At 33.3% G+C, this 122,515-nt stretch overlaps 12 protein-coding genes across 22 annotated transcripts; 3 read left to right on the forward strand and 9 right to left on the reverse strand.

Moving 5' to 3' along the window:
* Nucleotides 1-1,941: 1,941 nt before the first annotated feature.
* On the reverse strand, nucleotides 1,942-17,355 carry LOC133673732 (protein ENHANCED DISEASE RESISTANCE 2-like). Of its 3 annotated transcripts, XR_009835049.1 has the most exons (23): nucleotides 16,821-17,354; nucleotides 15,335-15,409; nucleotides 15,077-15,130; nucleotides 13,572-13,637; nucleotides 13,201-13,259; nucleotides 12,794-12,873; nucleotides 11,589-11,714; nucleotides 10,689-10,723; nucleotides 10,269-10,369; nucleotides 10,101-10,196; nucleotides 9,292-9,356; nucleotides 8,664-8,735; nucleotides 7,978-8,148; nucleotides 6,885-7,087; nucleotides 6,693-6,759; nucleotides 6,170-6,345; nucleotides 5,780-5,881; nucleotides 5,080-5,127; nucleotides 4,320-4,463; nucleotides 4,126-4,221; nucleotides 3,590-3,691; nucleotides 2,440-2,880; nucleotides 1,942-2,182 (listed from the first exon to the last, which is right to left on the reverse strand). XR_009835049.1 is itself a non-coding variant. In XM_062094607.1 (22 exons), the coding sequence occupies exons 1-22, from the start codon at nucleotides 17,187-17,189 to the stop codon at nucleotides 2,788-2,790; spliced, it is 2,394 nt and encodes a 797-aa protein (XP_061950591.1). In that variant the 5' UTR covers nucleotides 17,190-17,355; the 3' UTR covers nucleotides 2,338-2,787. The 3 variants fall into 3 exon arrangements, 2 of the variants coding, with proteins under 2 accessions (XP_061950591.1, XP_061950590.1); XM_062094607.1 differs by lacking the exon at nucleotides 1,942-2,182 and having other exon boundaries at nucleotides 2,338-2,880; nucleotides 6,170-6,339; nucleotides 16,821-17,355; XM_062094606.1 differs by lacking the exon at nucleotides 1,942-2,182 and having other exon boundaries at nucleotides 2,338-2,880.
* A 1,297-nt stretch (nucleotides 17,356-18,652) lies between these two features.
* On the reverse strand, nucleotides 18,653-21,260 carry LOC133674878 (uncharacterized). Of its 3 annotated transcripts, none has more exons than XM_062096167.1 (3): nucleotides 21,133-21,260; nucleotides 20,106-20,332; nucleotides 18,653-19,196 (listed from the first exon to the last, which is right to left on the reverse strand). In XM_062096167.1, the coding sequence occupies exons 2-3, from the start codon at nucleotides 20,286-20,288 to the stop codon at nucleotides 18,936-18,938; spliced, it is 444 nt and encodes a 147-aa protein (XP_061952151.1). In that variant the 5' UTR covers nucleotides 20,289-20,332; nucleotides 21,133-21,260; the 3' UTR covers nucleotides 18,653-18,935. The 3 variants fall into 3 exon arrangements, with proteins under 3 accessions (XP_061952151.1, XP_061952152.1, XP_061952153.1); XM_062096168.1 differs by having other exon boundaries at nucleotides 20,106-20,335; nucleotides 21,133-21,235; XM_062096169.1 differs by lacking the exons at nucleotides 20,106-20,332; nucleotides 21,133-21,260 and adding an exon at nucleotides 19,547-20,038.
* A 3,794-nt stretch (nucleotides 21,261-25,054) lies between these two features.
* LOC133674888 (sugar carrier protein A-like) lies at nucleotides 25,055-28,254 on the reverse strand. Its single transcript, XM_062096183.1, has 4 exons — nucleotides 27,753-28,254; nucleotides 26,666-26,985; nucleotides 25,854-26,480; nucleotides 25,055-25,717 (listed from the first exon to the last, which is right to left on the reverse strand). Exons 1-4 carry the CDS (start codon nucleotides 27,895-27,897, stop codon nucleotides 25,289-25,291), a joined length of 1,521 nt encoding a protein of 506 aa, XP_061952167.1. The 5' UTR covers nucleotides 27,898-28,254; the 3' UTR covers nucleotides 25,055-25,288.
* Nucleotides 28,255-33,960: 5,706 nt separating this feature from the next.
* On the reverse strand, nucleotides 33,961-41,340 carry LOC133674565 (adenylate kinase 5, chloroplastic). 2 transcript variants are annotated; one of them, XM_062095748.1, is made up of 20 exons: nucleotides 41,029-41,339; nucleotides 40,786-40,890; nucleotides 40,053-40,181; nucleotides 39,827-39,961; nucleotides 39,162-39,308; nucleotides 38,826-38,900; nucleotides 38,639-38,732; nucleotides 37,642-37,694; nucleotides 37,382-37,510; nucleotides 36,769-36,804; nucleotides 36,621-36,701; nucleotides 36,408-36,546; nucleotides 36,127-36,206; nucleotides 35,961-36,026; nucleotides 35,520-35,549; nucleotides 35,324-35,433; nucleotides 34,716-34,853; nucleotides 34,504-34,533; nucleotides 34,367-34,422; nucleotides 33,961-34,257 (listed from the first exon to the last, which is right to left on the reverse strand). In XM_062095748.1, the coding sequence occupies exons 1-19, from the start codon at nucleotides 41,236-41,238 to the stop codon at nucleotides 34,398-34,400; spliced, it is 1,812 nt and encodes a 603-aa protein (XP_061951732.1). In that variant the 5' UTR covers nucleotides 41,239-41,339; the 3' UTR covers nucleotides 33,961-34,257; nucleotides 34,367-34,397. The 2 variants fall into 2 exon arrangements, with proteins under 2 accessions (XP_061951732.1, XP_061951733.1); XM_062095749.1 differs by lacking the exons at nucleotides 33,961-34,257; nucleotides 34,367-34,422 and having other exon boundaries at nucleotides 34,500-34,533; nucleotides 41,029-41,340.
* Nucleotides 41,341-42,647: 1,307 nt separating this feature from the next.
* Nucleotides 42,648-45,322, reverse strand: LOC133674564 (transmembrane 9 superfamily member 11-like). The gene has a single exon (XM_062095747.1). The coding sequence runs from the start codon at nucleotides 44,970-44,972 to the stop codon at nucleotides 42,999-43,001; it is 1,974 nt and encodes a 657-aa protein (XP_061951731.1). The 5' UTR covers nucleotides 44,973-45,322; the 3' UTR covers nucleotides 42,648-42,998.
* A 630-nt stretch (nucleotides 45,323-45,952) lies between these two features.
* Nucleotides 45,953-50,985, reverse strand: LOC133674489 (uncharacterized). Its single transcript, XM_062095612.1, has 8 exons — nucleotides 50,618-50,985; nucleotides 50,265-50,413; nucleotides 48,732-49,626; nucleotides 48,390-48,481; nucleotides 47,277-47,351; nucleotides 47,062-47,123; nucleotides 46,911-46,980; nucleotides 45,953-46,799 (listed from the first exon to the last, which is right to left on the reverse strand). The coding sequence occupies exons 1-8, from the start codon at nucleotides 50,799-50,801 to the stop codon at nucleotides 46,113-46,115; spliced, it is 2,214 nt and encodes a 737-aa protein (XP_061951596.1). The 5' UTR covers nucleotides 50,802-50,985; the 3' UTR covers nucleotides 45,953-46,112.
* Nucleotides 50,986-69,985: 19,000 nt separating this feature from the next.
* On the forward strand, nucleotides 69,986-74,313 carry LOC133674515 (homeobox protein knotted-1-like LET12). Its single transcript, XM_062095664.1, has 5 exons — nucleotides 69,986-70,536; nucleotides 72,438-72,558; nucleotides 73,245-73,438; nucleotides 73,511-73,642; nucleotides 73,728-74,313. Exons 1-5 carry the CDS (start codon nucleotides 70,117-70,119, stop codon nucleotides 73,863-73,865), a joined length of 1,005 nt encoding a protein of 334 aa, XP_061951648.1. The 5' UTR covers nucleotides 69,986-70,116; the 3' UTR covers nucleotides 73,866-74,313.
* Nucleotides 74,314-75,657: 1,344 nt separating this feature from the next.
* LOC133674729 (uncharacterized) lies at nucleotides 75,658-76,122 on the reverse strand. Its single transcript, XM_062095936.1, has one exon. It carries the CDS (start codon nucleotides 76,120-76,122, stop codon nucleotides 75,658-75,660), a length of 465 nt encoding a protein of 154 aa, XP_061951920.1.
* A 1,262-nt stretch (nucleotides 76,123-77,384) lies between these two features.
* Nucleotides 77,385-84,606, reverse strand: LOC133674782 (uncharacterized). Of its 3 annotated transcripts, none has more exons than XM_062096017.1 (9): nucleotides 80,759-84,606; nucleotides 80,417-80,607; nucleotides 80,245-80,271; nucleotides 79,960-80,112; nucleotides 79,686-79,849; nucleotides 79,440-79,590; nucleotides 78,123-78,245; nucleotides 77,938-78,025; nucleotides 77,385-77,850 (listed from the first exon to the last, which is right to left on the reverse strand). In XM_062096017.1, the coding sequence occupies exons 1-9, from the start codon at nucleotides 84,018-84,020 to the stop codon at nucleotides 77,666-77,668; spliced, it is 4,344 nt and encodes a 1,447-aa protein (XP_061952001.1). In that variant the 5' UTR covers nucleotides 84,021-84,606; the 3' UTR covers nucleotides 77,385-77,665. The 3 variants fall into 3 exon arrangements, with proteins under 3 accessions (XP_061952001.1, XP_061951999.1, XP_061952000.1); XM_062096015.1 differs by having other exon boundaries at nucleotides 80,200-80,271; nucleotides 80,759-84,605; XM_062096016.1 differs by having other exon boundaries at nucleotides 79,440-79,587; nucleotides 80,200-80,271; nucleotides 80,759-84,603.
* A 19,264-nt stretch (nucleotides 84,607-103,870) lies between these two features.
* Nucleotides 103,871-105,083, forward strand: LOC133673856 (probable E3 ubiquitin-protein ligase RHY1A). Of its 2 annotated transcripts, none has more exons than XM_062094768.1 (3): nucleotides 103,871-104,209; nucleotides 104,306-104,436; nucleotides 104,600-105,083. In XM_062094768.1, the coding sequence occupies exons 1-3, from the start codon at nucleotides 104,051-104,053 to the stop codon at nucleotides 104,898-104,900; spliced, it is 591 nt and encodes a 196-aa protein (XP_061950752.1). In that variant the 5' UTR covers nucleotides 103,871-104,050; the 3' UTR covers nucleotides 104,901-105,083. The 2 variants fall into 2 exon arrangements, with proteins under 2 accessions (XP_061950752.1, XP_061950753.1); XM_062094769.1 differs by having other exon boundaries at nucleotides 103,876-104,209; nucleotides 104,309-104,436.
* A 2,326-nt stretch (nucleotides 105,084-107,409) lies between these two features.
* On the forward strand, nucleotides 107,410-109,951 carry LOC133674447 (uncharacterized). The gene is made up of 5 exons (XM_062095552.1): nucleotides 107,410-107,902; nucleotides 108,022-108,840; nucleotides 108,933-109,012; nucleotides 109,129-109,200; nucleotides 109,388-109,951. The coding sequence occupies exons 1-5, from the start codon at nucleotides 107,579-107,581 to the stop codon at nucleotides 109,728-109,730; spliced, it is 1,638 nt and encodes a 545-aa protein (XP_061951536.1). The 5' UTR covers nucleotides 107,410-107,578; the 3' UTR covers nucleotides 109,731-109,951.
* Nucleotides 109,952-110,109: 158 nt separating this feature from the next.
* On the reverse strand, nucleotides 110,110-114,828 carry LOC133674446 (uncharacterized). 3 transcript variants are annotated; one of them, XM_062095549.1, is made up of 6 exons: nucleotides 114,533-114,828; nucleotides 112,340-113,338; nucleotides 111,596-111,769; nucleotides 110,803-110,951; nucleotides 110,490-110,600; nucleotides 110,110-110,331 (listed from the first exon to the last, which is right to left on the reverse strand). In XM_062095549.1, exons 1-6 carry the CDS (start codon nucleotides 114,656-114,658, stop codon nucleotides 110,247-110,249), a joined length of 1,644 nt encoding a protein of 547 aa, XP_061951533.1. In that variant the 5' UTR covers nucleotides 114,659-114,828; the 3' UTR covers nucleotides 110,110-110,246. The 3 variants fall into 3 exon arrangements, with proteins under 3 accessions (XP_061951533.1, XP_061951534.1, XP_061951535.1); XM_062095550.1 differs by having other exon boundaries at nucleotides 110,803-110,945; nucleotides 114,533-114,827; XM_062095551.1 differs by lacking the exon at nucleotides 114,533-114,828 and adding an exon at nucleotides 113,499-114,273.
* Between the last annotated feature and the right edge of the window lie 7,687 nt (nucleotides 114,829-122,515).

Here is a 122,515-nt window from a genome sequence, read left to right on the forward strand (position 1 = left end):
CTTTGCGTGCTAGAATCAGGTGTCATTTAATATTGGCTATGAATGAATCTCCTCGATGTATCCTTGCTTCCATGCGATAGAATACAAGTTTTTGTCTTCCTTCTGTTTTCTTTCTTCGAAAGAGATGCTTGTAGTCTGCAGAGTTGCAAGCAATATCATCTCTAATTTCAACTGAGTTGATGATGTTAGGTTCTCACAAGTTAATAATAATAATAAAAAACCCCCACAGACTACATCAAATATATAGGCGAGATAATCACAAGAGGTATTCTTGAGCAAACAACCTCTGAAAACAAGCTATACTAGAGAAATTTTATGACGTTCACACTACAATTATTAATACGAGATCGAGGGGTAGACCTAAAGAGGAGAGAAATAGGAAAGGGGGAATTTAAAGAATAATTTTAAGATAAATGAGAATATTTTTAATTAATTTTGTAAATTCGGATATGGTTTTTCTCTTCTTCTTATTCCTCTTCTTTTCTAAGTCTTTTCACCATGTAAAAACGTAATGCACGCTCACCACCTTATGATCAATCCCGAACAATTATGAAAATGGATGAAAGGGTCTGAAAACATTGCATAATTGCGTTGGTTCTGCAAATTTCAGCCACAGTTTTTCCCTTGAAAATATATTAAATTATATGATTTAACGATGCTCCCACACACATTCGAAAGAGAAGGTATGTTTCAGCTGGGTGCCTTTTGAATCGACAGACTGAGTATAGCAAGAACAGAGCTATGCCATCACGCATCTATAATTAAACCAAGGAATTCACTATATGTGATCACAGCATAAAAGAAGAAACACTTGCTGAAAGGAAAGAACACGATGGTTCAGAGAGATAAGGGAGAGAGATTTCTCTCCAGACATGGATGAAAAGGACACCCACCGACCGTGTGGTCTCGAGGGCTGTGGCGAACACATCTTTTAAGGAAAAGAAATGCTCACTCGATTGAATGAATTGGATTCCCATTATTAGCAGTCAAAAGAGCAGGGAGGAGCTCATGCTTTGATTTGACTTCTTAATGCAACAAGATTATAAGAAAATACTGCCATAAATATCCTTCTTTAGGGGTAATTGAGCCCCTCCTCTTCTTTCTCACAGGAGCACGCTACAAGAAAAGCAGAAAGGACCATTTGGAATCTTGAACAAATTACCAGTAACGGAAGAAAATATGGATAGGTTTGACATTCTATAGTGGCTAAATATGGAAAGAGTGAAACATATAGTAACATATAATTGAGAAAATAATATAGCTTAAGGGTTATGCTCTTGAAAACAAAGCAGCTTTCACAATTTTTTAGATTTTTAACATGTTCAGTTGATGGGAATGATGTAACCTACAAATATATATATATTTTTTAATTTTTAAGGTTATAAAACCAAGCACGAAGAGATATTCACAAAAAAAAAAAACCCAGAAAACCAAAATCATTTAATATGAAGGTTGAAGTTGTTTTAATTTTAGATTTTAGTTACTTATTTTTAATTGGTATTTGGAAATCCCCAGATGAATTTTATTAATTTAGTAAATTTTAATTAGAAGTTCTTTTTAATTAAAGATTTTAAAACTAATATAAATAGAGGTGTCTTAACTTATTTTATAAAAAAAATTATTATTAAAACTTCTAATAAAAAACCAGGAAATTAAAGAATTTTTTCTAATAATTTTTTTTATAGCTCAGGACTATGATCTTAAAGCTTGTTAACCCTGATTTTTAATCACTACACACCTTGTCATCTATTGGAAACAACGCAATCTTATGAGCTATGTTATTTTTGACAGCATTTACTAAATATATATTTTTTAAATGAATGGCATGTGGTGTTTTTTTTTTTTTTAAAAAAAAAACATACTAAAAACAAAGAGAAAGGGCTGGTGCGGAAACTAATGAGCAAAACATAAAAGAAACATTCTACAAGCAGAAGACGTCAATCAATCATAAAGCATGGCATGCATTTGGGAATAAAGTATTAAATAAAGGTGGGTGGAGTTGGTAAAGTGATTGGAGAAAAAGGACACTCCTTTGATTCACATCACTTCTTCAACAATTCTTTCCTCTTTACTGTTTTTGTTTGCTATAGCACCATAAAGCATCAAATCTGCTTCGACCAATTATGGATTAACAGTGTCTATTGTTCCAGAAATACACGGCTGGTGAGGTTTTGAGCATGCCCTACATTTTGATGTGAAGGACGAACTGAGGACTTCAACAACATAACCTCAACCATACGGTCCATGCCACAAGCAACAAAAGAGAACAACCAGTCCATTTTTGTTTGGTAACACAAATTCCTGTTTTCTTTACCTTGGCAAAGCACGATCCATGAGTTGCAAATAAATTAGATGTTTTTTTTAATTAAAAAAATGGCATTCTGACAAATTAAGAGCTGAATAATTTGGATACAAGATGGTATCTACCAGCACACTTACCCAGTTTGCAGATACTCGACCACTAGTTTTCCAATCCGACAATCAAATGAGCGATTCTGGTAAAAGGCTGAGCATCAACTCAAGTTTAATTCTCCTTGTAAATCCTACCAAACCAAACTTATGTGGGATCTTTCACACCTGATCAATCTTCAACTGCGCTTATAGCTCACCATGTAGAAACCCATTTATCCATCTGTCCATGTGTTATAAATACATCTAAACAAAGCACTATAACATGTCTGCTGCGATCTTTTACCGGATCAGAGATATCAGAGCGAGCAAAGCCCCAAAAATAACAGCATTGATCACAGGAATACAATGAATGGAGAATGTTGACAATTGAAAACCTTAAACCTCCAAAGGTACTGCTGTGTCGATCCTTAGACGATTTAGCCGGACGGTCCCGAGAATATACTCGGGCAGATCTGCCTCCTCTTTTGCCTGGGAAAACAGCTAGATTCAATATCAAGTTGATTATCACATGCATGTACTCCGGAGTCAGGATCATGCGAGTTGGATTAAGTTAACAATTCAGAAATCATACATGAAGATTCACTTAGACTATGTCAGCACAGGATTACCATTAGTGACATTATAACTATAACATACACAACTATGCTGGACACAACTATGGTCATTTAATGTTGCACATTGCATCCCTAGTACTCTTTCAAATAAATCATAAATAGAACTAGAATAACCGGCAGCAGATGAACCAAAATTACTGGCACAAGGAGAAGGAATAACAAAAGGATTATCAATATGGCTGCATAACAAAGCCCAAAGTGAGTAGTTAACATTTGAAAAGGAAACAAAACTGGGTTTACACATGTATATCATAAATCGCATGTTTTCAGCCATTAGATCCTTGGACTTGTCTCAAACCATGAGCTCTATAACTAGCATCGTTTCAAGTGTCCAATCAGGTGACTGATCTGTCAGCTGGCAGGGAGTACCATCATAAAGAGAAATTGGAGCCAGCCTAAGTTTTAGTTGGGCCAATCCATAAGGTACTTTTAACTTAAATAAATGTATTTTCTTTTTTTATCATGGAGGCCATCTAGGTTGCTAGTGCAATAATCTTGTGACATAGCTAGGCAAGATTGCGCTATGAACAGAAAAGGAAGGGTGATTTAACAGCGGTCCAAACCTCTATCAAAATTGCAAGTTCAACAACTAAGCTTGTGACATATCCAAGGACAAGACCAATGACCCCTCTTGCCACAGATGATGAGCCAATATCAACAGCAATCTACAAAACAGAAGTTTTAGCATAAAAACAGTAAGTTAAAGGAACAACAGGAGAAAAGCATTATAGCATGCAACAAATATGCTTATGCTTGCCTATCCATCCAAAATAAGAAAAATGAATCGGAATGAATGTTCTAATTATCTGATTAAATGATCAAATAAGCCCCAAGAAACTCACAACCGAACCATATTACCTGCTAGTAAAATCAGTATATATGCATTTTTCCCCCAAGTACAAGAACATGCATTTGTGAAACAAACCAAAATATTTTCCAAAACATGAACAAGGATACCATGTTAATTATCAACCCACAATCTGGTTACCAGAAACACAACCAAAGAAAAGCGTTTTAGTTAAATTCATTATATATCCTGAATGATCTCAAGTAAAGTGTCTACTGCATCTGATGCAGTAAAAGTATGAGAAAATATTACCTCTAGAAAATTATCTTGTCTGAGGTACTTGCAGGTTACTGCTTTCCCCAATAGGCAAGCTTTTGTTCCAACTGCGCGCTTGACCATCCAATATCCCTATTAATTTCAAAGAGCAATGAGCTGCCTCCACATATTAAAGGCAAAACAGGGAAAAAGCCACCAATGTTAGTAATAATCTTAATGGGATGGAATACCTCAACGATGCTAGGAATTAATTTGAATCTTGAATCCCGAAACAAGTCTGTCCCATCAACAAATTTACCCAACAAAGAACTTTTGTTTATTGGCCTGTCTGCAGCATAGTAGAGAACCAAACTGTAGTTTGGTTTTGATGGAATCTGAAACAGAAAAAAGAATGACCACATGCTTTTTTTGAAAGATGATGTACCTTCTAAAATCAGAGAATATCTTAAAATACTAAAAGTTAATGATGGTCAATGACATTCATCAAGCCTAATAAATCCAAAATCATCTTCATCCTCTAAAGTATAGAGGCTACATACGATTAGGCATATTCCAGTCTCTATTTTTCTTGATCAGTTTCAGTCTTTTTATAATGACCTATAATAACTTGTAAAGCTATGATACCTAAAATAAAAGGCTGTGTTCTTTGCAGGCTTTGTCTCCAACTGAAAATATGGTGCAGAATGAAAATTGGGGAGAAGAATTCATATAGTCAACACGGTTCCAGATTAGGGTAAGAGTATTTTGTATAGAATGAAAATTAGCAAAATGGAGATTGGAATGCATGCATTTGGAAATTCACACCATATTTATAAACCCAGAGGCAACTATGAATTTTTATATAATATATGTAACTAATGTGAAACTTGCATATGGCAGGCATTGTAATAATGGTTTATCACAGACAACACATTAACTTCTAACTTCCAAGTTCTTGACACTTTAAAACATATCAAATTGAACGAGATTGGAATGCATTCTTTTGCATACCTGGAGATTGATGACCAGAACGAAGGGGAGCTTTTTTCCAGCTTCAGTCTGAAATTGAAAAGGTGCAATCATTGGATAAATGGCCACTCAAATTACATAGAACTATATATCTTTTTAAGGGCAGAACCACACCTCCTTTTCAGATAAAGGTGAGGTATTATTAATAGAAGAAAGTTAACACACACTGTAACAAGACAAGTCATCATCCATGGTGGAAAAAAAGAGTAGAAAACCAAGAGATTATTTGATTCCAGCAGAAATCAAGCAATGAAATCTTAAGCTTAGATATGAAGTTACTATAACTTTTCAGAGACAGCTTGAAACTGTCCACTAAGATATGAATAATCACATAACAGAGAGAGTTGCAAGATTGTTCTATCTAAATACTGGGCGTGATTTGAAAAAATGTACTCTAAAATAATTTTAAAGAGTAGACTGTTCTTAGACCATGGTGAATATGAAATGTTCAAATCTACAAATACATTTTTCAAGCATTTCAATTTCCTAATCAAATTTCATAGCTTCAAGGGAGGGAGCTATTAAATAGGCATATATCAGACTATCAAGCAAAACAGGGTTCCCAATCAGAATTTATAGCTATTAAGTACATATGAGTCCACGTATAAAAGTGAGAAGGATTAGTTTCACAATTTTTCCTAACTATATCAGTTACGAGAAACCAAAAATTAACCTACAGTACCTGCACCAGACACCTGGGATGAAGTGAAATCCCATCTATGGCCTTGTCAACCTTGAACCAGTCAACTGAAATGAGCTTGAGAAGGGGATCTCCTCCCATTACCTGCAAAAAGGTTATGCATGACATTTTGATCCAGGTAAACAATAGTGTTTCTAACAAATCAGTATTTAATATTCAAAAGAGAATGTGATGGTCTTCATCATCAACTCAATTACTAATCCATAAACTATCAGTCTCGTTGAATGAGACAACACAACCTCCAACATGCATTTAAATGCAAAACATGCAGCACAAACACACATAGCAAATAAGCAATCCCTTTCATTTTGACATTATAATATGATAAATAAGATATTGTTAAGAATGTATCGAAAAGAAAGAAGAACCCACCTTAGAGCTATCTTTTAGATAAGTCTTTCCTCTAACCATAAATCCTGTGCCGCTTGGAGAAGTCCAACAGTTTGAATCATTTTCATCCTTTCCTTTGTTGAGAGAACAATGAAATTGGCTTGGATCAATATTGATTGGAGCTATACATGGATCCAAGTCCTTGCTTGCATCTGTAACTGCATTTGAAATAGAGCAATACTGAGACTATACAGCAGAAAGGGAAAAAGACATCAGTTGTCAGCTAAGACTTAGCACTTACTGAAGCACAGACAAAAGTATGATCCTAAACACTATTTCCCTTTTCCATTTTCTCCTCATTTAAGTCAACTACACTGGAAATAAGACAATCGATGTATACAATTTTATCACCAAAAGTAAAGCTTTACTTGTATACCAAGAAGGCAAAATATCTACTATTATTGGGAACGGAGATAATTTTCAAGCCACTAAAAGAGTAACAACAATGTGAAAGAAATAGCAACCAAGGACCGGTAAGGTTATTATCATCCAGAAGAGAAAGGACCTGGAGCTCGCTTCAATGCCAAGCCTGTGATGGCCCATGAAACATTCCTCAGTTTAACTTTCACTCCCTGCCATAAGAGAGATGTCTTTCAGCTCAGGAGTTCTTTAGAATTTCGATTGCTATCTATAAGAAAGTTGGGTTCAACTATAAACTATAAATGAGACATCAAAAGTACTCTAAAATAACCTTGACCTTTTCATGGTCATCATCGCTCTCTTCTTCTTCTTCTTCTGATGATGATGAGTCATCAGCCATTGCATCGTAAAACTCATCTTGCACTTCAGAATCCTCATATTCACTGCTAGAGATGGCACCATCAGAAATTCTAGAATTGATGACTGTAGTGGAATGTTCAAATTTGAATGCTGGATTTGCTGAAATATATTCTTTCAGACCTGATTGACAATGAACCAAGAGTATTTAACCACCAGTATGATTAAGATAATGGAGAGAATTACAGCAGCCTAATTTCATAGGATTTACTTTTAATATTGTTTGGAAGAACATGACATTTCTTGAAATTTCAATGTCTCACATACCATACCTGGGTTTTCATAATAAACTTTCATCTTTGCTTATACTGAACGATAAATAATTTTATTTTATAGGTAACACCTCTCCTAGTCTCAAAGGAATAATCTGTATGATGAGAACGAATTGTCACATTTGATTTTCAGCAAGAAACAGTTTGGCAGTTGTGCCATAGTATCAACAAATCAATCCACTAATTCCAAGCAAACCCTTTCAAAATTAGACAAAAGCACACATTGCCAATCATTTCACTGCCAGGAAGGCTGCTATTTTATATAATTGGGATAAAATATTACCTACGTTCTAATAGCTATTCAATTAAACAAGCAGGATTCTGGATGCACAAAGAGCATATTTAGAAGGAGAGGAGAAAGGCTTGCAAAGAAGGATAAGGTATAAACACTTAGGGAGACGAGATAACATCACAAAAATGTTAGTTGCCAACAACAAAGTGATTCCTAAACTTGATCGATGACCAATTTATAGAAGTTATGGTCCAAACATAAATAAGTAAATAATAGACATGTGAAGACGCAATGACCCTTGTTAGTTCTTGCCAAACTTGTAGTCTAGAGACCAGAGAAGCTGGTTTCTCAGTTGATCAAGAATCGTATCATGGGTTGGAGTTCCGATGACAGAACTTCCTGAAATCTCTCACAGACCTCACTAGGCTGAGGCAATATATGTTAGATGGCCTAAAAGGAAGACTTTTTATCACAGCATATACCAGATAAGGAAAGGATCAAAACCAAACCTTCCACTTGAGATAATAATGCAAAAGAAATAGTCTTCTCAAACTTTGAGCCACGACTTTTCTTCCATCTGCACCATCCTGCTTCTTGTATCTCTAACATTTGCATCACAAGACATCTTGCTGTATTTGACTCCATGGGTGCCTTTAAATCTCTAATCTCCCATGTAGAAGCTACAACTCATGAATAATACAGATCAACAGAAAACAGCAAATCAATGAAGGCAGTTGATAGTTTTTCATTTATTATTGCAGATGATAAGCTTGCATGTGAAACTGAAACCTAACACAAAACAATCAGAGATGACCAGAAAAAAGAAGCTTCATTATCTGCATGGATATAGAAATGCACCACAAGATAATATAAATAGCAAGCAAGGCGACTGAATTATTTGACGTTCACAACAAGGTCCGATAATGTAATCCAAAAGATTTAAATTTTGAACAGAGAGGAATAATGGAACAGTATATCCTTGCATCAACACAAATATATTTAACTGAAGCTAGAGAGATACACCTGCTTCATTTAACTTTTAAATATTTAGATCCCATCCCCTGCTGAATACATCATATTAAACCCAATTTACTGTCTAGTTCCTTGATAATGGTAATATTTGTGAGCCAATAATCACTTCCAAATGGTTCAGATATTATGAAAACGTAGCATTTTAAAAGATGAATCCACTTACGGTTGATTTTCTCCCGCTGATATCCAGATCTTGGAGGTCGCTCCTTATGCACAGCAGGAAGTTGCAAAATTGCTTCAGAAATAAACAGAAATATGTCAGCCAACAGCATAGGTGGCAAGTGAAATTGATTTAATGAATTATAGAAGAAAGTTGAAAAAAAAATCAAAGAAAGAATCTAACTATAGATTCTCAGAAAAGATAACGGCATGATTCACATTATATTGGACTATTGACCATTCTTCAAGCAGGTACCATAATGTTTAGTGGTAATTCAACAAGCATATTAACTTGTGATGATGTTAAATTAATCCAACAAATATAGGCCAAGTATGACTCCTATTGTCTAAGACTTGAAAAGCAACTTGATCTATGCATGCAGCCAATGATCTAAGCATCGTTATGCATCTTCTTCTAACATGGCAGTGCAGTAGTGACAAATTTTGGGACAGAGAGAGAATGCAGGGTGCAGATCAGGAGACTTAGTTCTCCTAGATGTAAAAGGGGCAGTCCCAGACATTACCAGATAAAGGGAGGGTTTAGTTCACCTGGTCTAAAAAATTTGCGGCATATCACATAGCATTGCACCTAATGACAAGCAACTGTAAATCAGTTAATTATATTTGCTTACTGTATGTTCCGTCTTGTCCATGAAACCATTGCCTAGAGAAGACAAAATCTCTATTTGATTTCCACCTGTGGAACAGGTTGTCTAACAAGTAAGTTCTGAGTGATGAAATAAGAAGCATGATGCAGTTAAAACTACTATTGTAGCAACTCTTACTTTAATTACTAGTGCCTCATGAATCATGATGTTAAATAATAATAATAAGGAAAAATCATTACGAGTGCAAGATTTAAAAGTCAATTGTGTACAAGAAGCTTAAGAATACTATGATATGCAAAGCACAGCAACGGCATGGTTTCTTTAAGTACAAATAATTACTTATAAAGGTGGCATAGTTGTTGTTTCAAAGTTTAACATGTGTCCAAGCCGGTTGCACTTTATGGTTTAAATTTGGTTTAGATCACATATGCTTAAAATATAAAACTATATACTTGTCCTGCAGCAACATGTGCAATGACGATGATAAAATAGCACACACAAGTTTCTCGGTATAACAACATGTGCAACATGCGAGTTTAAGTATTTAAGCCATTTAGTTACTATTTCCAGCTCCATTCATTTACTAGGAAGGGTTTAGTTAGCCAGTTAAATCCAGACTGCAATGGAAACAAAGACGAAAAAATAGAAATAGACCATGGTATTTAATTTCTAATCATTGCAGAAAGATTACATGCACACTCGAAGAAGAAAATAATGAGAGAAGAAATGTTTTCTTTCAGAGGCAGGGTCTTTTTAGCAGCAAACCAGCAACCAAAAAAAGAGACTTTATACATTTTGCAAAATGCATTAACAATCCAGCCTGAAGACATTACCGGGAAAGATAATTGGAATCACATGTCCCATAGACAATATCATAGTGTCCATCATAAGAATCTAACAGCTCCAAGTCGCCTGTCAACATATCCCACCTGTAATGAATTATTAGAGAGAAATTTAATGATCATTTAACACAGCTCTAGAGGAAAAATCGAGAAACTTACTCATATCTTTGATGTTGGTCAAGGTTCAAAATCACTTCAAAAACAGTATCAGCACTGGCCTCAATCACACTAACAGCTTTCACAAGAACACCTTTACCATTCTACAAACACTACCAATGCATCAGAGCAGATTAAGACTAGAGGCTTTTTATTCGGTTCATTGATAACATGAAGAGCAACAAAGATAAATTACAGACATAGACACCTAAGTCAGATACATACAAATTCAATCACCCACAACAGCAAACTTCACATCTTCCATCTTAATTTTCACAATCTAACCATGAAAGTCAATTTTTCATGTTATTACAGAAGAGAGAGAGAGATCACAATGAAGATTGTTTTCCAGGATAATTCTCCATAAGAATTCAAGAAAACATTTTCCAATCAAGGCTAACAGATACAGTAAGAAACAAAAACCTTGGAATTGGACACATCCTCAAAGATTCGAACACCTGAAACCACAGCAATAGGAAGTATTTAGAAATGAAAAAGAACGTATAGTTAACAAATTTCATGTCAAACCCGTAAAACCTATCCTATCATGCTCTGCTCAATATTTGAAATATACTCAAGTATCTATTTGTGTACTATATGCCAATACAATGATTCTGTTGCATGTTTTAGCAGGCCCAGTAACCATCAACTGTTGAGAGATTGCAGTCACAAGCTACATGTTTATAAGTTGTGAGAATGCCCAAAACATAAATAATTTACATTTTCTTTCCCCTGCTCATTTAGTCTATCAGTACTAGTAGCATTCTATTCTTATCAATAGTATGGATCATCCACATTGAAAATATACCTATGAGGGCAATAGTAAATTGAACACAGATCTCATCCCTGCCTTATCTTTTGTGATTCTTCTGTAGAAGCTCAGAGGTTTCAATAGTGTTATATTAGCCATTCCCAAGAGAGCAACCCATTGATATTTTTCTCCTAAGGCCAGCAAAAATGCCATGATAATTTTAAACAAACTATACAGTAAGTTGTCCATTTTTCTCCAGAATTAATCCAAAAAAGTTAAAGACAAATAAAGAATCCTAACCACATATAAACTGTACCATCTCATCAATGGCATATAAGAAATATGAATCTGGGATACAAAATGAAGGATTTAGGACATCCATACACTAATAGAGATATTTACGAGTAGTAAGTTCATGAAGAATATGAAATGTTATATTTAGAACAAAAAACAAGTGAATGGTCAAAGTCTCTAGAGAAAATGAGAAAGAAAGAGCTTTGGGGAGGACCATCTACAAAGAAATGACCATCACCTGGAAACAAGAATATAAAAATTGCATAATAGAAAGGTACCATTAGCTGTACGAACACATTTCCATTGATGAAAGTCGATTGCATCTCCAACCTCACCCTCAAAGTACCTATCAGGCCTAACCTTAGCAGCCAAGCTTGAGGATTGCCGAAGAAGTGTTTCTGGACCTGTCAATAACAAAAGACAGACAGAACTAGCAAATTAAATTTTTTTTTTTAAAAAAAACTAAAGATTATTCCATACCAGTAAGTATTTCTATAGCACACATATTGATAGGTTACTTAGTATAAAATATAAAATTGGCATCAAGAGTTGAAGCAATTTGAAAAAAAATCATCAATATTTTATTTGTAAAAATTACTCTTACAGTCAAATTTATTCAATATTTGTAAACACCAAATAGAAGGATATAAAACATTCACTTAGCATGTTTAAGGGGTATACAATTCATCCAATATTAAACTTTCCCAATTTCTTATAACGAAGATAAATATTTAAATTAAGTTGTTATAGGATTTTACCAAGAAAGGATTATAACAAAAGGAACACACACAACATGGCAACGGCACAGACAAATCATATAATGATCAATGCAACATATGTTATAATCTTCCTGCATGTTAAGAAATGCAAGCAGACATCATCACATCCAAGAAATTGTTTTCCTGGTTTATTTTACCAACTTTTTTTTTTAATTTTCCGTTGCTAGGATAAATGGGTCTTCACCAAAAAATAAATCCTCTAATTTTAATTTTTATAGTGGACATGGGTAGCAATGGCTGGTTTGAGCTCATTAAGCTCACTACAATTTTGCTCATTTCTTGCTGAACATCATGATAAATTTATGTAAGAGTTGAAATTTCTATGATGTAACATATCTATCATGCACATAAGCACCAAAAATCCCACCATAACCTTTGAACTATAGACAGTTCTATGTCAGATCCATACCATCACAAACACAAAACATCCCAGAAGTTGCCACACTCTTGTATACAAGTCAACTCCAGATGTGGCCAAAAAAACATTACTTTGAAAATTGAAATACATTAACACTTGGAAGTCCTGCAAAGCCTATGTCATGCAGTAATCCATGACAAGATATGCACACTTTACTAAGATACGCACTCTTAACTTTGATTATTCATGTCCAGGACAAGAAAACTGTATAGCACAATTGGAAAAATCTCCAATGCCTAATGAGTTGCAACAGTTTTGCTAATGAGTAGTGAGAGTAACACCTTACCTTGCCCTATTCTTATTAACTTTTTCAATCCATAAGCATATCTCCTCACTCTAGGTCGATGTCCTTCAAGATTGATAATCCTTGCAAAACAAAAGAGAAGAGATTTCAAACAATAATAATTCATCCAGAATACCAGACAATAAAATCCTGCAGTGAACCAAGCAAAAAATATGAATAGAAATTAACAATAAAAAACAAAAGCATTGCCAATATGATTCCACAGATTTAGAGTGACACCCAAGAAAACCTATGCCTCTTTTGACTACCTGCATTAATTATAAGCTATCCTAGAGTCGTGTTATAGACCTGGCTACAAGTGATTAGTTCCCCTAGTTTTCATATAAAATCAAGCACAAAAGTAGATTGGCAAGGATTTGAACAAGATGATCCACAAGTAGGAAGCATACTCTGTCTCCATGTTCAGCTTGTTTCTGGCACTAAGTCCTCTTGCAAGTTCAAATTCAGCCTGCCAAAAGAATATTATGATGGTCCAAACAAGAGAAGAATTTGATGAATCTAACATTACTTACACAAAGTACCAATTTTTTCAAAACAAAAACAATAAGTTCCACTTTCAAGACAAGGACCAAGTATTTCTTTTGAGTTGTCAGAAAGGAAACCAAACATAACAAATTGAATAAAATAACACAATATAATAAATAATGCAGTTATAATTGGTTCTGCCATGATGATTTTATATGTGAAACCACCTCTGATATTCTATATAAAATTAACACAGGACCAATTATTCACCACGTTCAAGTCTAATTCCCTGTACCTGTTGCTTCCCCTGATCAAATGCTTCCATCCATTGTTTAACCTCTCCAGCTGTAGCACAAGCAATCTTGAAGCACAAACAAGCAATTAGTTGTAAGTCTTTCTGGCATATAAAGGAAAGCGTAACTAAGAATTATTTGAAAATAAAACTAATTTACTTTATTAAAAAAACCTGCAAATGAAAGGGCCCACCAGGTTTAGCACAAGCCAAATGCAGATTCCAAATAACATCTCAAGAGCACATGATTTTAAAGATTACACCCTGGGACGTAACAGTAGCATTGCGTGTGACAATAAGTGCATCCCACATGCAGGCATGCATCAGGTAACATACTCGGGACAGGCATTTGTGCATATAATTATGAAAGACATTTTCAGCTTATAAAGCTATCTTTCTGGAACTTAATAATCCATTTTTCCTTCCAAACTCACTCAATATTTATTGCACAAAGAAGAATGTTTTGCATGTAAGTAAAAGATGAGAACTAATAAATACATGTCAGTGAACCCCTGGAATGTGTTGCCTTTCTGGGAAATTCCACATAATGCTCTTGTATGAATGCCAATTAGATAAAGGCTCAAGAAGGAATATTCTTCATAATAAATTTCCAATTCTAGTTATTTTTCAGAATTTTGCAATGATGGTTTCTTAGAGTGTGCAATCACAGGTTCTCCTAATGGAAGCTATTAGAGTATACTCTATTCTTTATGACAAATAAAATTTGAATTGGGTTTAATAATTATTGATGATCTCAGCTTCTAAGGAATTTCTAAGAGCAAGTTTTAGGTTATTGTCAGAACTTAAAAACTTTGAGGCTGCTTTTCTTCACAACCAGGTTGGGTAAGATGGCTTAATAGAACATAAGAGGTCTGAAGTTGAATAAAGACAAATGTCTGCTAAATAGCAATTGACAACACAGTGGATGTAGCGTTGGTGAATTGAGGTTTGATTAGTTTGCATCACTGACAGCTTTAGAAAGTCTTAACAGCCAGAAACCTGCCTTTAATGTGAAATAGGGAACACAAAACAGTGGAGTCTACTGGGTTGTAAAACAGATGGAAGTGTTGGCTTGGAATCATTACTTAAATTGTACAATATAATCATTATTTTAGGATCCATTTTTTAAGATCCAGACAATTAAAAAAGATACAGGTAGAAGATGGCATGCCTAAAGAGAGGCCATCCATTGTTTATTTGCTTGGCATTGAGAAAATGGAGAAAGAAACTAACATGTGAACTGGCACAAATGCCACTTTATTTGATATTTCTTTCATGCAGGCCAACTATAAATTCTGTATGGTAAATTATCACAACGAGCAGACACAAGACAATCAATCATCACAAAAAATAAAATAAAGCACATAATCGACAGATAAATGAATATGTTCAGTGCATAGCATGGATTCTAAAACGCCAACAATCTTTACCACTTCACATTGAAATATCTAATCCATCTTGAAATTGCACCAATAATTTGCAAACTATAGATGAAAACTGTAACTTACTTCTCCTTTTTTTGTCTCATCCAATCGATTGTAAAACCGTAAAACATAAATATCCTACATTCAAGGAAAGAAAAAGTTAGCCTAGATTATTTTCTCATGCTTATGACTGGACATGATTCAAAGGCTATTCAAGAAAGAGGAGAATGGCTAAACCAACAGAGGAAGCGTAAAACAAATGATGTCTTAAAGTATGAAGAAGCAAAAAGACATTTAATACTGTCTAAGTACTCATGACATATAGATTGACAAGGTTCTTACCCCATGATTGACTTTTCGACGCCCTAGCTCCTCCACCTTAAGTGTAGGCCCTATTACACCCTTCCTGATATGTTTCTGGACCAAAAAAAAAGGTTGAGTCAGAATTAAGTACGAATCAAATTGAACACTTGAAATCACATTTAAATTGACCGTGCACTTTAAAAACTTGTTGATACACAAATCTGTTGTGTATAAAATGTGCTTGTTGTGCGCCATAATAAACCAAGATGGGAAGCTTAAAATTACATGATCTCAGTTTTCTCTTTTTCTCCCCTTCGATGGAAGAAGAAGGGTCATTACAAAAACAAGGAACAAAATAAAAACGGGAAATATAACCATAGATAGGCAGGTGAATTTTATAATTATTTTTCAGTAAGAGGCTGTTACTGCAAGAAATAATACACAATGGGAAACAAATTCTCCTCCTAAAGAATCCCAGAAAAAGAAGGAAACGGTATAAAGAAAATGGAAAAAGGTTACAAAGGCCAAAAGATAACAATAACCAACGGGCTAAGCGGCTAAAGAGGCAGAACCATCATTGCCTAAACTAGGTGCTGTGCAAACCGCAAGAAAGAAATTTTCAAACAAGACAACAAATTCAGACCAAATAAATCAGCTTCATTAACTACATTTCTAATGCACTTGGAAAAAGCATTTTAATTTCCTACTTCGTTCTCAATTTTTTGAGTTTCTTATCAGAAGACATAAGTAGACAGGATCAAAATATGCATTCAGCCTCGGGTCTGAGTCACCAGGTTAAACCATTTTACCTCACACTGCCAATCTAATACAGGAAAAAAAAAACAACAAAGAGAAAAATTCCCACTTCAGAACACATTTTGAGAATTTTTCACGACAAAGAAATGTGCATTAGCACCCTACTATCACATTTTTATCAGGTTTTGCCAGTTCGGTGGGAAATTTAGACACGCTACATAAAACCTCAGTGAAAGTTCTTAAAATTCCACTACCCTTCCCATTTTTCAATGCAAAACCACATCTACAACAGCAAATCTCATCGCAGGTGCAATTCCAACATCTATAAACCTCAAAGCCTCCAACATCCCCACGGCAGCACTCAGATCAACCTAGCAAAATTATCAAAACCTATATTCAACTTTCCACCCAGTAGCCACAACACTTCCCACCCTCTCTCAGTCCAATGTTCCATCAACCCATTTCAACCCTTAGTTTACCCACAAAATCCTACAACTTGTGTTTTAACTTCATTCAAATCAACACCTGCAGATATTATCAAATAACTCTTTTCTCGCCACCATAACTGCTCAAAATAACAAACCTTCTCCAATACACATCAGTTCCATTTTTTTTTAACTTAAATCCATAAAAATATATATAACATAAAAAAAGAATCAAATTAAAATCACACACAAAAAAAGCAGCGTTTACTTTCTTGATCTTTGAGCCAAAACAAAAGGCAGCAAAAAACAATAAAGAAAAAAGGCAGGCAAAGAAGAAAGCATACGATGCCAGGATGATCCTGAGGATCACGCTTGTACATCTGAACATATTTTCCTTTAATAAACAAGAATCTCAAATGACAATACTGACGCCCGATCGAGTTCGTCCCCAAATGATAAACCCAGCCAGAATACACATAAATCCCCCTCTCTTCTCCTCCGCCACCACCACCACCACTGCCTCCTCCGCCACCACCACCACCACCACCACTGCCGCCTCCGCCACCACCACTGCCTCCTCCGCCACCACCACCACCACTGCCGCCTCCACCACCACCACTGCTCTCCCAGCTTCCACTACTTCCATCTGAACCACCTTCTCTCTCCACTATCCTCACCTTCACCTTCGTCGTTTTCGTCGTCGTTGTTTCCATCGCTTTTCACTGTCTTCTTTGACCAATCAGGTTTTAATTTGAATGTAGCAGAAATCCGTTCTGTGTGTGATTAGCGTATTTATTTATGAGGAGGTTAAAGGCGTTAGGATTTTCCTTCCTCGTCTCCACCTCCTTCCCCACAGCTTTCTGAAATATGACGTCGTAATTAGTTCATTTTTCCAAGTCATGGATATTTGGTTTGGGAAAACTACCAAATCAATCCTCAAATTATATAGATGTTTTCAACTTGATGATCTAAAAATTACCCATATTTTTCCAAAAATAATGTGTAATCCTATATTTTTTTTTAATAATTGAGTTGAATAAGTTTTTAATTTTTTTTTGTAAATCACTTTCCGGTCCTAATAAAATGACTCAATCATTTCAATTTCATATGAGATTGAGATAATAATATAAATATATGGAATTTATTTTTTTAAAAAAAAAAACAGAATAAAACTATGAATTGGATGTTTATATTAAGATATTCAAAATCAATACAAAATAAAGGATACGTGTGACAATCCATTATAATTTTTAATTTTTTTCTGTCTCAAAATTTTAAACGAGAGATGTTAATTCTCTAGTTTTGATCTTGATGATGAGAAATAGCATTACTTGTAATTTTAAATTTTTGAAGATTCAATTGAGATTGCACGTGTAATTGGGGGACTGATTTGTAGTTTCCCAGCTAGAGGCCCTGGTGGGGCACAATATCTAGGGGTATGTACGGCTTAGACGTTGCCAAGTGGATGTTTGGTGGGATAAGAAAGGCGAGGGTTGGCTGATTGGTGACACGGAACATTTTGATTGACTTGGATGCATGTGCTGCTCCGTGTGCATCGTTGCCACCTGTATTGTATTTCATGTGCCCTAAAATTGGAGGGGGGGGTGGAAGATTTTTTGGTGACTAGTTGTCTCCCCTAAAAAAGAAGGGTCAATGACAGAGCTGCCCGACTTAAATGACGGAGTTGCTAAATCATGTGATCATGCAAGGATATTGATTCAGCCAGCAGTTGTAGCTCTGGCATCCATTATGACACGGTCGCCGTGCAACTTGCCCACAATTGGAAATTGACAGGCAATAATGGGGTATGGACCAGATGTGAAATGAGACCACATTTTGAATGATTTCTTAGAGATTAAGCATGAGACGACACATGACGACCATTCAAGAAGAAAGATCCCTCAAGGAATTAATTAGCTCTTATTTCCTCGTTAAGATAAACAGCATGGTATTTTGTCCACTGGATTCATTCAAGGGCAGTGTAGAAAGCTGAGAAAGACTAGAGAATTCAAACCATTCATAAATATTAACGCCCATGATTTATTCGTGCCCACAACTCAGTGTTACCAGACACATAAAGGGCCTCCGTCAGATTCTCACTAGTTTCTTTGACTTTCGTCTGCCGGCACAACCAATGAGAAATATCAAGATTTGATGTTTAAAGACATTGGAAAACTTTGAGCTGGGAACATTAGAAAATTTATTATTCAATGGACAAATGCACGATGCAGATGAAATTAAACCAAACTGGTGACATCTTCATCTTCAATGACATTAAACTATTAGCAACCTAAATGTTGAGGTAGGCCCATCACCCGCGCTCAAGCTCAAACAAGCAGCACAATGATAACTTTCATCAATATATATTTTCACTCCCAACAACGCATACATTTGCAGAGGTAATGCCAATAAAATCCTAATCTTAGAACGACTCCAGTTATGAAATCCATTACTTGTGATTATTGGTCGCCGTCATTGTCCTCATCGTGGCTGCTGTCTTCATAATCATCACTGTTGTCGTTGTCAAAAATGCTGTCCCGAGGGAATTCACTGAAATCAAACTCGCCATCTTCATCATCTTCATCCATGAATTCTAGCCCAAATTTTATGTCCCGGTGTTTAACAAGAAGCCAACGCAGCAGGCGATCCTCCTTGTTCAGGTAATGCAGCTCCTTGTTGATGTTAGGTGTGGCCATCATTGTTATTTGCATCAGTTGGCCCTAACCAAATATAATAGTCAAATCAACTCATAAAAATGTCCAGTGAAAGTGAAATCAGAATGATGCTCTTGGGAGTCAGGAATGAAGGAGCAATTATTATATTTCTGCTAGGGCAAGAATGTTCCATGGAGTTCATCTAACCTGAACCATCCCACTATTAATAATCCCAGTAGAGCATCAAATTCTGATTCAGGGCAAGAATTTATTAAAATCACTATCATTAATAATCCCAATAGAGCATCAAATTCCAAAAAAGTTTCTTATCACTATCATTGAATAATCTTTCATCATCTCAAAGTATATTTTTTGGCTGGTAACAGCAAGACTTAGGATAAAATTTGCATGTGTACCTGCTCTAATCCCATAGTCACCGTAACTATAAAGACTTAAGACCACAATCAAAAACCACCCACTCATCCAGCATATCTTCCTCCAGTAAGTCAAAAACCACCCACTCATCCAGCATATCTTCCTCCAGTAAAATTTGCATGTTATAGTTGGTCATCCTTGATGTGAAATTTCCATGGAAATGATTTAATAAATGAGGCAGTGAGGAACTCTAAACAAAGTAGTAAACATCCATCCATCACCACTAAACAAAAGGTTTTAAAGATGTATTAAACCACCCTGCAGCCATTTCAAGATTTTAGTTTACTCTGATATTGTATGACACTAAATCAAAACCCCTAAACTGGAAGAATCCCCAGATAAAAAGTTTATAATAGAGAACTTGCAATCAACATAATGAATCAAAAGACTTGCCATTTTTTTTAATAAAAAAACACAGATTCTTGATATGGACAGAAGAAACCAAAAGGATTCAGATTTCAGAGGATGGTGAGCTCATCTTACAACATAATAAGAAGCATTGCTGAGTTATACCAAATTCCACAGCAGCAGCATATTCACCTGATAATGTCTACCATCGAGCTTCTTAATACCATACCCCAGTTGAACAGTGCCAAATGATTTTATATCAGTGACAACACCATTTCTACTATAAACATGCTTGCCTACTCGAGCAACCAAGTCCATCAATGCTTCCTTTCGGACATGAGGTTTCAACATAAGCATACAATCATAAAGAGGCATCTTCACTCTTTCTTATCTTCCTCAATCCAAGCTAGGTTACCAAACTGCTGAAGCAGAGTCGTCCATTAGAATAAACAAAACTTTTTATACAATTAGGTCTCTCTAAACATCAATTCTAATGCCTCAATCAAGCATATTAAAATCAATAGCTATAAATAAGACAGACAAACAAATTTCAAAGCAAAACCCAGTACACCATTATCATATTTACTGCAACATCAGCCAATAAAGAATGAATTTAGTTTTTAAGGAAAAAAAACGAAACTCTCAAAACCCTTTCGGCTATTTTCTGATATACAAAAAAACAGTATTTGCATAAATTTCAAAATAGTGTAGGGCACCATCTATCTTGCACTGCTGAAACTACCACATGAAGAGCTGATTTGTGCCCCTAGTTTTACTATATGCTGCTGTATTAACTTACTGAATGGCAATACTAGAGCCAATCAGCTCGGCCAGCTGCAATAAAAACATTTGATAACACTCTATAATGTATCGCCAGTCCAAAGCTTTAGACCTAACTGTCATCGAACACCAAATGCTCATTGCTACTACCAGCAAAAACAAAAACATACTTCATTGCCCCATTTTATAAAACAACTAAAGGGTAAGATTAATCATGTCAGAACATCAAGAAGAAAAAAAAGATTAATCATGTCAGAACATCAAGATGAAAAAAATATAAATATAAAAATTCTGTTCTTTTTGTAGGTGTAGTGAATCTTGAGAAACAACAGAGGAGATGCAGTTTTCTTTTTCTTGTTTTACTTTTACAGAGAAAATGAAAAAGAAAACTGCTATAACAACTAAAACATTGTTACTGATTGATAAGAAGAGAGAGAACCTGGTGGCGGCGGGTTCTAGACTCACTGGAGCGCTTGGGATTTGGAAACGCTAGCTAAACCCTTGTTCGCTCTGCTTCCGGGTTTTGCTTTGTACTGTTTTGTTTTTGGGACCAGAAACGACTATATAGAGCATAAGAGCACAAGGCGAGGCCCAAGGAAATACATGGGCCTAAATGCGAGCCGACGAATTAAAAATCTAATAATTTATACTGTACATAAATATATTTTAAAAAAATATATAAAGAGTAAAATGCCTAATCTGTTTCATACTCGATGAGAACCCAATTTTAATCGGAGAATACAGTTTCTTATCCCAAATAAAGCAATTGGTATGGAATGAATGGTTTTTAGTTGGACTATTTTGACAGATTTTGATTTAACAAGTTTATATTTTTTTTAGTTCAGTTTGGTTTGATTTTTTTTCAATAATTTGATTCCAGGTGAATTTTTTGGGTTCTAAAATATAAGCCGAAACCAAATAATTAAAAAAAAAGAGAATTCTAAATGAAATTATCAAATAAATTTAAAAAAACTTTCAATTTCATTAAATTTAGGTTGGCTTTTACTTTTTATTGATATTCTTTATAATTCTACCATAAATTTTGCAAGAATCAAGAGCCAAAATTGCAAAAACCTACCCTGAATTGCTTGATTTTGCTAATAAAAGGGACAATATAGACAGAGAGAGACTCTCTTATCCCCTAACTCGGTATACTCCTATTTACTACTCATATACAGTGTTTACTAAGCAAAACTCATTCAAAACAAATCTCATACTCGATCATATTATTTATGGTCGTTCAGATCAAGTTCCACCTCCTCCTCCCTTTCTCTCTCATCACTTAACTCGGTATAATCTTGTTTACTATTTATGAATAGTATTTACCATACAAAGCATGTTTAGAATGAGTTCCAAGTCCCCTGACTCAGTTAGATCAAACTCCACCTTCTTTTCTCTCTTCAATAAAAGAAAGAAAACATGACGAGGCCTTTTCAACACATTCAAGCTATAGGGTAGCTCTCTCTCTCCCTCTCTCCCTCCCCTCCATTTCTCTCTTTTCCCTTGGCTCAGTCTGATAGAGTTACCTTGTCTTACCTCGTTTTATTATTAATGAATAGTATTATTTGCATTGTATTATTCATCATTATTCATGCTATTTAAGAATATTATATTTTTTTAGATATAGATATTCTTTAAGCTATATATTTTCAAGTTTTGAAAGAGAGATGGGGGTCTAGACACTTACCTTTATACCTCTCTATTATACAGAGAACACATATCTCTTCTCTACACATAAAAAACACAATTTTCATCATCTTGATTTTTTTATTTGTTTGTCATTTGATAAGAATTCAAATATTGACTTACACATCAAAATGTCTTTTTTTTATAAGGGATTTGTTTTACAGACACAACTCAAACCCAGAACCAATAAGTCAAGAAAAGTCAACATTTTTCTGTAAGATTTTTCCATTACTTCATCAACAGCATCGTCTGTGGGAACGTGAACAAAAAATCAATTCATTCCCTTTCACCTTTTTTCCAAAAATATTTCATGACCGATGAGACTTCAGAACATTAGAGTGTTTGATCTCCTCACAAAGACTCCAATTCCCCTAGGACTCCTATAGATTTGCAACCAAGTTCAGTTACTTAACGAAGTTGTTGCAACAATACAACAACATAATTATACTCTTTCTCTTATATAATAACAAACCCTTATCAATGCACCAAGTATGTATATACAACTCCAATTCCCTGAAGAAATAGGGCAGAATAACATGTAAGTGTGTAATGCTCGTACTGCAACACTCTAAAGGAGTTATACACCTCATTCTCACAAAAGAAACTCTAAACAATTCAATCACCATCGGTCTTAATCACCTCGCTCCACTAAAAAAAAACTTGGACGTGAGACAACCTCTATGAATCCACGAGTTTATGATCCACAATATTATTTTGTTATAGAATGTTACACACTCAACTCTCTAGAGATTGTTTCTCTGCAAAAGTTGATCTAAATAACCACGAGGGACTCACAAACCTATGAGGGTATATATAAAATATGAGAAGTATCCTAGAACTTTTCACACAAGATACTGATGTTATGAGCAAAGTTCTTCCAACAACTTTTCATAGATCTACTAAGTTATAGTATTATAGCTTTAAACCTGACTTTATCTCAAGTCTTTATTATCTCTATGTAGAGCTCATCTTTGATTTAGCACAAGAATTCTTGCCAAAAAAAGTATCACAAAACTCTTTGTAGTCACATGGCTAGAAGATGAAAGTACTAAGGTATATCTTTAAAGATTCAATTAAAAAATGTTAAGCATGTTGAATCTACTTGAACCCATCGCCATTGAAACCTTTATCAATAAAGTCTATAACTATTTCTTATGGGAAAAGTTATACACACTTTATGATAAAAATATCATTAGTATCAAACACTCGATGAAAAATTACATTAGTGTGGAAGAAGTTAGCATGATCAAACAAGGTCACCCACGTTTCTATGTATGGGCAAAGTCTCTACCAAACCATTATTTCTAATGAGAATATCCAAAGGAACACTAAAGGGCACATCCTTTATTGTTTGATGTTTCCTGAGCTCATGACCACACATCTAGCCACCATATAGATAGAGGTGCTAGTTGTTATTTAAAGAAAAGGCCTCCTGCAATATTCACATACAATGAAAAGTGGTTTAGACATAAAAAACCCTAATAAATATTGTCTTTCTCATCATGGCAATGGATATGACAGTGAAAAGTGTCATGCACTAAGAAAATAAATAGAACGATTGATCATCAAATGTCACCTCTACTAATTTATGAGAAAAGAAAAGCATTTAGAGCTAAGGAAGACGTATGTGCACTTACACCACTGCTTGAGATCAAATAATCCATGGATTATCTCTAAAGATTTGAATCTTCATTTTTTATGTCTTTTAATAAAATAATCTTTTGTTTTAACTGAGCTAGTACTATGCATAACTCATTCAAAACAAGTTTCAGACTAGATCATATTATTTATGGTCGTTTAGACTAAGCTCCACCCCCTTCTCTTTTTCTCTCTCATCACGTAGCTCGATATAGTCTCATTTATTATTCATGAATAATGTTTACTATGTAAAGCTTGTTTAGAACGAGCTTCATTCCTTCTTTTCTCTCTCTTTTTCCTCAATCCTTCTCATCTCTCTTTAGTAGGAGAGAGAAATATGGTGAGGCTATTCATTACAAATGAATAGCATTTTTTTCAACCTTTTCAAGCTACAAGATAGCTCTATCTCCTCCTGCCCTTCTCTTATTTCCCTTGGCTCGGTCTAACTAAGCTACATTATCTCACCTTGTTTTAGCATTTGTGTTTATTTTTTTTTAAAAGAAGAGGTGGAAAACAAAAGACGAGTTAGGTGTGTAGGCCTCTGTTAGGCCCACACACTTATCTTTTGAGGCCCAACCCAATATTGTTGAATATTTTTTCTTAGCTATTTTTTTTCAAATCTATCATTTAGAGTAAATTTTTTTTTCAATTTCACCATTCAATATTAAATTGATGGTAAATCACTTTTTTGTATTTTTTTTATCATATAATAAAATAAGAAATTAAATCGACTAAGTTGAGTCTATAACCAAGATCGTAAATTTTGTGAGTTAACTAAATATTAATGAAAAACCTTGGTTGATGCTAAGTTAATCTTGGTATTTTTTATCATATAATAATAAAAAAAATTAATTCGAACCAGTAAGATTTATAATTCGGATTGTAAAATTAACAAACTAATCAAGTATAAATCCAAAAATTGAGTAAGGATTTTTTAAGTTAAGCAGTTATACCGAATTTAGTGATAATGACAAAAAAAAATTTAACAATCTAAATAGATTTTTACGTTTCAAATAATTTGAAACCAACAGGGAAAATGCAGCCGAATAAACCAGTGATAGCTATATTGATAATGTAAAAATAAGATCATTACACAACGCAGGGTTCGGTCCAGCGCTTGAACATCCTCGTCCATCTACTTAAGGTCACGTGGCTAACAATCATGGCTCTTTCTTGTTTGTGAATTGCATGTTTATTTAGGCCTTTCTTGTACGATGTCTTGATCACTAGATGATGCCAAGTTCACTCTGTTGTCCTTTCAACTCTTTCACCTAATTCTGATCATTTGGATTCCCAGGCACTATTCTCTTCCAGAACCAATGCTTTCTCCACAGGAATATCATCTCTTCAATAGGAACGCCCTTGGTTTCAGGGAGGAAGAAGTAGACGAAAATGGTCATGACGAGAACCCAGCAAGCAAAGAATAGGAAGATTCCAAACTTGAACGCGCAGAGGAGGGATAGGAAAGACTGAGCTATAGCAAAAGTGAAAAGAAGATTTACAGCTACTGTAATGCCTTGTCCAGCTGATCGGGTTTCCAGCGGAAATATCTCGCTTGGAATGGTCCAGCCAAGCCCGCCCCATGACCATCCAAAGGCTAGAACAAACAAGCAAATCATAACGACAACCAACACCGAGAAACCTTTTGATAGGTGCTGGTTGTCCCCGAATTTCAACCTCAAGATTACAGAAACAATTACCTGTTTCACAAATCAAGTAGTTATGGTTATTTGAGGCCACAGGTGATTAAGGTTCTACCCTCTATGATGTAGTTATGGAATTGACAGATGCCGGACTACTTTAGCCAATGCACATGAAAGAGGAGTGAATGTTTACCTGGCATATTATCATTAGTATTCCACCACTGATAAGTAAAAATCTCCGGCCTACTCTATCGACTGTTGCAATGGTAATAAAGGTAGAGGAACAAAGAACTCCTCCAGTCACAGCTGAGGCGTAGAGGGAAGCATTGCCTCCAAATCCCATACTTTGAAACAGTACTGGAGCATAGAAGAGAATAGAATTTATTCCTGTCAGAATCTGAAATGCTGGCAGCAGGATTGCCATAACCAGTTGAGGCCTGTTCCTTTTTGTAAGGATGTTTCTGAATGGATGCTTGATTGAGTTAGCCAACTCGCTTGCGTCCACCATGTCTTCAAACTCCGCATCAACATTTTTAGTTCCTCTGATTTTCTCGAGGACTTTTCTCCCTTCATCTTGCATTCCTCGTTCTATTAAACTATTAGGTGTCTCGGACAGAACTATCCCTCCCACTGTCATCAAGACAGCTGGAACTGCTGCTAGACCTAGGGAGAGTCTCCATCCCCACGGATCAAGCTCCTGTGTTCCATAATTAATCATGTTTGCCGTAAAGATTCCGGTGGTGGTTGCTAGCTGAAACATCATGTTCAGTGCTCCTCTAAGATGAGTTGGTGCCATCTCTGATAAGTATACTGGGACAGCCTGTGAAGCAAGAGTAGCATGGATGCACTAGTATATTAGTAAAATGGAAAAAAAAAAAAAAAAGACTGAAGGATTACTGCAACACATCCACTCTCTTTTGATCACCACAATTCCAATTCGTTTCCAAATCTTATGATAAAGAATGTGCTTTGTTACAGGAAATAGCTCGGAGCAGAATGGAGTACCTGATTTCCGAATCCAATGCCAACACCAAGCATGATTCGGCCCAAGAGAAGCATTGCCAGGTTGATGGCCGAGGCATTTAAGGTAGCTCCAATGAGAAAGCTGACACCACCACAGATTATACTTGCTCGACGTCCATAAATTCTTGTAACAGGACTTGCAACCAGAGATGCAACCAAACCAGCAAGGTAGAGAGAAGATGTAAAGGCTGATAATCCTTGGTTATTGTACTTGCAGTAGTTGTTTTCGTGTACATGCTGCTTCTTTTCATAAACACCAGGGAAGAATTTCAGAAGAAAGCCATCCATTGATGTTACTCCTCCTGTTAATCATTGAAGTTAATATAACAAAAATTTCAGTTTTTGAAGCAGAATCCAAGAGGTTACAGAACTCCAACATTTTTCAAGATATTGTTTTTTAACTTTTCATAACATTTCTCAGTTGATTGATGCCAACTGATCTCTAATCATCATGATCCTTAAGTTAAGATGACAACATTAAAAACCCAAATTGCAAATTGAATCAACATGATATCTCCAAGGAAAATTCAACAAAAAATGATCATACAAGGAGGGCTCATCTGGTATCCTCATTATCAACGATGGTCAATGGAGTCTTCTAAACACTGGTTACGTCAAGATTATCTGTTTCCAGCTGGAAACGATGTCTCCAATAGGCTGCCAACACCATCTATTTTTCAAGACAAGAGCCTCAAGAAATTATCACAGTTTCTCATCATTCTGCCAATGATTAATTTCAATATTACAACTACAAATTTCGCATTTCTTTGGGCAGAAATTGAATGATCGATTATTGATTTAAATCTTTCATCGACATTATAATTTCAGAAATGTGCAAGAAGACCCTTTGGTTTGAAGTCTTGTTTTATCCATTTCCTTTGCCAGATATCCAGAAAACTTTTCACTTTCTGTTTCATTATTGCCTTTGACACCTAACTCTCACCTTCTCCACAACTAGAATATTCTCTCAACGTAGTTTTCCACAAAAACAACAGCAGTTCAGAATATATTATATATCCATCTCTATCAACTTTTGATCAAGAGAAAGTGAAAAAAAAAAATTAAGCACCTGAGATCCCAATATCATAGCCAAAGAGAGAGCCACCAACAGCAGCAACAACACATGCAATGATGACAGAAAAGGTGACTTTCCCTTGATACTGCCCTGCTCTCTCCTTGGCCACACCAGCCGGCCCAAAATGCCCTCCTGCCATCTTCAAAGCTCAAGCAAATTTCTACCAGAATCAACAGAGAGACACAGACCCTTTTCTTGGTTTTCCAGAGAGAATTCAACAAAAGAAAAATCAATCTCTTACAACCTCAACTCTGATCATGTGGGAATAAAAAACTATAGTGTGAAGCATGCAAAAAAACTGGTTTATCCATAACTTTGCACAGACATGGGGGAGCACATGGAAACTATTAATCTTCTATAACCACAACTATGGTAGCACTCACTCTGATGGATGGCTTTAGGCAATACAGCATACAGTTCGGGGTGGATATTTATGTGTTGTCATGGAGGAGTCAATTTGGTAGTAAAATAAAGGGTATCCAAATTTAATATTATGGTTTCTTACAATGTCTTTATTTGCATTTTTCTCTTAATATGATATTATACATTGAGTTTAAATTTAATAATTATTTTAATATGTTATTCAAATTCAAACTTCATATTTTAGGTTTCGTATTATCTTCGGCACCATTTCTAGTAAAATACTAAAAACAAATTGATTAATTAAACATTCTTTTATCCATGATTAGATAAAAAATATATATATAAGTTATCACACCAATGGAGAGATATACTCTTTAAGGTAACTGTGTATAGATTTGGAATAGCAGAAAATTATATTGTCCAGTCATTTCCAAGTAAACATGGATAGGAGATAGGGGAGCCTTTGAGGGTTGATATTGATTTCCAGATCCATTTCATCATCTACGTTTTCTTTCCACTTGTGGAGAGCAAGACTTTAATGAGAGTTTGCTAGCTTGCTTTGGTTGGATATAAGATTCTGATTCTCTCTTGCTTTTTTAATTTTTTTTTTAATTTTATCTGCATTTTAATTTTCCAATTTGGAATTGTTCATTGTAGATGCTTTCGTTGCATGCCAAGGTCTCTTATTTTGATATCCATTTATTAAACTTACCTGGACAGGCACGTGCCTAGCAAAGGTCCCCACGCTCACCTCTCTCCATCTCTCCCACCTTTGCTTTCCCAAGAGTCAATGGTAGCTGGGGCAGAGGGGAGATGGGATTAATGGTCCTTTGTTTTTTTACCGGATTAATTATGGTTTAGTCGTACTGTGGTGTTTTTTTTAGATTGTTTTGATATTTTAATATTAAAAATATTTTTTAATATATTTTTGAATAAAAATTATTTTAAAAAATAATGTTATGATAATACTAAATATTATATTAAAATAATCAAGATGCAAATTGAAATAAAGTCTCTATCTATATCATAGTTGTTAAATCCAATTAAGAATAAATATGGGACAAGATTTGAATTAAAAGTTAGGTCGGTCGACTTGGATTAAAATATTTTTTTGTTTTAAGATTAAAATACCATTGTTTATTTTTTTTAAAAAATCATTAGTTTTTATAAGGTTTTTTTTTTCTAAATCAATTAAGTTCTCAGTTTTTTTTATCCGAACATACTATATTAATTTTTTTATATATAAAACTTGAATTGGTTGCATCTACCCGCCATTCTAGTACAAGTTTAATTAAAGTTTACCCATGGTATGTTTGTTTTTGCGGTAAAAGTGTATTTTTTTTAATTTTTTTATATTTTTATATCGTTTTGATATTTTGATGTAAAAAATAATTTTAAAAATTTAAAAATATATATTATTTAAATATATTTTTAAATTAAAATCATTTTGAAAAGCAATCATTACCACAATACTAAATATCACCTTAAAAAAATTAAGATGCAAGTTGGAATAAAATCTCTATTTATATTATAATTATTAAATCCAACCAAGAATGAATATAGGATAAGCTTGGAATTAAGAGTTGGATTAAAATAATTTTTAAAAAAGGATTAAAATAATATTGTTTATTTTTAAAAAAATAATAGTTTTTTATATGATTTTTTTTCTAAATTAATTGAGTGTAAGTCAACTCATAATTTTTATCCAATTATAATAAGTCAATTCATTTTAGTATTTGTTTTATAAAACTTGAACATCTAGCCGCCATGCTTCTAATATCTGTACGATGCGTGTGACAGAGAGACCAAGAACATGCCTATATGTTATGAAAGTCAATCCCTTCGTTAATGCGCAACTCTTCCCATCTCCGATACAGTTGAGCCTAATTAATGATCCGTCGATATTTACTCTTTTTTCTTTTCTTTTCTTTTCTTTTTTTACCATTCTTTCCGTTTTTACCAAAGGACACTGCGAGAAGAGAACTTGAAAACAAGACGTTAAACCAGGAAAATAATTTTCACAGACCAAGATTATCAATAGGAATATAACCAAATTTATTGAAGGATTTTTACTGGAATCTGTCTAATCCTATCAAGTATTAAGTATCATGGTTATTAATCTTGATGTTAAAAAAAATTAATTTAAAACTGATCCAGTTTCATAAAATTAACCTATAATTTAATTATTTATTTCTTGTTTCCTAGCTTGATTCTTAATTTGACTTGTTAACTCGATTTATAACCTAGTTAACTCTAATAAAGCTTGGTTTGACACCATCGATGTGGTGATTAAAACTTGGTTTATTTTTAAAAAAATTAATAATTTAATTTTTTTAAAAATTATTAATTTAAGTTAACCTGAAACCTTGGTAATGGTATATCCTCGGGTAGGATTTAATTTCTATGTTAAGTACAAGAGGTGGTTTAGTGATAAAACTTCAGATTTCATATTCATAAGTGTGCAGGTTATATATTTGATGCTGTTCTCTTATTACCATCACAATATAGAAGATTATATTCTTATAAGAAGTGCGAGCTACCATAAACCTGATTTAATATATTAAAATTATATATAAATTTTCTCAATATAAGAAAAATCAAAAGATAAAAAACAAGAAGTTAAGCATGACTTTAAAAATTAATTCAGATAAAAGCATGATTTAATTTTAAAAATATTTAAGATACTATCTCTTTGTTTTAAACATTGAGATTATGACAAATCGGATCAATCCAAGTCGATTTGAGTTGACTTGCTAGACCCATGAGCCAATTCATTAACTACAATAGATTCAAACATTTTTTAATTTAATTTTTTAAATAAATGATTAAGCGTGTGACTTTAAAAATTAATTCAACGATGAATAAAAACATGATTTAACTTTAAAAATATTTAAGATAATATTTTTTTGTTTTTAAACATTGAGATTGCGACGAATCAAATCAATCTAGGTCGACTCGGGTTGACTTGCAAAACCCATGAACCAGTTCATTAACTACGCTAGATTCAAACATTTTTTTAATTTAATTTTTTAAATAAAGAATGGACTTTAAACACATCATTTTGTTGATATGATTTTTTAAAAGTATAATAGTGAATAACCATTACTATTATTTGTTAATTACTAACAAAGTCAACACATTTACTCTCTTTTTTTTCAAATAAAAAATGATTACAATTTAATTTAAGCCTCTTGATTCCTGGATTATTAATAAAGCCAGCACGAAAGGAATAAAAATATAATAAAATCAATTCCATCTTATTCATCATTAATGGCAAGGAAACTGATTGGAGATGTTCCACCATGGACCATGGACCACAGATCACCATCACCATCGCCATCTGAATCTCATTTCCTTAATGAACACCAAAAAAATGGCAAAAAGAGATTAATCAAATCAAACTCAATGACGAATGGGTTTGATTTCAAAGCTTTCTTCAATGCCAATAATCTCTATATTTCATTGTAGTCTTGAAAAGAACTGTACATCCTTAAAAGTATTGTTAGGTAATGGAATAATGGTTACTTTTAAAAATATTTTTAATATTTTTTTATTTTTTAAAATTTATTTTAGATGTCAATTCGTATTAAAATAATTCAAAAATAAAAAAAATTAATTTTAAATAAAAAATTAATTTTAAAAAAAGACATGCTCAACCAAAAAAAACAAACGTTACCAATGTGAAAATATTTTTAATTAAAGTTCCAGAATTAGTGGGTAATGACTTGGGGAATCAATTAGTGTTCCCTCTTATTTTGCAACACGAAAATTCAATAGGCATAAAAAAAAAAATTGGTGCTACCACAGTGGAAATCTTCTTAAGTCAACGTCAATAAATAAGTCATTAGCGTGTTTAAGATTGGAACAGCAGTTGCAGTTAAAGTAATTTTTATTTAGAAATATATTAAAATAATATATATTTTTATTTTTTAAAAATTATTTTTAACATCAACACATCAAAATAATATAAAAACTATAATTTTTTTAACAAAAATATAAAATTTTTAAAAATAAAAAAATATAATTTACACCGTATTCCTCACTCATCATCTTGTTTTAAAATGCCAAGTTATATATATATATATATATATATATATATATATATATATATATATACACACACACACACGTGGGTGTCCGGGTCAGTTTGCGCGCACCTCGACTAATCCCACGGGCCCTGAAGTTAACGACCATGTAAGTCTCCAGTGGCTATCATATGAGCAACAACAGGGTTCGAACCTGAGACCACAAAGAAAATAAATCTCTTGATCCCAAGCTTTTATTATTGGGCCACCACCTAAATGGTTACCAAGTTATATATATTAATTTGACTAGTTGAGGAAGATGATGAGAAGAATGTACAGACTGGATACCGAGGGAGAGGGAGAGCGTGCCTCAGGAACGGAAGATTTGGTGAAGGTATTTAACATGGAAACGAGAATATCAGAGTAATTTGGTGAAGGTATTTAACATGGAATTTGACTTCCAACCATGCATTTTAGCTCAGCAGAAGGCCTTGTTAACTTCATTTCTTGTTAACTTCATTTCTACACGATGAGAATAACTCCCTTCATTTCGTTTGTTGGATGAAAAGTTAAATTTTCTTTTAAAATGGTTATGTATTTATTTATTATTGGAAAAGTTGGTTAATGAAAAATAATTTTCAATAAATATAAATTTAACTTGATTTTTAGAAAAATATTTTCCTTTTATTTTGGGCGAAAACACTTTCTAGAAGTTGTGAAAATTTTAAAAATATCATATTATTTGTTGATTATATTAAATTTGGTTCTCAAATTTTTGATTGATATATATATTTTATTCTGAATATTTTTTTTAATTTCATCCCTTAACATTTGATTTTTATATTAATTGTGATTCTCGTTTTTATAATTGTTATTTGCTTTTCTCTTATTATTTTTTAATTGAAGTTTTTTATCTATTAAATTTGATCCTTATTCTTTTGATTGTTACTTATTTTATTTGAAATAATTTATGAAATGGTAATTATTTTTATTTTTATTTTTTTATTTGTTAGATTTGATATATATTATTTTGATTATTATTTATTTTATTTGAGATAATTTATGAAATTATATTTTTTTTTAATTTCATTCTCATTCAACTTTTTAATTTAAAAGATTTGTTCCTCATTATTTGAATAAACTTGAAAAAAATAAAACATTAATAAGTTATTTTCCAACTCATTTTCCATAACATAACCAAACACTGAAAAATATTTTCCAACTTATTTTCTATTACACTACCAAATATCAAAAAATAATTTATTTTTTCAAAATTTATTTTTTAAAAACACTACTTTCTAACAAACAAATAAACACTATAGATTTCATCTAAGCCTGCTCAAGATTTGAATATGTGACCTCCATCCAAGTGGAGTTCCAAAGTTGTAACTCTTGGGCACAATTTATAATTTCATGTTCTAACTTTTTGTTTTTAATGGTTGATATTAAAAATAAATTTTAAAAAATAACTACTACTACATTTTCAAACACTTCTTAACCTTTCTGTTATCCACACAAGGACAGGCTTTCAACTGGGCATGTAATTAAGTATGGTCCCTCATGTTCAAGCTCAGAGAGTGTTTGAAAGTATAATAATAATTGCTTTTCAAAGTATATTTCACACAAAAATATATTAAAATAATATTTTTTTATTTTTAAAAAAATATTTTTGACATCAACATATTAAAATCATCTGAAAACACCAAAAAAATATTAATTTAAAGCAAAAAATAAAATAAAAATAAATAAATTTTAATTTTTTTTAAAAGTGATTTTGAAACAAAAACAAATATTCTCTTAATTTGGAATTAAGATGCTAAAGGCCCTTTTTATCACAAAAGAAATAGATGAACTGTTAGTTCAACAAGTATTATATGGCTTATATGCCACTCCCGACTTGCTAAGATTGCAGATTGCATGACTACAGGCACTTCTAAATCCTAATGAACTTCAAAAACAGGTTAAGACAACCAATATATACTGTTCTTGAGTTATGTTAACGAAACATCAGTTCTTTACATAATGCTATGATCTAATGATAAAAAAAAAAACCTATTCAGTATAAGCTCATCAAACCATATCCGAGGTTTCACGGTTACTCTCGCAAATTCCTGAAACCAAACATTTGAATGAGAATTTCACATTTTTATTTTCTCAGTTGGTACTGATTGAAAGGTGTTGATTCTATTGACCACAGTGGCTCTGTTATAGTGTGCTTACTGAGATATTGACGTGAAAAAGTCCTTTCCGCTCAGAAAACACTACTCAAGAAGCCCCTACAGGAGAAAGAAATTGATCACTCGATGGAAAACATGATAGTGACGATGCTAATTTAGGAAAACATGGATGTTTCTTACCAAAATCCTGAGGCTTTCTTAGCTCCATTTCTGCAAAACATAAACCAGAATGATAAGATTTCGTCATGAGAGCAAGATTTACACTTGCAAATATGCATATGTAAGCGCAAAACACAAGCACTTGTGTAGTTTTGATTAAAAACTAAGAAACGGATGGAAAACTTTGCAGCCTCCTTAACACACATTGCACCAGTTGTGCAAGCATACATTACCTAGGTTTCCCCATGAATGCATCGTTTACATCATCAGTACTTGGCTTTTCAGAAAATGTTGACAAGATCACGTACTTCTCAGTCCCTGATGGTTGATCCACTCTCTTGTATAACTCATAACGATAGGGGTAAGACATCCTAAAAGTCATAAGATGAGATTATTTCACATTGTTTCATCCACAAAAATGCTTCCGGAAGAAAAGAATTTGCCAGAGTAACACAATAATCTGTTTGTTAGTTTCCATACAGTGTGTTCTAGCAGACATCAGATATTTTCCAACAGACAACAAAGACACCAGTCTACGCAGGCAGGTTATATACGATTGATTTATGGCTCATAAGATCAAATTATTAAAGATTATTCCTCAAAAGAACAAAGTGTTACAAATATCCAATTTATGACTTGGCCACAAAAAAAGAAAAAGAAAACGAAAAAGAAAAGAAAAGAAAAACCTTCAATGAAGTCACTACCTAGATCGATATCAAAACAAGTAAATTGAAAGTAGAATGTGGAAACTCTAGAACCTCATGTAACGAAACCTAATCACAATCATATCTGGTATAAACTTTGGTTACCTCAAAAAGTATTAATCTCATGGTGATCATACCTAAGAGCTCCCATAATAGGATACTGAGTTCCTGCATAATAGAGAAGGCGGAAGAAATAGCAACTTTCAAAGGAAGCAGCATACTCCAGTCTCTTGTCCCGGCCCATTGTCTAAAAGAAAGTAACTTAGGATTTAGGAACTGATAACTCCTACTGATGTCTCAATTACATGAGCTCGCTGGTAGCATACTACTTACTTGCATAATACCACTTGAACCAGGTAAGTCCTGAATTTGAAGGGATCCAAAGGAATTGTCAAATACTATTCACACAAATATGTTTCAAGCAAGCAAATGGTAATACATTAAGCATAGTAACAGAGTGCATAAAATGCTGAAAACACCAAAATAAAATGCTTTTAATAATTCAAACATTTATTTCTTCACTTCCCCGATAGCTAGAAGGAAAAAGGAAAAAGAGAAGCAAAACCAAAACCTTGCTAATTTTATCAACACGGCTATTTTCTTTGTCAGGGCAGTTTTTTGGATGAAATGGGTAATTCTTGCATGTTTGAAAGCATGTTATGTTCACCATGAATTGTTCACAGCCATTAATTGTTCTCCAAACACGAAAAGTAGGATGGACATAGCAAAAATCTTTCTAAGGAAATTTTGATAAATTTAGTTAACAATCCCAACCTTGAGCCTTGGATTAATAAGAATAACTGGTCGGCTCCCAGCAGCAACAGTCATGGCTTTTAGATCCTGAAGATTCAACCTCAAGGTTAAAAATAAAAGATGCAGCTAGAGTATGCCTAGTAAATTTCTTCAGACAGCAGGATGTCGCAATTTCCAAAATACTTACATCTATGATACAGTTCCCTACTGCATTTTGAGGAGCCACTAAGATGAACATATCATCTTCTTCGCTGACCTCCTGTTCCCCTGAAATGATGAAAAAAATATCAATGAAAAATTTGATTAAACAATGTTCCCTAAGTTATTACAGCACCTGATAATGAGTATAGAAGATACAATGAAAGATATGTGAACCTACTTGTCATAAGACTTAACTTTCAATAAAAATGCATGACTAAAGTATCATATACTGGAAGCACGAAATCACTTACTAATTCAATCCCATACCTATAGAACCAATCTTGATGAAGGTTCCCTTGGCACCATAATCACCCCAATCCATGAACTCCAGAATATTTCGAGTACCGGCCAGTTGCAAAGGCATTCCAGCAAGTGCACCTTTCCCCATAGACCCTTGAACACAAACCTGATTCAAAAACTCTGAATAACAGGATAGGAATAAAAAACAGTTACAGAATTGTATCCCGACAGCTAAATTACCTTGACATGCTTTCCATCATCTGAAAATGAAAGAGCAATGACTCGAACAAGTTCCATTAAGGTACCTATCCGATAAACATCCTGTGGACCATAAGATATGGTCAAGTCTGAACAAACATACTGTAACTCCATAGAAGAATTTCCTTACCATTTCCGGGTTCAGCTCTGGAATGTTAATGTCCACCTGTCAATGTAGATCACGGTTCACACAAAAGTTAATATGCAATCGGTATAGACATGTTTCCAGATCCAAAAACTACATAAGATCCAAAAACTACATAACAATATACTAAAATTCAGCAAACCTTCCAAAACAATCATCCATGAACACGCACTCATGCATAAAAGAAGCATTATGCTAATATCATGCTAACACAACATGTTCTTGTTTATAGCCTATGAGCAAAGATAATGACATAGTTTGTGGTTTAGCTACTCTTCTTAAAAAGGTACTTTGCACCAGAAAAGGGAGGAATGGCCAAGAAATTGCCTCTAACCATATATGAAACGCTTTATTATTTCAGTTTGAAGAAAAAATGCATAGGAGCATTTGTATCTAGCTTAGTAATGATATAGAACAGATATTTGTTCTGCTGTTTGCCAACAATGTCTTACCTCAATGCTAAATAAACTGTGAAATTCAATAAATACAACACAAGAAAACAAAATTTATGGTTGAGTAAACAGAAATTGTGTTGCTTGCTAGATCAAGGCTGTTGGGTTTCAAGTAGAAAAAAATATGCACAACATTTGCATCTTACCCTTAGTCTTGTTCTACCATCATTTACAGCTCTCTGTGTGGCTTGCAGCACATCATCGTAGAAATAATTCCTGATTTCTCTGGAATGAGGGATATTATTTAATCTAGTGGGAATTCCTCTCCATTTATCCTGTAAAGAGCTAAAGAAAGATAAGGGGTGTATAACAGGATTACTTCTTGGAGTTTTCTTAAAATCTAAACGAATTTTGGGTAAAGAAAAGCTACTGTTGACTTGTAGAAAACATAGCTTTAACCATATACCTGGCTAACTGATGCCTGACTAGAGCGACTTCCACTTTCAGGAACTGAATTTTCTGCATGAAGAACAGAACACGATAAGGATGGAGAATTCAATCAATTGATGTTACTTGATATATGACATAAATTCACACGATTCTCTTTAGAATCTTTGATCATGCATGCTTGACACCTCAGTTTCTTGGAAAGAAAACATTCATTACACTTCAAATTACCGAGTAATAAACAATAAACTTTAAAGCTGGAAACTCAATGGCTCCAGAAACGGCATGTAGGAAGCAACATGTGTGGAAGTAATAATACACAGAAGAAAAAAATATTATTTTCAGCAATTTATTAGCTTCACTAGCAGCAAGAACCTGCTTTGCAGCTTGCTCTAAGCAAAAGACCTAGTCATAGGGAGAAGGTAATGGAATAGGATAAACTCATTTTCTTCTTATATACATATTTATATAGCTGCAAATTTAAAAGACTTTCTAGATCAATTGTGAAAAAATAAAATAAAAAGGCCAACAACTTAAAAAGTGTATTATTTAGGTTCCAAAAGAAATGCAAGGTTTAATTTGGGAAAAAAGGTTCCTCTTGTGAAAACTATTATTTTTCACACTAGGCAGAGGCCATAAGGAGATCTTATCAGGGTATTGGTTGATGAGTAGCAGAATCTGTTTTATAAATTGATAAGAACAGTTTGTCAATGCAAAAAAAATAAATCTAAATTAATGGTTCTGGGGTTCGCACAATGGAGGAAGAGCATTCACTTCAAATAATCTAGTCATAGAAGCAGCATGTGGATTGGTAAATAGTCTAAGTTGATTTAAAACAAGTGAACAACTGATGTTAAGCACAAGATAAAACCAAGAGTCTATCAAAATGCTTCAAAGAATGTTTTCACTTCTAGAGTAGTTTTGATAGCCAGAAAAAGGAGAGAATATTGATCTTGTCAAAGATATAAATCTTGTGCAAACTAGCATAAAGCACTTCAAAACTTGAAAACACATACCAGATTTTACCAATTTTACTTCATCTCTCTGCACTTGAGATAACAAAGAATCTATTTCTTTGAAGACTACTTCTTTTGACCGGTTTCCATCAATCTGCATTTTAAGATGAAGTGACAAACAAAAATTACAGACAGAAAATTAGCAGAATAAGTGAAATAGAATAACAATAAGAAAAATTGAAATTACCTTAACCATAATGTTTGAGTAGGTGGACAAGATCGCTTCTGCATTTTTCTTGTATATATCAAGACGTGCCTTTACCTAAAGACAAGTTGAAAATCATCAAATACACATGGCGTATAGATGGAAAAAAGAAGTTAAAGTTTTCAAACAGATACACAATTTGTGTAAAGTGCTTGTTATAGAAACAAGGATCCTTTTCCTCGAGTTAGGAGGGATAAAATCTCTTGGTATACAGCTATAGAGAAGCACAAAAAATTAAACAGGGAAGTATTTCTCAACTCGCAATTGTACATATCACAATGGAATGATGAGCAATGAACAACTGTGACAGTGTCATACCTTTTCCTCAGTGTCATCTGGACGGGTTATAAGTCTTGCTTTAATTTCTTCGGTCTCAGGAGGGAAATTTTTCACATGGTAAATCTTTCCTGTCTCTGGGTCAAGCCTTCTACCAACACATCTGTCGATCAGAATTTCATCAGGAACCTGAGTATTAAAAGATACATCTCATGAATATAAAAGACACGGAAAGTTTGAGCTAGAAAAATGTCTAATGCATGCCAAGGTATATTATCACAGAGAACCTTCTCCCTTACTCTGAGCATTTAACATTTAAAGCATCCCCTATATAGGAGAAAATTTTGTTAAGACATATCACATATGTAAAACCAGTGTTGGCATTCAAAGTATGTGATACGTTGAAGACAATAACAATTAAAGACATATATTTAATATTCCTTCACTGGTAGAAAAACTAATTACAGCAGATTCACATACAAGATACAATTTTGGAATTATCCTAAAAGCTCTTATCTGGTTTTTTGAGCACCAAAACGTACATAAATTTTGATATCCATGTATGAAAATTTTGTTTCTTGTGCCAATATTGGGGTATTCTCCAATAAGTTTTGTGGTGAATAAATTCCTAATAACCTCATTGGAAGTGGAGCAATATCATTGTCTGGCAGAATCATAAGCAAAGATAGCATCATTGTTTTACGTACATCCAATACAACATAGATATCTGGCCTAACGTTCAGTTTTTCAAGACTTTCTGCTTGGGCAGAACTCCGTGGATAGCCATCTAGAAGCCATCCCTTTTCCTTTGCATCTTCCAATGATAATCTTGCTGTCACCATCTACAAAATGAGACAATTCATTCCTTGGGCACCTGAGAAAGGAAATGAAAACAATATAGAAGCCAGTAAAGGTGCACGAAGGAAATAATACAGCTGTCACGATTTCATCAGGAACCAGACGACCAGCATTCATAAACTCTTTTGCTTTATTGCCAATTTCTGTCTCCGCAGATACTTCAGCTCTTAGAAGATCACCAGTTGATATGTGCACCAATCCAAACTGTAAGACTCAACAAGAATAGAATATGAGAATATGTAATCATCACTTGGACTCGTATCAATAAGACCTAAACAAACTACTTTCTCAATGAAAGGAAATCAACTCCAAAATCGATTAGGAGTAGCTGAGTGAGAAGATAGACTGAAGAGAATGAAGCCTAAACAAACTACTCTCAGAATAAAATGAAATCAACTACAAGATCGAATAGGAGTAGCCGATTAGATACTCTGCCACAAGCTAAACACAATTTCTAATCAAAGGGGAAAACTCTCTCCAATTCATTTTCAAAGATGATTATATCATGTAAATATATGACAATATTCTTCATTCGAAACAATTAGGCATCGTAAACTAACCCTCTCCTTTCCCTCAATCCATCCCACTGCAAATAATTAAAACTTCTTTTGTGCAATTCAAATTCCGCCCCCCACCCACCCACCGAATTGCAAAGGGAGAATAACTTATTTCCACATGCCAATTTGTAAATTCAATGCTATGTGAACCCTCATAATCCAAATAACTCCAAAGTTGGTGCTTCAAACAACCAACCAGTGACCATAAAAAAGGAGAATTAAAGATTACAACAGGAATGATGAAAGTTTACCTTCTTGACAATTAGTTCACATTGAGTGCCTTTGCCAGATGCTGGTGCACCTGATATCATCACCTTCAAAGGCCCACTTGTGGAACAACTCACCCTCAATATTCCCTGCAAGTCCCAAAGAAAACAGACATATGAACTTACTCCATGTACTTAACATTAAGTCATAAACCGGGAAAAGAAAGTACACTAATATATATATATATATATATATATATATATATATATATATAAGAACAAACAAACCTTGGGTTTGGAGTTTATCCCGAAAAGGGTTTTGGAACGGGGGCCAAAGGAGACAAGATGGCTATGTTGAAGAGAAGATTGTTGGAAAGAGAGAGATGATGAAAAGGAAGAGGAGGAGGAGACAGAGAGAGAAGAGAAAGTGGAGAGGGGAGAGAGAGGGGTGGAAGGGGCATTGGTAGTGTGGAAAGAGGACACTGAAGAGGGTAACATTGTATGTCAGTCTTCTTTGCAGAGAGAAAGAAAGCAAAGGTTTTTTGCGGAGGACAAGGAGGTGATGATGGTAGGTGCTAGTAGAATAACGGATTAACGGACACCACAGATTCTTTTCTTTCCATTTTTTGAGGCCTCCCTTTTTTTCTCTAAAGGGCTTCAAAAGATTAAAAAAAGAAAAGAAAAAGAAAAAAGATGACCTATGATTATGAAGATATTTTGGAATTTGCACAGTATCAAATTGACGAGATTTTTTATTTTTCACAGTGATCCTTTGTACTCAACTCGCTTACCATGCGAACCATTTCCAAGGACTTGAAAATGTCCCGGTTAATTTTACTAATATATTTTTTAGTATCATGACGTCTGCTTCAAGCTCTTCTTAAATTGCTCACTTTCAGCTTACAGCTTCAAAAATTAACTTTCCAAGCTTGTTCTTCGACCGACTGTTGTTTTGCTTGGAGTTCCACTCAAAATATACCGTTCGACATCATTTTCTACGGTTCACACGATATGCTGTTCCACGCAAATATATTTTGAGATATCATTTTATTTGCTTACTTGATCATTCCTTGATTTACAACATTAGAGGTTAGCCTGTCTTATAATGGTCTAATCCCAAGAACTAACCTTCTACCATCAAGGGAAAATTCTAACTGCAGAAGAAAAAAAAAAAAAAGAGGCTAGCCATTGCGCGCACTAAGACACCAGTAACTTTTCTCACCACAGAGCGTGGACATTGGATGCAGGAGAACGAGGACCATCCTCACCGCCTTAGTTCTAAAACTCCTTGGTTATGCTGGAATCTTCTCGGGAATACATCGCAGAATGAGAAAGCTGAGCCGAAAAACGTCTAGACTGTTTCGAGCCAAAAGGAAACAAAAGCATAGAAGTTTATCACACCCAAACCCTACCCCTTGAAACCAACACTAATCAAGTAATTAGCAGCCTTGCGCCTTGGTCAGCCGGCATCTCTTCATGTATCTTTGGCAATTTCAATTCACTCATCTAACAAGAAAAATGAATTCTGGTGAAGGTTCTTCACGGTTTACAAACACCAACAAATATTAATGTCCCAGGACCTTCAATACCTCACTTATTGAACACCTGTCAGGCATGCAACCGGTTGGTACCTTAAAATCTAATAATTATTTTGTATAAAAAATTATCAGGGTGTCCCGCCTGCCACCACACTAGTTTCAGACTCTGAACCAACATTTTCCATAGATACTGCTATTCTTTTACCGTTCATTAACATCTCTAGTGTGGCTGGTAATCTATGCCAAACTTTTGTGCATAAGTCCTGAATCTAAAACATTGAAGGGAACTTGGAAAAGTCTAATACAATTTGGTACCTGGAAAATGGTGGGGGTGAACCTTAGAGAAAGGTAAATGTAGACATGCTGATATCAGTTAAAATGGATACTTTATGATCAAAGCCAAATGCACAAGGAATAACATACAAGCAAACTAATGACGAGAAAATTCAGATGATTAACACTACTTGCATTGTATCCCATGACTATGCCAGGTGCAAAATGAACCTATAACATGCTACCATGCCATGATCTCCATCTAATAAAGAATTATGCAAAACTAAGCCAAATTATTTGTTATAACATATAGTAAACATCCTAGCAAAATAAACTCGAAGAAAAGTAAAACACAGATGGACTACAGTAAAGTGTTGCATTCATTTCTGCTCCGGTATAACAATATTTGCTTTTCGAACTGCCATGTCTTCAGTGCAAGAATGTTCTTCAATCCAGCTTCACTGAAGAGAACAAGTAATGCACAAACCAGAAAGATGAAAGGAACCCAACAGAGCCCATTGCAAACATTATTGCCAAAGCCATCAAGAGGGAATACCCGAGGAACAGTGCTTCCGAGATAGGGCCACTCAAACTCTTAAGCTCAAAGATTAGATAGTTTACGGAGTAGAGGAAAATGTAGATAGCAACTGAACCTGAAGCAAAGAAGGATTTCCACCACCATTTCCAGTCCTCCACACAGAGATGCATGTAAGTTAAGACAAGAGATACTTCAGCACAAACCACCACAAGAAGGATGAAAACAATCAAGAGAAACCCGAAAACATAGTAAACACGTCCCATCCAGATGCTAGACATGATAAAGAAGAGCTCAATGAAGAGTGTGCCGAAGGGAAGAGTTCCAGCTCCAAAGACCAACAGCCAAGATGGATATTTTTGAGCTGGAATTTCCCGAGGAATCTGGTTGGTTCGAACAGGGTATTCAATATGAGGTGCCTTTGCCCCAAAGAACCCCCCAACTAGGGTAAGAGGAACCGAGATGCAGAACCACATGAAAATTAGAACAACGAACAAAGAGAACGGAATGGCACCTGTGCTATGGCTACCCCATAATAGAAAATTCAAAGTGGTTAAAATAAAAAAGGCAATGCCAGGGAAGAAGCAAGCAACCTTCCAAGAAACTGAAACCCACCCCTTCTTATCGCCACAGCCAATTGTCCTCCAAAGACGAACTGCAACATAGCCAGCTGAAATACCAAGGATCATGTAGAAAAGTATCATGCCTATAATCAAAGTTCCACGGGAAGCTGGAGACATAAATCCGAGGGCAGCAAACATTACTGTCACAACTGCCATCCCAAGAAGCTGTACCCCATCTCCAACCATGACACACAATAGCCCAGCATTAGTTGGAGCACGGAAAACATCGCCCACAACAAGCTTCCACCCAGATAACTCCTCGTTCATTTGTGCCTGGGCTTCCTTGTCAAGCTCCTCATAACGGGTCAGATCCCGCCTGATAGTTCTCAAGAAGATGACCAGGACAATACCAGCAAGGAAGGTGATTACCATCAGAGAATTCAAGATAGAGAACCAATGGACCTTAGACCCTTCCATCTTCAAATAAGCATCCCATCTTGATGGCCACTTGATATCACTCTCCTCAAATGTAACCTCATATGTGAAAACAATTGGCTCATTCTCCTTGATCGGCATTGCCACAGTGGTGGGATCACACTTAACAGGAGATGGGTATTTCTCATACGGTTTCAAATTCTTAACAGATTTAGCATCATGCATGACACTACAAGGAACCACCTCAAACCCCACAACCATAAACCCAGGAAGTTCTGATCCCCCACTCGCAATAGTTGGAATCACCTGGGCCGCATCTCCAGTCCCCATCACACGTGCAACATTAGCCTCCTCATACTTATGAACAAGTACAGTAAACTTCAAATGATTAAACACGTAATAAGCATCCTGAAACTTAATCCCCACTGGATACCCCGTCCACCTCAAAAAATAAGACTCCTTCTTAGCATACCTTATCGCAGGCAAATTATCAAGTATCAAATTAACCTGATACATCTCATCAATCCTCTTCTTTAAGAGCTTAAAGTTCTCACCAGACAGAGGATCGGTTCGACACTGAAAGATATCACTCTCATTGGTATACATCTTAAACTTATAAGGTGAATTCTCAATCCTATCTCCCATAAGAACCTCACCAAGATTTTCAGCACTATCTTTAACACCCTCTAAAGGCTTACAAAAAGGCAAACTATAATAGCTAAAAGGTATCTCAGTCTCAATAGAAGTGATCGAGTTCACTTTCACTGATAAAGTATCACCAATACCATGTTTGTGAGGGTAACTACCAGGAAGGTAAAACCCATGCCCAGATTGGAAAACCATACAAAGGGTAAAGACCCAGATCTTAAAATGAGCAAAAGAGTTCATCTCTTTAGATTTTGAAAGGATTTCAGTCAGATCTGGGAGACCAGATCGTGAAAACAAATGATCAAACCTCAAAGTTGTGGTGTTTATTGGTTGTTTCAGTAAAAGTTAAGATCTTGACATTAAAAAGACAAATTATAAGCAAGTTCGGGGTGAAATAAAAGAGAGAGGGAGGGAGAGCCTGACCTTGTAAAAACAGTGATGCAAAAGAGAGAAACGGAGAGAAGTGTCAGTAACGTAGAAAAATTGTGCAGCAAGTGGAGGTCTTCGAGATTTTGGAAAAATGGGATTTTTAAGAGACAGGAAGAATGGAAGACACGACTTTGTGACTGTCAGGGAGCGCGTTTCAAACCCAAAAGTACGTTCCATCTTCAAAATACTTAAGATTTTTATATATATTTTAGTATTTTTTAAATATTTTAATGTATTAAAATTAAAATTAAAAAATCTTAAGAAAATTATTTTAATTTATTTTTAAATAAAAAATATTTTTTAAAAATATGAAATTTACAATTTATAATATTAATATAGTTTTCTTTGAGCCCGACAAATCTTCTATTTTTCATGGATTTACAATGTTTGTCATTTGTTTTTCTATTAAAATTTCAAATATTAATATTTTTAGGAAAATTACCCCAATTTTTTATGTTTGTATAATCTCTGTTATTTTAAAAATTATATAAAAAAATATTCTCTAGTTTAGAAAATATTAATATTTCATAATCTATTAATATTAAGATCCTTAAACTCCCCAAACTTAGCCTCATAATTGGATGTGGTGTTTTCCAACTTTTAACCATACACCTCTGACAATTTCATAACCTATTAATATTTATGGGTTTGTTCTTTATTTGTAGCTTTATAACCTGTTTATATTTATTGGTCTGTTCTTTATTAATGAATATAGTAGTGATTATTTTTTGTTCGGTTTTGTTTTTATTAAAAAAAATAATAATCAAACTGAAAATACAGAGTAATTTCAATTTCCCTTGCAACTGTTACCCACGGCAACACGCGGGTAATTGTGCTAGTAATTAACTTAGGTACAAGGCATGATCAATTTATGAGCAAGTACCTTTAAAACAAATTAATTATACATTTTGGCGGCTATGTTCGGCCCGAGGAAAAAGAGAAAGCCGATGCCTAACTTTTGGCACCCAACCCCCGAGCTTTTGGACGCCTAACAGCAACTATAGGGCTGACAATACCTTGGGAATCTTTGCCCAGGCCCATGCCTTCAACAAAACCCATCTTGGCCATCATCTTGGATCCAAATCCTTTGGTGTGCTTTTCAAAAGCTCCTAGGTTTTCAGTTTTACTATGTTTTCCAGACGTTCCAGTTCTACTGCTTTGAGGTTTATTCTTCACCGAGTCAACACTGATGTCGGAGAAGTCAACACCCAAACCAAGAGATTTAGGCCGCTGGGTCACTTCAACGGGTTGTGCCATACCTTGACCATCCTTTCCCAACCCTCCACCTTCTATAAATCCCATCTTTGCCATCATCTTAGATCCAAATCCTTTAGTGTGCACCTCAAATGCACCAAACTTCGATGAACTTGTGGCATCCTTTTTTTCACCAGTTTCGTTTCTCTCTCGAGAATCCACTGTTATGGTCTCAACGTCTCCAGATTGCATTACTCCACTTGATACAAACGACACTGGTTGATTAGCATATAAACCATTTCTCCCACCACTAGCATATAAACCATTTCTCCCACCACTCCCCCTTGCGCTTTTCTTCTTCCTATTTCTGTCTGCACTAGCTGATTTTGTTCTTGGGCCTTCATTAACAGCTAAATCAGCATTGTCATCGCCAGCCCCTATCAGCTGAAACCAAAAGACAGGTATCGTGAGAGAATGAAAATCTAAAAAGCAGTTAGCAAATTGTTGAGACCAGAGCATGCAATTGCATGATGCAATTAGATGAAAATTAGGAACCTTTTCTAGACGGAGTTTATCACTAGCTGATGGCATGCATGTGTGCTGTGTTCTTGACACTGTTACAAAGCTGAAAGAACAAAAAAAATAATTGTCAGCAAGTTTTAGCATCAACATCAGCAAATATATGAAGAATTAGTTCATTGGTCACCTTTTCTTGCCAGAACCTTGGGTCCCACTATGCAGGCGGTAAATTGCTGCCAGTCGTCGAACCTAATGGTAAGGAAGATAATAATAATATTAGAATATTGTTAGATTTGATGAAAGCCAAAAACACAAAATATATTTCAGAAAAGGAGGAGGTAAATCCTTGCTAATTTGTTAATGAAGCATACAATACGATATAGAGGAATCAAATTTTCATACCTGGGAACAATCCCGTGAATGCATGGGTTGAAAAGAAAATATGTCCACTTCATCCAAAACAATTTGCTCTAGTTTCTACAATTTAAAAAGGAAAAAAAAAGATGAAGTCATTAGTTCTTTGCTATTAGTTATTATTTTTTGTGATTTGTTATACTTGCTAGATCAGCTCAGTACAATTCATTGATGACTAGAAGGCACATGGCATTATAAACATCGTGGAAAGCACAAAACACCATTTTCTCCAGCTTCATAAGCAGATAGCCAAATCAAGTAAAAGATGATTGTTCACTCTGATCATGGTTAGACAGGAAAGAAAAGGAAGGAACCATACTTTGCCCTTTGGTTGGAAGGAAAAAGGAAACAGCAAATAACTAATAGGTAAAGTGGAAACGCCCGAACATTTCCTTCTCAATCATGTCCAATTTCGAAGAACTGAAAATGTTTTGGAAGAACTGAAAATGTCTGGCCCTGAGGGAAAAGGAGGGATTCCTCTCTTCCTTCATCGGGCATATATCCACCTCACCGAATGGAATGTACAACCCATCCTTCTCATCCCTTCCATCTCTGTTTCATCCATCCATTTCCATTTCCAAACAAACACAACACCATGTCTTGATTTACAGTCCCAAAGATAAATTCTTTTTTTTCCCCTGATAGCTGCACTTGCAAACTAAGTGCATGTTTAGCATTGCATTTTCAGCTGCATTTTGGTGCATTTGAAAAGTATGTTTGACTTGAAAAAACATCAAATTAATATTTTTTAAGTATTTTCCAATTATTTTGATGTGTTGATATCAAAAATTTAAAAAAAAATCTGAAAAAGAATATTTCAATATATTTCCAAGTAAAAAACACTTTTGAAAGCACTCTGCACCACAATACCAAACACGCACAAAAGGTACCAACATGTTAGTTCTCATTCAAACTAACTTGAAATGCACCGTTGATCATTTATTTCATCCATACATGTTACTTTGAAATTAAAAGGTGCTAATAAATCAATTCCTTCCTTTGCTGATAGGTACACAAATGAATAGTTGTTTCTTATGCTGTCAAACATATCATTGACAAAAAGAAAGGAGGAGACCATCAATCTAATAAGAATTCATTTACCTTATTTAATTTCTCCATATCAATTCCCCGGGCCAGCATTCTCTGACGACGCTTGACAGCAATCATTTCTTTACGATGTTTCTTTTTTTCACCTGAATGATAAGCATGTTAAAAACATGCAAAAATCAAACACGCTCATACAAACATAAGAGTATGAGCACAACACGCTCATACATGAAGACAGTAGGTTACACTTTCAATCCCACTACTGGCAATCATACAGCACTGAATGAGATCACAATCTCCAACTTACAAAATGCCAATTAAAGAAGATCATAGATATACAGCATGTTACATGTAGAATGCAATGCATTAGGATAAACGCATATACGTAAACATTACCAGGAAAATTTCTAAAGTTTTTACTCCTTTGAGCCTCTAAAGGCCAAGACTGAGGCAAGCGGGCAACATGCTTCTTTTTGACAGAGATGGTTCTTGGATCCTTTACAAGCATAAAATCATCCAAAAATGGAGACTCATCTCTGGCAGACAAAGAATGGTACTTTCTTGATTGGGGTTTCTTCATACCATAACTTCTAGATGCCTCCTCGAGTGCAATCCCACTCAACTTCTTTAGAGTCTCATCAAAGCAGCCACTAGATGAACTATCCTTATCTGAATCACCCAAATCATTTTCTACCAACCATTTGGCATCTAAAATACTGGAGCTGCCTCCAATTCCTTCCAAGTAATCTTTTACAACTTCATCGTCAACATCCGTTTCACAATCAGATGTGTCTTCAGAGTCATCGCTTTGAGACACAACTCGTTGTCCTTGTTCAGAAGATTCGGAGCTTTCATCCAGTGACTCATCACTTTCCCCATCAGATATATCTTGGGTGAATAATTTTATGCTTCCAATCGACAAAAAAGCTGAATTTTTCTTCTGAGAAAATGCTGCAGTCAGCATTTCTTCACCTGCCTCACAGTTAGCAGTATCATCAGCATCCATTTCTTTATCAGAAGATGATGAATCAAAAGAGGATCCGTTCTTCTCTTCCTCTTCCATTTGCTTTGAGGATGATTCAGCACCTGTGGTAGCCTCAAGTTCCTCACAGAACCCCAATCCCTTATGTGAGCTCTCACCGAGTAGAAAATCTGAACTGTAGTTGTAAGTTGAATTCAAATTATAGGGCTTCGAAGTTGATGTTTCATCTAAACATGCAACAATCTCAGTCTCCTTGGAATCCACTACAACAATAGGTTGTGATTCATCCATATCTCTGCCTACATCCTCCTATAAATATTCAAAAAAGAAAAAAGAAAGAATAACACTGTAACTAGAATCACCCAAATTAATATTTTACCAACTTCTAATCTTACACAGCAATTAAAAAGGTTCAACAAAATGAATGCTTCTGTATTCATTTGTCTGGCAGTGAATGATTGCCACATACTTTTTATTAAAGGGAGAAACTTTACTCGAGCTCCATTCTAATAGATTGATATTTGGATGAATTTCAATCAAAGTCCATCGTGAAAATCCAATTTGAACAACCTTTTTCCTTTCATTTTAGTAAATGTATATTCAGAATGCATTCAAATACATAGACTAACCCCCCTGATTTTGATATTATAGATAAAAGAAAATAAGAGAAATGATCAAGCCAGTGACAGACATTTCTTATTCCCAAAGCCTAGGAACTAGTGTAAATTTTATTAGCTGCAAAAAGAAAATGACAAAGCATCTATTTTGAAACCTAAACTAAAACCGAAAAAGAAAAAGGAAAGGAAGCAGACTTGAAGCTGAAAATTCTAATCACTCCAATTCTAAATTGATACCCAATTTTTCCAGATAGTTCTCTTCATCCAGTCTACTCATACACATTTTTTCATGCAAACAGCGGGAAAGCAACTCCTAGTAAGTAACAATACCTGAAGCTTAGAAGAAGGATAGCTATAACCAAAAGCATTTCCACAGGATTTACGAGGCCCATTCTTCGAACCAGAACCCACTTTTCCTTGACTAGAATTCCTCGGTTTCGAACCCCACTTGGAATTCGAATTCACATTAACACTCCTTCCTGCAATTCAACACCATAAAGGAATCCAAAAATAAAAGCATAGAAGAACCCAAGAAATTAATAAATAAATAAATAATCCAATTTCACTTCGCACTATTCGAAAACCCTAATTCAGTTGAAAACTAAGCTAATCTGAACTTAAGAGTTTTGATCTTTTTCAGCAAAAAAAAATAAAAAAAAATGTGAAAGAATTAGCGGACGGACCTGAATGGCTGGGAGACCAATCTTCCAAGAGACCGCCATCGATAAAGAGAGAATTTCGAATTGATTTTGATCGCCTTCTGCTGCTGCCGCCGCTTCCACCGTCGGTTTTGGCATTTCTGTTGTTGTTTTGGTTGTTTCTGTTTTCGTTGCTGTGATTGGGTCTTCTCTTACCTCCTCCTGCCATGTCTGCTGTGTCGATGTCCTCTCGTTTCCGGCTTCCGATTGAATAAGGAGAAGAAGAAGATGGCTTTCTCGGTTTTTTCTTCCGTTACCGAGGGTGGCATCTGCCGATAGGGTCGGTGTAGTGTGGGCCCATTTCTGATTGAGGAATACTTGTTTGGGTATCAAAAGAGGCTTGCCGTGGCATATACCTTCCCTCTCCGGTTTTGACCCTTTGAGGATCCACGACGTGTCGTTTAACTATGGGTAATTTACAATTTGACCTCGTAAGATTTAAATGTTGTCCCAATTTCATCAAAAACCTTTGTTTTGTTTCAATTAAGCTCCATAAGCGTCACATTTCTTTCAAATTCAAAATCCATTAGCTCCGTTAATGGAACCATATGTACATATTTCTCACGTGTACAGTTATAAGACCAGCGTCTTGAAGTTCGACCCAACCCAGAGCTTTAATTTAATTGAGTGAATTAACCTAAGACTAATTTGATTTTAAAAAAAAAAATCTTCCAAGTGATGTAATTCTGAAAAAAAAATTAAAAATTAGGATTTTTCATTAACCATAATACTCTCCTTTCTTCAGAAATTAAGGCAACTTAATATTAACATTAAAAAAGAAAGTTAAATAGATGTATCACTAAATTCAACAATTAATTAATGCAAATTACTTCAAGTAAATATAATAACTAATAATATAATTAAAATATTTAAAGTAAAAAATATAAAAAAGAAGAATTCACAAACTTATTTTTAACATGATTCCACAAGTCTATATCATACATCAAGTATCAAACCGTACTTGAGTGTTGTATTTCTTAACTTGTTCAATCTTTATAGTACAATTACACTTGATGAATTCACGTCAAGCTTTTTACACAACATGAAAAAATTCTTTCTTTAAGATTTTTTTCTTGGTGAAATTCCTTCACCAGTACCAAGAGTTTTTATCTAACTTTAAAAAATTTACAATGATGATTTTGTTTTCACAACAACCTCTCACACCCTAGTGGATAATAGAATTGAAGTTATAATATCTCTATATCTCACAATATAGCGTTTATAGGATTTAAAGGTGTTTAAGTGTAAAGAGAATGAAATTAAATACTCTCTGTACTAAAATATGAAGATTTAATAACACAAATTAGAGTGTTCCAATGATTGGTGATTTTTGTAGTATTTTTACTTTTAAAATAGCTTATATATCATATATGTTTGGATTTTTTTTGCTAATTTTGTATTAGACAAGCTATATTTATATATTTATATTTTTTAAGAAAAACTAGTTGTTTATAGTCGTTAATGTTTCTCTGACAGATAAAATATTCAATTGGTTCAGATTGGTCAAGCCAGTTGATCAACCAGTTCCTGTAAAATTCCCAAGTGTTCGGCACTAATGAATAAGTGATCGACCGCTTCATTTGGCAATTCAAAACGGTCAACTGATTTATATACAATTTTAGATTTAATAGTTTAACCTAGGTGAATTCTTATAACCATTTATCTTAGATTTTATCTAATTATTAACAATCATTTAATGTATGTAAAGTGAAGTGTGTGAATTCATTTTAATTGTGTTATTAAGTAAGATATAAAGATTTACATTTAAACATTAAAATGAACACTTATTTTAAGTCTTCATTTTGCTCATTTCTTGGACTTACGGATTGAGTTCTTTACGTAATCTATCATGTTTGTCGATATTTTCTTTGTATAAAACCATTCTAAAACTTATTCTCAAATAAGCATATTATTAGTCAATTTTTCATTTTATTATTATCATCAAAATATATAAAAACTTGAATGTGTGACTCTAAAGATCAACACCCTATATCGACAGGTATTGGAATGACCAATTAAACTAGGCTCTAGGTTGAAGGGTCACGAGGTTGATCCACCAGACCAAACTGGATCTTATAATTATATTCTTGTATCGTTATTTTTTTATTTAAACTGGATCTTATAATTATATTCTTGTATCGTTATTTTTTTATTTATTAAGTAGTTGTTTAATAACTTTTATATTAGATTTCAATCATATAATTTAAACAAAAAAAAAAGATGTCATGATTCAATCAGACCAACAACAAAAGGATTTTGACTTTAAAGAGCATAAAGCTAATAGCAAGCAGAGAGCATTAAATATGTGACTCACATTACATTGTAGGCCAAATCAAAATTTATCTTAAATGTAAAAAATAATTTAGGCATTCTTAATGTGTTTTAAAGAAATAAAAATAATTTTTAACTCGGGTCATAAACCTGATCGGGTCCAATAAGCTATCTTCATTTAATTATAATGCATAATTCCTAAAAATCCAAATATAGAAAGATAAAATTGAAAAATATTTTTAACAAAAAAGATATATACAAAAAAACTACCAACAAACCCGAGTAAGTCTACTAAATCTCATGAGCTAGATCATATGAACTAGATCTTAATTTATCTTAAAAGAATGATGACTAAAATTGATGTAAAGAAATGACATGACACTTTTAAATTTTGATTATGCCCATGCAAATCCTAGGAAAAAAAGAGAGAATGATGCCGCCAAAATACATTGCCCCAATGAATAGACCTCCATGCAACACTTTATATGATATAACAAACCTTCACTTAAACACGGCGAGCCTCATTCACATGTCGGTATATGTGGTCCACGTGACAACATAGTTTATTTGTATGTTCACGCTAGTCCATTATATTTTTTTTAGTTTCAATTTTGATCCTTAAAACTTGATTGTTTTACATTAATGTGATTTTATTTTATTTTATCAAACCAGGCATCAATCAAGTGTTGGAATTTTTCCTAGACTTTGCGATGACCTCATATCCAGGCAAACAAAACAAACAACAAAGCCAAATGACTAATAAAATCTATTTGAATTGATCAAATTAAAAAATAAAGTTAAGTAACAAAAAAAAACTAAACTCTTCCCCTAATTGAATAAATCAGTCCTTGATATTAGCAAAAAAAAACAAGAAATATTTGTCCAAGCCTCAAATTTGAACCCTAAACTCTGATTTTTTTTAATTAATAAAAATGATTTTATTTTTATAAAATCAATTATCAATCTAGTTATAAAATATTTTTCCAGCATCTCGAAACCTCCGTACACATGTATAAAATACAAATCTCAAACCAATCGCTATCAAAACAACATTAAAGGACCGAATAAGAAGAATTTGGAGAAGGATGCTCAAATTAATTAGAGAGAGAGAGAGACTTTGGAGAAGTAATTTGCCTAAGCCATGCATGACTTCTACTCATTAATTAATATTATTCCATTTTCCCACCGAACTCTAGGTTTTCTTGCACTTATAGAACTCACCAAGAATATTTATCTTTTCTTGTTGACGAGAGAAAAAACAAGATGACAACCAGCTAAGCTAGAAGAATATTATGCAACGAAAGATGAACAGTACGGAAGAAATTGCAGCCATAATTAACGATCTGGCACCACAGCAGATAAGACTTGTTGGCATGAATATTGAAGTTAGTTAAGCAAGCACCGTTATAGTGTGCTAGGTGGGTTGCCCATTGATGGTCAAGCAATCCTTCGTTGGTGTGGTGGTTGTGGAATTTGGTAGAAGCCAGGCCAAACAAAAGGTAGCCGGAAATCATGTCCCGGCAAGCTTTCTTGAACGTGTAACACCAGCAGTTACTGTCTCCCGATGTAAGGCTCGTTCTCCATTACAAGAAACCTTAAAAGTACGTATTTTAGTCTTGTTTTCTTTTCAAGAAATGTTCCGTTCAATTATATCTTGCATTCCCCATGTGCTTTGGGGGAGATCTCCTCCATACCAGGCTAGGTAGATGCACAGTGATTACGATCTTGTTCTTACAGTTTTTTTTTTAATTAACGTAGGCATTCAGATCAATTTATACATATCTCGATTAATCTTATAAGTTCTAAAATTACTAATTATATAAATCTCCGATAAACCCGAAAAGGCTCGAACAACTGAGAACCTGAAATCCTTGGTTTTAATTTGTTGGTTCGTTGTATGTATGGGCACCTGAAGAACACCAACGCAGCAAGGCTAGGAATTTTCTCATTCAACTGTAATAATGGTTAAAATAAGTTTGTTTATTTATTATAATTGATTATCATTAATATAATTTGGAATTTGAATCAGATGCATTCACCAGGAAGAAACATAACAGCAGAGTATAAACCCTTTATAATTGTAAAAATTGCTCGTATTCTTGACTATGATGAGCATAATTATCAACGGATCGATATAATTATATTAATTTAACTTGAGCAACTCCAAATTGTCATCTTTGAGGATAGATTGGGAGAAAGAAATCTGTAGCCAACGCTCCAATTGAAATGAAATATACTACTAAATTAACTTGTATACATTTGTCAAGATGAATATTCTCGCTGAATGATTTTAAAATAATTTTTATTTTATATCGATATGAAATATTCATAAAATAAATCTCAAGATTTTAACTTTTTCTGCTCATAACCTCTCCCCATAAATATTTTAAAAAAATTTATGCTTTCGAGATCTTGTTGTTGGGAACTCCAAAATACTGACTTATTTTTTGTCTTTTTACTACATATTTTTGGCATCTTCGACAAGCCTTCAATAAATTCGAAAGCCATAGGTTTTAGGACGAGTTAATAAATTCTGATGGTTATGCTGTTGTCTTTTGCTATGGAAGAGCTTGTGTTTTTATCAAAATTTTAAATTCTTAAAAAATTTAATTTTTTTTAGTTAAAATTTAATATAGTTTGTATGTTTTGTATTGTTTTGATGTGTTGATGTTAAAAATAATTTTTAAAAAATAAAAAAAATTATTGATGTGCATTTCGATACGAAAAATTATTTAAAAAACAATCACTACCATACTGTCAAACATAATTTGTGTACGGAGCTACACTTTTTTTTTAAGAAAATCTATTACTTGGAACAACATCAAATAAGTTACTTTTATTTTAAATAAAAAAGCAAGCAATGATAATAAATAAATTAAATTAAAAAAATCATAATAACTTAAGAAAAAAATATTTTTTCAAAAAAAAAACAATGGTAGAACTCAATTCTTATCTCATTAAATATAGAAGGATGAAATTGAAAAAAAAATTAAAAAAATTAACCCGGGTCAACCTAGGTTTGCATAATAAACTTGTAACTCCGATAATTAGATCTGAGTCAACTCAAGTTATCTTGCCAAACCCGTAATCCAGGTCATAAGATCAAAATAACTCGATAGAAAAAAATCACAAAGCTCATTTAAAAAAATAAACAAATATAACTATATAAAAAAACCATGATATCCAATTCTCAATTAATCAAATATTGAATGACGAAATTAATTTTTTTTTAACCATACAAAAGGATTTGGTAAAGAATTAAAAATTCAAATAAAAATAATCAAAATTAAAACATAAAATAAATCTTATTTTTTTATTAAAATATGAAATTAAAAAAAAATCAATTCAATAAATGATCCTTAAAAAAATCGGGTCACTAGGTTATCATATTAATTCATGAGTAGTTAGGTTAACTTAGATAAATTGTTAGGTTTAATTTAAAACCTGATCCGAATCTGAATCAGGTTTTCAATCGTGAATTTGTTTTATTAAATCAAATGGCTGAACGATGCTAAATTTAGCAACTATGTATTATAGTTGAACCTCCTAATTTTAGCTCGATTTTCCTTTGTTCCTCTAGAAATTTCTTGCAGCAACACATAAGAGTACAAGACCAAACATAACCACACTTGTACTAAGGTCTATGACTCACGCATAAAACACGGCTATCTCCACGCTAAGGCCGCACGTATCGCTACCACACAAACAGCGAATACCCTCCCTCCTGCTTCTTTGCTGCTCTTACTCGTCTATATAATAAACCCGAGAGCACCCCTCTTTAAAATTGCCAACATTATTCCTCTTGGCCAAAAACAAAGAAAGATAAAATCTTCCAAGTACAAGGTGGTGCTTCGCCACACTTTGTTGCGTGGTGGTGGTGGCGGTGAGGAACAACATGGCCACAGGATCTGCGGATGGGTTCTTCCGTCATGTCTATGACGGATGTCTCTCCAGTGGCGACATGGGTATTGATCGAAGGCCATACCATCGTAATTGCAGATGTGCACTTCACAAATCAAAGGAGAATTGTCCACACGCATTGCCAAGGTGTAAGAACGTGTCATATCCAATGAAAAGGTCTTGGAGTGAAGGGAGTTTGGCCTTGATGATTGCTTATTCTTCTTCTTCTTCTTCTTGTCATTCCTCTCCATCTTCTTCACCTTCTTTACAAGCAGGGAAGAGCACTAGTACTCCTTCTCATCAGAGAAGGCTGAGTCATGATCTTGAAGACAAGCTAGCTCTTTAAAGGTCCGATCTTTTTAGTTTTTTTGGTGGGGATTGGTTTTGTTCTTGAATAATTTGGTCTTTTAGTGTTTGATCTATCAAATGGTTTTCATTAAAATGGATGATTAGATCAAATGGGGTTCTTTTTGTAAGGATTATAGAAATGTTCTAATTAATGCCAAGGATTTCATTTGTGTATTGCAGTATAAAATTAGATTCTATGTATGTGTATATTCACCCTCCTCAGCTTCTCCTGTTTTCCCCTTGTTATTGCTGTTTCTTCTTACACCATTAAAAAAAAACCCCAAGGGATCTTAATTAATGAATATATTTCTTCTTGAATCCAAGAAAGAAAAATAAAATCAAGAAATGTTGAATTGATGTCAAGTTGGCTATCCCAGTATGTTTTGCTTGCCTTTGATTCTAATCAATCATCAACCTGGTGAATTAATTGTACAGAGAAGCCACAAAAAACACTGATGTAAATTTTCTTTCACAGAATTTCGAGCAGTAATATTGGTTTTTAAAGTATTTTTTTGTAGAGAATTTATTAAAATAATACTATTATTTTTTTAAAAATTACTTTTAACAACATCAACAGTTCAAAAATATAAAAAAAATAGATTAAAAGAATTAAATTTTTAGAAAATTCAATGGTGAGCATTTTAAAAGTCCTTTTAAGCGTGGATCTGTTAACATGAAATTTCTCAGAAGTTGGGGAAGGGAGAGTTGCAGTCTTTTTTAGATGACAGGTAGATTTGCAAAACAAAGTTGAGCACTTTGTTTGAATGGTCAGCATACGCACGAAAAAAGCCATCTACAGATCAACAAGGATACATTTTTTAATAAAAAAAACTTAGGAATTGTTTTTTCTTCTCTTTTTTTTTTTTTGTCATTTACTCGATTTGTTTATATCATCAAAATTTCATTGTTCTATTAGGAAAATAAAGGTCGCGAGGAAATAATATGGGTATTCAAGTTAGTTTGCACGTATCTCGATTAATTCTATAAGCTCTGAAGTTAATGACCATATAAACTTTCACTGACTATTATATTAGCAACCACAGAACTCAAACTTGAAATCACAATAAAAACAAACCTCTTGATTCAAACATATTATTACTAGACCACTTCCTATATAATTAGAAATCACAATATTAAAACTAGTCATAGAAATCACAATATTAAAACTAGTCATAATGGTATTTTGTGCGTTTCATTTCATATATATATTTTAAATATCATGTTAATGAATAGAACAAATTTAAATGTATAAGCCATGTTATTTCAATAATTAGTTTTTAAAACCATGTTATTTTATCAAAAACAAATCTTAAGAAAGTTATTATAATATAATTTTAAATAAAAATTATTTTAAAATATAACGTAGCGATAAAGGCTTTTCTTGGTCGAGGAACATGGCTCGCAAATTGTGTCGGTGTCTCACGTGGTCGGCTCCCTTGTATTTATCTATAGTTATCTACAAAATTGTTTATACAGAAAAACAACGTCTTGCTCTGTTGGAGGCTGCCATGTTATATTTCGTGATTCATGATTTGAGAAGTTTGATTAATGTGCATGGACTGCTAATTTTACTTATTAAATTGTTATTTACTATTATTAACTCCAATTAATTTTTTTGTCTGTAAATATATTAAATTAATCTTTTAATTAATTAATTAATTAATTGATGCTTATAATGAACAAAACCAAGCCAGAACAGAAAAAAAAATAAAAATAGAGGGTGGAAAAAGAAATATTGCATGTCTTTCAATGTGAAGAAAGCCGACCCACATGGAGAAGACGGAAAGTGCAGGGAACAAAAAAACTCTGATGAGCGTGTTTAGCAGTGTGGTTATAGGTTTTTTTTAAATAATTTTTCGTGTCAAAATACATGTTAATGATATTTTTTTATTTTTTAAAAATTATTTTTGACATCAGCACATCAAAAAAATCCAAAACATACAAATTATATTAAATTTTAACAAAAAAAATTTAAATTTTTTTAAAAACACAGCCGCAGCCGCGTTTTAAAATTGAATAAATCGATGGAGAGGCACGTGTCTCTCGATTACTTACAGAGCAGAGCAGAGCTTTTTTCAGTGTTCAAAAACAATTAATATTACGCATCTAAGTATATGCCACAGGTGGACGGTTCATATACATAACAAAGATAATAATAAGTATTGAATAACTATTTTAGCTTATTTTATTAGGAGTCATGCACCGGTTTGCTTTAGAAGGCCCATGTAAATGGATTTTTAATTTTTTTTGTTTGCAATCGTCCACTTTAATTATTTTTTTTTAAAATTAGACGATGAATTATTTAACTTGTCTAGATTTCAATCATTATAATGACTGTAAAATTAAGATTTAAGTTTTTTTTATTCAAAAACCTATTTTCAACTCATTTTTTTTATCTAAAACACCATAAGAGCCGTGATAAACTTATCTATTGTTTAAAAACCCAAAAAACTATTTTAAAAACTGCAATCAACCCAAGTGCATATCTATTTTTTATGAACTTTAAAGGTAAAAAACACTTGATATAAACTCCCCTCATCGAATGAAACCATTTGACACAAATATCTTTTATTTTAGTATCCTAAATCGGTGTCAACGATACTTTTATTTTTCTATCGTCGAAATTCAGTGACCTCTCTCTCTTCTCTCTTACCCGGAAATTAAAAAATAACAGAAATAAACTTTGTATCAAAATTTAATTTGAAAAATATAGAAATACTGAAATTATATAATTTGCGTGATTTTTAAAGTTTAAGGACCAAAGTGTATCTTTTGTGAAACTTATAGCATACCACATATATTTGATGTCTTTTTCATTTTGATACCTCTTCTTTTAATCCCATCTTTTCATAAAAAATTAAAATTACTTGGTTTTTAATTAAGACTAAATCACCAAATATATATATATATATATATATATATATATATATATATATAATTATGCACAGCCATTCATAATAATATATAAGAAAATGAACAGCAGAGTTTTGTATAATAATAATAATAATAAAAAATCCATGCTTTATAGAGTAATACTTAACGGTCAAGAACTTCATCTTTTAGGCTTTACCTTCTTCAAGCAAAAGGAGGCACTTTTGTAGCGTGCACAGCGAAGGGAAGGGAATCCAGACCTCTGACCTCATCGCTCAACAAAAGAACTCCCAACTAAGCGTGGACCTTAGTTTGCACTTCTCCACATGGGATGCTGGGTAACTCACTGACATTTAGAATCATCTAGCCTGTAAGAGATCATCATCATCATGAAGGCGAACTAAGCTGAAGCAATAAATATAATTCGATAGATCCCTGAAGGATAAAAAAGCCTCTTGATCTTATTAATATGTGGGGTCATTCCTTGTCCATAGCTACTGAATGGCATCAAATGCAAAGCAGAAGCTAGCTGGGAACAGGACAATCTTCCTGCAGCTCCCAGTTAGAAGGTCTTCAAATTTCAGTTTCAACAAAATGAAAGTGAGGAGAGGAGGACATTGTTCCTTGAAATGTTCTTACTTCTGGAAACTCCTGCATGTATCGAATAGCTCTCGCTTTTTCCAGGCACAATCAGACACCAAAAAGAAGAAGAAAGAAAGCTATATGTCCAGACGCAATTTGTCAGGAAATATAGATGCTTGGCTGCATAGAAATGGTAGCCAAAATCACAGAAAATCACAAAATTAGAATAACATCAGAAGAAAGTTAGAAACGATTAAGTTTCCATGGAGAAAACAAGGAAGAAATCCTAAAACATAAGAATTCTAGATCCAAACCAAATTATACTAGAAACCTTTCACCTAATTTCCTTGTCATTCTCAATCTCTTGTAGTAAGAATAAGGAACTGCCTCCATCAAGAACTAAAATCTAAAACACCCCATAGGAATAAACGGTTTGTCTTGATTCCGTAATGACTCTGGAAAGAATGAGACCAAGCTTACTATAGTTCACTCAGAATCACTAACACGCAAATGTTCTCCCTAGGTTACCGCTTCTGATAACACTATCCATGCTCTATATAAAGCACCAGCAAAGCACACAAAGGCTTTAGAAAAAACTCAAAATCACACACTTGACACTGCATCCCTACCTACAGAAACCAAGCGGATTCTGCAGTGAAGAAGGGATGAGAGAATGGCTACTGGAGCTGCTGAGATGATACTTCAATGTATCTTTAGTCGAAGTATTTCGTTGAATGACATGGAGATCAGGCGAAGGCAATACCATCGCAACTGTAAATGTGCACTCCACAAGTTAAAAGATATTTGTCCCGATGATTGTCCTCAGCAAAGGAAGATATCATTCCCCAAGTCCATCACATACAGCTGATGATTCATCAATCCAGCATATTGGATCCCTGTTTTCGGAGAGTACTTCGGACACAACAAATGTCAACTGAAATTGAGTGTTTATATGTCCTCATAGTCTCTCCTTACCCTGATTTTAGAATCCACAACAATACTGTATAGGATTAGGACTTTATACATGTAATTCAATTTCCAGATATTCAGTAAAGAAAGTGGCGTAACATGGTCATTGTCTAAAATGATATAGTCCACTCTTTTTAGTACAAAGACGCCGAATTACATTTCTTGAGTTATTGATATCGTCTTTTTAAAGAATGCTAGATTCCTTGGCAGCAAACCGTGCCAGGGTTCATAATCAGGATTCAGGGACCACTGCATGGCATTGTTAAATTCTGAAACAACAATGGCTATATGCTATGCCGCGATGCTGTACAGGTACCCAATAATTCGAATTTTTATCCGTGTGAGGGCTCTGGGTGGGTTAGTTTTAGATATAGGAGGAAAACCTATGGATAGTTTAAGATTAAATGAAGAAAATTCGCTGCTGTGTTTCTTCTAACACCCCCAGCATTGCCTAGATTGTCTGCTGCTAAGTTGAGGTCAAACTTTTCACGTTGTAAACAATGCAATCCCTGTTTTTAGCAAGAAAAAAGGAGATGGGGACAGTGTAATAGTCACGGCCTGCACAAATGAACTCATAAAACATAGGGGTGTATTAAACCAATCGAAACCGGAAAAAAAAGCCTCTTCATGAAGTCAGCCTATATGAACTTCATCAACTCAACGGAACAGTGAAGTGCAGAAAACAACACTGTACAATGAATTGTGATTTCAGTTGATGAAAATAACCCCTCGAAATATCAATCAAATGGATGCTTTGGAGTGTAGGAGATACTCTCGGTCAAGATTGCAAACAAAGAGCTGCATAAGTTAAAATCAAGAACCATATAACAGATCCAAAACAATGGTTTCGGCTTCTATGTAAATCACGTGAAGAATATTGATTTTATTTCCAGGATCCTTTGTTGCACCAAAGTAGTTCCCTACCTCTGGCGCAACGATAAAGATGGCATCTTGGGTAGAAGGCATCCCTACAGAAGAATCTTTCCTAAGACCCAAAACAAAGACTGAAATTTCAAGCAATCAGAACAAACAATCCAAAAACTTAAGTTTAAGGAAGTCTCGATGCATGATTTATATCACACCATTTTATGCTATTAATTAATTTTAATTAGATGAGAAAATAGGATGGAGAGATTTGAGCATGTTGCTAAGATTCAAATTTATAACTGTTTAATAAAAAATATTTTAAAAAAATTTAAGTTGTTAGATAAAATCTAAAATAAAATAAAAATTTGTTCTCTGACGTGTCTTATAAGCTGTTTTTCCAAAACTATAAGCACCTAACATTTTTTATGTCGCCTAATCCTATATTCTTTTTAATGAATTCTAGTTCCCATCTCTATATAAAAGCTTCGCAGAATTACTCATAACTCTCAACACATTTCAAGTCATAAAATAGACACATTGAAATACAAATCTTCCAACAAACATACCTTTACAGCTAGAAAGAAGATTGGAAGGCAACGACAGAGGAGAGCATGTTTATAGCAGCATCTGACATAATGTTTCGCTGTGTCTTTGACGGATGCATATCAGTAGACAACATGGAGATTGAGCGAAGGCCTTACCATCGCAATTGCAGCTGTGCACTGCATAAGATGGAAGGTGGTAGTTCCACTGGTTTTCCTCTACCAAGAAACATGTTTTATCCGAAGAAACAGTCATGGAGACATTGTTCTTTGTCCCTAGCAGCTCCAAGTATCCTACTGGCTTATCAACTAAAAGTAAATTCTTTTAGTTACACTAACGTTAACGTTCTAATCTTTGTATTTCAAAAATATATCTTGTTCATGAAGTTTTTATTCATGTCTCAAACTTACAGTATGAAATTCAAAAGAAGACGAGGTCTTGACCAGCTCTCTCTCACGTTATTGGAAAGAAAATTCCCTAATCAGATAAATATAATTACCGATCACTATTGCTTCTTTTGATAAATAAGATCAGATAAATGTCTTTCTTGACTACTCCGCATGCTCCAGTTACTTCCGGCCTGATCGGACTCTCTCCAACATCTTTCCACCCTCTGCTCGGACTCAGTTTCCCTAGGCCGCCTCGTCCTTGCCCTCTATGGCCATTGGGCCCCTCACTGTCTCCAACTTCAAAGCAATGTGCACTTCCTCATCTTACAAGAACACTCTAGTCCTTAAAACCTTTCCGGGCCAGTTCTTTCTTTAATCTCTTTTGTTGAGTTGTTAGTAATATTTTACTTTGATTTGCTTTCTTTGGTTTGGTTAATTTTTGCTATTTGTATAGAATTAAGAACCTCTTATTTTATTTGCTTTTCTGGGTTTGATTTCTCCTTGTTGTTGATTTGGGTAGGCAAACACATTCACTATCCTAATTAGAAGAACTAAATGTGATAAAGCTTAGCGTTAGCTATCAATGAATCTTGAGGTTACACAATGCATAAAAGAATTCTTGAAAGAAACTGCAGGTGATCTGTTATCAATTAATTCCGAATCTGATAACTTCTATTACTAATTAAAAGCTTTTGCAGAAACGCTTGAAGAAATTATGGTATTCCGTCTCCATTTTTCTTTTAAATTCTCAGCCGCTCTCACATTGCATCACCAAGTCCACACCTATCTTCTCCGCGCCTTACTGGGAAGAAGATCCAATTTTGATACTAACCATGTCGAACAAAGTTCAAGTAATTGCTCGTGTCTTGCTATGGGCAGCATGTAGCACCCTGTTGGTCCAATCAGGGTTAGCTCAGCTGCCACTATTGCCTAAGATACCCGGCCTGCCCGATATTACACTACCTCCGATTCCAGGCCTGCCTTTACTTCCAGGTTTGCCTCAGATTCCCGGCCTGCCCAAAATCCCACTACCTCCGATTCCAGGCCTACCTTTAATTCCAGGTTTGCCCCAGATTCCCGGCCTACCCAAAATCCCACTACCTCCGATTCCAGGCCTACCTTTAATTCCAGGTTTGCCCCAGATTCCAGGGCTGCCTTTACTTCCTCCACTGCCTCAGATTCCAGGCCTACCTTCAATTCCAGGTCTGCCCTCGGTACCGGGGCCGCCTCCACGATCCCAAATCCCAGGCGGGCCTCCACGATCCCAGATCCCAGGCAGGCCTTTACTTCCAGGTCCACCCCAGGTTCCAGGGCTGCCTCCACCCCCTCCACCACCCCAAATTCCGGGCGTTCCAACTCCTGGAACTCCAGTAGGCATAGCCAATGCTGGACACCAGTAGCCAATGTACCAGGCTGTGTTGAGGAAATTACACCTCTCCTTAACGGTCAAATAAGCACTCTGGTATCGGTTTGTTGCAGAGCTATGCAGAGAAACAGAGATTAATATTCTCAAATTCTATCTAGCTTTAATTCTATAAATGACATTTGTATTCCGAAATTGTTTCCTTTAAATCCAATCTCCCCTGCTGTTTTAACTCGATTTTATCCTCCGTGTTGATGGTGTTTCAATAATTCAAAATAATGCAAAAATTTACTAATTTGACGTGATTCGACCAACTTCTGATAATTATATAATTTACTAGAAAAGATTCGGAGAGCATGGTGTAATCGAAAAAGACGAGAGACTAATTTCAACATTGAAAATCTCATCCTCAAGCAACTCAAAAATAAAAATAAAGAGATAATTATATATAAAAAAAAGAAAAGAGGAGAAGTGTGTAAAAACATGTAGAAAATGAGAAGATAAGACCTATTCAGCATATATGTTAATTAACCTTTAATTAGTAACCTTTTCTTAGAACAATTCCACACCTATAGATTCAATTACACCTTTAATGATTTTGTAGAGTTATCATCATTTTACATCGAAAACAACAATTATTAATTTTTAACAATTAACAATTAACAAGACCAAATGTCATTTATATTTTCTTATCAATTAACAATTTCCCTGGATATTGAAAGATTCTCATATTAAGGCAGCCAAACCAAACCAATAAGTCAACTCTCATATAAAAACAATAAAAAAATCAAATTAAAAAAAATATAAATAATCAAATTAAAAAAAAAAGAACATCAACTTTTTTCCTGATCAAGCAAATAAGTCCTTGATGTTATCTGAAAAAAAGGAGCTAAGCATTTCTTTAACCTTTAAAATTGGTTTCTAAAGCTATAATTATTTTAAATAAATAAATAAAATAAAATTTTATTTTATAATACCAAAAATTAACTGAACAACAAAATATTTCTTCAATATCTAGAGACCCTTATATGCACGCATAAAAAATAAATCCCCACGACCAATTGTAAATCAAACTAATGTTAAATAATCATATTAAAAAAAAAGAAAAAAAGAAATCAAGGGTTCAAAGCATAAAAAATCGTAAGACCCAAAAAAAAAAACAAAGAAAACCACTGTTGGAATGAACCATAGATCTCCTCAAAGGGCGATAATATTTCACTGATTCCTATTAATTTTTTTTAAAAAAAATTATAATACTATGAAGAAAGTCAGCCCTATTACAAGATTCGGCAACCCCTCGTATAAGGAGCGTGGTGACTAGTTATGTACTACAGTGAAAATGTCAGGCTTGTTATATATATATATATATATATATATATATATATATAGTAAAAATTATGGTTAAGATTTATATATAATAAAAAACATATATAAAATGTTTGGTTGTAGTTATTTTTTAAAAATATTTTTTATTTGAAAATATATCAAAATAATTTTTTTAATTTTTAAAAAATTATTTTTAATATTATTGCATTAAAATGATATGAAAATAAAAAAAATATTAATTTGAAATAAAAAATAAAAAAAATCAAATTTTAAAAAAATACTTTTAATACATATAAACAAATAGAATTTTACAAAATTCAGTTAAAAAAATATGTAAAAATAGCTTTAAAAAAACTACATTTAAAACTTAATTTTTTAATAATCTCTACAGTATAAAATGCAATTTAATATATTACCAAACGCCTAATTATATTTTTTACATTACAAACATAAAAGCTACAATTAAACAAACTGACCATTAACCGTATTATGAACTTTGCTCGTGGTAAAACACCTATCGGTCGACGATCCATGTTACGAGGAGTTGTCGTCGCCAATCCCAAGTTCTGTGACAGACCCAAGTATTTTGCCATCGAACTTGCATTTTTTTTATTTATCCTGAAAAAGCTTGCTTCGTCGGTAATTGACTAAAAAAAACTAAAAAGAAAATCATACAGATTAACAAAAAATTAATAAAACCTTTCAATCATAAAACCTTTTTCCAAATAAACATTGAATGCAAAACAATTTTTTCACATTGATTTAATTCTCATTTTTAAATTATATGCGGGCAGAATACTCTTTTAGTTTTTTTCACAATAAAATTACTTAGCTATCCCTAGAATCAAAACTGTTGTCTAGGATCTCTTTTATCTTTTCAATTCTTCTAGATTAATAAAATTATTTAATTACTTTTAAAGAAAAATCTACCAAAGTATCTTACATAGTTTTTTTTTGTATTTTTATCATATATTTTTTTTTATTAATGTCAAGTTCACACACCACATTTTATATTTGGTTAAATATTAATAACTATTAAAAAAATTGTTGCACGCTCTAGCAAGTAGGCATCCCCAACACCATTTAAGCAACACATATAAGGTTGTATGGTGACCAAACACCACCTATTAGGTGACATTTGAATTGTTTAGATGTCCACTATGTGATGAGGTGGCGTGTATTGTTAACACCCATTTAGTTTGGCATCGATAATTTTTTGTTTCTCTCTTCTTTGATATGTATTTTTGCTCCTTCAAAAATTTAAAGCAACCATTCAATTTATTATTTTTTTTGTATTTGGTTCATGTTTTTTTATAATTATTTATTTTATTTAGAATAATTTATAAAATTAGAATTTTTTTTATTTCGTCCCCTTTTAGTTTTGTCATCTTTCAAGTTTAGTCCCTTATTATTTTGATTTCTACATGTTTTGTTTGAGTTAGTTTTTTAAATTGATTTTCTTACAATTTCATCATCCTGAAGTTTTTTTCCTATCAAATTTGATCCACCTTTTTTTATTTCTATTTTTTTACTTTGTAATTTTTTAAAATTGATTTTTTTTTATTTTCATTTTTCAACATTAAATTTGTTGAAAATTGAGCTTCTTTATTAATTCTAGTTCTAGCATCTTACGAGTTGCGAGTTTTATAAATTATCTTAAGTTTAGGAAGTTCACCTAAGTTTTTTTTTTCTTTAAAGTTCATGTTTTTTTTTTAGTTTTATCATTCAATATTTATTCAATTGAAGATTGTACTATGTTATTTTTATTTATTTTCTCTCCATAGGATTTTTCATAATTTTAAAAAATAAATCGGGTTATCTTATCTCGTTTTATTTGTTATTCTTTGTTAAATTTACTTTAAAAAAAAATTAAATTGATATTTTTTTAATTTTATATTTTAATATTAGATTGGTTGAGAAATAAATTTTTTTTAGTTCCATATATATATATTGAGCTTTGTGATTTTTTTCGATTTCTTTTTTATTAGTTCATCTCGATCTCATTATTTAAATTATGAGGTTGACCGATTGCTTGAGTTGGCCTAGGTTTTTATTAGGATCGCTTTCTTAAAATTTAATATTTGTTATGTTTTGTTCTTTAACATTGAGTTGTTTTGGATTTCAGTTTTTGTAATCTTGTATAATTTGCCCTCAATTGAGTTATTTTATTCTCATGATTCGGGTCACAAATAGCGGTTGTTTCATCTTTTTTTACTCTATGTTATCTTGTCCCAATTTCATAATCTGTCTTATATATTTAGCATATTGGTTCAAATCTCTTTTTTTTCAATTTTTTTATTTGATTGAAGAGAATCTTAGGTTGGTCACTTGTTTTTTTTTATTTGTTTCGAAGACCTATTTTATTGCAGGCCCCGATAATTTATTTTTGTTTAAATTAATCAAATTAACTATGTTATCTTTTTTCATGTCATAGTTGAGTTTTTGCTCCAAGTCTCACTTTTATTGAATTTTCTTAAAACACGCTTGTATAGTAGGAGTTTTGTTTTTACCCAATTTTTTTTTTTTTTTTTTTTGCCAGATGCCTTGCGGGCACATAAATCCAAGTCCATCCTAAGACTAACTGCCCTTAATATAGGGGGACCACGCTAACAGAGGCTCTTAATAAGAGGGGACCATTCTGTACGTCAGGGTCCAGTTCGGAAAGACACCAGACATCGTCAGCTCTTTGATTGGCTGGGCCTGCATGGCTGCACACCTCCCCTCCTTATCCACCCACCGCAGGGGAGGACCACCCTCCTCCCCTTCCCTCCCTCCGCAACCTAACGCCTAAAGCCTAAAAGATCGCTCGAGACAGCGGACAAAAAAAAGGGGGTCAAATCCTAACTGGTCCCCACCTTAGCTTCAACTCACAAGTATACCAATCTAGATGGTCTGATTCCTCTGGCTCGTTCTCCCATGTTGTCCCCACTTTTGTGGTCCATGAAACCTTGGTTTGACACGTGTCCTTCCTTAGAGCAGTCCGATTGTTGTTGTTGCTGCTGTCGACACAAAAACTACTGTGTAAAACTTGACTTCCAAATTCTAATACTTCACCGTATACGTGTCATCAAATCTGGCCGTTAAAACGCCCGTCTCTAAAAGTCCACCCAAGAACAAGCCGTTGGCTATGGCCAGCCCTCATATTTCTCTGTAGTTTCGGTTTAGTCTCTGTGTTCGGATTATTTCGAATCTACCATCTAACTTGAACCAATCTTTCAATTTGGGTCTCTTGCAGCTAACTAATTATCAATAGAATGTAGTAATGTTGTTTATAGGCTTAAGAATGTTCAAAGCACCATGAATGTGGAACTCTTTTTTATGTTTCATGTTTTTTCAATTTCATTACACAAAATGCGTTAAGGACAGGACGTGATGAAGTATACTATCAGCTCATGATAATCCGGTTATATTTATAATGCAAATTTTATTTTTTTAATTCAAAAAATCAAATTTTATTGTTAATTTATATAGAAAATTGAAAAAAATCTATCAATTAAAGAAATATTCTATTTTCTTGTGGTTTAGAGGATTAAATTACAATGCTTATAATTAATAAATTCTCATGGTTCTTATTTGAGATTGATGGAGTATCGTATTAATAGAATATAAGTGCAAGGTTTTACACTTCTTTTTGTGTGCTTACAAACAATTGGTATTTCATAATTAATTTTTATGATTAAGATCAATATTTTTTTTTATTTACTCTTCCTTGAACAGAGAAAAATTATTCATGTCAAGAAAAATTTTAAAAATTCATGAGAATTGTACTTTTTCGTGCATTTGAATCTAGATGGTTGAAGAGAGGGTAGGGGTCTTATTGGGTTAAGGTCATGACTGCGAGAACTGTTTTGAAAGATAAAGGACTAAGTTGTAGTTGACCCCAAAAAAAACAAAAAGGCTCCCACTTTCTCCTCCATTTTCTTCTTCTTGTTCATGCTTTCACTCCACTTCATGTCCTCCTTCCATCAAAAAACACACACACCCACTTTTCTTTCTTTCCCGCATCTCCCTCTCCCTGTCTCTCGTCTTCGTGTTGAAATGAAAACCCACCTCTAATGGCTTTTGAAGACCACCACCATATACCACAAGAAATGGCTTTTCAGCTACAACACCACCACCTCTCAGCCTCGTCTTCCACCGGTCCCCCATGGCTAAGCAACGCGGTCCTCCGTAGGAACGGCGACTTTATAACCATCGAAAAACCCGAAAACACCACCAACAATGGAAGTGAAGAGGAGCTGGTAGATTCTGTTAGTGATAACTGGGAGAGAGCTAAATGCAAAGCTGAGATATTAGGGCATCCTTTTTATGAACAGTTATTGGCTGCACACGTGGCTTGTTTAAGGATTGCAACGCCAGTTGACCAGTTGGCTAGGATTGATACACAGTTGGCTCGGTCTCAAGATGTTATTGCTAAGTATTCTGGTGTTGGTTGCGGCCATGTTGTTGACGAGAAAGAACTCGATCAGTTCATGGTAATTACTAGTATCTTTTTAATGTTTTCTTCATTATATGTCGTTTTGTGTTCTTTAATCTTTTTCTCTCCTGTCTGCTTGGTTTTTGTTGAATTTGAGCGAGCTCAAGTTTGGATTTTTTGTATGAGATATTCATGTTTATGCTTGATTGGTTAATTAACGATCCTTAATTTTTGAGATTTATCTTAAAGAAACTTTTTGTTTTATTTTTTGACGGATGCTTACTGTACTTGTTAAAATTCCAAATATGAAATGACACCGAAACTTCCTTCTCTTCCCTTTAGCCTGTACCTTATTTTGTCCATTTGGGAGAGTGAGTTAAGAAGTAACCCTTTTGATATATGTGAAAGTGAACAGGTTCTAAGTGGATAAATGGTACTTTTGATGTGAATCATGTACTGGTTTATAACTGTTTTTGCATCAGTGGAGGAACCAATTATGTTGTTTTGGAAGCACATGAAAATAATTGAAACTTTTGGAGTGCTTTGGAGAATCTCTTTGGTGATGGTTTTGTATCACTTATCCACTCGTTCACAGGGATTAATCCTCCTTGCGTTATGGAATTTGTTCTGACATGAAGAAAGTTTCTGGCCAAGTGTCTATCTTATTGTTCTCCAAATTACATGCATTGATTTTGATCCGTCAATTTCATTGCCTGTTCATGTACGAAACAACCTTTTTCCTTTAGTATATGATTCTGTTATGTTGCTAAATGCTTACTGACAAGAGCTTGAGCTCCACCAAGGCGACAAGTGGAGATTAGTGTCTTGATAGATAGAGTGAGTTGACATATAGCAATAAGGCTGGGAATATCAAGTCACATTACGAATTACAAAACTAGTTGATCATCTTGGATTATGAAAAAATTCATTTTGTCAAGTAATGAGAAACTCCCAGAAATTTTGGATTGTTTTGGCATTGATTTCTTCTTTACCACATGAAACATTAAAGAAGTTCATGATCAGGATGAACAATATAACTGCTGATTATTGCTCAATCAACTTGATAATGCATTTAGGTACCATAAAAAATTCTTATTAAAAAAGCTTTGATGGTGTTCGGCGCTAAAATATTTAAGATAGATAGCGATTCAAGACTATTTTAGATTCGAATAAATTTTTAACTGGAGATTGATCTCTTGATAGATAGAGTGATTGACATGATTTATCTTTTTTTTTCAAATAATAATAATAATAATAACAATGGATGCTCTTATAGTGAGGAGACATTTAGGCAATAAGGTTGGAGATAACAATTCAAGTTACAAACTTATGTTACAAAACTAGCTGTTCATGATAGATTACGGAAGAATTCTTATCGTCAAGTAATAAGTAATTTCCAGAAAACTTGGATTGCTTTGGCATTGATTTCTTCTTTACGACATAACTCATTTAAGAATGAGAAAACTGAGTGATGGTAGCTCAATCGGCTTGGGAATGCATTATTTCCCATAAAATACTCTCTTTGAAGAAGCTTATGATGGTGATTCATAGCTAAAATATTTAAGAAAAATAGAAAATGAAGAATATTTTAGATTGAATTTAATATTTTCTGAAGGGTTCATGTGATGATACAGGTGATTCACAATTGATAAAAGTTTTCCACTTTAGCTGTTCTTTACTGATGTGTATTAAATAAGGATTATATGAAAACTTTCAGCGTGGCTATTTGGTTTCTGCATGGGTATATATGCATGTGAATTACAAGTGTGCATTTGCTGCAATCTGATAATTAATAAGACAGTTTTATTACTATTTAAATATTTATATTCATGATGTTATCAATTATGTCATTTTCCTTTTCCTTTTTTCATTCCTTCTATCATATGTGTTGTCAGTTTTGTTTTCTTCCATCTGAATCTCCTTTTTTGACCTTCTTTTTATATGTACCTTGTGATGCAGACACATTACGCTCTACTTCTCTGTTCCTTCAAAGACCAATTGCAGCAACATGTCCGTGTTCATGCTATGGAGGCAGTAATGGCTTGCTGGGAACTTGAACAATCTCTACAAAGTTTGACTGGTATTTAGCCCTTCTATCAAAAGGAAAAGAAAACATAAAACATAGGGATTGCTGGTCTACATAGTGGAAAGTGAAATGATTTGTTAGTAATTCTTTGCATGTCGGTAATCAAGCTGCTTCCTTCTTGCTGTTTTATCTTTTGTTCATTCATCTTGCAGATCCACAATCTGTGCTGTTACTTTTGTGTCACATAAGTTGTCTTACTTCTATGTCAATGTTACCATACTTGATCCATGCTGTTTAACCTTTTCCTTTGCGAAGATAAATTTGGACGATTGATTTCTGAATACTCAAATATATTCATCTTGTTCTATATTGAGAGTACATTTTACTCGTTTGTTTTTAATGTTGGAGTTAAACACTTTCATCAATAAGAAATCAAAGTTAAACCATGGCCAATGTTAGCCAATCCCTGAGCCAACTGTGCCTTACCTGCTTAGAGAGCCCGAGGGTTTAACCATGGGGACAGCCTACCTCCCTTTCTGTATCCCCACTGTAACTGTCTAAATCTAAAACAGAGAACAAGGGAAAAATCCATTTAGTTTCTTACATAATTGCTGCAATTGAACTGCTACATAGTTACAACTGCATCATTGCTTAGAACTATTTCGATGATATTCTGCATTTACCCTAGTTAAAATTGGAATTCCTGCCTAAGCTTAGAACTAAACCACGGTGCATGACAGGCGTATCTCCTGGGGAAGGCACTGGTGCAACTATGTCTGATGACGAAGATGACCAAGCAGAAAGTGATACCAACTTTAATGATGGAAACCTTGATGGGTTGGATACCATGGGATTTGGTCCTCTAGTCCCCACTGAAACTGAGAGGTCCTTGATGGAGCGTGTAAGGCAAGAATTGAAGCACGAGTTCAAACAGGTAATGATGCATAAAATTCTATGGTAAATTACTGGGTGAAAATGGTGAGCTAAGCAACTTTATTCTGTTTAGGATTACAAAGAGAAAATTGTGGACATTAGAGAGGAAATTCTACGTAAGAGAAGAGCAGGGAAACTGCCAGGTGATACCACTTCCCACTTAAAAGCATGGTGGCAAACACATTCCAAGTGGCCGTACCCATCTGTAAGTATGAGATGATTTCCTAACCATATGCTGTTAATATTTTGTTGCCAGATCCTCAAACTGTTAGCTCCAAATTACTTTTCAGGAGGAAGACAAAGCAAGATTGGTGCAGGAAACTGGGTTGCAGTTAAAGCAGATAAATAATTGGTTCATAAACCAAAGGAAAAGGAACTGGCACAGCAGCCCTTCAGGATCTACCTCGAAGAGCAAACGAAAGAAGTAAGCTGACTATTATATGTTTCTCTGTGAACATTGGCTTCTTCAAGAACATAAAGCATTTCATATAAATGGAAAGACTTGAAGGTAGACTGCTATTGTTGCCTTCGTGTACATACCTGGGAAGAGCATCAGAACACATTTGGGGCCATTGGAATCAACAAGAATTAAGGGTAGATATATTCTGTTTGGATATGCTCATACTGGAAAGCTCATCTTTTCTTTGAAAGTGGGTGCTATTCAATATGTAGAGATGGGCTAAACTCATTTTCCAGCTGAGAAGTGTGCTATGATGGCATACTGCTACAATAGATGTCCTAGTTTATAAACATATGAGATTGGAAGTGTCAGTTTGGATAGCTTCCTTCTGTGCCATGGGCCTGTAATTTTGCAATTATTGGTTTATGTTCAATATTTGTGATAAGGTAATGTAATTATATCCTTTTCAGTGTACACATTCCAAACCATTTAATCACAACTTTTCCCTTACTCAAAAAACATGCAAGGGTGCTGTTTGATCGTTGAAACTCGAACATCTAGTGAGTAAAGCCTGTCGTGCAAAAGGGATTTCTCACAGTGTACTCCTACGTAATGTGGATAGTCTGTTTAAAACTCGACCAGGAAGGATTGCTTCCAATGGTTAAGAGCATAGTGACTGTAAGAAAACCATAACTCTCTTTTGTGGAAACGGGGTAGAAAAGGTGGCCTTGAATATTTACCCAAGGGAGACAAGGATTGTTGCTGTAGCTCAGTTGGAATAAGGGGGATCTCGTAAATGAATAAGATAGACCAATTGCTCAAGGAAGAACAAAGAATTTTGAAAGAAAGAAACCAAAATCTATTAGGGTTTTCGAGCTTAGAACAATAGAAAGCAAGCCCCTGCTCTAACTTGGCCTATCATTTGGAAATGGTAACCCATTATGTCAATAGAGCTCGCTAGCTACTTCATAGTTGGTAGGAAATATGGACGAGGGTGAGAAGCGTGGCTGGGAAGAAAGTGAGTGATGGAAACAGGAACGCGTAATCTTTTTTCGTGTTTGGTAGAAAGGCAAAGTGAACAAGTAATCTCTAGCAGAAAAAAAATCGATGGATTTGGAAGGAAAATCTGCGAGTTAATGTTCCCACCCAATTAGCCAAATTAATCTATTTCTTGATATATTTAATTCTTCCTCCAAATTCATTGCATGCTGATTATTTTAAGAATAGTTAAAAAACTTGGTCTGACATGGTAGATCAATCAGGTGATTTAAACCTGTTCCAAGTTCAGTTTCATTTCGAACATGATTTTTTTAACTAAAACAACGGGCAATTCATTTTTTGTTTTGCTTTTTTTTAAATACCAATATTGTTTTGATAAAAAACAATAGGTTAAGCTGACAATCTGTTCTAGAAGGTCTGCTGGAATATCTAGTTTGATTGGTTCAGAACATCCTTTTTCTTCCTTTCATTTCTTAGCAATCCAGCCACGTCATATTTTATTTTGATTTAAAATTTTGCAGTCTTTAGTCTTATCTTTGACTTTAGTTTCCAAAATGACTGCAAACCAGATCATCGTCCAGTTTGTTGAATACAAAACAAGAGCACGCCCACAATCAAATAATCATAGAAATTAGTGGTAATGAAAAGAGGATTAATGGCAATGAAATGGAAAAATGGAGAATTGGAAGGAAACCAAGCACGTTGTGGGCAGGGAAAATTAACAACAAACACATGCTAGAAAACAAAAGGCTATACAGAGATGCCAGCGCCATGCCAATCATCAAAAAATCCAAGAATCAAAACAACCTGTATATATTCCTTCACAACCCGTTTCGACGAGCCTCTTGATCTTCAGAAGAAGCAGCAGCAAACCTTGATGAGAAACCAGGAATCAAACAATCATCCTCTTCCCTATCAAAGTTAAGAGCATAGCTTTCAGCATCATATTGAGTCTGATTATTCCTTTGTTTCTTCTTCTTGATGTATGCGCTGATCTTTCTAATGAATGTCTTCCACTTTGGCCCTGCCAAAACCTCTGAAGCCTCCTTCACTTTCTTCAGTTTCCTCACCAACCATGGATCACTAGAGTCACCATTCTGGTTCAAAACATCATATTCACGTTCATTGTTTCGCCGCGAGTTGAAATTGAAGAGTCCAAAACAACAGCAACCATTAGCTGAATAGGCCTCTTGTTCATAGTCATCAAGGCGATCGTATCCTTGTTGTTCCTGTGACATTCTTGGTGGACCGATGGGGCTCATGAAAGTTACATGCGGTTTGGCCATGTGTGTATGTGCGTGTGTGTGAGAGAGAGAGATACAAAGAATAAAACGGACGGGGAGTCTGGATTGGGAAGAAGAGGGTCTTAATACGGAGAAGCCATGGAAGGAAGTTGAAGGGAAATGGGCAAGGAAGTGTCAAGGAAATGGAGAATTTAAGCTGATGATTTTTCTAAATGGAAAAGCCAGCAGGAATACGATGCTTGGTGGGAAAATGACATTTGACTAGGCTTGCATGGCTCTCTATGATTGGTGCTTTTGTGAGTAACCTAGTAATATAATGGCGGCTATAAGCTGCTATAAGCGAAACACGGTTTCTTAAACGAGTTTGCCACACGCTTGCTAAGCGATGGCAACATAGAACTTCCATGCAACAATCAAGAAACACAGCCACCAAACTTGTCTTCTTTTTCTCGTCAGTCACATTCCAAATGTTTCTACATGGTAACATTTATTTACCAAAGAGGATGATTGGAAATAATGCCTTTGATTATTATAAAAACAATGCCTTTGATTCTCATAAAAATACAGGACCTATCAGAGCGTTGAATCACCTTCTTCAAGATTACAATTTCGAATATACTGAATAATTGCTCGAAAGAGCATCAAAACGAGGATAATTATATTTAGGTGAATAATAGCGGAAAAAGGCACCGATCATCATCATATCCATGAAGTATAGGTTCTCAAGGTTCGTCCAAGTCTTGCCAAAAAAAGAACCAAGCCTCCTTATCTTTGCAGAAGGCACATATAATTCCTTCAGTCGAATGGTGCGTCGTAGGCAGCTAACCTTTTTCATACAAGAATCCACGGATTCTCCACTACGAATCCATGATACGGCTACCCTGGCTGTCTGTGTTGTTACATCATATTTCAGTGCCATCACTGCAATTTTTTCTGCTAAAGGCCACTGAAAACTTTTTTCCCTTCAATTGGGAGATTGTAAAGTTTCAGGAAGATGGTATTGAAAGCTTGGTGTACAAAATAGACGTATCAAGGTCCAACTATATACTACAGCTGATACTTCAACTCTCCATACACTTTGTTTCATGCCCCTAGTTAAAAGATTCGTGTTGATTAAAAAGCTGGTGCTTGCTTACGCCACAGAAATAACAAGTCATTCTAGACTGACTGGTAAGATTTCTGGGAAATGATATTGCATTATTGAAAGAAAGAATGCATGTATCAAGATCAGTGAAAGACATGCCGCAGAAAATCCAGCCTGCATTCTTGTGATGGTGGGTGGGAAAACGAAAAAATGAAAGGCATTACAAAAGTACAAATAAATTGCACCTCACTTGAATCAAAACTGCTATGAAATGTTAATAATAAACAATTTAAAAAAAAAAAAAAACGTAAAAACTAACTGGACAAATTCTAAAAACCGTGATTCAAAAAAGAAAGAAAGACCTTGCCTGTGCTACATTCAAGTAAAATACATGTCCTTCAACAACTGAGGAAGCAACACATTCCCCAGGACACGAAGGAGAGACACGACAGAACAGCTTGCGTGAAATCATTTTTGAACCTGGTACTGTGTTGAAGGGGGCTACTGTGATGGGTTTTGCCCTCTGGGAGGAATCTTTGCTACCATTGCACGCAAATCATTTGCAATTTCAGTGAAGCTTGGTCTGTCTGATGGCTCAGAAGACCAGCATCTCTCCATCAATGATCTCCACTCTGGGTCACAAGTCTCTGGCACTGGTGGCCGCAAGGTATTGCTCACAATACCACCTGATTAGCATTTTGACGGGGCAATAATCAGTGAAACACATACTTGTAAATGCCACAGGATTATTTTTGGTACAACTAAAACCTCACCTATAATAGCCCCGTAGTGCAAGTCGGAGTATGGTTCTTCCCCAGTCAGAAGTTCCCACAACACGATACCAAATGAGAACACGTCGACCTATATTAAAGAAGAGAATTGAAGCACAAGCTCATCTAGTGAGAAAAAAGAGAGACTATTTATATGCAAGATGGTATCAAACGACAAATGGAAGCACCTTTTCAGAGACAAGACTACTGCTTCCATTCAGAAGCTCCGGTGCCATCCATGGAAGTGTTCCCCGCACACCACCTGAGATAAGTGTTTGGCATTTCACCTTAGACAGGCCCAAATCACCGACCTGGTGCAGAAGCAGAAGTGAAAAGCCAATTCAATAAATTTGCTATTGAAAACAAAATACAGAATTCTCAGGTTCAACATTACATGCAGGGACCTGCAGATTATATGCATCAATGCAATCATAGAACTTAAATTTGAAATCAAAAGTTTTTACTGATTGTCATACATGGAGGCTCAAAATTTAGTAAACTACTAGTGAGCATTTGGAAATGGAATTCTATTCCCAAAGGCAAATGCAAATTTCCTCTTCAGATATGGTTTTATAAGCATTTGGGTCTCTGATAACTTCTATCAATGACAAAAGCAGAGGCTTCTGGAATTCAGGACTAACAATAGAAACAATAATCATATCTGCCATAACTAATAATTAAAAGAATAACTTAGAAAACTAAACAGATCAAAAGAAAACTGACAAGGATGGAAAAAAAGGTCGAGTACTATTTCCTATTTCACAAATTTGATCAACACTATGTGGGGTATCAAGATACAGAATGGGGAAATAAAATCCACTAATCCACTCAAGTTATGATAACAACTGGACAAAAGAGAGCTCAAATCAACTACATAGACATTTCATTCACATCTCGCTTAAGAGAATATCAGCGTCAAATTCTGTTGACAAGATATCAGCATTCAGCACGTGCTTGAAAATATATATCAGCATCAATTACTGTTGAGATGATAACATTACCTCTCTTTTCACATGGCTATTAAGTACTGTAATAATGTCATTTATAAGTCAAATCTGACGTGAATCCATTTGAAAACACTACCATAACCTCAATGCCATATTCACCCCTAAACCATTCTATGGAATACCCCATAATTCAGAAGTATTCTGGCAACAGCTCTAAAGTGTTCCACCTAAAAGACTGGATTAATTAGCCTGGAGTATGGAAGGAGAACTTATTTTAGCCAGATACCCACATTTTGCCTTAGCAGGGTGAGATAAAACTCTAAATGCGATAACCAAATTTTCTAGATCATTTAGGCATGGAGAAGATTTCTCCAAATACTAAAATCATCAAAAGGAGGATGCCGACAGAAATAAACCCACAATCGATATGCATATCAGAGAGTTCATTACTTGATGTAAAATAAACCCACAATCGATATGCATATCAGAGAGTTCATTACTTGATGTAAGAATGAAGGGGAGGTAAAAGCCCCTCTTCCTCCAGATTGGGTCACTAACCTTGCATATTGGCCGGTGAGGATCTCGAAGATTAACAAGTAAATTGTCACTCTTCAGATCGAAGTGCACTACATTCTTTCCATGCAAGTATCCCATTCCAAAGGCCACATCCATGGCAATCAAGAGACGCTTCCGCTTGTCAAGGTTCCTGCTAAAAAGAAATTATAAAATAAATTTCACTTTCAAAGCAGGGAATGAAATAAAATGGAGAGATACAGGTTCATGAAAAAGGAACTACAAAATAACCTCTCATTTTTCTGCAAAGCATTTCTTAAAGAACCATTAACCATGAACTCTGTCACTGTTGCCACAGAACCTCCAAGGCCATCATCAACAACACCATAAAAAGCAACCACATTTGGATGGTGCAGATCAGCAAGCTTAATTGCCTCGTTCCAGAAGTCATCTCTCTGATTTGAACATATGGTGCAGACAGTTAGCAAGTCATAACACATGAACAACATCAACAAAATCAAAGTTTAACAGGTGCGATGGGACAATGAGAAAAACAAAAACAAACCATGCGTTCTTGTTCAGAAGGTTTCCCAGCGAAACACCTATCATTAATTCGTTTGATTGCTACATCAGTACCCCTCCACTTCCCATGATAAACAGTGCCAAAGGTGCCAGAACCCAATTCCTGCAGCTCTTCAAGGTCACTGTTCTTTATAATCTGCTAGACAACAACCAGAGGCGTGCTTAAAATTGACAAACACACATATATAATTACAGGAAGAAGAAAATAGTCAACTCTTTCAACCTGCAAGCGACCACGGCCTTCCGGTACAGGAAAACCAAAATTCACCTTATCAGGCAGTTTGTTCTTCATGTCCTGAGTAAATAAAGTAAGAAAATATAGGGATAAAGGAACAGTCAGATAAATGCACCATAGACGGCAACATGAAAAAAGAAATGCCAATTGATAAACATGAATGTGCTCCCACACAAATGCAACGAAAACAGAATGGATTAAGCACCTCAAGTTTAGCTTTGTGCTGCATTTCTACACTTTCATTTGAATCTTCTTTTTCTTGATTTGGTTCATAAGCAGGTTCATTTCTTTCTGACACGTTTTGTTCAGGATTAGAAGTATCTGACTGGAAAACAGAAGCAGCTACACCCTCAGCTACAGCCTTGAGTTCTTGCCTGATGAGTTCCTCTGCTGAACCTTCAACCATGAAACAAAAAATGCTAAGAAGCTAAATTCTCAATGTAAGAGAATATTTGATTTTATCCAGATAAACACAAACATAACAAATAATTATTGGAGTTATCCAGTTGTAAGCATGTGTAAGAACACAAAATAAGAAGCTTCTGACCTTTGGATGATTGAGCACGTTCTAAATCCTTGTTTGAATTGCTCAGTGGCTTGGAAACTCCATCCTCCAACAGCACACCTGTGATTAAGTCCACCTCACCAGAATGGTTCTCAATGAAAGGGTCCCTAGTAGTAAAGGCTTCTTTTTTTGTTGCAATCTTGTTGGGTCTAGGTGGAGGAAACTGATTATCATGCCTTGATTTCCAAGGATCCTGGCTGCTGAAGAGTGAGTTTGAAAAGTCCTGAGCATTGCCAACTCCACCAGATGGCGATAGGGAAGATGGCATATTACCAGTTGATGATAAAGCTTCCACGTCGCTGGGGACAACCTTTGAATGCAGTTGTGAATCATTCTTCCATTCAGCAAAAGGTTGGATTCTGTCATTTACAAAGGCAGGCTCAACACCAGAGAATGCAGGGATTCCATAACTAACTTCAGCAGAATCCAAGGCAGGAACTCCAATCTTGGGCTGCGGGTGTGATGCTTTATTACCCAAAATAGGTGGTTGTGCAACCTCATGTAATTCCATTGGTTGAGAAATATGCAAGTAAGAAACCTCTGTAGAAGCAGGCAACATTTCAAACTGCTTAATATGATTTGATTCAAGAACCACCTGAGGTTTGTTAAAAGTATTATCTAGAAGCACCTCCCTCCCAGCAATTTTCTGGGTTTTATGATCCAAGATTTCTTCCTTTTTAAATTTATCAACAGGTGACTTTTTCTGATAATTGTTAACATTAATTTCAGGGGGGCGTATATGGAGAGCTTCCATCATCCCATCAACTGGTCTCAGCTGCTCACAAGATATGTAAGAGTCTAGAGCATCTTCTTGGGAAACAACACCAGGAAGCTTGCCATAGTATTCTTTTGGAGACTCTTGAACTAGGTGTTCAGAAGCTTGAATAGGTACAGCAACAGCATGAGGGGCATCACTGTTAGCAGGTTTACTCAGTAAAACCTGTGGTTGCATTGACACTGAATGCTGCTGGATACAATCTTCCATGCGAGAAACAGGAATTCCACCTGTGAACATGCCATAAGGAGACTGTACATCACCTGGTAAACCTATCATGCCATAGGGAGCTGAAATCTTAGGTTGACCAGAATTGTCAGTTTTCAAGAAAGTTCTCTCATTTTCATGAGGTGCCTCAAGATTCTGAGAGGACACAATTGCTTCTGACTGCGATGTTCCGATATGACTATGAACTGCAGGTTGGGCACCAGCACCTTGTTCCATAATGCGTTCTCCCGAGGCACCAGTTATCATAACCCTGTTCATAGGGGGGGCTTTCATAGTATCTTCTAAACGAAGACTATGATTAAGTGAGTTTGAATAGCTCATTCCAGATTCTCTTGGGGCCGGTACCAAAGGATCTGAATGTGCATGAGGCAGTGCTTTCTGACACATATAACAGTCCTCCATTCTTGGAATTTTCTCAGGGAAAAGTACCTGTTGATGAGACACTGACCCATCAGAGTAGACAACAGGCTCTGGCTGAGGAACTTGTGTCCAGCCATAGCCTCCAACAACTGCAGGAGGAAGTTGAGCCCGATATGCATTGTAGCTTGAGTCAACAGGAACCTGAACAATCCTTGTTCCAAATGCATTTTCTTCAGGATAGTGCTCCAAGCGAGTTTGTTGGGGTTGAATCAATGGTTGAACCACATTTGGCCTTATAGCCATATGAGAACCTGAGGGTGTCATAGTCATATGCACTGCAGGAACATATTGAAGTGAAGTAGCACCTGCATTACTCTCATGAAAATGCTGTTGGGTGAATATGGGCCCCGGAGTTCCAAGCACATGATTATTTGGAAAACCCATGAGGGGAGGAACATGCCTATAATCTGCCTGATTCATATTTTCTTGACGAGGATCTACATAAGCCCGCAATTGAGGTGCATGTGGTAGAATGCCTGGCCCAACTTGCTGGAAATCATGGACCCTATGCTGCGGCTGTGCAGTAATAGGAACGGACCTCTCATATTCAACCTCAGGCTGAGAACATGAAGTCTGCGGAGGACCAGACTTAGTCAATGGAATCCCCAATGGAACTGCAGAAACACCTGCATAAGCTGGGGGGTTGGTATCTGCAAAGACTAGTTTTGGAGTAGAATCATGAGAAGCATCCAAATTATCCCCAGGGGATAACAGGCTGGTAGATGGTGACCAAGTCACATCCCCTTGACCAGGACCTGAGCTCTCAATAGCCTCGGTCCCACTAAAATCAGAGTTTTGCGTTGAAGTTACACTCGCCATACTCCCCTTCCTAGTGATACGACCACCACCATCCACAACCCCATTCACTGCATCAAAATATCTCTGCCCGCTATCATGTAAATCTCCAAATTGGACTGAACCAGAAGCATCGAGCTGTGAATCCGAAAACAAAAACACCCTTAACTTAGCTGACCCATCTGAAGACCTCTCAAGCAACTTCTCATATTCCTCCATCATATTATCAAGATCATCAGCACATGAAACAGACACCAATGCATCAAGGTCCTCATCAGGAAGCTGGTATTTAATAACAACAGGCTGCTGATATGTATCCATCATCTTCCGCTGCAGCTCATTAATGCTCACATCTCTCCTCACACTAATAATCCTTGTTTGCCCTCCAGCATATCTCAACGTACCATCACTTGGTCTTGGCAAAATCTTCCCCCCAAAACTACACAAAAACTTCACTTTCTTCCCCGACACTGAATCATCCCCACCATCTTCACTCCCATGGTCAGCCCCACCACTAGCGTGACTCCCCAAATTGGTATTACAACCCAGCCCCGTATTTACTGCCTCAATGCTCCCATTAACATTAACCCGATTCCCAAAATTGGGTGAAGAACCAGATCCCAACACCATATCATTTCCGGCACGATCAACAGCATTACCAACTATCCTGTTCCCCAAATTAGGATTATAACCAAACGGAACACCAGAACCATTTGCACCCACGTTCATACTCCCAACCGACACCGGAACCGGCATGAGTGGGGCCCACGGGGCAGCCCCGGAATAAGCATTCCCATATCCTAAACCTACAAAACCAGCATCAGACACCGATGCCGGATAAATAACAGGAATAGAACCTTCTGGGCTGGCAAAAAACTCATGTTTTCTACCAGCTGTTACTGGTGTAGTGACAGAACTACTAGTAGCACTAGCAATAGCAGCCACAATGCGGGGCTCTTCAGGTATGGTTCTAGCTATGTTTAATGGCCTTGTATCTTTTGGTGTAGGTGTCTGATCAAAAGCCATAAATAAACTTAAAATTGAAGAGATAAAAAATCAATCTTTATTCACAAACTTAGGGTTTCCCAAATGGGTTTTCCTCTACACATTCACTACTCTCATAAACCCTCACGAGATTTTGCAAAGACAGGGACAGACATAGATAACCCAAAGACAGAGTCAAACAAAGAGAAAGAGAGAGACCAAGTTACCAGATTTGAACGGTGACTACTGAGGATAGATAAGAATAAGAAAAGATGACACATATAACAGCAGCTGAGTCGGTGCAGCAGTAGCAGCAGCAGAATTTGGAAAGAACTTAGCCAAATTCAGGGCTTTGTTTGCAAGAGGGTGAATCGTATTATTTTATTTCTCTGTGTTTTGTTCTGTGCAATCGGTAATGGGACTGGTCGTTTTGGTCTTGATCTTGTTGTGTTTTCTTTATGATGACTTAGGTTTTAAGGAAGGAAGGAGAGGGAGAGAGGGATTTGGGCAACGAGGCACGTGGACCGTTTCATGCAGGTTGAGTTAGAGGTCAAATGTATGTGTTCTGTACGTTTGTTTGCTTGCCTTTTTGAGTGGGAAATTGGAAAGTGACGAGATTGAGTGAGGGAGACTTGAGAGAGAGATAGAGAGATTCAAGGGAAGGTGCGGGATGGCAGGATGCCAGGATCTACCTATATTCTACTAAAAAAAATGAAAAAAATAAATTCACATCTATAAAATATAAAAGAAAAGAAAAGAAAACATGTATATTTATTGTTGAGTCAATCTATTAAAACTGGTTTAAGTGTGTTTTGGTTAATCAAACTAGTGAAGGTTAATCAAACAACACGTCCGTATTATTTTATTTGGAAAAGAAATTAATGCCATTTTATAATTAATAAAAATAAAATAAAATTTGCTTGCAAACCAAACTAAATTAAATTGAGTTGATGGGCGTTTCATTCACGAATAGTTTGAGTGTAGTGAGAGAGAAAATTATGGTATTTCACGGCTTTGTACTTAGAATAAAAAACAAACTAGATAGGTACCTTCACTTCCGCACGTCTTTTATAATTATTATCATTTATAGATTATGCATGTAGAAAATAAATTATATATATATATATATATATATATATATATTGTAATTGTCTGCGTACTTTCTTGATTTTGGTGTTTCGCATAATTTTTTCTATTTTAAATTGGTTTTTTAAAAAAATATATACAAAGAAAAAAATATTTAATAATATTCAATTGTCATGATGTACAAAATAAATTGAAAAACAATATGGTTTGACCCATTAACCATGGCTGCGTAAATTAAAAAACGGAGTAATGAATATTGATCATAATTGGTTAATTTGGGCCCACTTCTTAGTTTATCTATACCTGACTTTCAACTCCTCATGACCATTTATCTCGTTCCACGCTATATTACAGATCGATTTAATTTTTTACAAAATAAAAAAATATTTAAAAAAAAAAAGTAAAACAAAAACAGGACCCAGACACTACCTCAATTAGATTCAATTAGATTTAACCAACGACACCCGCGTGTTTCTGTGAGCTTATAAAATAAATGTATTTAATAATATTATAATTGTAAATCAGCACTAGATAAATAATAGAAATTAAATGTATAATAGAGCAAATATTTCATGACGAAAAAAAAAGTTGTGTTGGCGATCCAAAACTTAGAGACTGAACAAAATGATTTATAGCAATTTACAGTGTTTTGTGAGGAAATATACAGTGCTTTCACCATATGATTTAGCTTTTCAGTTAATAAAAAGAAAAAAAATTGCAAAGCTAAATTCTCTACCAACTTAATATTAAAAAAAACCAACAAAGATAATTTTGGAAGGAAAAAAACCCATGAGAAAAAACGTTGTAGCAATTGATAATGTTTTGTGAGGAAAACTATTATGTTTTTTCCAATAAAATAAAATAAAAAACCATTTAGAAAAATATTATAACAATCCAAAGTGTTTTGTGAGAAAAACTACAACGCTTTCCTCATATGATTTAGTTTTATTGTAATTATAATTCTTAACCAACTCAATATTAAAAAAAATCGACAAAGATAATTTTGGAAAAAATCATTAAAAAAATCACATGAAAAAACACTGTAACAATTCATAGTGTTTTAAAGAAGATAAATTACAAAGTTAAATTCTTAATCAGTTCAATAATTAAAAAAAAATTGATAGAGATAATTTTATAAAAACAAATTAACAAAACAAACACCAAAAAAAGGGGAAAAAATCATGTTGGAAACACTGTAGCAATTCACAGTATTTTGTGATGAAAGCTACAGTGTTTCCCCACATGATTTAGCTTTATTTGTAATGACTTGTAATTGTAATTCACAAACAACACAATATTAAAATAATAAAATTAAAAAGGATAATTTGAAAAAAATTATAAAAAAACCATATGGAAAAAAACACTGTAGCAATGAACAGTAATTTTCAAAAAAAGTTATAGTGATTTCCTCACATATTTTAACTGTAATTTTTAACCAAATCAATATTAAAAAATAAAATAAAGTAAAGATAATTTTGGAGGAAAAAAAACCATGCGGAGAAATACTGTAGCAATCAACAATGTTTTAAAGAAAAATATTACAAAACCAAATTCTCAATCAGCTCAATATTAAAAAAAAATCAACAAATACAATTTTGAAAAATAAAGAAATAAAATAGAAAAATTAAATGGAAAAACATCGCAACAATCCACAGTATTTAAAAAAAAATTACAAAGCAAAAATTTTAACAGGTCAATATTTAAAAGATAAAATCAACAAAAATAATTTTGGAAAAAAAATAAAGGAAAAAATAAGAAAGTTGAAAAAAAAATTTGAAAAAAAACAAAAAAAAAAGAAAAAAGGGAAAAGTTAGCACAAAATAAAAAAAATTAAAAAAAAATGAAAAGAATCACTGTGGATTAGAGTATTGTATAATAATAGACTATTAAAATTGTATTTAATAATTCTGATTAATTTAATAATACTAATAAAAAATACAACAATAAAAAATAAAATAAATAAAAAAATAACAATTAAAAAGTTTAAAAAGACCCAACCCAGGTTTATCTGTTAATCCCGCGATCATGAGTATAAGATTAGAAAAACCCAACCTAGACCCGTTCAGGTTTGCATGTCAAATATACAACTTAAATTACTGAACAACCAAATATTGGGTGAAACTAAAAATAATAATTATTTTAAAAAAAGCAACGAAACAAAACTTGAGTCAAACCATGTTTACCTGTTAACCCCGCGATCATGAGTATAAGATTAGAAAAACCCCATAATAAAAGCACAAAAACCAGTTCTCAATTAATTAAATATTGAATAATAAAATTAAAATAATTTTTTTTCAAAAAATCAAATGACAATGCAATAAACTCATAGAAAGTAAAATAGAAAAGATTTAAAGTTTGATTTATAGTAAACAAAATATTGAAGGATAAAAACAAAGAAAAAATAATCCAAAGAAGGTTAAAAAACCCCAACCCAAGTTCACCCAGGGCAGCATGAAAAACATGTGACCTAGTTGTGATATTGGGGTAATCCTATCAAAAATAAATTGAATAAAACTTTAAAATTTAACTATCAAACAACTTAATATTAAAAGGTAAAATAACTTGGGTTATTTTTAAAATTAGTGAAAAATCCAATAGAAAGAAAATTAAAAAAACAACAGGGATGAATCTCCAATTAAATAAATATTAAATAATGAAATTAAAAAAAATACAAGCTTAAAAAAAATAAAAAATTAAGAAAATTCAAATGAATCTCTTAAACCTGAGTTAATTTCTCAAATTTCTTAAATTTTCAACCAAATACAACCCATTTCTTCATTTTATTAAATAAAAAAATCATTATTAAAAATCACGTCCACAACAATTAAATCATGAAAATTAAAAATATAAATTTATAAATCATTACATCATACGATGATAAAACATAAAAAGAATCAAAATGATAATCTACACATGAAATGATATACATGCATTAATAAAAAAAAATCTGAATCGGGTCCAAGTCGATGATGGAAATCACTCTCATTCCATCCCAACCTTAACAAAACCAAATTTGATTTTACCATATATGATTTGACGTTAGTCAAATCAAGATAAAACTCAACCTAACTAAATTAATTGTTAAAGACTGAAATTACTATTTTTAATACAAGTTAAACTCAAAATTGTTCGTATAATATATTGATTTGATATTTATATTCTTTATTTTTCTTTTGATTTGTTATATTCCTTAATGATATTTTTTTGGCTTATTATGTCTCTTGAGTTAAATAGTTATCAAATCATAATTATTTGCAAGCACATGACATATTTTTAATATGACAAGTGTATAAGAAAATTCTTTTTTAGTTAAAATTTTCTTAAAAAAAAAACAACAAAAATGAAAAAATATATAATATTAAGTTTTGGCCTTTTGGAAGGGAAAGTTATTTATCGAGTTTTCTTAAAATAACTTTATCGGTTGCTTATTAAGATGAGTGAAAGAGAAATTAAGTGCCTGCGTAGAAGTGTAATAACTTCTGTTTTTAAATGATTTAAATTTTTTTTTAATAAGTTAAAATTATTGTTTTTGAATTTTTTAGTTTTAACAATAACATAAAAAAAACTATTAAAAAACACTCAAAAAACTTTAGTGCATTTTTAAATCAAATACATTTTTAAAATAAACTCAAACACAATTTCAAGCGTAATGTCAAACGATCATTAAAGTTGGTGGTGTGACGTTGTAATGACTGAGATTATTGGTGGTGACTGCTACTTTAGTGGCCATGGTCAAGGCAACAATGTGCAACATGATCAGGGTGAGAAGGTGAGGACTGGTAGTTGTGGTTTGAATTCGTGCTTGTTTATTATTATAGTGCAAAATATTTTTTTTTGCTTAAAAATATTTTTTTATGTTTTTTTTTAATTTTCAATATCAACACATTAAAACTATAAAAAAAATACTAAGAAAGTAAAATTCTTGTTGATACTTTTTTAAAGTAAAATTTATTTTTAAAACACATAAGAAAAGACAAAATACTATCTCATTTTTAAACAATCCTGAAAAAGAAGAAAAGGTCGTGAGAATGGTTGTAGGTTATTTTGGATAGCTTAAACAATGTGGAGATACATTAAGAGTTTTTATTTTTTTTCATTTTTAATTTATTTTTTATTGAAGAAATTCATATAAAAATATATTATTTATATTTTTTTGTGATGTTATAATTTTATTTTTAATATAATAGATGCATTTTTTTTATTTTGTTCTTTCCTTCCCCTCCCAGGAGATTCAATTAATGAAAGTCACGTAATAACAAAATTGCTCTCTATTTCATTAATTATAAGTAAATCTAAAAGGTGTGGAGAAGCTAATGTGCACATAATGCATTGTGGATCTTTTTGTACGGACTGTTTACAATGCCTTTTTATTTCATTTGTTTTTTTTTAAATTATTTAGATCTTATTGGACTAAATTTTAGGTCAATTAAGGCTAATTTATTAGGGAAATAAGAGATTGAAAATCACGGGACTAAAATGAAAAAAAAAAGATGAAATGGATGACTTTTTAGAATTTTAGGGTGAAAAAACTATTTTTCATTAGAAAACAAAACCAAGAAAAGATACAATTGAGGTAATTTAGTATTTCCACAATGGTCTACTTGTCATTTCAAAATTTAAAGAAGACAATAACATTTTTTATTTTATTTTATGATGCATAATAAAATAACTCTTATATCTTTATATTCAAGATTCTTTAAAGCTCACAGTTAGTGATGTTTTTTCCTTGCCATTTTTTATGAATAGTAAAATGACTAACATGCTCTTGGGTTTGGATTTTCTATAATTTAAGTTGAAGGGCATTTCTGTTTTTATGCTTAGGTTATTTGTTTTTCGTAATTACCAAGTTAATTTAAGGGTCATCATGTAATTTAATATATACAAATATTATTAAAAAAAAACTATTGATGCGTGCAATGAAAGCGTCAACACATGGCGAATCTTACGCCCTTCAAGTAACGTGTGTAAGGCTGATTGATGGTTAAACATCACCTTCCATAACGAGGATTGATCTGTCTAGGCATTGCCTCTTAGGGGAGGCAACATGAGTGGCTAAAGACATTCAGATTTAATAATGGCGGTCTTTTATTTTTTTTTCCTCCTTCTTCCCTCTCTTCTCCCTAGAGATTTACACTTGCTATTTAAGACTTCAGGGTGGTTCCCTTAGTTAAGGATATTTAAGTGTCGATCCTTAGTTTTTTTATTTGTAATTTTTGTTCTTGGTAATTTTATAAATTTTTTATTTTTTTTTTAATTTCATCATTTAATTTAACTTTTTTAATTTTTTAAATTTGATCCTGATTTGTTTCCTTTCATTTTTTTTCTTATCTCTTTTGTAAACTTTTAATTGTTTTTAATTTCATCCTTTAATCAAAATTTATAATTTATTATTTTTTTAAAAAAAAATTGGTCCTATTTCTTGGTGGTTTCTTCTTTTAATTTTTTTGTGGGATTGATTTTTCTTTTTAATTTAGCTCTTCAATCCAAAATTATCCATTCTCTCTATTTTTTTTTATATTTGATCCTCATTTTTTTAATTGCTATTTTTTATTTTATGATTATTATTTTTTTAATTTCATTCTTTAACAATTGATTTATTGAGATTTAGACTTTGTGGTTTTTCCAAGTTCAATGTTATCAGATGGTTTGGATCACAAGTTTTATAAGCTAACACAGGTTTCCATTGTTTTTTTTATCTCAATACTCAACATTTTTTTAAAATAGGATTCATGGTTTTATTTGTTTTTTTTATAGGGTTATCCCGATCTCATAACCTGACTCGTGTATTTGACGGGTTAACCTGAGTGGGCTTACTCTTTTTTTTTTAATTACTATTTTTTGTTCTTTTTATCCTTTAATGTTATTAATTTTTTTTTAAATCATTATTTAATATTTGATTTGTTGAGTATTTACCTTCATTATTTTTTCTTATGTGGTGCTTCTAATTAAATATCTGGTACAAAGATTGACATCGATTTTTTTTTTTACTTATTTTTTCATTCAAGATTAGTTTTTTAAGAATTGAATCTAATGATTTTTTTTGTTTTCCTTTCTGTCAGCTTATAATAATTTTTTTTAACCATTATGTATGTTTATTTTTTTTTAATTTTACTTTTTAACATTTGATAATTAAATATTAGACTTCAAGGTTTTTTCAAATTTGTTGCTTCCAGTCAAATAATTGTCATCATAAGCTTAACAGATTAACAAGGATTGATTTTTTTAAAACTTATTTTTTTTATCAGTCAACTTTAGTGTTTTTATTCAATATTGGTTTTTTCCCTTCTTTAAAACGCAATTCCATCGCCTAAACATAATTGTTTTTCTTAATTTTCTTTTCCAACCTGTGGTAGAACATAGGTTACACAACTAATTCAATTCTATTCCTAAACAAATTTAGATCCCATAATTTACAATAATTTTATTTAATCAATTATACTTAGTAGTTTTCAACATCAAGCAATACTAAGCTCGAAATAATCCCTTAAAATATATAGAAAAAATGCCATATATTAGGAGTCACATCTAGTTACAATTTTGTGACTGAAGAGACAAAAACAAATTAAAGGAGACAAATGAGACATCTCTCAGTGCTTTTTATTTAAAAAATACATAAATTTATTACAAAATTTTTATGTAGACAAATTTATTACATGCTTCTTATTTAAAAAAATATAAAAAATCACTATAAAATTGTTATATAGACAAATTTATTTTATATCTTTATCTTTTCAATTAAATATGTTTTTTCTTTCCTGAAACATTGACAAAACACACCTTTGTGTTTACATTTGTATATATCTTTGGATCAAAAGAGACACCCAAATAAAAAAAATATACGTTAATGCTAAAACGCTTAGAAAAACAGTAGCATTTAATAACTAATTTTTTTTAAGAAAATGATTTCATTAGAGAGAATCTCTCGATAGAATAACTATTAATTTTAAAAAATAACAATACTCCCTGCGACTCGGAGATTTTCCTGATGATGTTGCAACTAGAAGATTAATTTAATTTGGAAAAAATAATGAAATTAGTGTTGTGCAATGTAAAGCCATGAATGAATGATAAAGTATGTAATATGCATAGGTGCATGGTGGTTAGCAGGAACGATTTTATATTCAGTTTGTTCGTGCTCCTTTGTTGAAAATTATTAAATTATATTTCCTCTATTTAATTTGTTTGTTTAATTACTTTTGATCTTCCTAATGGATTACAAGTCAAGAGTAGGTAAAACCAGGGAGACAAACAGCAAAAAAAATTAAGGTCTTTTCAGAATCCTTTACAGAAACAATATCCAACAATGGAGGACAAGCTAAGGATCTCAATTTTAGTTGGTGCAAATTGGAAGATTATCATAAAGTGCAAGAATTCCTGACTTTCTTGGTGAGGCAGTGTCGAATGCGCGTGAATCTTTGAAAAAACAATAGGGATAAAGTAGAAAAGGAAAAATCAAACTGAAGAAGACCTGACGTATGATTTTTTTTTTAATGATCCAAAGAACATTAAAGTTTGGTTAATTAAATTAATTAAAGTGAAAAATGAAATGGGATATTCTCTCTTTCAGTAAACTGCTGATTGTTTCCTCCACCACAAGAAACTTCGTTTCCCTACTGGTCAAATCTGTTCAATATTTTGTTACAATATAGTATTATTATCTCTAGATAAGTTTTCCGACTCCATTATCACCTTTATCCTTTATATATATATATATATATATATATATATATATATATATATATATATATAAAGTTTTCGTAGTTTGGATTTTGTGATCGCGAAATATATCCCTTCCTTGAGTAAAAAAATAGTAACCCTCTTGGATTTATCACTGTTTTCTCCTGGTAAAACCTTAATTGACAGGATTAAAATTATGTCATGAGATTAAAATATTACTAACAATCCAGGATTAATTAATAGAGGACATAAAACAAATAGATATATACTATAATATTTAGTAATTTAAAATCAAGAAGGAATGCATACTGGAAGTTTACTACGAAAAAGATTTTCCAACCACCAAAATCTTGCAGACCCATGCCGTGGACCAGAAGGTGAGCCTATTATGTGGGGTACGTGGTGTTCCCTAAATCCATAAATGATGTGGAATTCTAACGTACGTCTTTATCATGTCTTCAGGTTGCTGCACGTCGGCTCTCCGGGATGGTGTGGTGCCCTTCTCTGGATGCAGCTACGAAACTCCACCACTCCATGCAGGGTTAAATTTCAACGGGATTATACTCCAGCATCCATAGGCACATATCCTTGCAAGAAAATGCTCTAATATGATCATTAATACTGGAATAGCACTGGCCATTCCTGCAGTGCTGGACCATCAAATAGTATGGCGAGCGTAGTAATTAGCTTTGCTTATAAAGGCACAACAACGACGGAGTACACGACGGTACTGTCGCCAAATACATCAGCTAGCGACTCCACTTACGTACACCGACAAGTATATATGATAGTAACTAGCATCTCAATACACAGATTGTTTCTTAACAACAAAAACATTATGATATTGAAATCAAAGTCTGATATCGATCAAAACATGAAGATATGATAATCAATAGATGGATATATATCAATCTGGTAATTTAATCGAACAACTTAATTACCGATGCGGCGGTCAACAAAATCAATCTATATATGTTACCCTATGGCAAGATGTGCCACTGTGGACTCCCAGCTACGATATCAGCAACGATGTTGTTTTCAATTTACGCAATTCATTGATAGAAATCACTGGATAATTCTCTCAATCGTTATGAAGCTATGGGAATCTTTTGGTAGATTCATTAATTAGATAAAGAAAAAAAACCTTTTTGACTCCCAGAATTTGATAAACGTAACCCATCAGTACTGAAGGCATCTAATATTTCCCAATTTCCATGCCCTTGTGGGGTCTCTGGCACGTTAGCCTGGCTACCAGTATCGCAGTCAACACGAAGGATATTGTCATGCAGAGACATGGGACTTGGGGTAGGGAAAATCCCTTGCTTTTGCGTCCAACCATACCTTGTGGGCTGTTTGAACGTTTTGATTTCTTGATTTGGTCTCGCAAGTGGATAAATCGGGACCCTGAAATCATGGAATTCAGTGGTAATTAAGATCCGTGACCAAGTCAATGGACGGCATAAAAATTTGGATAAAAGAGCTATATCCTAATGGCAGAATCTAGCCACAGCAAAAGATAGCAAGTACTATACAAAAAGAACACCAATTATGGCATTTTAACATGATCACCATCGTTGGAAAGATGTGATAATCAACACTTGTTGAGCAACTTTTGTAGTACGTAGCATGTGTAGTGTTTCCGGAATCCATAGCAATGATGATTCATGGGATAAAGGTTTACGCGTTTTATGCTTCCACTTTGCAAAATTATTTATGATCACGGGATTGATCTGATATCGACCTATGATGCAACTATTGAATCATTTCATATCTTCTTTCCCACTATCCTTTTGGTTTAATTTGTAGTTTTCCGTGTAGTGATGATCTAGCCAAGTTTTATATTAATCCGAGTAAAAATTAATCCAATTAAATTTAGTTGATTTACGATTAATTCAATCAAAATTAGTTAAATAAAATATGAATTTGATTTTCTAGTTTTTTTTAAAAAAAATATAAAAATAATTGAATTCTAGATTAATTTAGATTAATCTATTTAATTTATAACCCGAATCTTAATCGTAATCGGATAATGGCCAGAGCAAGATTTAATAAACGTATCGCTTCCTTGACAATTGATTGTTGGATCTTTTTCGTCTGTAACCAAAGAAAGAAATATTTTTCTTAATAGTTTTAATTTACGATCATAACTGTCAAAGACATCCATTACTGAAATAAAAAAATGTCATAACTTTGCAAAAACAAATAATTATTTTTCTATTTTTGTTGGTGATCATGAATATATAGTGGCAACAAACTAGCTAGCACGCTGTGTTTTCTATGAATATTTTTTTCTACTATGAAGGAACCCCATGGCCATGGTCCAAGTGGTATCTCAACATTTGTAAGGAAAGAGGTGTCGGCATCATGGCTACCAAAATCAGTTCCAAATGGATGGCGTGGCCATGGTCCGTAAGAACTCTCACCATTTGTAAGGAAAGAGGTGTCTGTGTCTCTCTCTTTATGACACTGTCAAAATCCTGTAATGTTGTCACCAAATGACTGCTTTCTAACGACTAGGACTTCTCCATTTTGTCTTGTCTCAGGAAGATTTCTGCGTTTAGGGAACTAGCGAGGAAGTTGCCCATCAGATCTCTCCTTTTGCCAACCAGTACCTGAAAGGATTCTGTATGTTCTAAATTAAAGACAAATTTCATATTTGATTCTGGGGTTTGTAATAATATGCTAAGCATTGAAAAGTAAAGATTCTCACATTTTCTTTCATTATATCTCATATTACTTGATGAAATTAAACAGAGAAAAAAGGGGGTGTGAAGTCTGAAAAATCAATGATTCATGGAAAAGCTTGTCCATGTTAGACCCATGAGGCTCAAGTATCTTCAGTAAGCCTGTAGTTGTAGCTGAAAAATGTGTATATCCAAGGTTTTAGGTTAACTTTTCTCTTCGAGCCCAATAAGCTTGAAAAATGATGACCCAAATAGACCACTAACGGAACTAAACTCAAGAGTCCATCATCCCTAGAAGCAAGGCTAAAATGGCAAAGGATTTAGGGTTTGTGTTAGAGCCCATTTGATATTGTGTAAATATTTATATTTTAAAATATTTATTATTTATAAATATATTAAAATAATAAAATAATCTAAAACTATAAAAAAGTTATTTTTTTAAAAAAAAACTTTGCATTGCAAACTTAATAGTGTTTTAGACTTTATATATATATATATATATATATATATATATATCATAGAGTTCTACCACGTAAAAGAAGAAAAGAACTTGCAACTTTCAATATTGTTTTTTCTTTTGTTTTTTTGGCAAGGCAACTCAGTGAGTTGCATAAGAAATCTCAAAGGTTATATGAGATTTCCTGCCATACTACGGGCCACCCAATTATAAGTTCCAAGTCGCCTACTGTTTTACCACATCAATCCTCTGTGATAACATTTATGGGAGTTTTCTTTTTCAAAAAGGAAGTTGAACATTTCTTGTTGCCGTCACTTGATACAAAATAAAATTATGTGGGCACAAAATGCAAGATTACAGAGCATCAGAATCATATTAAATCATCGATATTAGTTGATATGGCCTTGAGTGTCCATTTTAACCACTATTTTTCCTTTGGTCAATTGGTATACCAATTATGCTGATACACTGATTAAGAAACTATGACAGTGAAAAAAATAATCAATGAATGACAGTTATGTATGCTTGCAACTCAATCATTTCTTCTTCCTCTGCTCTCCAGAACAAGCCATCTCCTGCAAAACCGAGTTGCAGAAATGTTCAACTTCTCTTTTGAAAAAGAAAACTCCCATAAATGTTATCACAAAGGATTGATGTGGTAAAACAGTAAGCGACTTGCCATGCGTCCTCTCTTGATGAACTAGCTGTGTATTTCTTTTTCGGTGGATTGGCCACTCAGCCCTAATTCTTAGTGGATTGATAGCCTATCGATCCTCCTGAATCGATCGTCCATCCCTCTTCTACGGGTTGACCATGTGTTCTTCTCAGTGGACCAGCCATGTGTCTCTCCTCCATGGACTAACCATGCATCCCCTGAACTGGTCGTTTATCCCTCCGACGAACTTATGATGTGTCTCTTCTCAAAAACCAATCGTGCATCCCCTCTCATCGGACTAATCATGCATTCCTCGTCAAGTCTTGTACTCTTGATCATGGATGGACGAGCAGCACACCCCTACAAGATATGGACAGCATATATTAAACATATCTGTTCTTAAGTCACCAACGTGCCAAGGAAACAAATTAATAATGTTTGCCATGAACATCATCTTGTGTCCAGTACAATGCCATCCTCTAAATTTGACCATACAGCCACTTCTCACAAAAAGCAAAGCCCAAACCTCGAAGATTAGCTTTACAGTAGTTCCATTTATCTTACGGGATCTTGTTCTTTAGTTTAAAATTGCATACCTTACGCAAATCATCACTTTTTCACTTAATCTACAACGAACTCACAAGACTATAAAAATGATCTTGAGTCTCAAGGTTATGGGCCTCCCTTGATCTCCCAATCTCATTCTTTTTGTACTTCTTCCACCACCTTTTTTCTCAAGCTTTGCTCTTCATATATCTCTTAAATCTTTTTTTCCTCCATCATCAATGCCAACTTAAACAATGGAGGATCTCTTATCATTTCAAGGAATTTTCCTTTGTTTCGCAAGTCTTTCTTTGTATAAAAGCTCCAATTTTTCTGCGGTTCTAGTCTACCTAAACTTAAAAAAGATGGAGGTTTTTATACAACCTCATCGTATTATTTTCAGAACTGGATCATTATAACTTGACCTTAACTTTAACCCATCAGGTTCGAATGAGTTCAGTTAAACCCTATAGGTATAAGGGTTTTTTTTTTTGCTTGCAAAAGAAAAAATTCAACTATTATTATAGATTTACATACATGTCTATGAATTATAAATATAACAAAAAAGCTAAAACAAACGGGAAAAATATTGTGGTTATAGGCTCTGTCACTATTCATCGCTAAGTGTAATTATATTTTTACCATTTCAAAAAAAATCAATGAACTTGTTTTCTAAGGATAATTGGATCTTTGCTTATAGTTCATTAGCATTATAAAATTATCTAGCTAGAAATAACTCTATTTTTTCATATTTTTTCCACAGTTAAATCATGAATTTCTGTCCAACCATACAAATAGTTCATAGACTTGAATCAATAAAACTAACATTGCATCTGGTGAAATGAAACTCATAAAATAGCTTCATTTACTCGTAAAAAGTTTCTATCATCTTCATTAAAAAACGAAAGAAAAAGGGACAAATTACTCCTCTTTGGAGATCCGTCATGGGTATGAAAAATTTATATGTGAGTTTACATTGAATATTTCTACTTCACAATTTGAGACGAAACCCACCCTCAACAATTTGAGATTTCATCCATTAATCGCTCATTTTTATTTATTTATTTTTGCATTGAGAAGCATATGTTCCCTCAAATTGAACGAAATAAAATAACAGGAAAGGGTTAAAAATCAAACCAACCTTAATTTGACTAAATACATTCATCTACCCGTAGATAGATATATCAAAATCTCTAGTTGGTGAAGGAGGCAACCTTGAAGAAAAATCCATCAAACGAAAATCACAACTACGAGTACCATCATCATTTTCTTTACCTTCATCAAAATTCAAGGCATAACTCGTAGCATCATAGTGAAAATTCGCTGACATGGTATGACGTCTCCTATGTCCACGACCATGTCTATGTCCATGCTTCCCTATACACGACAAATAACTCGTCTTATTACCCCTAATATCCCCATGGGATTCAGCATTCATCGCCTCTTGCACCGCATAACGATCATGCTTCTGATGAATATGTTTCTCCGAGTTATTAAATGTGACATGATGATGGTGGTGGTGATTGTGTTTTTGGAAGGAACATAATGTAGATTTCAGCTTGTGTTTCAGAGATGAAGAGGACGGAGAATTAGGTTCGCTTATTGATGCCATTATGCTTTTGTATGGGAGAAAGATAGGAGAGGAATATAAATCTTTTGTGCCTTTTTTTAGTATTTATAAGTGCTATTGGTGCGGGGACGTGGGAGCTATCTATATTGAGATTTGGAGGTTGAGGGGAAATGTGAGATCGTGAAGAAATGAGGCTCTCTAGCGGTTGTTGTTGCCTGATTTGGGGAGATATGGAGGATTTAATTTTATTTTTCTTCTTTTTTTGTTCGATGGGTTCGAAGTGCAGATAGTAAACAATTCAGTACCTATACTTTGCAAAGTCTCCTTTTAAACCCCTATAGATTTAAACTCTTCATTTGAATTCCTGTACGTTTAAGTAATTAATAGATCACTTTTCAAGAGTGGAGTAACCTCAAATATAATTAAAAATATGCTAGAGAATAATATAAATTATATCTTAAAAATTATATTTTGAAAGCCACATCTAAGAGTTAAGTGATTTGTTGAACTCGTTATTTAATATGGTATCATATCTTTGTCGATCAAGCGGTCATGAATTTAAATCCCACAACTTTCATTCTATTTAATAAAAATTAAATATAAAATAATGTAAATCTATGTAAATTTCATGTTCGAAGAACTTTTATTTGAGAAGATATGCTAGAGAATAATATAAAACTATTATTGAAATCTCAAAGAAACTAGATGTAACTCCTCTCTCTTTTTATCGCAAAATTAAAGGTATATGGTAGAGCTGTTTTTTTAAAAAAAAATTAAAAACCTTTTTTTCAAATTGATTAATACAGTAATAAAAAAATAAAAATGTATTTATATTTTAAGGGCCGCATAGCATGCAAAATTACTGAGTTTAGGGAATATCATGTAGGAGGAGTACATAATCTTTATTTTATCCCTCCAGTTTCTCTTATGTTATATTTTGTATCAGTAAACTACAATATATATATATATTTTTTATCCATGAGAGAAAGAAACCACAACAATGTGTTTTACTGCTGAATTTGTTAAGATCAATTCTATAATCTAATTATATTTTAGGAGAACCTAAATTAATTTCGGTAGCATAATCTAAAAATAATTTAATTAACTTTGATGGTAATTAATGGAAATAAAAATGAAAAAAGTTACTACTTCAAATCCAATACTATCCCATGATTTTTTTTCTTTTTTATGAGAATTGTACTCAATTTCATTACATCCTTTTGCTTTTGTTTCATTATAAATTCCATATTTTCCATTCAGCAGTTCACTCTGCTTAACTAAATTATAATTTGCAAGTTACATTTTCCTTTCACAACTTCGCCCTAATTATTTATAATAAATAAAATCCGACACCAAGCTTATGTTTATCTGAAATATTCTCCAAACTTACTAGAAAGGAATAATATTTCCAACTTTAAAAACCATAATCAATTAAAATATTTATTAGGAATAATAAATATTCCACAACTTGCTCATTCAAGATTGAATATATTTCCCAAATAGAATCTACTTTATTAAGGTCAAATTAGATAAGAACCACCAATACTTTATTGTTCTGAGTATTGATGGGTTTTTTTGTAAATTGATATTTTTAGAAATATATTAAAATAATATTTTATTATTATGTTTTAACCGAAAACAAACAGTGCCGAAGGTTAAATCAAGTCTCGTCAGTTTTGTCCCTCACAATTCACGAAGACACATTGTTGTCTTCCTACGTGGGTTCTTGGGCCCCGATTTCTATGCCCAAAAAATCAAACATATTTTGACGAAAGATGAGCCTGTCGGTGTCGCTAGCTGCCAAGTCTTGGATGGCACCCAGCCTCTATGAATCATGGCAGTCCTGACGACTAGTCCTCACGATTATCATCTATGAATTAAACCATATGTTCTATCAATTGGATCTTATTTTTTCATCTGGGAAGTTTCATTCACAGTAGGAATTTAAAGCCAATTACAAATGCAACACTGTGGAATACAAAAATGGCAAAATTGACATTTTACATTTCACTTTTAGGACTAAATGCAAAATATCAAAATATGCAAAATACCACTGATTTCAGTTTGTCTTGGAGGAGAAAAAAGAACAGAAAAAATTGAAATCTCACTGCTTGGGAATTTTTTTTATAAAAAAAATACATTATTAAGGTTTTTCAACAAGATTACTTAGATTACAGGTTTGATACGATGAATACTCGAGGTTGACAATGTCAACCATCTAGACAATTTTAAAGCAAACATTCCTTGAGCCAACCCTTGGGTCACTAGAGCATTAGCTCAATCTATTTCATCGGGTTTGATAATTATGCTAACCTCACTTTCATAAAAATCAAAATCCAAGGTTTTTTCTTTTGCATCAAATACCCCATTTTCATAATTAGTAAATAGATATGAGATCATTATTGAGGCTATGTTGTGGGTTGAATTAATTTTTTAACGTAAAAAAATATTTAGGTGTTGTTAATGTGTTTGTAGCAAAAAAAATTAAACTATATTAGAATTGACTTGATGTGATATGGTCAACTTGGCAAATACAAAGACAACCTGAATGACAGATAAAAATATAGTTTGACCAAAACAATCAAGACAATATCTTTTTAAAAATATTAAAGCGACAACATATTAAATTAACTCGGGTTAACCAGTTAAATCGATTACCTAGGTCACAAGACCGTAATAACCTTATATAAAGCAAATAAAAAATTCATTAAACCCAAATCCCAATTAACCCAATGTTAAAAGATGAAATTGTAAATTCAACTAAAAAAATAAGATGATTCAACCCGGGTTAATCTGTCAAACTTAGATCATGAGACAAGAATAACCTCATAAAAATCAAATTGGAACAAATTATAAAGCTCAATTTACAATCACCCCAATGTTGAAGGAGATTAAAAAATAAATCAATTAAAAAAAAGAACACAAAACCTCACCCGAGTCAAAACACCACCTGAGTCAACTGACTAAACTAGTGACCGGGTCATGAGAGCATAATAACCTTATATAACACAAAAAAAATAATAATTATGAAACCTAATTCTCATTCAACCAAACATTGAAAGATAAAATTAAAAATAATTCGATTAAAAAAAGAAAAAAAGAACTTGAGTGAATCGACCAAACCTATGATATGGATCATGAGATCGTGATAACCTCATAGAACACAAACCAAAGTAGATTATAAAGATCAATTTCTAATCAATCCAATATTGAAGGATGAGATTTTTTCAAAAAACCAACTAAAAAGGACAAAAACAAATTGATTCAAGCGGTTTAACCCACGACCCGGATCATAACCAAAGTAGATTATAAAGCTTAATTTTCAATCAATCTAATATTAAATGATGAGATTTTAAAAAAAATATCAACTAAAAAGGAATTTTTTTTATTCAAGCGGTTTAACCCAGAACCCAGGTTATAAGTAAAGTAGATTATAAAGTTTAATTTTCAATCAATCTAATTTTAAAAGATGAGATTTTAAAAAAAAATCAACTAAAAAAGACAAAAAAAAAAAAAAACTTGATTCAAACGGCTTAACTTACGATTATAAAACCTTGATAACTCATAAAAAATAAATAAAAAAATTATGAAGTTCAATCCACAGTTAACTTAATGTTGAGGGATTAAATTGAAAAAAAATATCAAATAAAAAAATGATAAAAATAACATGAGTCAATTTGAGTTAACCTGCTAAACTTTGGTCAAGTAAGGAGATAACTCAATAAAAAAATAAAAAAAATTATAAAGTTTAATTTTTAATTAATTCAATATTAAAAAATAAAATTGAAAAAAAATATTCAATTAAAGAACAACAAAAAAAAACAACTTAACATGACTAACCTGTAAAACTCTCGATCATGGTCATAAAATCAGGATAATTACATAAAAAACAAATTAAAATAAATTATGAATTTTAATACTCGATAACCACAATGTTAAAATTAAAAAAAAATCATATATATTAATAATTAACTAGTAATAACCATCTTCACTTACCTTCAAAATAATTTCTAGCCTAGAAAAAATGCAGAAGCCTTTAAAAGTCACATATCAATTGACCTAGAATTCTAGACCCCTATTGCCCAAACTTTACCTATTTCTTCAGCAAGAACTTTTCATATATATATATATAAAACCGACAGGTACCTTATAGAAAGCAGAAAGAGATTTTCTCAGAAAGAAAAAAGCATGTCAGCTGGCTATATTTTGTCAAATAGTGAACGATTCATGCACATGTCATGACTTTATATATCAATTGAAGGGCCTGTCATGGCAACTGGAAAGATGGTTTGATCTGCCCATTTGGAGCCATCAGAACTTTTTAATATTTCATACACTTTATATTGTATTTGATGCACTAATACATTGGCTCAATTAATTCTATGGTCGTGTAAATTAAGCTATATGATAATTTAAATCTATATATTGCTTCACATGACACGGAATAATATTGTCCACATCTTCTTTAGTGACAAAATATATGTAGTGGGGTGATAACCCATGCGCTATGATATTGATTTGTCAAGATCAGTTGAACTGTTTTTGGATTTTCTTAACTCTTTTTTATTGTTTATTATTAGCACTAATCTTGCAAGTTTTGTGCATTAACCTCTTAATTACGTGTTTCAGAACTAATGCTATTGCCTTCCCAAATAAATGGTTTTTTTTAATTCAATTTATTCTCCAAACTTTTGGGGTGATATTGAGATTCCTTACAAATTTCATCGATGAAATTGAGATTTACAACATCTTTTCAGTTTCAATGATCGACATAAATGGACGGGAGGGAACTAAAATGAAAGTTGTGGAGGCTGATTTTAGAGCCCTGTGAACCTTAGGGGCCAAATTAAATTTCACCCTTGGTTTGATGGAGTCATGGTTTGGTAATGGTTGGACCACAGTCTCGGTGCTATGAAGCTTCCTTGCCTACTTCCTCATCGTCTTTCTTTATTCTGTTCATACCTTTTGCTCTTTGATTTTTCAAACCATAGTTTCTAGGAAGGTGACTGACAATGATGGAAAAAGATTTTCTTGTAAAAAAAAAATAAACTTTTAAATGTCATCTACCCTCTTGTCTTCCACCGAACGTATTTTCGGCTCCTTATTTGAATTAATATTTTTATATTTTTGAATTGTTTTATATACTAGTATTAAAAATAAAATTTTAAAAATAAAAAAATTATTTTAATATATTTTCGAATGTAAAAACAGTTGCATTTATTAATAGATACCGAATTCAGGTTTTCTATTTTTCCCATTTCTTTAATATAGAATACCAAGTCTCAATACTTGCTTCCCTCTCCTTGTTTTAGGCTGCTCGAAGGACCAGGCATAGAAATAATAGACGTAGTTTTTGTTTCTTAATTTGAGGAAAATTTTGTTTCTTGGGGTGGTTTAGCAATGGCTGGTATGTTGCCTGGTGTTGAATGTGCTCGAAGGAGGAGGTTCCATCAAAGCGGAGATTCACTTGGTGCCCCAGCACACGGCGGGTCCAGAAAGCCATCTTTTTGTTTGTACACAAGCAGCCATGAAAGTTATCATGGCTCCGTCTCTTCTCTGGTATCTCTCTCTATCTAAAGATTCTCTTTTCATTTCTTCTGTTTTTGGGAGTTGTTGCTGAGATCTTCTTTTTCTCTTTTGATTTGGATGATTGAGAAGCAAAAGCAAAGGAGCGCATCAAGCCAGGCATACGAGGATGAGAAGCTGGGAGGAGTGGCAAGACAAGCCAAGGAAAGATTAGATGAGAGGCTAAGATTGCAAAAGAAGAAGAGAGCAGAAACCACCAGGTAAAATAATGGCTTCCCTATTTCTACCAGGCGGCGCGTATTAGTACAATCCACATGGTCCTTGCTAATATGCAACATGCCTGGCATCCAAAATACGTCATCAAATCTCGTACTCAAATCAGTTCCCATACTTATGTTCTAGATTGATTTTTGTCCAATTTAGGCACAAAAGCACAGGAAACCTGAGAGATGTAGATGGCAGATCAATGGTACTAGGGGAGTTACAGATGGAGGTGTATGGTACAAAGAGGAGTGGGTCTAAGAGGTTCAATTGGGCCAAACTGAGCTGGAAAGCTGCTGACCAAGACGAGTGCACCATCTGCCTCGATCGGTTCAAGTCTGGTGAGACCCTGGTGCACCTTCCCTGTGCACACAGGTACCACCCCAGGTGTTTGGTGCCATGGCTAGAAAACAATGGCCATTGTCCTTGTTGCAGGATGGAAATACGTGTTGAACTCTCCTAGGCGCTCTCTTCTTTTGTTCTTTCTGTAGATACCAATTGGGATTTCGGGAGCAACCTTGTCTTCTGTGAGAGTGATTTGTTGTACCAAGACAAGTTATGCTCTTATCTCCTCCGTGTGTTTGCATTTTACTCATCTCTAATTTTCCATATTGGCAATGGAGATTCTGCAGAAGTCTTTAGAAAATACTAGATTCTATAATAATTTTATTATTTTTAGAAAAGAGTTAATTTCCAATTCATCCCTAAACACTAAAAACAATTTCCCTGTAAAATTTCCATAGTACAGGTCGAATATTAAAAGGACAGCCTAGCTGCTCATATTCCCTGATGAGATGGGTGGTCGTCTTCTTTTATCAATGATTGCTATGTAAAACAAAACATGGTGAAAGTTTGAGGGAGAAGAGCTGTGATCTGTAGCAGCAAGTGATTCTCATTGCTCTTACTATCACTGTCTGTCCATCCATTCTTTAGTCCCACTCCTCATTCAGTTTCAAATAATGCACCTCTGCTGTCTATAAAGTGGGCCATTAAATGTTGAAATTAATTTACGGTGTTTGTAATAACTATAGGGATTGTTTTTTAAAATATTTATTATTTGAAAATATATATAAAAATATTTTTTATTTTTTTTAAATTTGTTTTTAATATTAACATATTAAAATAATTTAAAAACATCAAAAAATTAATTCAAAATAAAAAAATTCAAAATCTCTACCAGCTCTTGTTCAAATGCACTTTAGATAGATAAGCTGTGATACACTGTGGTATAACTTTTTTAATATAAAAAAGATGCTAAAGGGATCTAAAAATTGAGAGGGTTATTTACCTTATTGAGTTTAATAAACTTGATTAATTTAAATAATTCAAATAAAAAAAAATACAATGATAATAAATAAACTTAAAAAAAATTAACAATAAAAAAAGGTTCAAAAAACCCGACTCGAGCCCATCCAAGTTAGCATGCTAAATATGTGACCTACTCATGATCTGAGGTAACTTCATTGAAAGCAAACTAAATAAAACTTAAATTTCAATTACCAAACAACTTAATGTTGAATGACGAAACCAGAGAAAAAAATTTAAAAAGCAATGAAAAAAATTATTCGAGTCAATTCAGGTTAACTCGCTAACCTTGCAACCGTATGTATAGGATTAGGATAATCCCATAGAAAGGAAAGTGAAAAAAAAGCAAGAAGATAAAATCCAAATAAATCAAATATTGAATGATGAAATTGAAAAAAAAATAAATAAGATTTGAAAAAAAAACAAAGTCAACCTATGTTAACCTTTAAAACTTGTGATTTTAGTCATGGGCCCAGAACTAACCTCGTAGAAGACAAATCATAAAAAATAATAAATCAAAATCCTCAATTAACAAAATATTGAAGGATAAAATTAAAAAACAAATAAAATTAAAAAAGGATAAAAAGAAAAGAAAATAACAATAAAAAGAATGAGGACCAAATTTGACATAAAAATAAATGAAAATCAGATATTGGGGGATCAAATTGAAAATCATACTCAATTAGAAAAATGCTAAAAAGCAATCAAAAGAACAAGAACCTAATTTAATTTAGAAACTAAGTGAAATCAAATGACAAGGGGTGAAATGAAAAAAAAAATTATATATAAAAAACAAAACAAATAATAATCAAGAGAATGATGATCAAATTAGATAAAAAAGTAAAATTATCAGACACCTTTATGTTTTGATAAGAAGAAGAGAGAGAAAAGAAGAGAGAGAAAGAAAAGGTGCATTAGAACTTAGTTGTTGCATTACTATATATATACGCACCTAACCATCATGAAGACTATGTTAAGACACTTACAATATTGTTGTGAAAGGCGATGTTAACCACTAAACGATGTTGCATACATCATCCAAAGAGCATAAAATAATGTCCATGAGCGAACGCTAACAATACATACGTCATCCAATTTTTTTTATTAATATTTATTTTAATTACATTATTAAGTTACCTGTAAGTGAACTTGATTATATCAAACAAACAAAAACTGAAAAGATAAAAAACACCTTGAGAGCTAGCTTTGTATTTTTTTATTTAAAAGTAATTAAGTCATTTAATTATGCTAAAAAGAAGGACAATATTAAAAAGTCCATGAAGATAGTTTTTATTTTATTTATCTTTTGCTTTTAAGGGATCAAGTCATTTTATTGTAAAAAAATATAAAAATACTAATTTTTCTGAATCATACTGACCAATAAGTCACGAGGAATTCTATATTATTTTAAAAAAATGATTTTTAGGAAATAATAAATTTTCATATCGACTTTTCTTTTGATCAAATTACTTGAATGATGCGAGAAAGATAAGCCACATGTGGGACACGAAGATTATCAACGGAAAATGCAAGTCATATTTGGAAAACGACATCGTGTTACTCCACTAATTCTTGTCCACCTCTTACTCCACCTTGCTTTGCTTGCCTTCTCCTCCAACGGCTAGTTCCTAGTGACCGTTTCACAGCCCAAAAATTCAAACTTGAAGAACCCTGAATAAAGAAAAACACCACACAGAAACAAAAAGGAATAAACTGAAACACTTGAAAAAATCATCATTCAAATCACAACAGCTCTAGCACCCCATAAAAATCATAATTCTTGGCTAGCTTTTATTCACTTGTTCAAATCGAGAAACAAAGAAAAGATCATAAAAAATGGTATACACATACACACCAGCATACTACTCTACTCTCCATGACTCAATTACCTCTATTTGCAAGACAATCTTGCCTTTTTCCTTTAAGAAAAAGAGGTTGACCTCGGCGGAGCACAGGCTCTCAAAGCTGCAGTCTGATAACTTGAAGTGGCAGCAAGACTCATTCCATCAAATATTGAATTTGATGGGGTTGCATAAAGAAGGTATTTTAGCTGAGAATGAGGTTTCTGCTTTCAAGACTCATTTGCTTGAAACCCTTATTGCTTCTCCACTTGAACATGAACAAGCAGTCATTTTAAGAGATAAATTGGTCTTCTTGCAGGTGAATTTCTAATTTTTAGAACCTGGGTTTGATTTATTTCAAAATTTTCTCTTTGGACAATCAAATGGAACCAATTTTTGTTTTTATTTTTTTTTTGGTTTGTTTTGGACATTTTGTAGGAGTTGCTTTATGCAAAATGTATATCAGAAGATGAGTACCATTCATCAAAGAGACCTTTGTTACAGAGGCTAGCAGTACAAGGAGCAGAAATTGAGTCAAGAGATGTTATTGTTGCTGGTCCAAAAGACACAAAAGAGAAGATAGAAGAGGAGTGGTCGGTTATTGATTTAAAAGATGAGAAAAGGTTGATTGGTAAAGAAACTTTACAGTCCATAAATAGATCAAAGCCTAACTCAGCGATGAAGCAAATCAAAGGAGCAGCCTCGGTTTTTGGCTTTGGATCAGATCACAAGCTGAGCAAACACAAAGAAGAAAAGAGTATTTTTGAAATTGAAGCAAGATTGCCCTCCTCTGGCAATTTTAGTAACGAGAGAGAGAACCCACTTTGGGATAGTCATTTGAAGGATAAGGAAAGTGAAACCAAATCAATTCTTATGCAAGCAAGCTTACCAAATGAATCTGTAAAAGAAAGTGCAAGCAATGATAAGCCCAAGAGGAAACCCTTCAAGACTTTGTTTCAACAGGAGCAAAGAGAGGGAGATGGTGGTGGTGGTGGTGCTAATGGTTTGAATTGTGAGGAGAAAACCTCAAAATCAGCAAAAAAGCCTTGGGGTTTTGATGGTTTTAAGAAATGGAAGAAAAATGATTCAGATGGTGAGACTGCTCCTCTGCCTCTTAACAATGAAAGATCTGACAGTGAGGCTTATTCAGGATCTTGCAACCTTGTTAATAGTCCCATTGGAGAGGGACCAGACACTAAGCAGATAAAGAAGAAACTGCATTCTAATGGTTCTTCTTCAGATTTTTTCATTGATAAGGTTCAGTCTAGACAATATATATAACTTTGTTTCTAAATCTTTATCCTTCAACCTTAACTTATGCCTTTGTCTATCTGTTGTTAATTATACAGGTTTTAGGGGACAAGATAAAGAAGGAGCTTTCAAAAATTCAAACAGAACTCTGCACAACAAACCCTAGTCTTAAATTTTCGTAAGCTTTTTTTTATTGATCAGATGATTTTGAAGTAGTTGTCTTTGTGTGTTTTTATAATCAATTAATCACTTACTTTTGTATTGCATTGTGCTTGTTATCTGTGGTTCTATTAGTGATGATCAAATTGAAGCAATTTCCACCAAGCTTCCTGTTGACAAGGCTGACCTGAAAAAGTTCTTCCCCAAGTAAGAAAACAACAGCTTTCTTTCTTTTACCTAATCTCAATTTAATGTTTGTTTCCTCGCAGCATATTTGATCTATTGATCTGCCAAAAACCGTAGCTATTGCAATTAATTATAGGCATTCTTGCTACAGCATATCAAACTTATTATTTGGATCCTCACATGAACTCCAAAAATGTTGTGTTCTAAGGTCATGGTGCGATCGGTATGGTGATGTTGTACTGGATGTGGTGAAGAAAGAGTTCAAGGATCATGTTGGAGAGATGGAGAACATGAGAAATGCTGCAAGAGAGAAACATCACAACAATTCAATGCGATGGACAACATTTGAAGATGAAGACGAAAATTGTCACCCAAATCTTTTTTCTCAACAGGATCATTCATTTCCAAAGAAGCAACAAAATTTCACTGCCAAGAATGATCAGAGCGCCTATACTAATCCCTTCTCCCATGACTACTCTGAAAGCAATGGGAATAAGCTTAGGACTGAATCATTCCAGAATCCCTTTTGGATCCCAAGGCAACAATATTAGTGATATGGGAGTTTCTATGCTTGATAAGCAAGCGGTATTCTTGTTTTTTGTTTGCTTGTATTCTATTGTAATTCTGGTTATGAACTCTGACAGAAGAACAATGCTGTTCTTCTGGATTTTAAACCCCCCTTTGTTCTGCTGGGTTTCATCAAACCCATGCAAGAAGAATGTAAAAGTTTTTATCTTCCTAAGCAGCTATAAAAGTTTTTAATCCCCCCCAAGCATTACTGATGATAGATAGCCATTGAAGGTTTTTCAAGGGGATCATGGGATTTCCAACTAATCCAAGACAACCTAGTTTTAGTTGCATCATATTTGAGTTTCCAACTTGGGATTATTTATGATGTATTTGTTTTAACAAGGCAACAGAAGCATAACATGGAGCTCAAGAATCCAATCTTATATACCGTATAGCTTTATGTAAGATCTATACTCTATAGAATCCAATCTTCAGGGAACCATATTACAAGAGATGGAATTTATATAACACTATATACAATTATATTTACAAAGCAATCAAGTAGAAGTAATTTCTGGATTTGGTATTGATGGCTCGCTGGCACCACCCTCGCGGACATCTCCTCGACAAAGCGGGCATACCCTGTAAAATACCATCAGAGGGGAGAGGAGGGGGGAAGAAGGATGTGACAAAAATTTCACACCAGAGAAGGAAAAAAAATGATTATGAATACGGTTAAAGAAGAATGAAAACATAAGCAGCAAAAACGCAAAAACGCAGGTGGGTGGCAATAACAATACCCATGTATTTCTTTGAGCCATTTATCCACACAAACCATGTGATATTCGTGGTGGCAGGGAAGAACTCTTATTTTGTCACCTTCCTCATACTCGGCCAGGCAAATGTAACACCTGTCAGTCAGAAAGTTATTATCAAACACAGTCCAAAAGACGACAAGTTTATATTAGTGCAAACCAAGTAAGGAAACACCTTGAACTCCAAGTTCCCCACCACTTTTACACGCGATAACACTCATGTGCAAGTATAATACCTGGCTTATTCTAGAGCACATGCATGTTCACACCACAAATCTTAAATCAATGAGAAACTTACTGTTCATCCTCATCACTGCCCTTGACTCTGTCCAACTTTTTGTGATTTTTAAGAGGGAAAGAGTCAACAACTGATTCAGGGGCAGGGAGCGACATCATGGATAGAGAAAGTGACACGGGCTGACGATGGATTTCATCCAAAACCTGCAGCTTAAACATGACACCAGAACTTAGTAGCAACATAATGCAGGCCAAGAAGTGCATAAATCAATGTAAAACCGCCTAGCACAGATTTCATGGTCAAAGCAACTCCCTTATCATGAATTTGATGGTGGCTTCCACACCTCTTTAAGCACCTCTACATAGAAAGACAGCTGAGCAGTTTTAAAAAACCTACCGCTAGATCTTAGTCTTGTTAGCGTTAAGACATAATCACAGCTAATATCTAAATGCAAGCCACCCTAGTGTATATTTTTCCAGGCAAAGTAAAAAGGGTATTAAATTAGTCAGGATTCACCCTTGTCCTCAAAAAGAATCGCAAAATCATGCCCACCTTTTCTCATTGGATTCCTCAAACGAATGGAATGGAGTTTCTCAAACAATGGTATTAGCACTAAAACTTCTACAGCAGGTTGGACATGGTCCAGCACAATCATAACCTTGAATTTGCAATTTATACAAAAGTCTCGAAAGAAGACAGATGTGTAAATAGAAACTTAAATTATCATTAGCACCAAGATAATGGATTCAATCAGCAACTCTATCACATAGGTGCATTCTGCTTTTCAAACTATATCCATTTTTCATGAATGGGATTAGTGAATCCAGGAAAAGCTATGTCAAAGGAGAACTACCTCAAATAGAGCTTCAGCAAGCATGACTATTCGTGATATACTTCCACGAGCACTCGACTCCTCAGCCATCAAGAATGATTCACACGAGCATGTACCGTCAGGGTGGAGTCCAGAAGGACAAGAGGTTGTTCGTCGACCATTCTCATCAAGGCCACCACGAAGTCTTTCCCAGATCTGCAAAGAGTAAGCAAGAGAAGTTCATAAGAATTACAAATGAAGGAAAGAGATTTTAACCTTATTTTTTATGTTCTGCTAACCCAGCCCCCGTGATTACTGGATAGACAAAGAATGGAGTGGCATGCAATTATACCAAAGAAACTAAAAGAACAATTGAATAGTGCAACAATAAAAGACCAGGGCTTGCAATTGTTTTTTTTATAAAAAACAAAAACCTCTATCAAGCCAAAGATTCCTGCAAAGATATTGAATTACAGGGCCTGGATACCTGACTTTGAAGCTTGAGAGGATGAGAACATAAAATTTCTATTTTGAAGTGGCAATTTCATCAGGACTAATTTAAAATGTTTCCAAGAATAAGGGGGATTTAAAAAAAAATTGAACGCCCTGGCCCCTGTTAGGTTTTGTCCCTGTACAGGGTTGTCATCAAAAAAATTCTTGATGATTGTAAGAACTGATCAGCACCAAAAATATACAGAACTATAATCCCCAACATGTATCACAAGTGTGTGCAAAAGTAAATGATAGTATAGCATTCTTTCCTCAAATACTATTCAGAAATATCACCTCAGATCTTGAGTGTCGTCTTCGTTCATTCAATCTGTGAATTCTCCTGCTCATGTATCCAGAATCACTGCCTATCCCGTCGTCAAAAAAATCACCACTGAAATCAAGGAGCCATCTGTCATGGGATTCAAGATCATCAGTATTATCTGTTGAGAAGACAATAGTAGGAGAATCAACATGCCTCCTAGAACTGCGCCTTGAAAACGCGTCCCGAAACAATCTTCTGCTATTCCTTCTGGCCTCACGACTGCTTGTATCTGAATTGCTGCTTGAATAAATGCTGGAAGAGATACTCACAACATCTACATGGAGTACACTTCCATCTGTCCTCCCTTGTTCCCTATTGGGCACAAGAAGTCCTAAATCTGAAGGTACTGGATCTTGGATAGACTCATCTTGTGTTGAGCGAAAGGTTACTGGGACATTAGATCTATGATTTACTGGATCAGAATTAGAATTTGGCATGTCTGTTACTTCACCCATATGATTGTCAAAAGCCAAACTATTAGAACATGAATCTCCATGCCCCGGTGAGTTTGAACTGCTTGTATGTATGATATCAGGATAGATCTGAGAGAAACCCTCGTTCTCTGAATTTTCAATGCCATTGACAGAATCCATGTTAGTTGAAACATTCATTGATACAGGATCTGATGACTGTCGTTCTTTAAATGAAGTACTACCTTCAGCAATACTTATATTTCTACCTGATTCATCATGACTGTCACTTACCTGATCTGGGCCAACTAACTCCTTACTATCAGATAGGCATTTTCCTCGAGAGTTTGTGTCAAGATTTCTATAACCATATTTCACAGAAGTTCCCTCACAGGCTCCTATACTGTTTCCAGATGATCCTCCAGTTTCAGTATCTGAGCTTCTAGACCCTGTTACTGTATTGGAAACCACAGATGATTCCTCTGCAGAATTCTGTACCTCGATGACTGGACAACACTGTTCTGCAGAATTCATCAGAATCTTGTCTGGATAGTCTTCCATCTATTGGAAAAAGATCACACACATATCAGTATCCTCTATAAAAGGTAGCCACGAACATTTGAATAATAGCATCCTTAAAAAGACTTCCCAAACATTAAAAAATAAATTTCACATTGATCAAGACTAGAAATATCACAGGAAATGAATACTGCCACCTCACCACATCTTGTTCTTGAATGATAGGAGAAGTGCCTATTGTCTAGATTTGTATAGACCCTATATCAACACCATGGAATTGCTCGATATGGCAGAACCATGCCCTCACAAATCGCAATAGTCAGTTTCAGTCACAATAAAAAAGATAAAGGAGTTTCAATTACAAACTTACAGAAATAGTTTACAGCAAAACAAGCATTAATATTTTCTTTAAAAAACTTGCAAATCAATTGAGGGCATTGTGCAAAGCTGCCGAGTATAAATTGATCATTGATTATGGTGGGAAAGTGCTCATACTAAGAGAGTTGTGCTTACTCTAATGTCAAATGTAACTAATTAAAAAAACATTCTAAAATATCAATTTCAAATACAGGGATACATTATCTTGCAGGAAACCATTTGTTTGTTAACGTTAACTTAAGCTAAAGCAGCCATTAAATTGAACATCTTGAAATTCGACTGAAATCTCTAAGAACCCCCAAGTAACTTAAAACTCAATGAGAACTCACATGGAAAACAAAAGCCTTAGAATTAAAACCATTTTCTATTCCGAGTAATGGTAACTACACAAAACTTGAACTTTTAATCAAATAACCAAAGTGAACAAATATTCAGATGACTGGAGGGCTAAACAAATATCGATAAACAAATCATTCCAATCAAAATTTGTTGACAAACACAAAAGACAAAATAAAAAATTGCTTCCACAAACAGTTAACAAGCAACAGAAACAAAATTCCATAAAATCTAAACAAGACAAATTTTCCAACATCGCATGATCAATCCTGGATCATCAAAAAGCACAAATATTTCAATGTAAAGATTCAAACTTCGATAAAAAAAAAAAAAACACAAAACACAAAACACAAAACGGGCACTCATTATTTTCTCTAAAGTCAATTCCTTTTACACGATAACCATATAAACAATCCATTATCAACACTAATTGACCAGCCCCAGATCATCAAAACCAATTAAAAAGAAACAGAAGTAATAAATCAATTTCAAGTCGAAAATCTTTAATCTCTCTTTTGGTACCTCGTGACGAGCTGTTCGAGAAGAAGAGGAGCCACCACAGATGAGAGAAGAGAAGAACCTGGACGACCTGCTATTCGGTCGGGTCCGTGATGTGCGTGACCCCGGTCTACTACTATTCGAGCCCATTTCTTTAGAGAAAGAGAAAGGCTGAGAAATTAAATGGTGGTGGTGAATGATGATGGAACTGTATAGCTAATATGTATATATATTTTTTATTTTATTATTTTGAAATTGAAATTTCTTGTTGCAATTATTAGAGGAGAGGTTTTTTGTTTTTGTTTTTGTTTTTGTATGGAAGAGGTGAAGTGTTTTTGAGTCTTGTAGTTTTTCTTGCACAAACATCCGCATTCGGTGCCACGTTATAGGCTGTCGTTTCCTCTCGATAATGATACAGACACCTCACTTTCAAAATCTTAATTTTTTTTTATATATATATAAATTACAAAACCCAATCTAATTTATGAGTTGATTTAAAACTCGCTAACTCGATCTTGAATTTAGAGGGTGCTTAGTAGTATGGTAATGATTATTTTTTAAATAATTTTTATGTCAAAATACATGTCAATAATATTTTTTTATTTTTTAAAAAATTATTTTTGATATCAGCACATCAAAACGATTCAAAACATATAAATCATATTAAATTTTTTGGGAACGCGGTTTGCACCGCATTCCCACATATATTCTTAAGCTAAGTTTTTTAAAAAGTCAACTAAAAATTAATTTGTAATCCAGTCAATTTTATTAAAATCTTATTTGTTTGTTTTTTTAAATTAAATCAATATTATTTTATTTAAAAAATAAATAAAATGATGTTGATTTATATCAACCCAAATAATTTGATGTTAATTTATATCAACCCAGATTAAATTATGTCAACTCATCCAATTTATAACCAAATTTTTAGGCATGAGTTTATTAATTTTGATTTTTCTACTAAAAAATAGACCTCTCTTTTTATAACTTTTTTTTTCATGATTTTGTAACGGTCAACTAGACATATTTAGAAAAGGTTACATAAAAAAAAATGAAAAGTCTTCTTTTGAAGTTGTTTCGTGTGGTGGTAAAGTATACGAAATGTTCCTGTTTGTTTTTATATTTTAAAAATATTTTTAAAAGAATTAAAGTTTTTTAATTTTTAATTTTTTTTAAATTAATATTTTTTTAGTGTTTTGTGTACTGATATAAAAAATAATTTTTAAAAATAAAAAAATATTATTTTAATATGTTTCTGAGTAAAAAATACTTTTTAAAAAAACCATAACTACATTTTTAAATAAACTAATAATCTATGAGCAAAATCATATATTATTATTATTATTTAACAGGGCTCCTCGAGGAGAATCGAGGACAGGAAATCATTTTTCCCTTTCTCATATGTTATTCATAGGAATATACATATTATTTTTGTATTTGTATTTTTCATTTTATCTTTTAATATTAGATTTATTTAAAACTAAACTTCTTAATTTATTTCTGATTTTTATACTGAATTATAACTGTCTTAAAAAAATCATGATATTGGATTAATATTCAATTCTATAATTAGCTATTTTTTCTTTCATATTATTAAATAAAAAATATCTATCATATTGTTAAAAAAAATGATTATAAAAAATACAATTATTATTAATTAAACTTTATAGTTTATTTCAATTTATTGTAGTAATGAATAGTGAAATGCCAAGGTCTTTTTTCACTCTGGTTCTAAAAAAAATTGATGACTTTTGTTTTTTAATTTCAAACTTAGTTGTTTGTTTTTTTTTTATCCTCCAACATTGGATTTATAGGCGTTATACTTTTATAATTTATCTTGATTTGCTTTATATATAGTTATTCTAGCCTTATGATCCTAGTTGTGAGTTAACTATGTTGACTCGGATGTTTTAGTTTTTTTTTAATTGAATAGTTTTTCAATTTTTTCCTTCAACATCAGGCTAATTGAAAATCGATTTTTTTTATTAAGTTTATCCCGGTCTCCTTATCCAAATTTGGTAAGTTAACTTGGACTGACTCATGTCATTTTTTTATCTTTTTTGTTTGATTTAATAAAATAATTAATCCTTCAACATTAAGTTGATTGATAATTGAATTTCATAATTTTTTCTTATTTGTTTTCTATATAATATTATCATGATCTTATAACCCGAGTTGTATGTAGACTAGCTTTGTTGATTTAGGGTTATTTTTTGTTATTTTTATTTGATTTTTTTTAATTTCATCTTTTAATTCTTGGTTAATTAAGAATTAGATTTTATAATTTATTTCATTTGCGTTATATGAGGTTATATCAGTCTCATGACCTGTCATTGATTTGCTTGGTTGACTTAAGTTGACTCGGGTATTTTTATATTATTTTTTAATTGATTTTTTTTTAATTTCATTATTCAACTTTTAGTTTATTAAAAATTGAGCTTTATAATTTATTTTAATTTTTTTATAGGGTTATTTTAGTTTCACAATCCAAGTTTACTCGGTTTATTTTTTTAGTTGAACTTTATTTTTAATTTCATCATTTAACATTGGTCTAATTGATAATTAAATTTAATAAAAAAATTTATTTGCTTTTTATATAGTTATTAAGGTTTCATGACCTGAGTAGCAGATTTGACAGGTGAACTCGAGTTAATTCAAATTGATATAATATGTTATCGTTTAAATATTTTTTTAAAAAGAAGATATTTTCTTGATTTTTTAAAGTCAAACTACATTTTATAAATCGTTCGAGTTGTTTTTAAACCTGTTAAATTAATTATATTACATCAAGTTAACCCTCATATATTTTTAAAAATTTCATGCTAAAAAAATATTTAAACAGAATTTTGAATTTTTTTCTATATCCAAAATTACAGTGATTTATGGTTCATGGTGGTATTATAGTCGGTGATCACTAAGCTATATGGATTTAAAGAGGAAGTCTTCCAACAGCTGAACATGTCAATGTCAATTGCTATTTAATTTTGGTCGAAGATAAGAGAAAGCTTGATGGATTTTCAATGGTGTTTGTGGTTTCCTAAAACCTCAAGAAAATCCCTATAATTTACCCTGTAAGAAATATGTGCAAAGGGTTGACATTGAAATAGGTTGCTTTCGTAAAAGAAACCTGACCTGAAACGGGAAATTACGAAACAAAGACGGTGTAGGTGTAAGAACACCACCGCAGTATGTGTAAGAACACCACCGCAGCTCTTCATGGAATACTGAGGTTTTTTCACAGAGTATTCCAAATTGGCTGAAAACCAAGCCAGACTCGCCCAACAGACACCATAATTCATGGTCTTCAGCCCTCCATTTGTAGCCCACTGGTGCTGATGTGTGGATGGAAATTGAAATTTCCCCCGCCTCGGAGAGAAGGGCTGACCGTTGAAATCAAGCTAACAGTGAAGTCCTAACTCTCACACACCACACGCCTCAAGTCACGTTAATTATCAAGTTCTAATTTTCAGTATATTTTTAATTTTGTTTTTTGTGAAATGGAGTTGTCGTTCTCAATATCAAGTGAAAAACAACACCTGTCCTTTTTTTTAATATTTTTTTTTCCATTTTTTTCTTGGTGACAAGTGTTAAAATAGTATACGTGTTGAATCAAGGTCTACAAATAAAATGATAAACTTGAGAGGCATTCGGTGACCTTTGTTTTTTCTGTGTTTATTAAGAGTTTATCTGTTTATATTAAATTGATATTTAAAAAAAATTAATAATTTTAATGTGTTAATATTAAAAATAAAAAATTATTTTAACATAAAAAATACTGTGCACAATACAAATAAAATAATAAAGCTCAGGAGACATCGGTGACCTTTGTTTTTTTGTGTTTTTTTAAGAGTTTATTTGTTTATATTAAATTGATATTTTTTTGATATTTTTAATATATTAATATTAAAAATAAAAAAATTATTTTAATATATTTTAAAATAAAAAATACTATGCATTATAATATCTCTTTTGCTCACGATGACACCTTGCAAGCTAGCTAGCAAACCATCATCCTTTGTTTCTTTTGTCTGTTGCATTTACAATATTTATATTTCTTTCTTTCTTTCTTTCTTTCTTTTTTTTGCCTCGCTTGAGTTTTTGTTAGTTGTCGGCAGCCGGCACAACACAAACAAATACTGGATGTCGTCTGGGACGCGGCAAAAATTAACTAGTCAAATTGATTTTTTGATTATAAAAATATTTAATTAATCAGTAACAAATCTTTAGAATAATTAATTTTTTTTAGTATGTTTGTGTTTAAAATTATTGTAATGATTGTTTTTTAAAATATTTTTTACTTAAAAATAGATATAAAATCATAAAAAAAATAATTTAAATAAAAAAATCTCAAAAAAGTTTCTTAATGCAAAAATAAACTATACAAGTGATTTATCATCTTATTATAGCTCAACCAATTACATTAGCATTTATTTCTCTTGAACATGTTTCAAATTCAATTATATATGTGATTTTATTAGAGAATAATATAAATTATATTTTGAGATTTTATCTAATAGCTTAATATATTGGGTTGAAATGATTATTTGACATGATATCAGAGCTTTGATGACCAAGTGGTCACGAGTTCGAATCTCATTATTTCTATTTATTTGATAAAAATTAAGCACAAAGTAAAGTTGACTTGTGCAAATTTCAAGACCAAAGAGTTTTTACTTGAGGGGATGTGTTAGAGAATAATATAAATCATATCTTAAAATCTTATCTAATAATTTAAGTTTTTAAATTGACATGTTTCTTTGACAAACTTGTATAAATGAAATCAACAAGAGCCACTTCCAAAGTCTAGAGAAATCCATGAATTTCAGGTAGAAACCTACCATACCAAGCACAAACGTGGGTTTGACTTGTAGTTTTGAAGAAAAGATAGTGGACAAATTCATGAAACATTGAACTCTGCAACCCAACTAGCCTAGCCCTATCCATTCACATGTATAAATTCAGAGACTATCTCAATACATTTCTCCACATCCATATCAAACAACAACAAAGAGCTGTCGGAAGAAAGAAATTAGAAGATGCACAATCCCCCACCGCCAGAGCCCCACCCACCACCACCCGGTCCACCACAGCGTGAACCTCCTCCCCCTCGTGGCCATTCTCCTCCTCCCCCAGGTCCGCATGCACCACCATCCGGTCCACCACACCGTGAACCTCCTCCCCCTCGTGGCCATTCTCCTCCTCCTCCAGGTGGTCCGCGTGCACCTCCACCTGATCATCACCGTCCTTAGTCGATCATATATATGAAGAACTCGAAGCTAAGCCTAGCAATATATGAATAAGCGTATCCATAGGGGTTGATGATGTCTGTATAGCTAGTTTTACCTGGCTTAGCTCACCAGTAATTTTATTTTCACTTCCAGTGTGTGTATTTGTAACGTGCTTGCTGTTTCATTCTCGAAGAAACATGTATGGTGCTTGGATAATTAATTAATAATAAGAGTAGAGTACTGTTTATCGTCTAAGAATATGCCTTTCTTTCTTTCTAAGAACGGACGATAAATCTAGAAAAAGGAAGATTTACATGGATGAATTTTGTTGAAGGTGCTTAAAAAATCCATTAAGAGATTTTATATAAAACTTAATTTTTTTTTTAAGATTAACGTGGATGTTCCGTTAAATTTGCGCAATTCTTAATTAATTTTATAAATTTTAAAATTAATAATTATATAAGTTTTTAATAATTTTAATATTTATAAAACTCGAATTAATAATCGTTTATACTATACCGGATGAATTCACTCGCATCATAAACAGAAAAATAATTACTTGTTCAAAATAAAACAGTGCATCTCTTACGATTATCACATGATTTATTATTATTATTTATTTTTGTATTGAACCTAGTTATAGCTTCCATTGTTGAATTAACAATAACCATCATTTAAAATGAATATATAATTAACTAGTAGTGGAGAGAGAGTCAATTCACAAAGTGTTTCAATCGGCAAAACCTTCTAGTACTTACTGCTGGATACTTTTTTACACAGCAAATGATCATTCCTAGTACCATGTAAATGTTTCATCATTATCTCGCATGCCAATATTCTTTTTTATTATTGTATTAATAATTATTTTTTAAAATATTTTTTTAAAAAATATATTTTAATTTTTTTTAAATTTATTTTTAACATTAACATATCTATACAATTTAAAAACACAAAAAAATTAATTTAAAATAACAAAAAAATCTCTATTCTTTTATAAAAATAATTTAAAATACAAAAACAAACATTATGGATACCGTGTGTGTTTTGCTTGGATAATTTAACTATTGATGACTAACACAAACCCGTTGGGAATTAATTTGTAAACTGATAAAATTCTATTATTTTATCTGGGTAAGCAATAAATTAATTTTTATGCTTTTTTTCATTTTTTTTAAGTTGAAATAATTGATTATTATAAAATAATATTTCTTTTACGGGCAACTGAACACATTATCACACTGTTTTTCCCCCCACTTTGATGTTCGGCGAAACTTTATGTTATTTTGGTGATTGAATATATCACTTGTTGTCAATGAAATTATCCAAATAATTAGTCTTTAGAGCTTGAGCCATTCTAGCAAGATTTAATTTCTTATTATAGGTTGTTCTATGGGAATCCTTCTCCTTCTTCATTGCCTTGCATTTGGGGGGGAGAAAATCATGTTCTCCAACCTTGTTTCTTGCACTGGAAGTGATTTTTTTTTTCATTCTTTATATACGAGAATCGAGAGTTAATTTATTTATCTTGGAGAAAAATTAGCCAGTAAGTGGCTTGGGAGTTATTATTTATTTCTTTTAATTCTCTAACTCAAGCTAAATGTTTTTGAAAAATCAAATTAAAATTGACCTACTGACATTGTAAAACCTAATTTTTCTTTTTTAAAAAAATAATACTATTATTTTAGCATTGAAAAATTAAAATAATATTATTTTAATTAAATTATTAAACTCGTAATCCAGATTATAAAATTTCATTACTGTGTTTCTAACAAGTGAGCAACTACGAATTAGGCTTGTTAATAATAATAATAATAATAATAATAATAATAATAATAATTAATAATACTAATAATAAAGAGCTTAATAGGTTGTTCTCTCTTGATTTGTCAAACAAAAAGTTTGCATGGATTCCTGTGTAAAAACGGATTGAAGACAGCCAACATAATAGCATCGTTATCATTAGCAAAAACAGGTGGGAATACTGTTCATGAATGATATCAACATTCAACCATCTCTATTTTTATTTAATTTGTATCAGTTTTTTATGGAGTTATTTTGCTTTCTGTTTAATAATTAAAATTTAGTTTTGTGGATATGATGCTTGATAAAATATAAAATAATATTTGAAATTATAAGTACATAAATAATATAAAAAGAATTAAATATTAAGAAATAATAAAAATACAACATAAAAAAGATATAATTCATTGTATAAAAAGAAATAAATATTAATAAATATTGAAAATACAATAAAAAAAGCATTATTTATTATGGGTTGTAATAATTACCCATATTTGTTTTCTCTTTAATTTTTCCTTGTCACTTAAATTTTTTTATTTCTAATTTAATTATTTTATGTTAAGTTAACTTGAAATTGAGTTTCATATTGATTTTATAGGAGGCTGTCGGGATATTAAAAACGATGTTGATTTAATACTTAATTTAATAAAATAAAATTTAATTTTATTGATTTAAATTAATTAAAATTTTAGAGATCTAATTTTAATCTTTTCAATCAAAATTAACAAAGACATCTTCACAAAGAAACTCAAATCTCACCTGATCCATTAACAAAATGAATAAATATGAAACAAATTGAATTTTAATACCACTTGATTATTTTTTTTCAAATATTTTTTATGATAAATAAAATATGAATTAAGTTTTTCATGTGAGGGCACTTTCATAAACTAGAGAATGATTTGAGATATAATAATAAATTTGGAGTAATTAGAATAAAAAAAATTAAAAAGTGAATCTAGAATATAAAGATAAATTG

This window comes from Populus nigra, chromosome 15, assembly GCF_951802175.1.
Source record: "Populus nigra chromosome 15, ddPopNigr1.1, whole genome shotgun sequence".
In the NCBI taxonomy this organism is placed as follows: Eukaryota; Viridiplantae; Streptophyta; class Magnoliopsida; order Malpighiales; family Salicaceae; genus Populus; species Populus nigra.

Coding starts and splice junctions, on each gene's coding strand:
- LOC133673732 (XM_062094606.1), bottom strand. CDS start 17,189: ATGGAAACAACGACGACGAAAACGACGAAGGTGAAGGTGAGGATAGTG. Junction 15,131..15,334: donor GTCGAAAAGTCAATCATGGG/GTAAGAACCTTG, acceptor CCTTGAATGTAG/GATATTTATGTTTTACGGTT. Junction 8,149..8,663: donor TCAGCGGGAGAAAATCAACC/GTAAGTGGATTC, acceptor CATGAGTTGTAG/CTTCTACATGGGAGATTAGA.
- LOC133674878 (XM_062096167.1), bottom strand. CDS start 20,288: ATGCCTCTTTATGATTGTATGCTTATGTTGAAACCTCATGTCCGAAAG. Junction 19,197..20,105: donor TCGATGGTAGACATTATCAG/GTGAATATGCTG, acceptor ATATTTGGTTAG/GGCCAACTGATGCAAATAAC.
- LOC133674888 (XM_062096183.1), bottom strand. CDS start 27,897: ATGGCAGGAGGGCATTTTGGGCCGGCTGGTGTGGCCAAGGAGAGAGCA. Junction 26,481..26,665: donor GCATTGGATTCGGAAATCAG/GTACTCCATTCT, acceptor CTTGCTTCACAG/GCTGTCCCAGTATACTTATC. Junction 25,718..25,853: donor TACTAATGATAATATGCCAG/GTAAACATTCAC, acceptor TTTGTGAAACAG/GTAATTGTTTCTGTAATCTT.
- LOC133674565 (XM_062095748.1), bottom strand. CDS start 41,238: ATGTTACCCTCTTCAGTGTCCTCTTTCCACACTACCAATGCCCCTTCC. Junction 38,733..38,825: donor ACTCAAACATTATGGTTAAG/GTAATTTCAATT, acceptor CTTAAAATGCAG/ATTGATGGAAACCGGTCAAA. Junction 36,805..37,381: donor ATGGTAGAACAAGACTAAGG/GTAAGATGCAAA, acceptor CTACATTGACAG/GTGGACATTAACATTCCAGA.
- LOC133674564 (XM_062095747.1), bottom strand. CDS start 44,972: ATGAACTCTTTTGCTCATTTTAAGATCTGGGTCTTTACCCTTTGTATG.
- LOC133674489 (XM_062095612.1), bottom strand. CDS start 50,801: ATGGCAGGAGGAGGTAAGAGAAGACCCAATCACAGCAACGAAAACAGA. Junction 49,627..50,264: donor ATCCTTCTTCTAAGCTTCAG/GTATTGTTACTT, acceptor GAATATTTATAG/GAGGATGTAGGCAGAGATAT. Junction 48,482..48,731: donor AAACTTTAGAAATTTTCCTG/GTAATGTTTACG, acceptor CTTATCATTCAG/GTGAAAAAAAGAAACATCGT.
- LOC133674515 (XM_062095664.1), top strand. CDS start 70,117: ATGGCTTTTGAAGACCACCACCATATACCACAAGAAATGGCTTTTCAG. Junction 72,559..73,244: donor ATCTCTACAAAGTTTGACTG/GTATTTAGCCCT, acceptor GGTGCATGACAG/GCGTATCTCCTGGGGAAGGC. Junction 73,643..73,727: donor CCAAGTGGCCGTACCCATCT/GTAAGTATGAGA, acceptor ATTACTTTTCAG/GAGGAAGACAAAGCAAGATT.
- LOC133674729 (XM_062095936.1), bottom strand. CDS start 76,122: ATGGCCAAACCGCATGTAACTTTCATGAGCCCCATCGGTCCACCAAGA.
- LOC133674782 (XM_062096015.1), bottom strand. CDS start 84,020: ATGGCTTTTGATCAGACACCTACACCAAAAGATACAAGGCCATTAAAC. Junction 79,591..79,685: donor GCTTTGCAGAAAAATGAGAG/GTTATTTTGTAG, acceptor ATTTCTTTTTAG/CAGGAACCTTGACAAGCGGA. Junction 78,246..79,439: donor CTCACCGGCCAATATGCAAG/GTTAGTGACCCA, acceptor CTTCTGCACCAG/GTCGGTGATTTGGGCCTGTC.
- LOC133673856 (XM_062094768.1), top strand. CDS start 104,051: ATGGCTGGTATGTTGCCTGGTGTTGAATGTGCTCGAAGGAGGAGGTTC. Junction 104,210..104,305: donor ATGGCTCCGTCTCTTCTCTG/GTATCTCTCTCT, acceptor TGGATGATTGAG/AAGCAAAAGCAAAGGAGCGC. Junction 104,437..104,599: donor AAGAGAGCAGAAACCACCAG/GTAAAATAATGG, acceptor TGTCCAATTTAG/GCACAAAAGCACAGGAAACC.
- LOC133674447 (XM_062095552.1), top strand. CDS start 107,579: ATGGTATACACATACACACCAGCATACTACTCTACTCTCCATGACTCA. Junction 107,903..108,021: donor ATAAATTGGTCTTCTTGCAG/GTGAATTTCTAA, acceptor GACATTTTGTAG/GAGTTGCTTTATGCAAAATG. Junction 108,841..108,932: donor CAGATTTTTTCATTGATAAG/GTTCAGTCTAGA, acceptor TTAATTATACAG/GTTTTAGGGGACAAGATAAA.
- LOC133674446 (XM_062095549.1), bottom strand. CDS start 114,658: ATGGGCTCGAATAGTAGTAGACCGGGGTCACGCACATCACGGACCCGA. Junction 111,770..112,339: donor GACGACACTCAAGATCTGAG/GTGATATTTCTG, acceptor TACTCTTTGCAG/ATCTGGGAAAGACTTCGTGG. Junction 110,332..110,489: donor TGGCTCAAAGAAATACATGG/GTATTGTTATTG, acceptor GGTATTTTACAG/GGTATGCCCGCTTTGTCGAG.